This window comes from Heterodontus francisci, chromosome 1 (assembly GCF_036365525.1).
Source record: "Heterodontus francisci isolate sHetFra1 chromosome 1, sHetFra1.hap1, whole genome shotgun sequence".
In the NCBI taxonomy this organism is placed as follows: Eukaryota; Metazoa; Chordata; class Chondrichthyes; order Heterodontiformes; family Heterodontidae; genus Heterodontus; species Heterodontus francisci.
Genome location: NC_090371.1, coordinates 107230455 through 107352350, shown reverse-complemented (window position 1 = coordinate 107352350; position 121896 = coordinate 107230455). Strand labels below are relative to the sequence as shown.

General features: G+C 45.0%; 1 protein-coding gene across 1 annotated transcript; it reads left to right on the top strand.

The window, feature by feature from the left end:
- Positions 1-391: 391 nt before the first annotated feature.
- LOC137362666 (trifunctional nucleotide phosphoesterase protein YfkN-like) lies at positions 392-101351 on the top strand. Its single transcript, XM_068027161.1, has 7 exons — positions 392-441; positions 2608-2759; positions 9317-9900; positions 17087-17234; positions 38743-38908; positions 101000-101147; positions 101340-101351. The coding sequence occupies exons 1-7, from the start codon at positions 392-394 to the stop codon at positions 101349-101351; spliced, it is 1260 nt and encodes a 419-aa protein (XP_067883262.1).
- Positions 101352-121896: the final 20545 nt, after the last annotated feature.

Genomic DNA, 121896 nt, shown 5'->3' with positions numbered 1-121896 from the left:
ACACCAGGGATCTGTATCCAAATCTTTGAAGTTGAGAAGGCTTTCAAAGTGTATGGGATCTTTTGGCTTTATATTAATAAAGGAGTAGAGTATAAAAGCAAGGAAGTCATACTAGATCTTTATAAAACACTGGTTCAATTCTGGGCACCACACTTTAGGAAGGATCTGAAGGTCTTATGTGTCCAGAAGAGATTTACTAAAAGGCTGCCAGGGATGAGGGACTTCAGTTATGTGGAGAGACTGGAGAAACAGGGATTGTCCTTCTTAGAATTGAGAAAGTTAAGAGATTTGATAGAAATGTTCAAAATTATGAACTGTTTTGATAAGAGTAAATAAAGAAAAACTGTATCCAATGGCAGAGTAGTCAGTAAGCAGAGGACACAGATTTAGGATGATTTCCAAAAGAACCAGAGGTGACATGAGGAAACATATTATTACACAGTAAGTTGATGTGTTTTTGAATGCACTAGCTGAAAGCGTGGTGGAAGCAGATTCATAAGTGCTATCAAAAAGGGAATTGCATAAATCCTTTCCAGGGTTCTGGGGAAAGAGCAGGGAGTGGGACTACCAAAGAACCAGCAATGGCATGATGGGTCAAATGACCTCCTTTTCTGTATCCTGCTATGATTCTATGAACTAGTAGGGCTACCTTCTACTGACACTTTGTTCTGTTGGTGGCACAGTGCCCAATCTCAGGGACGGAGCCCTTTATATAAGTGGGTGGGCTATTGCACCGAGGGGTATCATAGTCATAGAGTTATACAGCACAGAAACAGGCCCTTTGGCACATGTCTGTGCCGGCCATCAAGCACCTAACTATTCTGATCCCATTTTCCAGCACTTGGCCCGTAGCCTTGTATGCTATGACATTTCAAGTGCTCATCTAAATACTTCTTAAATGTTGTGAGGGTTCCTGCCGCTATCACCTCTTCAGGCAGTGCGTTCCAGATTCCAACCACCCTCTGGGTGAAAATTTTTTTCCTCAAATCCCCTCTAAACCTCCTGCCCCTTACCTTAAATCTATGCCCCCTAATTATTGACCCCTCCACTAAGGGAAAAAGTTTCTTCCTATCTATCCTATCAATGCCCTCATAATTTTGTATACCTCAATCATGTCCCCCCCCTCAGCCTTCTCTGCTCCAAGGAAAACAACCCTAGCCTTTTCAGTCCCTCTTCATAGCTGAAATGCTCCAGCCCAGGCAACATCCTGGTGAATCTCCTCTGCACTCTCTCCAGTGCAATCACATCCTTCCTATAGTGTGGTGGAGAATACTTGGCATCAGGTGGCAGGACCGTATCTCCAACACAGAAGTCCTCGAGGTGGCCAACATCCCTAGCTTGTACACGCTACTGAGTCAGCGGCGCTTGAGATGGCTTGGCCATGTGAGCCGCATGGAAGATGGCAGGATCCCCAAAGACACATTGTACAGCGAGCTCGCCACTGGTATCAGACCCACCGGCCGTCCATGTCTCCGCTTTAAAGACGTCTGCAAACGCGACATGAAATCCTGTGACATTGATCACAAGTCGTGGGAGTCAGTTGCCAGCGTTCGCCAGAGCTGGCGGGCAGCCATAAAGACAGGGCTAAAATGTGGCGAGTCGAAGAGACTTAGTAGTTGGCAGGAAAAAGACAGAGGCGCAAGGGGAGAGCCAACTGTGCAACAGCCCCGACAAACAAATTTCTCCGCAGCACCTGTGGAAGAGCCTGTCACTCTAGAATTGGCCTTTATAGCCACTCCAGGTGCTGCTTCACAAACCACTGACCACCTCCAGGCGCGTATCCATTGTCTCGAGATAAGGAGGCCCAAAAGAAAGAAGAACTGTACACAGTACTCCAGCTGTGGCCTAACTAGCGTATTATACAGCTCCATCATAACCGCCCTGCTCTTATATTCTATGCCTCGGCTAATAAAGGCAGGTGTCCCATATGCCTTCCTAAGTAGTGGGCCCCCTACTGCTCTGAGAGTTGGGAAAGGGATCATAGCCCCAGACAGGGCTGAAGAAAAAGGCCCCAAATTTTTGTAATCTCTCGTCCAGTGCTTTATGTTCTTTGCAGCAACTACAATTGATCCTTCTGGGATTGAATGTTGTTTGCCTTTTGAATCCATTATCGAAATGCTGAGTATGTTTAATGGTTAACCCCTTCAGTAAAGTAACAGAAAGAGAATTTTGGACCATGTTAATGATTCATGTGATATTGCGTAACTTTTCAAGCTGATGATAGCACAACAAAATGCATGTAATTTGAGATTACAAAAATGTTTATGAAGAATTGCATTGCTACTCTGAATTCAACATACAGAAAAAGTACATTTACTTCAAACATCTTTTTAAATTTTATTGTATACATTTTTATTATCTGTATATGTACAAGTGCAGGTGGCTGTGATGTAGCTAATTGTTTAACTGTTCCAAACTTTGAATGTATTGGAAACATGACATATTGAGCTTTCTCAATATATTCAATGTATTGAAAGCAAACATTTAACATATTTCTTTTTGCTTCTCAAAGATGCTTATTTTGAGTATAATTACAAATCATATTTGCTTGTTTCTACTTGAATTTTGTTTATTTCACAAACTCAGCCATCATTTTTCTTTAAACAGATTTGCTACAGCATTAAAACAGTATAAAACCCTCAATCCCCTGATCCTTTTTAGTGGTGACTGTTTAAATCCTTCACTCTTAAGCACAACTACGAAAGGACGACACATGATACCGATTCTTAATGCTTTTGGAGTACAGTGTGCAGTATTTGGTGAGTAAATTTTCAAAGTGTCGTACTTTGACGTTAATTACCTCACATGATTTTCATACTATTCAATCATTCAGAACTTTGATCCTGTCATTTTTAATTTAAAGATAATAGTTTCATTTATTCATTTGCTTCTTCCATAAGTTGGTATAATTTTGTCAAGGTGGATTGCAAGCATCTTGAATAAAATTTGATGGAGTAGTAAGTTCAGGAGTGAAGAAGGATTGCATGTGAACAGCAGTTGAACATGGGTCAGTCGGTTCTAAGAGATGAGAGGATGATATTTGTGATATGATTTGGTTAATGGCCTTAACAAAAGAAAAGGGGTGACCAATAAGATGAAATTATTTAACACGAAAATGATGAAGTATCTTAAGAAACGGAGGCCTTTTGTCACATACTTCCAATCAAGAGCATGTTCCCTTTATCCCTACTCTTTGTCTCCTATCTCCCAACCAATTACCAATCTATGTCAAAAGGTTATCTCCAATTCTGTATGCTTTTAATATTGCTGATTATCTCTTGTATGGAACCTTATAAAATTCCTCCTAAAAGTCCAAATTGACAACACCAACATATACACACCTAACCGTGCAAGTGACCTCCTCAAAATATTTAGCAAGATTAGTCAGAGATTACCTGTCTTTCACAAATCCAAGCTGACTCTTTTGATTGGCTCATACTTGTCCACATGCTTAGCCACTCTGTCCTTGATAAATGATGTTAAAATGCAGATTCCTAATTTCTCCCTCCCCTCATTAAATAAAAGTGAATTTTTCAATCCAGAGTTTTGGAAAATTATGACTAATGCATCTGACATTTCTTCACCTATTTCTTTTAATACCCTGTGGTAAAAGCTATCAGGTCCTGGAAATTTGCAACACTTCATTCTTTTCCCAATTACCATTTTTATTTAAGTTATATTAAATCCAAAAACTGCCTCCCCTTCACATATTTTTTTACATTCTCTTATACCCTCTTTCTCCACTGAGAAAATATTGTACTGCAGCACTGGTACTCTTATGAGGTGGCGTCATGTGCCACAGGTACAGCAGGTATTTCTGATCACCCAGCAACCATCCTGCCCTGCTTGTCCCACTGTTGAAGTGGAGCTGTGGCATTGGAATAGCAAAGTATAGAAGTATCATGATAGCTCCCAGCACATTTCGAACTCATATTCATGGAGTCAAGATAAAGATCAGCCATGGCCTGATTGAATGGTAGAATTTTCTTGAGGAGCTGACTGGCCTACTTCTGTTCCAATGCTCCTCAATATACAGGAGGACAAAAAATTGAGCTTACTGTTGGGACGCTTAGACCTATACTATGCCTGGATACATCTCGGGGTTACCTGCAGAATGAGCCGAGTACTTAATTTACATCAGGTCCTGCTCACCCATTACACCTGTGCTCGATGATCTAAGTTAACTTCTGGTACGGCAATGCCTTGACCCTAAAATTCCTATCTCTGTAACCTCTTCCAGCTCTACAACCATCTGACATCTCTGAACTCTGACCAATTCTAGCCCCTTGCACGTCCCAGATTTATTTTGCTCCATTTTTGGCAGCTGTGCCTTCAGCTGCCTTGGTCCTAAGTTCTGGAATTCCCTCCCTAAACCAATCCACCTGTTAACCTCTCTCCAAGACGCTCCTTAAAACCTGTGTCTTTGATCAAGCTTTTGGTTACCTGTCCTAATATCTCCTTATGTGGCTTTGTTTGATGATCACTCCTGTGAAGCACCTTGGATGATTTTACTACATTAAAGGCACTAAACAAATGTAAGTTGTTATTTTACAAATTGCGGGAGCATGATGTGTGCATTGTAACTTTTTTTATCCAACAAGGAATGATGGCAGATGGCCTGGAGAATTCCAGAGACATTAACAATAACAGTCTGATGCCAAAGCAAAGGCACATGAAGAACATGATGCATGCCCAGTGACTAGTGCTACTGGATAACTGGGATACCTTTACAGATGTCTAGGTCAAAGATTTTCTGAACTCTTTGCCCATTATAGGTTAATCTCCTATCAGTAACTTGTGTAATGGTCAAAATAATCTCCTTGCTGATTATAGTTATCCAGCATATTATAACTGAGCCTCAACATCAGGAACATAGCCATTAGCCATACAAGATAACCAAACACCAAGCAGTCCATGCAACAATAATTTTAATGATTTATTACAACTATTCAGAAAAACACCACGCAACATTTTGTCTGTCCCGTTCTAATACTTCTAAGTGCCACCTGAGGACTGGGTATTTAAGATATAGATAGATGCCCTAAGCTACTATGAGACCTTTGGGCTGGAAGTAACCCTGTCTTCACCCAAGAGAGTGAGGATGTAGATATGGAATTCAGAGAGAGAGACTGTGAGGTTCTTGAGCAAATTGTCATAGGGAGTGACAAGGTATTGGAGGTTTTGGAAGGCTTAAAAGTGGACAAATCTCCAGGTCCGGACGATTTGTGTCCCAGGATGCTGTGGGAGGCAAGGGTGGAGATTGCAGGGGCTCTGACCCTAATTTTTAATTCCTCTCTGGCCACGGGGGAGGTGCCAGAGGACTGGAGAACAGTTAATGTGGTCCCACTATTTAAGAAAGGTTGTAGAGATAAGCCAGGGAACTACAGACCAGTGAGTCTCACGTCAGTGGTAGAGAAACTATTGGAGAAAATTCTGAAGGAGAGAATCTATCTCCACTTGGAGAGGCAAAATTTGATTAGGAATAGTCAGCATGGCTTTGTCAGAGGGAGGTCATGCCTAACAAATTTGATTGAATTTTTTGAGCATGTGACCAGGTGTGTCGATGAGGGTAGTGCAGTTGATGTAGTTTACATGGATTTCAGCAAAGCCTTTGACAAGGTCCCACATGGGAGACTTATCAAGAAAGCAAATGCACATGGATACAAGGTAACTTGATAAGGTGTATTCAAAATTGGCTTAGCTGTAGGAGACAGAGAGTGATAACAGATGGCTGTTTTAGTGACTGGAAGCCAGTGTCCAGTGGCGTACCACAGGGATCTGTGCTGGGTCCCCTATTGTTTGTCATTTATATAAACGACATAGATGACTATGTGGGGGGTAGGATCAGTAAGTTCGCGGATGACACAAAGATTGGCCGAGTGGTTAACAGTGAAGTGGAGTGTCTTAGGTTTCAAAAAGATATAGACGGGATGGTCAAATGGGCGGAAAAGTGGCAGATGGAATTTAACGCTGAAAAGTGTGAGGTGATACACTTTGGAAGGAGTAATGTGACACGGAAGTATTCAATGAATAGCCTGACACTGGGAAATTCCGAGGAACAAAGGGACCTTGGCGTGTTTGTCCATAGATCTCTGAAGGCAGAAGGGCAGGTTAATAGGGTGGTTAATATGGGATACTTGCCTTTACCAATCGAGGCATAGATTACAAAAGCAGGGAGGTCATGTTGGAGTTGTACAGAACTTTGGTAAGGCCACAGCTGGAGTACTGTGTGCAATTCTGGTCGCCACATTATAGGAAGGATGTGATTGCATTGGAGGGGGTGCAGAGGCGATTCACCAGGATGTTGCCTGGGATGGAACATTTAAGCTATGAAGAGAGGTTGGATAGGCTTGGGTTGTTTTCGCTGGAGCAGAGAAGACTGAGGGGTGACCTGATCGAGGTGTACAAGATTTTGAAGGGCTTGGACAGGGTGGATAGGGAGCAGCTGTTCCCCTTAGTTGAAGGGTCAGTTACGAGGGGTCACAAGTTTAAGGTGAGGGGCGGGAGGTTTAAGGGGGATTTGAGGAAGAACTTTTTTACCCAGAGGGTGGTGATGGTCTGGAATGCCCTGCCTGGGAGGGTGGTAGAGACGGGTTGCCTCACACCCTTTAAAAAGTACCTGGATGAGCACTTGGCACGTCATAACATTCAAAGCTATGGCCAAGTGCTGGCAAATGGGATTAGGTAGACAGGTCAGGTGTTTTAATGTATTGGTGCAGACTCGATGGGCCGAAGGGCTTCTTCTGCACTGTATTATTCTGTGATTCTGTCGGGGCCCGAGTCCGGAATGGGATAGACTGAAACTTTGTTAGGGTTCAAATGCAAAACAGCAACACCTTGCATTTATATAACACCTTGGAATGTTGTACTCTATTAAAGGTGCTTTACAGGGACGCCAGTGGTCTTGCAGAGCGGAACATTTCTGCACAAAGCTGCTGGAGTGAGGGAAAGCAGCCTCATCAGCATGCACACAAACCACTGCACTATTATTGACAATTGAATGTTTCCAGAAATCAGAAGAAGAACTTGCAGAAAGATCCTTAAATCCCTGAGTGAGAGTAAACCAAATAACCTCTTGACTAGTTGACATAGGTCTCCAAGTCGTCTGTCGAGAGCTGCAGTCCTTCATTCAGTGCCTTTGCATTAAATCGACTGGTTGTCTGGAGCTCTCAGGGAGTTTTCATGTATTCCTGGAGCTTCCATTTTTTTTTTGCAGGATGCACTACAGTAGTGAGATATCTTCACAGATGTTGATGCACAGCAGGGTAGTGGACTCTACTGTTGTCCCAGCCATCTGTTGCACATCTTGGGAGTGGCTACACAGAACCTGCATTTATGTTTGATGCTCTGCTATCATCCATCATTTTATGACTGAGGTCATTATTCACCTGTTCTGCAGCCAGGACTAACGTTTCTTAAACTTGTGTGGTTGCTTTTGGCCACAAATTTGTTTTGGCACATTTTACACCAGTTACCCCTGTTTATGCTCTCACTATCATCTCCCCTCCTGCTTTTTCTGCTATCACCCTCCTTCCCACCCTAAGCACCCGTGTCTCCTCTCCCAAGCATTCCTACCTGTCAACCTCATGCTGAGCAGCTATGCCTTTTCCCACAGATGCCACTGCGGAACCTCTCACAACACCATTCCCACTGTTCCTGCCCCTAAGCACCAACCTTCCAATACTTCCAAACCCAGTGAACCTCATTCCCCAGTGCTCCCACCTTTGCCATCCCAGTGCTCCCACACTCCTATCACTAACATGACTCTGTTTCCATCCCTACCTATCTGCAGACCCTTCACTCCCTAGTTTGGCTACATGCAGTACCATTAGCCAACTGCCTACCTACCTGCATCTTGGAATGCCTTAGCTAACTTCTCTTCTGTATCCTATGCTTAATTAAAAGAAGAAAGGAAGACTTGTATTTGTATAGCACCTTTAATGACTTCAGAACATTCCAAACCACAGCAAATGAAGTATTTTTGAAGTGTAGCCACTGTTGTAATATAAGAACAGTTGTGATAAAATTAACTATATTCTTAAACCTATATTATAACAGCCAATTATTTATACATTCCATACAAATGAGGATAAACTCAAGCATTTTAATCAGTAAATGTCGCCAACACTATTCTGTAGCAAAAACAAATGCAATTCACCTTTTCAGTCACTTTAAAATATCATACACATTGACTCACACTGAGCAGTAAGGCTTGAATCTGTCATAATATGGACATTACATTCCAATTGGTCAATCAAAGACAGAATGGAAAAAAGAGAAACAAAATTGGTAATTAAATGCTTTTTTTCCCCCTATCCTTGGTAGCTCTGCCCAGGAGCTGGGGATTTAAAAATAGCTGCCAATCTATGGAAGTGTTCCACAGTAATTGGCCTCTGATTGATCTTCGGATTGGCTTATTTATACACTTCCCACAGGAAGCACTTCAGTATTTAAGAGGACGGGCCAAGTTATATACAGCTGTGTTTTAGTACGATAACTACTCCAGACTACTCATAAAGAATGCCATGGAGACTAATGCCCCAAATAATGTAATGGATAGAGTAAATTTCTACTTTTCAATTACTTTATTGTGTGAGTTTCATTGGTGCAAATGTCCATTTGAAATATCAATAGTCCCATTGACAAGGCAATTGGGTGGGATCAAACTTTAAATAAAGCGATAGTGTTACAATTACTTCATATAAGTCAGTAACTTTTAATTTGTAGTGATAGCCATTTTATCACTTCAGATAGAACTAAGAACCACTCACGTTTCTTATGTCAGTGCAGTGCCACTAACATAAAAGCAAAATACTGCGGATGCTGGAAATCTGAAACAAAAACAAGAAATGCTGGATTCACTCAGCAGGTCTGGCAGCATCTGTGGAAAGAGAAGCAGAGTTAACGTTTCGGGTCAGTGACCCTTCTTCGGAACTGCCACTAACAGTTTGATTGGCTGTAGACTTTATAGAACATTTTAAGACCAGGAAAAGAACATTACACCAGAACAAACCTGTCCAAATTTGTTGATTGCCAGTTGAAAGCATGTAAAGTGAATTAAATCTAATTTTAAACTATTAAGCTTCATATTCTCTTCAAACATTTAATTGAAATTAGCTTCAGCAACATTCTTCAGTCTAATGACTATCCTTGACTACATTTTTTTATTTTCTTTGCATATAGTTCCCCTCATATTATTCATAAAATGTCAGATTTTATACCAAGGTATTTTCTCTCTGTTATTGATTCTAATGCTCTTTTGCTGTATCTGAGGAACTGACAATACCAGAAAAGCATCAGTACATTTTGTTTTCAGGAAATCATGAATTTGACTTTGGAGTTGACCTGTTGGAAGAGATTATATCAGAGATGAATTTCCCTTGGTTGCTCAGCAACGTGTATGATTTATTTACTTCTGAGCCACTAGGACATGGCATAGGAAGCAGGATAATGGAATGGAACGGTGTAAAAATTGGCTTGATGGGCTTAGTGGAGGAAGAATGGATTGATACTTTACCAACTATTGATAAGTCGAGTGTGAACTTTATCGATTATGTTGTTGTTGCTGACCAACTTTCTCAAGATCTTCGAGCCAAAGGTGCAGAACTTCTAATTGCTTTGACACACATGAAATGGAGTAATGATATTAGACTCGCAAGGAATGCTGATGGGTTGGACCTGATTCTAGGAGGTCACGATCATGACTATGGCACCAAAGAGGTTAATGGGACTCCTATCATCAAAAGTGGATCAGATTTTAGAAGCCTAACTAAAATTGACATTGCACGAACTAGTGAGAATAATTACAAGTACACCACGCAGAAGATAGACATTACAAAAGATTTAGAGGAAGACACCTTTGTGAACAACATTGTCCAGGAGTTTACTTTCAATCTGGAGGTATGTTGGCAACAGTTTAATTATTTTAATGATGCACTTTCATCCCATCTGTTCAACAAATCATTGAAGGGGTTTGGTGGAACATAGTTCCATCTTATGATGATATACTTACTTTACAACTATCTTTCTTGTCATTCAGTTAGTGAGTCAATGTCAGCTAGTATTACAAAACACTTTGGCACAAATGATCTACATTCTAAGCTACAAAGTGAAAGAAGTGAAACCAGACAAAATTGAAAACAGTATCTCCAAAAGAAAAATCCCTATTGTGTGATGATAGCAGTACAAATTATGATGCCAACAAAAATCTATACAATTAAAAGGAAGCTTGTTTTTTTCAAAAAAAAAGGGTGTATGTTACAAGAGAAAATGTAGCATGGATGGAAAGTTGGTTGAGTGATGGGAAGCAAAGAGATTATAACGATTTGCTTGGATTGGAAAAAGCTTAGAAATGGAGTGGGGTGTACGATAGGGGTCAGTCTTGGATGCTTTTGTTCTTAAAAGATGCGTGTAGATTTATATCTGCACATTATTAAAAATCTTGTGTAGGGTGCACCCTTCCTACCTAAAAACATTGCTTCCTGTTGTCACAATTTTTGGTGAATTACTGACTTGTCCCACGAGTTGGTGCAAATTTAGCTTTGCATGTAAGCTTTGAAACCTTAATCCTGTTCACAAGATTATGTTTTAGCTTTTGAACCTCTGATTTTTGTAGCTCGAGGATTGTATGGACAGCATATCTGTTAGTCGTGTTTGTCTCGGCTTGGAAAATTAGTGAGATTCAGGTATACAGAAGGAGTGGTTCTTAGTCCAGACAATGACTGATTTTCCACATATACTATCCCATTTTTATCAAAGCCAGGAGCTTGCTATTCCTCCCTATTTCATTGACTTTGTAGTAGGAGTTGCACTGATGCTAGTTTTTTTCCCCCTGTGCACTGGGATAACTATTCTCTTGTCACCTGTTCCTCACCTAAGCCTCAACATTCTTCGTAAAACTGTCTCCAAGCTGATAATTGTTACATGACCTTGATTTTGTTACCATCTTACTGGTAGAAAGTTCTCCAGTACATTTAAGGGTCATTGGATTTGGTCTATGGGTGCCTTATGGACTTTTCTGCAACAATGTATGTAGAGTCATAGAGTTATACAGCACAGAAACAGGCCCTTCAGCTCATCGTGTCCGTGTCGGCCATCAAGCACCTATCTATTCTAATCTCATTTTCCAGCACTTGGCCCGCAGCCTTGTATGCTATGGTTTCAAGTACTCATCTAAATACTACTTAAATGTTGTGAGGTTCCTGCCTGTACCACCCCTTCAGGCAGTGTGTTCCAGATTCCAACCACCCTCTGGGTGAAAGAATTTTTCCTCAAATCCCCTCTAAACCTCCTGCCCCTTACCTGAAATCTATGCCCCCTGGTATCTACCCTATCTATGCCCCTCATAATTTTGTATACCTCAATCGTGTCCCCCCTCAGCCATCTCTGTTCTAAGGAAAACAACCCTAGCCTATCCAGTCTCTCTTCATAGCTGAAATGCTCCAGCCCAGGCAACATACTGGTGAATCTCCTTTGTACCCTCTCCAGTGCAATAGCATCCTTCCTATAGTGTGGCGACTAGAACTGTACACAGTACTCCAGCTGTGGTCTAACTAGCGTTCTATACAGCTCCATCATAACCTCCCTGCTCTTATATTTTATGCCTCGGCTAATAAAGGCAAGTATCCCATATGCCTTCCTAACCACCTTATCTACCTGCGTTGCTGCCTTCATTGATCTATGGACAAATACGGCAAGGTCCCTCTGACCTTCTGTACTTCTTCTGGTCCTACCATCCATTGTATATTCCCTTGCCTTCTTAGACCTCCCAAAATGCATCACCTCACATTTCTCAGAATTAAATTCCATTTGCCACTCCTCTGCCCATCTTAGCAGCCCATCTATATCGTCCTGCAATCTAAGGCTTTCCTGCTCACTATTTACGACATCACCAATTTTCGTGTCATCTGCGAACTTACTGATGATACCTCCTAAATTCACGTCTAAATCATTAATGTACACTACAAACAGCAAGGGTCCCAGCACCGATCCCTGCGGTATACCACTGATCACGGGCTTCCAATCGCAAAAACAACACTCGACCATCACCCTCTGCCTCCTGCCACGAAGCCAATTTAGGATCCAAGTTGCCAAATTGCCCTGGATCCCATGGGCTGTTACCTTCTTGACCAATCTCCCATGCAGGACCTATCAAAAGCCTTACTGAAGACCATGTAGACCACATCAGCTGCTTTACCCTCATCTACACACCAAGTCTCCTCCTCGAAAAATTCAGTCAAATTTGTTATACATGATCTCCCCCTGACAAAGCCATGCTGACTATCCTTGATTAATCCCTGCCTCTCCAAGTGGAAATTAATCCTGTCCCTCAGAATCTTTTCCAATAGTTTCCCTACCACTAATGTTAGACACGCTGGCCTGTAATTACGTTGTTTATCCCTGCTCCCCTTCTTGAATAATGGTACCACATTCGCTGTCCTCCAGTCCTCTGGTACCTGAAATCACCATTCTTGATTTACGTCCCTTGCATAACTCCGTGTTGAAATTCACTGTTTGAATAATACGCTTTAAAAAATGTTTTCCACTTCCTTTTTCTCTCCTTAGCACACTGACCTATGCTAGAATATAGTTTGCCTAAGTGGCCAGTCTTCAGAACTTAGACAGTGAGTCTTGCCTGGTTGATTTCTGCTCTCTGGCTCAGAGGTGCTGAAGGTAATTATTGAGCCCCTGTTGCAACCCCCGCTGAGATCAAATAATTCAAAGCAGACCATGAATAATCTTGGACTTTCTGTTCTGTATGGGTCAATTGATCTATGATCACAGAAGAATAGCTTTTCATAAAACTTTTTGCATCAAATAGAGCACGTGTATCTGCTACTACCATTTTAAAAATAGCTAATTAGATGATTATGCAGTATACGTGTAATCAGTAGGAATGATTTTGGGTAACCAGTAAGGTATTCCACTGGATTAGATCAACTTAATGGGCCAATATTAAAATATTCTTGCAACAACTTTAGTGAAGTACTATTTCTTCAGTATCTTAGCTAAGGCTGACCTCGGCTGTAGTAGGTCAGCCCGACTACAGAGGTTTTGCCTGCACCCATGGAGCCTCTGTACAGTATGTGGAGGATGCTATGGTGAAGAAGAATAGTTTATGACCTAATTGATAAGGTTGTTTTTGAGTGGAAGATTTCTTGAAAGAGACTGTGAATTTTAAAATGCCACCTTGGGTAGGCGGTGGCGTAGTGGTATTATCACTGGACCAGTAACCCAGAGACCCAGGGTATTTCTCTGGGGACATGGGTTCGAATCCCACCACAGCAAAAGGTGGAATTTGAATTTAATTAATAAATCTGGAATTAAAAGCTAGTCTAATGATGGCCATGAAACCATTGTTGATTGTTGTAAAAACCCATCTGGTTCACTAATGTCCTTTAGGGAAGGAAATCTGCTGTCCTTACCTGGTCTGGCCTACATGTGACTCCAGACCCACAGCAATGTGGTTAACTCTTACATGCCCTCTGAAATGGCCTAGCAAGCCACTCAGTTGTACCTAACCGCTACGACGTAAATAAAAAGGAATGAAACCGGATGGACCACCCGGCATCGACCTAGGCATCGGAAACGACAACGGCAAACCTAGCCCTGTCGACCCTGCAAAGTCCTCCTTACTAACATCTGGGGGCTTGTGCCAAAGTTGGGAGAGCTGTCCCACAGATCAGTCAAGCAACAGCCTGACATAGTCATACTCACGGAATCATACCTTACAGACAATGTCCCAGACACTGCCATCACTATCCCTGGGTATGTCCTGTCCCACCGGCAGGACAGACCCACCAGAGGTGGTGGCACAATGGTATACAGTAGGGAGGGAGTTGCCCTGGGAGTCCTTAACATTGATTCTGGACCCCATGAAGTCTCATGGCATCAGGTCAAACATGGGCAAGGTAACCTCCTACTGATTACCACCTACCGCCCTCCCTCAGCTGATGACTCAGTACTCCTCCATGTTGAACACCACTTGGAGGAAGCATGGAGGGTGGCAAGGGCACCAAATGTACTCTGGGTGGGGGACTTCAATGTCCATCACCAAGAATGGCTCGGTAGCACCACTACTGACCGAGCTGGCCGAGTCCTGAAGGACATAGCTGCTAGACTGGGTCTGCGGCAGGTGGTGGGGGAACCAACACGAGGGAAAAACATACTTGACCTCGTCCTCACCAATCTGCCTGCCGCAGATGCTTCTGTCCATGACTGAATTGGTAGGAGTGACCACCGCACAGTCCTTGTGGAGACGAAATCCCACCTTCACATTGAGGATACCGTCCATCGTGTTGTGTGGCATTATCACCGTGCTAAATGGGATAGATTTCGAACAGACCTAGCAATGCAAAACTGGGCATCCATGAGGCGCTGTGGGCCATCAGCAGCAGTAGAATTGTACTCAACCACAATCTGTAATCTTATGGCCTGGCATATACCCCACTCTACCATTACCATCAAGCCAGGAGACCAACACTGGTTCAATGAAGAGCGCAGGAGGACATGCCAGGAGCAGCACCAGGCATACCTCAAAATGAGGTGTCAACCTGGTGAAGCTACAACAGAGGACTATCTGCGTGCCAAACTGTGTAAGCAGCATGCAATAGACAGAGCTGAGCGATTCCATAACCAACAGGTCAGATCTAAGCTCTGCAGTCCTGCCACATCCAGCCGTGAATGGTGGTGAACAATTAGACAACTAACTGGAGGAGGTGGCTCCACAAATATCTCCATCCTCCATGATGGGGGTGCCCAGCACATTAGTGCGAAAGATAAGGCTGAAGCATTTGCAACAATCTTCAGCCAGAAGTGCCGAGTTGATGATCCATCTCGGCCTCCTCCTGAGGTCCCCAGCATCACAGATGCTGGGCTTCGGCCAATTCGATTCACTCCGGTGATATCAAGAAACGACTGAAGGCACTGGATACTGCAAAAGCTATGGGCCCTGACAATATTCCGGCAATAGTACTAAAGACCTGTGCTCCAGAACTTGCTGCGCCCCTAGCCAAGCTGTTCCAGTACAGCTACAACACTGGCATCTACCCTGCAATGTGGAAAATTGCCCAGGTATGTCCTGTACACAAAAAGCAGGACAAATCCAACCCGGCCAATTACCGCCCCATCAGCCTACTCTCAATCATCAGTAAAATGATGGAAGATGTCATCAACAGTGCCATTAAGCGGCACTTGTTTAGCAATAACCTGCTCAGTGATGCTCAGTTTGGGTTCCGCCAGGGCCACTCATCTTCTGACCTCATTACAGCCTTGGTTCAAACATGGACAAAAGAGCTGAACTCAAGAGGTGAGGTGAGAGTGACTGCCCTTGACATCAAGGCAGCATTTGACCGAGTATGGCATCAAGGAGCCCTAGCAAAACTGAGGTCAATGGGAATCGTGGAAAACCGTCCGCTGTCTGGAGTCATACCTAGCGCTAAGGAAGATGGTTGTGGTTGTTGGAGGTCAATTATCTGCGCTCCAGGACATCACTGCAGGAGTTCCTCAGAGTAGTGTCCGAGGCCCAACCATCTTCAGCTGCTTCATCAATGACCTTCCTTCAATCATAAGGTCAGAAGTGGGGATGTTGGCTGATGATTGCACAATGTTCAGCACCATTCGTGACTCCTCAGATAGTGAAGCAGTCCGTGTAGAAATACAGCAAGACCTGGACAATATTCAGGCTTGGGCTGATAAGTGGCAAGTAACATTCGCGCCACACAAGTGCCACAGGCAATGACCATCTCCAACAAGAGAAAATCTAACCATCTCCCCATGACATTCAACAGCATTACCATCGCTGAATCCCCCACTATCAACATCCTAGGGGCTACCATTGACCAGAAACTGAACTGGAGTAGCCATATAAATACCGTGGCTACAAGAGCAGGTCAGAGGCTAGGAATCCTGAGGCGAGTAACTCACCTCCTGACTCCCCAAAGCCTGTCCACCATCTACCAGGCACAAGTCAGGAGTGTGATGGAATACTCTCCACTTGCCTGGATGGGTGCAGCTCCAACAACACTCAAGAAGCTCGACACCATCCAGGACAAAGCAGCCCGCTTGATTGGCACCCCGTTAACAAACATTCACTCCCTCCACCACCGATGCACAGTGGTAGCAGTGTGTACCATCTATAAGATGCACTGCAGCAATGCACCAAGGCTCCTTAGACAGCACCTTCCAAACCCGTGACCTCTACCAACTAGAAGGACAAGGGCAGCAAATACATGGGAACACCACCACCTGCAAGTTCCCCTCCAAGTCACACACCATCCTTTTGGTGTGTGGAACAATATTGCTTGGAACTATATCGCCGTTCCTTCACTGTCGCTGGGTCAGATTCCTGGAACTCCCTTCCTAACAGCACTGTGGGTATACCTACCCCAAATGGACTGCAGCGGTTCAAGAAGGCAGCTCACCACCACCTTCTCAAGGGCAATTAGGGATGGACAATAAATGCTGGCCTGGCCAGCGTTGCCCACATCCCATGAATGAATTAAATAAAAACCTACAATAAATTAAATGAATGGTATATTGTTTGATGTCATCAGTTATTATTCATCCCTTTGACTTCAAACTGCAAATTGTTAGATGACTTGTAGAGCTTTTTGCCACTGCTACCATTTTACTGGTAGAAAGCTCTTTGATTCAATTAAGGCTCATTTGACTTTGTTTGTGGGTTCCTTATGAGCATCTCTGAAGCAACGTACAAATTTGGAGCAGGAGTAGGCAATTTGGCCCCTCACGCCTGCTCTGCAGTTTGATAAGATCATCGCTGATCTGATTGTGGCCTCAACTCTACTTTCTGTCGACTTCCTATACCTTTTGACCCCCTTGTTGACAAGAATCTATCTATCTATACCTAAGTCAGCCTTAAAAATATTCAATGATCTTGCCTCCACTCCTCTCTGGGGCAGGTTTTGGTTAATTTACAGTTATTAGAATTAATGGACATATTAATATGAGCTGAGATTTGCTTTGATATCAGTCCCAGTTGTCAATTTACTAGAGTATTAACAATAAACAAATCAAAAATCTAATCTTAATTTGTCACACATACTCTTTTTTTTTTTGATTTATGCAGCACCTATTGGGAGAAGTGCTATGTCAGATAGAAGTAGAACTGGATGGACGTTTTACCACAGTAAGAAAATCGGAGAGCAGTCTAGGGAATCTTGTTACCAATGCCATGCTTGAAGCTACTCATGCTGACGTAGCATTGCTTAATTCAGGTATATTGTTCCGAAACTATCCTAGTTTAGAATAATGTCGTAGAAACTATCTTAAGATCTTTCCAATAAGAACAAATCTCGCTTAAAGTTAGATTTAAAAGCTGAGGTCGGTATGGCTAGCAGTCTTATCCCTGCTACTTTGCATAGGTAAAGCCATCTTAGGAGACTTTAGAGATGTTTTATCTGTGCTGAGGTGGATGGGTAGGGATCACAATCATTTCAAATTTTAAATAAAATCAAAGGCACTAAATCCTTTTATGGTTTTCCAGGGACTGGGAGAAGTCAAGATGATTGTAAAGAGCCTCTGCCCTCATCTGAATTAGCAATGTACATTCTAAAAAATACACCTGATGTTAAAGTATTCCCATTCATTATTGTGTATTTGATTAATTACATCATGCATTGCAGAGTTCAACCACTAATCCTGCCAGCTATCATGGATCATAATGATTCTGGGAAATTGCACAGTCACGCTTTATTTAGGGCTTTTATGGCTCGTAAAAAGGGACAGTATAATCAGTTTCATATGTATTTCAGCACAAGTCCTCAAGATGAAAGGACAATTGTGATTCATTCTGAAATGAAATGACAATTGTAATAAACAATCCGTGTTCCCCAATGACTCAGTGGCTAAAAGCACTGCATGATGTAGTATTGACCTGTAAAGAATAGCAAATTTACAGATTTGTTTCCTGCTCTGAGACAGGCAAGAAATGTGGGTGCTGTGTTTTGCCTCAGTGATCAGAATTTTACCTTAACAGTGCCGCATGCAGCGGGGAGGATGGTAGCGTATTGGGAACCCATTTGTTCTGTCAACGGGCTTTGCTGTGGCTATTTAGCCATCTGCTTTCAGGTTTCCTGATTGATTGCAGAAGTGGGCGTGATGATGAGAATGAAAGCTGTCTATTTAAAGAGATCTGTGTCTGTCAGCCAAAAAAGAGGTATCTAGCCAAATCCCACCTTCCAGCTCTTGGTGTGTAGCCATGTAGGTTATAGCACATCAAGTACATATCCAAGGGTTTTATTAAATGCGATGAGGGTTTCTGTCTCTAACATCCTTTCAGGCAGTAAGTTCCAGACCCCAGCATCCCCTGTGTGAAAATAAATACTCCTCAGCTCCCTCTAATCCTTCAATCAATTGCTTCAATTCTATATCCCCTGGTTAGTGACCACGCTGGTAATGGACCTTCCTAGTCACTCTCTCTAGGCCCCTCATAATTTTATACACCTGAATTAAATCACCCATCAGTCTCCTTTGTTTCAAAGAAAGCAATCCCATCCTATCCAATCTTTCCTTATAGCTGAAATTCTCCATCCCCAGCAACATGCTCGTAAATCTCCTCTGTGCTCTCTCTAATGCAATCACATTTTCCCTGTAATATGGTGACCAGAACTGGATGTAGTATTCTAGCTGGGGTCTAACTAGTGTTCTGCACAATTCTAGCATAACCTCCCTCCTCTTATGCTCTAGGTTTCAGCCAATAAAGGAAAGTAATCCATATGCCTTCTTAATCACCTTACCTACGGACAAGGTGGAAAATTGCACAGGTGTGTTCTGTCCACAAAAAGCAGAGCAAATCCAATCCAGCCAATTACTGCCCCATCAGTCTACTCTCGATCATCAGCAAAGTGATGAAAGGTGCCGTTGACAGTGCGATCAAGTGCTACTTAAACAACAATAACCTGCCACCAATGCTCAGTTTGGGTTCTGCCAGGGCCTCTCGGCTCCTGACCTCATTACAACCTTGGTCCAAGCGTGGATAAAAGAGCTGAACTTGAGCGGTGAGGTGAGAGTGATTTGCCTGGATATCTAGGGAGCATTTGCCCGGGTGTGGCATCAAGGGGCCCTAGCCAAATTCAAGTCAGTGAGAATCAAGGAGAAAGCTCTCCACTGGTTGGAATCAGACCTAGCACAAAGGAATCTGGTTGCGGGTCTCAGAGGCCAATCATCTCAGCCCCAGGACATTGCTGCAGGAGTTCCTCAAGGTAGTGTCCTAGGCCCAACCATCTTCAGCTGCTTCGTCGATGAGCTTCCCTCCATCATAAGGTGAGAAGTGGGGATGTTCGCTAATTGTACAATGTTCAGTACCATTTGCAGCTCCTTGGATACTGAAGCAGTTCGTGTCCATATGCAGCAAGACCTGGACAACATTCAGGCTTGGGCTGATTAGTGGCAAATAACATTTGCAGCACACAGGCAATGACGATCTCCAATAAGAGAGAATCTAACCATCTCCCCTTTATGGCATTACCATCACTGAATTCCCCAGTATCAACATCCTGGGGGTTGACCACAAACTGAACTGGACCAGCCATATAAATAGTGCGGCTACAAGAGCAGTTCAGAGATTGGGAATTCTGTGGTGAGTAACCCACCTCCCGACTCCCCAAAGCCTGTCCACAAGGCACAAATCAGGAGTGTGATGGAATACTCTCCACTTGCCTGGATGAGTGCAGCTCCAACAACACTCCAAGAAGCTCAACACCATCCAGGACAAAGCAGCCACTTGATCTGCACCGCATCCACCACCTTAAACATTCACTCCATCCACCACCGATGCACAGTGGCAGAACTGTGTACCATATGCGAGATGCTCTGCAGCAATCTACACCACTGCCCCCCGCCCCCACCCTTCAACAGCACCTTCCAAACAAGCGACCTCTTCCACCTGGAGGGACAAGGACAGCGGACGCATGGGAACATCACTACCTGCAAATACCTCTTCAAGTCACACACCATCCTGACTTGGAAATATATCGCCGTTCCTTCACTGTCACTGGATCAAAATCTGGGAATTCCCTCCCTAACAACACTGTGGTGTACCTGCACCAGATGGACTGCAGTGGTTCAAGAAGGCAGCTCACCAGCACCTTCTCCAGGGCAACTAGGGAAGGGCAAAAAGTGACACCCACATCCCATGAAAGAATAAAAAATAAATCTACCTGTCCTGCTATCTTCAGGGATCTGTGGTCATGCATTCCAAAATCCCTCTATTCCTCTAAACTTCTTAGTTACCTACCATTTATTGTGTATTCCCTTGCCTTGTTTGTCCTCTCCAAATGCCCCAACCCTACCTCATTCTGTATCTGTCCCTGGAAAAAACTCTTCCCCCTATTCACTGTACTTTCAATATCTCAGCTATCTAGCCTATGGTCCTCTATGTACCACAACATTTCTGCAGCTACTGACTTGCTCAGCCGCACCCTCTGGATTGAATTCCATTAGCCATTTTTCTGCCCACTTAACCTGTCCATGGATATCTTCCTGCAGTCTACAGCTTTTTTCCTCGCCATAAATGACAGAGCCAATTTTTGTATCGTCTGCAAACTTCTTAATCCTCCTACACTTGCGTCTAAATCATTTGATGTATACCACAAACAGCAAAGGACGCAGTACTGAGCCCTGTGGAACCCCACTGGAAACAGCTTTCCAGTCACAAAAACAACTATCGACCAAAATTCTTTACTTCCTGCTGCTGAGCCAATTTTGGGTCCAACTTAACACTTTCGCTTCTATCCCGTGAGCTTTTAATTTTCTGAGCAGTCTGCCATGTGGGGCCATGTCAAAAGCCTTGCTAAAATCCAGGTAGACTGCATCAAAAGCATTCACCGACCCTCCTTGTTACCTATTCAAAAAATTCTATTGAGTTAGTCAGACATGACCTTCTTTTAACAAATCCATGCTGACTGTCCTTGATTAATCTGTGCCTTTCTAAATAACGATTTATACAATGTCTCAGAATTTTTTCCAATAATTTGTAGACCACCAAGGTTCTCTATCAATTTCTACCCTCTACCACCCTCCTAAGTACAATAAAAATCTTTTACTGAGATATCTTCACTGCTTTCCTCCCTCAGCCTCTGCACCGAGCCATTTCTTATCCTCGGTGATTTCAATCTCCATCTCAACTCATCATGTTCTCTGTCCTCTGAGTTCACTACCCTTTTATCCTCCCTAAATCTCTCCCTTCATGTAAACTCCCCAACATTTATTCACAGCCTCCCCCTTGACCTTGGCATCTCATGGTCTTGCTAGTCTCATTGAATCACTTGCAATGGCTTCTCTTCCTGTTCCTGCATTTTACCTCTGGTGTCCCCCAAGGATCTGGCCTTGGCCCCCTCCTATTTCTCATCTACGTGCACCCCTCGGTGACATCATCTGAAAGCATAGCCTTAGTTTTCACACATATGTTGACGATACTCAGCTCTACCTCACCACCACTTACTCCACTGTTGCTCAATTATCAGACTGTCAATTATCCACCATCCAGTACTGGATAAGCAGAAATTTCTTCCAATTAAATATTGGGAAGAGTGAAGCCATTGTTTTCAGTCCCCGCTCCCAACTCCGTTCCCTAGCTGCTGACTCCATTTCTCTCCCTGGCAACAGTGTGAGATTAAGCCAATCTGTTTGTAACCTTGGTGTCACATTTGACCCTGAGGTAAGCATCCGACCTCATATTCGTGCCATCACTAAGACTGCCTATTTTTACCTCCAGCTTCGCCCCTGTCTTAACTCATATGCTGCTGAAACCCTCATTCGTGTCTCCATTACCTCTAGACTCGACTATTCCAATGTACTCCTGGCTTGTCTCCCACATTCTACTGTCCGTAAACTTGAGGTCATCTAAAACTCTGCTGCTGATGTCTTAACTTGCACCACGTCCCGTTCCCCTATCACCCCGGTGCTCATTGATCTACATTGGCTCCCAGTCAATCAAAGTCTTGAATTTAAAATTCTCATTCTTGTTTTCAAATCCCTCAATGGCCCTCTATATCCCCATCTCTATAATCTCCTCCAGCCCTACAACCCTCCAAGATATCTGCGCTCCTCGAATTCTGGCCGCTTGTGAATCTCAGACTTTAATTGCTCCCCCTTTGGTGGCTGCGCCTTCAGTTGCTTAGGCTCCAAACTTTGGAATACCCTCCCTAAATCTCTCCACCTCTCTTTCTTCTGTATCCTCCTTTAAAACCCATCTCGTAACCAAGCTTTTGGTCATCTAACCTAATACCTCCTTATGTGGCTTGGTGTCATGCTTTGTTTTAGAATAGAGTCATAGAGTTATACAGCACAGAAACAGGCCCTTTGGCCCATCGTGTCCATGCCAGCCATCACGCACCTATCTAGTCTAATCTCATTTTCCAGCACTTGGCCCATAGCCTTGTATGCTGTGGTTTCAAGTACTCATCTAAATACTTCTTAAATGTTGTGAGGTTCCTGCCTCTACCACCCCTGCAGGCAATGTGATTCCAATCACCCTCTGTGTGAAAGAAGTTTTCCTCAAATCCTCTCTGAACCTCCTGCCCCTTACCTTAAATCTATGCCCCCTGGTTATTGACACCTCCGCCAAGGGAAAAAGTTTCTTCCTATCTATGCCCCTCATAATTTTGTATACCTCAATCGTGTCCCCCCTCAGCCATCTCTGTTCTAAGGAAAACAACCCTAGCCTGTCCAGTCTCTCTTCATAGCTGAAATGCTCCAGCCCAGGCAACATCCTGGTGAATCTCCTTTGTACCTTCTCCAGTGCAATAGCATCCTTCCTATAGTGTGGCGACCAGAACAGTACACAGTACTCCAGCTGTGGTCTAACTAGCGTTTTATACAGCTCCATCATAACCTCCCTGCTCTTAGTCTATGCCTCGGCTAATAAAGGCAAGTATCCCATATGCCTTCCGAACCACCTTATTTACCTGTGTTGCTGCCTTCATTGATCTATGGACAAGCACAGCAAGGTCTCTCTGACCTTCTGTACTTCCTAGGGTCCTACATCCATTGTATATTCCCTTGCCTTGTTAGTCCTCCCAAAATGCATCACCTCACATTTCTCAGAATTAAATTCCATTTGCCACTGCTCTGCCCATCTTAGCAGGTAATCTATATCGTCCTGCAATCTAAGACTTTCCTCCTCACTATTTACGACATCACCAATTTTCGTGTCATCTGCGAACTTACTGATCATACCTCCTATATTCACGTCTAAATCATTAATGTACACTACAAACAGCAAGGGTCCCAGCACCGATCCCTGCGGTATACCACTGGTCACAGGCTTCCACTCGCAAAAACAACTCTCAACCATCACCCTCTGCCTCCTGCCACTAAGCCAATTTTGGAACCAATTTGCCAAATTGCCCTGGATCCCATGGGGTCTTCTTGACCAATCTCACATGCGGGACCTATCAAAAGCCTTACTGATGTCCCTGTAGACTACATCAACTGCTTTACCCTCATCTACACACCAAGTCACCTCCTCGAAAAATTCAATCAAGTTAGTTAGACATGATCTCCCCCGACAAAGCTATGCTGACTATTCTTAATTAATCCCTGCCTCTCCAGGTGGAGATTAATCCTGTCCCTCAGAATTTTTTCTAATAGTTTCCCTACCACTGATGTTAGACTCACTGGCCTGTAATTACGTTGTTTATCCCTACTACCCTTCTTGAATAATGGTACCACATTCGCTGTCCTCCAGTCCTCTGGTACCTCTCCTTTGGCCAGAGAGGTTTTGAAAATTTGTGTCAGAGCCCTTGCTATCTCCTCCCTTGCCTCACATAACAGCTTTGGATACATCTCATCTGGGCCTGGGGATTTATCCACTTTTAAGCCCGCTGAAACAGCTAATACTTCCTCACTTTCAATACTAATTTGTTCAAGTATATCACAATCCCCCTCCCTGATCTCTACACTGACATCGTCCTTCTCCATAGTGAACACAGATGCAAAGTAATCATTTAAAATCTAACCTATGTCCTCTGGCTCCACACACAGATTGCCACTTTGGTCCCTAATGTGCCCTACTCTTTCCCTGGTTATCCTCTTGCCCTTAATATACTTCTAAAACACCTTGGGATTTACCTGTATCTTGCCTGTCAGTGTTTTTTCATGTCCCCTCTTGGCTCTCCTAATTACTTTTTTAAATACCCCACTACACTTTCTATACTCCGCTAGGGCCTCCACTGTTTTCAGCCCTCTGAATCTGCCATAAGCCTTATTTTCTTTTTCCTTATCCAGTCCTCTATATCCCTTGACATCCAGGGTTCCCTGGACTTGTTGGTCCTACCCTTCACCTTAATTGGAACATGATGGCCTTGAACACACTCTCTTTCCTTTTTTGAATGACTCCCACTGGTCTGATGTAGATTTTCCTACAAGTAGCTGCTCCCAGTCCACTTTGGCCAGATTCTGTTTTATCATATTGAAATCGGTCTTCCCCCAATTCAGCATTTTTATTTCTGGTCCCTCTTTGTCCTTTTCTATAACTATCTTAAATCTTAGAGTTATGGTCACTGTCCCCAAAATGCTTCCCCACTGACACTTCTACCACTAGTCCGGCTTCATTCCCTAGGATTAGGTCCAGTACCGCCCCTTTTCTTGCCGGATTTTCTAAGTGCTGGCTCAGACAGCTCTCCTGTATGCACTTTAAGAATTCCGCCCCCTTTATGCCTTTTGCACTAAGACTATCCCAATTAGTATTGGGGAAGTTGAAATCCCCTCCTATTATTACCCTATTATTTTTACAACTCTCAGAGTTGCTTACATATCTGCACCTCTATCTCTCCTTGACTGTTTGGAGGCTTGTAGTACACTCCCAGCCAAGTGATTGCCCCCTTTTTGTTTTTAAGTTCTACCCATATGGCCTCATTTGAGGAACCTTCTAAGATATCACCCCTCCTTACTGCATTAATTGTCTCCTTGATCAACAGTGCAGTGCCATCTCCTCTTGCGCCCTCCCCTGTCATGCCTGAAGATTCTGTACCCTGGAATATTGAGCTGCTAGTCCTGTCCTTCCCTCATGTCTCTGTGATAGCAATAATATCATATTCCCATGCGTTAATCAACACCCTCAATTCATCTGCCTTACTTGTCAGACTCCTTGCGTTAAAATAGATGCAATCCAGCCTTGCATTTTTCACTCGTGCCTTAAAAGGTGTATATTTGCTCGGCCTTCCAGGCTGACTTAGTTTCTCTTCTCTATAGGGGGTGCATCACCCCCTACTGTACCTCCACTCTGTATCCCATCCCCCTGCCAAATTAGTTTAAACGCCACCCCAACAGCACTAGCAAACCTCCCAGCAAGGATGTTGGTCCCGTTCAGGTGCAACCCCTTCAACTTGTACAGGTCCCAACTTTGCCAGAAACAGACCCAGTGATCCAGGAATGCTCCTGGAAAGCGGGTTGGGACATTTCATTACGTTAAAGGCGCTATATAAATATAAGTTATTATTACTAGCCTGTAATTTGGCTATCTCTTTCTCCCTTTTCAAACAATGGTACAAAATTAGCAGTCCTCCAGCACCACATGTGTTTATTTATTTATTTATAGATACAGCATTGAAATATGCCCTTCGGCCCACCGAGTCTGTGCCGACCATCAACCACCCATTTATACTAATCCCATATTCCTACCACATTCCCACCTGTCCCTATATTCCCCTAACACTTAACTATACTAGGGGCATTTTATAATGGCCAATTTACCTATCAACCTGCAAGTCTTTGGCTGTGGGAGGAAACCGGAGCACCCGGTGAAAACCCATGCGGTCACAGGGAGAACTTGCAAACTCCGCACAGGCAGTACCCAGAATTGAACCCGGGTCGCTGGAGCTGTGAGGCTGCAGTGCTAACCACTGCGCCACTGTTGCCTTAGAGGGTTGGAAAATGATGGTCAGAGCTTCCGCTATTCCTTTGCTTACCTTGGCAACCTGGCATACATTTTGTTCCGGGCTTGGCGATTTATCCACTTCCAAGGATGCTACACACTTAATATTTCCTCTCTCTCATTAGGTTGATCCCATCCCATATTTCACAATCTTCCTCAATTACTCATGCTTGTCTGGACATTGCATCCGCATGGCAAATAATCGGCTGCCGAAACTGATCCTCTTTTCGCAACTTAAATATGGCGCCCGATCTTGAGAAGGACAGAGAAAACGTTCTAAGGACACTTTGAAGGCCTCATTTTAAAGGGGACCAGTGGCGCAGTGGTTAGCACCGCAGCCTCACAGCTCCAGCGACCCGGGTTCAATTCTGGGTACTGCCTGTGTGGAGTTTGCAAGTTCTCCCTGTGTCTGCGTGGGTTTCCTCCGGGTGCTCCGGTTTCCTCCCACATGGCAAAGACTTGCAGTTTGATAGGTAAATTGGCCATTATAAATTGCCCCTAGTATAGGTAGGTGGTAGGGAAATATAGGGACAGGTGGGGATGTGGTGGGAATATGGGATTAGTGTAGGATTAGTATAAATGGGTGGTTGATGGTCGGCACAGACTTGGTGGGCCGAAGGGCCTGTTTCAGTGCTGTATCTCTAAAAAAAAAACAATGTCTGCTTTGTTTTCCTCGTTTGCAGAAACAGACACAACATATTCATTAAGAACCATGCCCGCATCTTTTGCCTGCATACTCATTACCTTTTTAGTCTCTAATAGGCCCTACTCTTCTAGTTCTCCCCTTGCTCTTTATGTATTTATAAAACATTTTTATGTTTTCCTTGATTTTACGTACCAGTATTTGTTCATGCTTGTCTGGACATTGCATCCGCATGGCAAATAATCGGCTGCCGAAACTGATCCTCTTTTCGCAACTTAAGTATGGCGCCCGATCTTGAGAAGGACAGAGAAAACGTTCTAAGGACACTTTGAAGGCCTCATTTTAAAGGGGACCAGTTGACATTGGTGCTTGGGAGGAACATGCCGCTAACCATGCCATGTGGCGACGCTTCATCCAACAAGCCACAAAACTCTGCTGCGGAGAAGCATCGAAAGCGGAAGGAGAAAGAGCAGGGTCCTCGCTCTTGAACCCACCCACCCCCCAACCCCTCCCACAAGTCTTAGGGCAACACTTGTCCTCTCTGCGCAAAGATATGTGATTCCAGGATTGGTCTGCTGTGTCTGCCGAGGACACTCCTATCATGAACGCTGGCAGACGTCATCCTTGTTTTGAGAGACTGATGATGATGATTTGTTCATGCCCTCTCTGCTTTTCCTAATTTCCTTTTTTAATTTCACCGCTGCTCTTTCTATACTCCTCTAGGCGTTCTGCTTTATTGAGATTTTGGCATCTGACATGAGCTTTTTTTTGTCGAATCCTACTCTGTGTATGCTCTTTAACATCCAAGGGGCTCTAGATTTGGGCATCCCACCCTTTTTCTTTGTGGGAACATATTTGTTCTGTACCCTCTATCTCCTCCTTAAATGCCTCCCACTGCTTTGACACTGATTTACCTTCAAGTAGCCGTTTCCAGTCTACTTTTGCCAAATCATGTCTTCGCTCAGTAACATTGGCCTTTCCCCAATTTAAAATCTTTACTCTTTGTCTGTATCTTTTTCCATTACTACTCTAAATAACTGAATTATGATCACTACCAATTAAAATGCTCAGAAATGCCCCTGCTCTTGATGGCCTTGCAACGTAGTAGCTAAAAACTTTCTCCTGAATGCATTTTAAGATTTCTGTGCCCTCTATACCTATTGCATTGAATTTATCCCAGTTAATATTAGGGTAGTTGAAATCCTCTACTGTTACTGCTCTTTCGTCTCTGCGCTTCTCAGCAATTTGTGTACATATTTGCTCTGTCTGTCTCTCTCACTGTTTGCTGGGAGTGTACTTTAAACCTGCAATGTGATTACCCTTTTTTTGTTCCTCAGTTCAACCCATATGGCCTCATTTGATGCTCCTTTGAGTATTTCATCCATCCTTACAGCTTTGATTGTTTCTTTAACCAATATTGTGCCCCACCTCCTTTTTTTGATTCCCCTCTCTATCCCATCTGAGAACCCTGTAACCAGGAATGTTGAGTTGCCGTTCCTGCCCTTCTTAAAGCTATGTTTCAGTAGTAGCTCTCATATCACCCTTCCAATTGTTTATCTGTGCCCTCAGCTCATCTGCCTTATTCAATAGACTCCTTGCATTGAAGTATAAACCATTAATCATTGAACAGCTTTTTTGTTGTCTGTTTTTGGCCTTTGTTTCCTCGCTCTTCTGTACTCACTCATTTCCTGGATTCTGTTTCCAGTTTTGCTTCTCTCCCTTCTGAATCTATGCTCCGTTTCCCCTGCCATCCCTCTGCCAAGCAAGTTTAAACTCTCCCCAACAGCGCTAGGAAACCTCCCCGCCAAGATATTGGTTAGGCCCTGTTGAGGTGCAATCCATCAGGCTTGTATAGATTCCGCCTCTCCCAAAACTGGTCCCAATGTCCAGGAATCTAAAGCCCTCTCTCCTTCACCATCTCTCCTGCCACACATTCAGCTGCACTATCCTTCTATTTTTAAAGATTACTAACGTTGATTTTTTTAAAATTCTTCCATGGGAAATGGGCATCGCTGGCAAGGCCCACATATGATCCCCATCGTTAACTGTCCTTGAGAAGGTGGTGGTGAGCCACCTTCTTGAATTGCTGCAGTCCATCTAATGTATGTACACCCAGAGTGCTGTTAGGTCATAAACCTGGAACACCCTCCCTAACGACACGGAAGAAACGGTGATATAGTTCCAAGTCAGGATGGCGTGTGGCTTGGAGGGGAACTTGCAGGGTGATGTTGTTCCCATGCGTCTGCTGCCCTTGTCCTAGGTGGTAAAGATCAAAGATTTGGAAGGTGCTGTTGAAGGATACTTGGCAAGTTGCTGCAGTGTATCTTGTATATCGTACACACAGCTGCCACAGTGCGCTGGTGGTGAATGGGGCCAATCAAGTGGGCTGCTTTGTCTTGGATGGTGTCAAGCTTCTTGAATGTTCTTGAGGTTCTTTTCTGGCTTCCTGAAATCTGCTTGAAGGACCCCATACGCCTTTCTACCTATGTTATTGACTGTTCACCCTAATGCCCCTCCCTCCCCCTACTCAGAATGGTCTGCAGCCGCTCAAGGATATCCTTGACTCTGGCAACATACCATCCTGGAGGCAAGTCTGCGGCCTCAGAAATCCCTATCCATTCCTCTGACTATTGAGTCTCCTATCACTGTTGCTTTCCTGACCTTCCTCCTCCCCCCGCACAGCTGAGCTACTGATTGTGCTGTGGCCTTGGCTCTGTCTGTACTTCCCAGAGCAACCATTGCCCTCTGAACTGAATACTCATTGGGGAGAGAGATAAACTCAGGGGACCCCTGCATTGACTGTATGGTAGTCACCCATTTCCTCTTTGCCTGCACACCCTTAAGCTGCAGGGTGACCATCTCTAGAAACATACTTTGCACTAGCTCTTAGCCTCGCAGATGCACTGTAGTGACACAAGCTGCTGCTCAAGCTCTGAAACCCAGCACTTTAGCTCCTCCACCTGTGACATTTCCTGCACACGTTGTCTAGGACACGAGAAGTTTTCTGGCGTTCCCATGTGGAACAGGATGTGCAATGCATGGGGCTGAGGTGCCTTGCCGTGCTTCTGTGTATTAGACTAACTAAACTTAACAGGAATAAACTAAAGAATTATGAAGAAAAAGAAACTCGCCAGCTACTCACCAATCAGCACCTTCACTTGTGCTGACGTGAGTTTAGGTTTATTTTATACCTTGCTCCCTCTGCTCTGATGCTCCGCCCCCAAGCTGCTTTAGGTTTGCGCTCCTCAGCTCTGGGCTCTCCAGTTGAGACCTACTCCCGGGTCCTTGCTTTTTAGCCTTTCCTGCTGCTCTGCCCCCGAACTCCTTCAGGTCCATCTTCCTTACATCTGGGCTTGCTGATTCTGGAACATGGAAAAATGATGTGGAAAGACAGGAAGGCTCTTGTTCCACTCCTCTCCCCCAACCCTGACCTCATTCTTTGACTCTTCCTTGGAGTTAATCTCTGGAGGCAGTGGGGGCCAGAAGGGAGGTGCTGTTCTTCTGGATTGGAAAAAGAAGCCAGCCACCCAAACTAAACAGGCATATCTGGATGTTTCGAAAACTGTCAGCAATCAGAGTCTGGTGCTTAGGACCTTAATACACTGTCTGAAAGGGTTAGTGACATCATTAGGTCAGGAAAGGTGAGTAGCATACCACTTTCAGGTGACATCCCTAGCATACTGCTGCACAGCACTACTCTGACTGATGCACCTTCCTTTCTCTCCAGACATCCCTTTCACATCTCCATCTGAACAGCTGGCAGTCACACTCACTATCATCCTATTGTCATTTGCACCCATCCCTCACAGACATCCTCCACAAATGTTCTCATTCCTTCCTCAACATGCATTCTACTTCTCAAATTCATAATTCTCTGATTTGTGTCATTGCTGGAGGGAAGAGCACATAATTCTGGGGAGACTCAAAGAACCGGGAATGGACCTGCAGCCATAGCCACCCTGGCCGTATTGGAGGAGGACACCTTGGAGATGGGCAGGGTGGCACACATCTTGGGCATCGACAGTGGAGAAATGAGGGTGACCCACAGACCTGGTAACAATTGGGTTTTAAAGTGCCACTTGGCACTTAACAGTCACTCATATTGAATTGGTGTCACCACTAACTCAGCTGTTGTGATCTGCACTATGTTGAGTTTGCACCCTTTTCTCATGTCAGCAATAAGCCATGTCTTTGATCTCCCACAGGTCCTTCAAGGGGGACAGAGGAGCTGATGAGGGAGCATGCCAGGGAGTCCTCAGAGAAGACTAAGCACTCTCAGGATGTACTGTTACATGACTTGTATACCTCCACCAGCGCAGATACACACACCTCGGTGGGTACTGTCACAGAGATAGCTAAGTTGCTGAGGCACAAATCACAAATGAGCAGGCACTGGAGACATGGTCAGCTTTGGAGAGCCCTATCAGAGGGTGCAGGACAGTCCAAACTACTCTCAACGAAGAGGAAAATGTTTGTGCTTCTGTCAGCATTTCAAGAGGCAGCAGGAATCCTTGGAGAGACAGGAGGAGTCCATCTCTAGCATGGGTGCGCTGATGTCCACCTTCCATTGAAAGAGTGGCCACCTGCATGGAGAATCGGACACAGCAGGCCACCAAGTGTGTACTAGCCCAGACCAATGGCCTGCATATTCTGACTGCCATTTTACATTGGATAGAGAAAAGCCTTGCTTTGGTGGCTCAACACCTCACTGATGTGCAGCAACGTGCTCTCCAGCTCTTGGCTAGCAGGGATGTTCATGTAGGCCATGTGAGGGAAGATTGAAAAAGGGCACATGGCTGTTGAGAATCTTCCCGAGATGCTCCTACATATCCCTTATACCACCCCCATGCCACCTCAGACAGAGCCGCAGATGTTGCCCCCTGTCTCGATGACTGAGTCTGCTCTGGTAAATGTGCAGGTGGGGCAGTCTTTGGCGGGGCCTTCACAGGCTCTAAAGCCCCGAGGAAATCTATCACAGGTATCTCATCTATGAGAGTAGGGGAACAGCAGTCTGCATTCAACTCTGTTGAAGCCACAGGGGTTGAACCATGTAGGAGTAACAGGAAATGGATGAGAAAGACTTATTAGTTACACAAAGGTATTCACTTGGTTGTGCATACCAATGTTTTTGAGGTTATGTTAATGTTGATTTCAATGAATGAAACACTTTATTTGAACTCCTCATTCTCCTAGCCTCTTCTTTTTTGCATCCCCCATTCACCCTGGATAGTAGCCTTTATGAGGAGGAAAGGGTGTAAATATGACAGTTGGATTATTAACTGTTGGAATGAATTGTGTTTGAGGGAGGGCACAGGGCTTTTGATGGCACTGTCTGATGTCCTCATGCGCATAGATTAAGTAAAGTGGCCTGGATACAGCCATTGGGGGCTTCTTTGACAGCTAGGTGAATAGCTGCAGGCTTTATGGCCATATCTGTCTTTTCTTCTTCCTCTTCGTCTTCCTCCTCAGATGCCGATCATTCTGCACCTTCCTGTTCGTGCATCTCCACTTCTTTCTGCAGTGAAACGTTGTGATGGGCAGAGCAGACTGCAGGGTGCTTCCAGATCTATCGAGGCACCTGAAACATATCTGGAGTAACCCAGTGACTTGTTCTATCTTGCCCATGTGGGTCCTGTTAATCTTTTCCCTGGTTCACTGGTAGGGTTCCTTGCAGGACTTCAGAGGGTAGCCCTTGACTCCCAGAAGCCAGCTGCTGATGCTGTGTGGAGGAACGAAAACTTGCAGGAGATGTGACTGCTGCAGAATGAATCATGGTACCTTCCAGGGTATCTAGCACAGGCATACCTGACCAGCTTCCAGTGGTCATAAATGATCTGACCTTGAGGAATTGGAATCCCTTGTGATTAATGAAGACTCCAGGCTGATCTGAGGACGCCTTGATTGCCATATGCGTGCAATCAGTGATTCCCTGCACCTGTAGGAACCCAGCCAATGTAGCAAAACCAATAGCGTGTGTGTCTGACTGGTCTCATCTGTGGAAAAATGCTCATAAGTGGAGGCGTTGGAAAAGCAAGGCATCGGTGACCTGGGAGGTCTACTTGTGGGCAGCAAGTTGAGCGAATCTTGAGATGTCACCAGCAGATCACGGGAAGGTGCTGGAGGCGAAGAAGTTCAGGGCTGTGCTAACCTTGACGCCATTGGCAATGCAGATCCACCTGGCTCTCTTAGCAGGAGATCTTCCAGGAGGCTGCAGATGTCAGCAACCACGTCCCGTAAAAGCCTGAGCCTCCTGAGGCACTGTTGCTCTGGCATGTACTCACCTTCTGTCTATGGTTGATGGTCGGCACAGACTCGGTGGGCCGAAGGGCCTGTTTCAGTGCTGTATCTCTAAACTAAAAAAAACCCTTTGCTGAGGGCATCACTTCCTTCAAGCTGGAGCTCTGTGTTGTATCTTTTCGTGGAGTGGTATGTGGCTGCGGCGAAGGTGGCAGCTGTTAGTGTAGCTGCTTGTGGTGCTGCTGGTGCTCTTGCTGCTCCTACGGCTGTTGGTGTAGCTCCTGTTGCTGTTGTTGATGCAGCTCCTGTTGCTGCTGGTGTGGCAGCAACTGTTGCTCCTCATCAGAGGTCCATGCTACTGCTGCATAAGTTGCTCCCATGCTGCAGTGAAGGTTGACAGCAGGGAAGTTGAGATGAAGGTGAGTAAATTCCAAGATAGTTGAAAGTACTCCTTAAAAGAAAAGTTGGAAATGACCCTCAAAGCAGTGAATTCAGGCTCTCAGGAAAAATTCCTGCAAGCACAAGCCTTTCACTGAGGCTGTTCACAAGTTTTGCGATTTCACTCTTTAAAGGCTTCCCATCATGTCAGTTTCATTGTTCAATGAGTGTCCTCTGCTCTCTCCTATTGACCCTGTCGCGTTCTATGCAGCTCAGGAAACCTGTGTGCTCGCTGTTAAAACTAGAATACTGGGTTAACTATGTAGTTAATTGCCTCTTTGAATATCTTAATTACTTACCCAGCAGCTCCACAGGCGTTCTTGCTCACATGCAAATCCACCTGGCTTAAACCTGGAAGTGGGCAGTCATGTCAGGTTCCTGACCCGATGCCACCTTTCCGAGCTTTAACTCTGCCTGCACCCAAACCTGCCTCCTCTCGGCAGTTAAAATTTTTCTGCCCAATGTTTTATTCCAGGGCTGTCGCTCCTAACTCCATTTTCTGACTTGTGCTCGAAACTATATTCCACTTGTTAAATGAGAACAGGATTAGTTTCAAACTATTCTGCTGCATGTTGATTAACCTTCTGGCACTCATTGTCTATGCTCAAGAATGAAAAATTGGCATTTTAGTGAGTTACTGGAGATTTACAAATTATAAGTGTCTGTGGAACCATACTCCCTCATATGTCATTGTCTTCAGAACAAGGCAAGAGAATATACAATGGATGGTAGGATCCTAGGAAGTACAGCGGGTCAGAGAGACCTTGGTGTAATTGTCCATAGATCAATGAAGGCAGTAGCACAAGTAGTTAAGGTGGTTAGGAAGGCATATGGGATACTTGCCTTTATTAGCCGAGGCATAGAATATAAGAGCAGGGAGGTTATGATGGAGCTGTATAGAACACTGGTTAGGACACAGCTGGAGTACTGTGTACAGTTCTGGGCATCACACTATAGGAAGGATGTGATTGCATTGGAGAGGGTGCATGGGAAATTCACCAGGATGTTGCCTGGGCTGGAGCATTTCAGCTATGAAGAGAGACTGGATAGGCTAGGGTTGTTTTCCTTATAGTAGAGAGGAGGGACCTGTTTGAGGTATACAAAATTATGAGAGGCGTTGATAGGATAGATAGGAATAAACTTTTTCCTTAGCGGAGGTGTCAATAACCAGGGGGCATAGATTTCAGGTAAGGGGCAGGAGGTATAGAGGGGATTTGAGGAAACATTTTTTCACCCAGAGGGTGGTTGGAATCTGGAACACACTGCCTGAAGGGGTGGTAGAGGCAGGAACCCTCACAACACTTAAGAAGTATTTAGATGAGCACTTGAAATGCCGTAGCATACAAGGCTACAGGCAAAGTGCTGGAAAATGGGATTAGAATAAATAGGTGTTTGATGGCTGGCACAGATCAAATCTATTGATGGGCGGAAGGGCCTGTTTCTGTGCTGTATAACTCTTATGACTCTAAGAGAAAGGGGAAAGAACTGGAAAGGAAATTTTAGCCTGCAGGATGCCTGTTATTGATAGCTGGGTATAGACAGAGTATACAGGCATGTTGTTAGTTTTGAATGACTTAGCCCAGTAATCTACTGAGCAGGAGGCTTTCCAATTCCAGGTAGTTTAGTGGGGTGGGAGTGGTGGCCTTGTGAGTAGTGCAGATCCATTGAGAAATTAGAATATTAGGAATTTCTTGTTCTTGCAGATTAGCATAGATGAACCCCCACTTCCATTACCCTCTGAAGTATTTTTGGCTATGCTACGTTGCGTGTAAAAACTGCTGCCATTTTGACATGCTAATTGCAAATTTGAAGTTTGGCTTTGCTGAACTAGATTTTAGATTCTCACAAGCCAAATCTGAGCTCAAACTCTGAATTGATCTGAGTGATCACACAGTTACAAAGGTATTTTGATCTCCAATCCTGCCTCCTATACTTTAATGTTTAAATGAATTGTTATGAAAAGGGTTGTTGTGCTGCTTTGCCACCATTTTCTGCAAGGACTATTTTAAAGGGGCTGGACCATATTTATCAGTGACGGATTCCAAAGAGATCAGTGAAAATAAATAAGTTTAAGAATAAAATAAGCGCTGAAATTGACCAGGTGTTAGTGCACTATTTAGAGGGCCAGCCATCCAAAGTGCAGGTGAGGTACTTGCTTCTGCTGTGACATATTTGAAAGTACTACAGCCTATTTTTGGAGGTCGTTAGGTGAGCTGGTGCATCTACTCAGGGAGCGCAGAGGATTCGGTCACCTGTATGCACCAAGTCTGCAACAGGTATGGTGGCTGTCGTTGCAGTGCCTTTGGGTCTGTAGCACGACTGAGAAATGAAGCAGAGGCTGCAGAGAGGAGAAGCTCTGTGAAGAGGGAGGAGGAGGGTGCTCTTCAGAAGGCACCACCCACCAGGGCAAGGACAGTGCAGCCAATGGCCGTAAAGGTCACAGTCACATTAAACTTCTGTGCAGCTGGATCTTTCCAGGCAGGAGTGGGCAACACATTGAGCATCCATCACTGCATTCGGAAGATGATGGAGACCCTAGATGTGAGAAGTGATTATAGAAATCATAGAAAGTTTATGGCACAGAAAGAGGCCAGTTGGCCCATCGTGTCTGTGCCGGCCTAAAAACAATCCTCCCATTCTAATCCCACCTTCCAGCATTTGGTCCATAGCCCTGCAGATTATGGCAATTGAGTTGCATATCCAGACTCCTTTTGAATGAGTTAAGGGTTTCTGCCTCAACTAGCCTTTCAGGTAGTGAGTTCCAGACCCCATCATGTTTTTTCTAAGCAGGGAGAAGCAGGATGAGAGGGAACGTGGCTTTGCCAGAATTACATGGCTCACCTTACCATCCATACGGGACTTGCCATCACTGCATCCCCTTGACCAAGATCCTGCCATAAAAGTCACTACCAGTAACTTTCCATACATCTTTATCCAAAAACAAATCACTTTTACAAACAAGAATAAACTATTCACCCTTGTGCATTCCCTTAGTGCCTGTCTTGTAGATGCTTTTACCTGTCTAAGTGCTCCTCTGCATTGCTACTCCAATGGCTACAGCATGGCTGATGGAAGGTTGCTGGCTCTCAGTGGGGGGAATGCAGAAAACCTTGCAGGATGCCATGTAAGGCCTGGCTTTATATTGTATCATCTCTCCATGGGCGGCAGCTGGCTGAGAGGCAACAGCAAGGGCTCTGGTAGAGTGACAATGGTGGGAGCTTGAATACTATTATTCTGAGAGAGGAAAGCAGGTTCGACTCAACGGTGCCACTGTCACTCCCACTGGGCGGCACCTCACCAATCCTGGTAATCTGTTGGAGCACAGATTGCTGGATTGCTGTGAGATCCTTCATGCCCCTTTTCAGCACTGAAATCTGCAGCTATGATGGCAGTAGTCTGAGCCTACTTGTAAGTAGGCATGAACCTCATGGCGTCAGTCTGAGCATCCACTGCAGCACTGAGACGTTGCATAGCTTTCGTTTGTGCTGTGGAGGAAGCTGAGACAGAAGATGATGTATAATGGCTGGGTACACAAGTGCTGTCATGGAATTGACCACCAATTCCACCGTGGAAAGGACGGGCTCCAAGCTCTGCATGATTCCCTCGGCCATGTTGAAACTGGACTCCTCCATGTTCCTTGACAGTGACAGAAGTCTGTCTGGCAAGCCTGCCAATGCACCAAGCATCTCTGTGTGCACCCTCATCAACATTCTCCCGTAGGCTGCCCCATCGGAGTCCACCTGCAGCAGAAGTTGTCTGCAGTCTCGCCCTCCGGCAAGCTGGCACAAGAGCTATCCTTTCGCTCTTGCCTGGCTGCAGTCCACTGTTGCCTGGTGACCCACCACATGATGATCCTGACTCTATAGCTTCCAAAGCTTGTGCAATGCCAGCAACTGAGCTGGTGGCTGTGAATGTCAGATCAAGTGACGGTGGTTTTTCATCAGTGTGTGATGTTGCTCTCTTCTTCCTACGGCTGCTTTGTCTGAGTAGGCTTCAGTTCTTGGGTATCCAAAAGTGGAAAATCAGAAGGGGAGGGTTGGGTTGAGGGAAACAAGGTTGGGGGGAAAGCAATAGCCCCATGGTCACATCATCTGCTGCTTGCACTTCATAGCAAGCTGAGAGTGAGTTGGGAGTTCCGAAGGGGCATAAGACAGTAACATATTATCATCCTCAATGTTCTCAACGACACCGGATGCTACTGGCTATGTCTGAGCCGGACCCATGATGCAGAGCACTAACTTGTGTGTAGGTCTCAGGAAATGCAGGTATTCCTGTACCCCAGCGCTTCTGCTGTACTCCCTTCTATTTCATGTCACTTTGTCCTGAAAAAGCAAGGGCAGAATGTCAGTGATTGTGTTGCTCTGTGTTTGAGTGATATGCCTGTCATAGCTGAATAACTGGAGGTATGTGGAGGCAGCAAGAAGTGGGTGGGAGGCTGCTATCATTCACTCCCTGAAAGGGTAGTACAGGCAGGAACCCTCAACGCATTTAAAAGGTATCTGGATATGCTCCTCAAGTGCCATAACCTGCAGGACTCTGGACCAAATGCTGGAAGGTAGGAGTAGGCTGGGTGGCTCGTTTTTCGGCTGACGCAGACACGATGGGCTAAGTGGCCTCTTTCTGTGCTGTGAACATTCTATGATTCTATGATTGGAAGGTGTGTGAGGATCAGGTGTAGTATCTGAATGTAAGGCCCGGGTCCTGACTGCTAGGTGTGCTGATGGGTACGTGATGGGTGGCGGGGTGCATTCAGCAACATGAGAAGATGGTGGTGTGGTCGGTAGGAGATGTCATGTGAAAATGCATTTACTGATCTTGACCACCTGTGTGAGGTCACTGAACTTTCTCCAGCAGTGCTGCCAGGTCCTCAGCACCAGACTCTTTGCACCTGATCACCATTCCCTTTGGAGGGCATTGCTTGAAGGCCTCTGCCACCCCTGCCACCCCCCCCACCCCAAACCCTGGAAATATGGCCTCTGTCCTCCTGTCGACCTCCATGACTAAGGCCTCCAGGGCTGCCTCTATGAACCTGGAAGCCCTCTCTCTGCCATGGTGCTCTATTTGCTTTGTTGCCAATTGCAGCCAGTTGCATACTGGCAGTCATCAACAGCTTCCTTTCATTCAGAGGACAGAGTGCCTTTAAGAGCCAGAGGCTCACCTCACGTGCCATTGAGCCTCCTGTCGAGTGCGCAGCCAGCCAGTAACACTGCTCGTGCTTGTCTGCATGTTACAACCAGGCTAATGAGGGGGCAGCACGTGTGGAGACCAATTTTTAGTTTGAAGTAACTAGAACTGTGTAACAGCCCCGACAAACAAATTTTTCTGTAGCACCTGTGGAAGAGCCTGTCACTCTAGAATTGGCCTTTATAGCCACTCCAGGCGCTACTTCACAAACCACTGACCACCTCCAGGCGCTTATCCATTGTCTCTCGAGATAAGGAGGCCAAAGAAGAACTATAGAAACACCCTGGACTCAAAAGTTTGATCTGGAATTAATCTACAAAACTAATCATTATTTTCAAATTTCTAGGTACATTGCGCTCAGATCGCTTACACCCACCAGGTGATTTCACCATGCATGATCTTTTGTTGGTTCTACCAATCGTAGACCCACTCTTGGTTGTTCAGGTGACAGCCGAGCAGCTATTGGAGGCTTTAGAAAATGGAGTCAGCATGTATCCAGAACTTGATGGAAGGTAACTATTTTTTTTTTTTTTTTAGATTAGAGATACAGCACTGAAACAGGCCCTTCGGCCCACCGAGTCAACCACCCATTTATACTAATCCTACAATAATCCCATATTGCTACCAAACATCCCACCTGTCCCTATATTTCCCTACCACCTACCTACATAAGTGACAATTTATAATGGCCAATTTACCTATCAACCTGCAAGTCTTTTGGCTTGTGGGAGGAAACCGGAGCACCCGGAGAAAACCCACGCAGACACAGGGAGAACTTGCAAACTCCACACAGGCAGTACCTGGAATCGAACCCGGGTCCCTGGAGCTGTGAGGCTGCGGTGCTAACCACTGCGCCACTGTGCCGCCCTTTCTGGAACTTTATTTTAACTTGAGGTGGCTCGATGGATTTAATGCAAAGATTTTACTAAATGAAGCAGAGCATTTATTTACAAAGATATAAAATTGGAATGAAAAGTGATTTATATTGCATTACTGCAATTTTACTCATATGTTTCTGTCTGAGTGCCTTGCCTACTGGAAGTAAGGCCAAAATTTTATGTGCCCCCACAGGAATGGTGGGGGTGGTGGTTGTAAAATTGAATGGGAGGCGGGGCTTCCCGTTCCTGATGCCTTCCTGCCCCCTGCTGCAAATTTCCGAGGGGCAACGGTGGCGAGAAACGGCCTGACCGCCCCAGGCCAATCAAGACCCATAAGTGGCCAATTAACTGCACCTTAAAGGCCTCTTCCCACTGCTGCTGGTATTTTACCAGCGGCCGGTGGATAGCTGAGTTCCCTCCGGAGGCCGCCAAGTAAAACCTGGTGGCCTCCTTGCAGGCTGGGGTGGGGGGTGTCCTCCTGATCAGGCACCCTGTGCCCCACGGACGCCCCCACAACAGCCAAGCCGCCCCCACTACACCGCCTTCTCAACCTCCTCCCCCTTGCCTCGTCAGGGCTTGGCCGATTGTCCCCGACGAGGCCCACAAGGCTGTCCTCATCCCGGGGCTGGCATCCCTCTTGCTGCTGTGGCTGGGTGCAGTCCCAACGGTGGTCACCACTCACAGTGGCGCTGCTGGGACTGAGAGCTGCCGGCCTGCTGATTGGCCAGCATCTCTTCGAGGCAGGACTTCCTACATCAGAGGGGTGGAAGTCCTGCCCAAGGTCAGTTAAGAGGCTGGGAGGTGTAAAATCCTGGTGTGACTCCCAGGCCTGGCAGAGGGAGGCTCACCCCCGACTTTTTGGCCTGTGGGCGGGGCCTCCCACCCAATGTAAAATTTCAACCTAGGTATCTGGAAATCATAGGCATACTGCCCATAATTTCCATCCTTTGGAAAATTGTGGGGTGTATACCCATGATTTTCTGATCTATCCTTCTGGTAGTCTCCCTGTTGGTAGTGTGAATTGTAAAATTGACCCCAGAACATATATTTCAGAAAGAAAGCTTGTAAAACCAATTAGGTATTAATGCATTTTTCAGTAGGTGCTTAGCACATTTAAATAATTCCTGTAAAGGAAAATTCTGAAGCCTAAAATTGAGTCTGTGTCAAAATATGGCCTAAGATACTGAATCTGAAAATACCCAAGGCTTCTACCCCTTTATAATTGAGGTTGACTTTCATCATACCCAGCCAAGAAAAGCCAGACAGATGGACTGTATGACTTACCACCAATGCTGTGTCTGCATCATGTTCACTTCAATTTTAACCTGCTGTTCTGAGCAGGCATCAAAACCACACACCAGAAGCTGGTGAAGTCCTTTTGTAAAGTGCAGATTGGGATCCAGTGACATCAGGCCCTGACCACGCATTTAACTCTGCCCTAAGTTGGGATATCGTTGTGGCTTTCCCTCCAGGTAGAGTCAAGTGAGAAGAGGATTGGAAGTAGAGGAGGCTGTTCAAGGTAAGTTTTTTTTTATACTATGTGGGGTCAGGAGGCATGGAGTGATGCTTTGTGCCCCACATGGAATATTTAGGCTTCCTTTTCCCATTTTCTCCACCACTTACCCTGGACATTAGTCCACAAATTCATGGGAACGGACAGCTGCTGACATAATTCAAGGATAATTCAAGGTAAACCAATATTGTGGGCGGGTTTGTTAGTGCTGTTGGTGAGGGTTTAAACTAGTTTGTCAGGGCATGGGGACCTGAGCATAGATTCAGAAGGGAGACAAGTAAAGTTGGAAATGGAAGGCAGAAAATTAAGCAAGTGTGAAAGGCAGAGGAAACAAAGACTAGAAAATAGACAACAATGGAGTTTGGCAGTGCTTATTAGAATATTCTTCAATGCACGGAGTCTGATGATAAAGGCAGATGAGCTGAGTACATAGATAAACACGTGAAAGTATTATACCATAGCTAAATTACTGAAACATGGATTAAAGAAAGACAGGAATGATAACAAAACATTCCTGGTTACATGGTTTTCAGATGGATAAGGTGATAAAAATGGAGAGGGTCACAATATTGATTTGAAGAAACAATGACAGCTATGAGGAGGGATGGTATACTACAGCGATCATCAAATGAGGCCATATGGATTGAACTGAAGGATAAAAAGGGATTTAACCCCTTACTCACTATAGGATTCCCAACTCTGGTTCCACAAGTTTGTATTGAAATGAATGCATTCAACAATCATTTCCACACTTTCATACTTCCATGCAGAAATAGAAATATTGACTGAAAACAAACATAACTTCTAAGACATTCTTTAATGACTGAGTGGTGAGACCACAAACTGACGGGGTGCTCGGAGGATCGCGGTCAAGGTCATTATAGAATGTAGCCTCCTAGGTTGTCCCAATTTATATCATTGTCATCCTCTTAACTAACTACTCCTAGGGATGCTCCAGTAGTAATTCATAGACCTTTAGTTTACATTTCTTCAATTGTACTATTTCATTTTCTAAATTGCCCACTGCCTCATTACTTATCTGATCACAAAAGTGGGTGGCATAAACTAACAACTTTTTACTTTTATCCAGTACCTCATCATCTCATTTAGCATAGTAATGTGCGGCATAGACCAAAAGGTTTTGGCCCCTTCCGCCTTTAACTTCTTTTCACTGAGTTTTCCCTGAGTGAACTCAATGACCTCTCTGTAAGGCTTTCTGTTGCCCACCGTGAGACAGCCCTTCCCTAACTCTTGTACGTTGTTGCTAGGTAACCTCTCTTCAAGGAATTCCTTCACACCCCTCGACATTATCGCTGACTGCAAATTTTTCTTTTTTGTTGTGTCTTCAGATCCCTGGTGGGTCTAGATAGTTCTCACAGTCCCCTAAGTTTTTCCTTAGGTTTTTTTCCATCCTGAGACACATGTTGGCGACACTCGCACAATCTTGGACTTTCTTCCTTCTCTCAACAAGACTGCAACAACCTAAACGCATCCTGCGTGGTTCACACTTGTAAAGATTTAATCCCTTATTAATTACAGATTGGACGTGACAACAAAAGTTCAGTTGTGGAGCAACTTTATCGAGAGAAATTCAGAACAAACTCATTTGCTAAAGGTCAATTTAGGACAAGTTCAGGCAACAAATTAACAGAACAATGTGGGCTGTGTACTTGCCATGTCTAATTTGGAGGGCAGAATGCGCTGCCTCTTTTTGCAGTCTTCTGCTTCTGTCTTGTATTCTTGTTCTTTCTCTTGGCGAGACCGCTGGGAGGGCCTCCTCTTATTCTGGCATTCTTCCAGTTGCCTCACCTAGACTACCAATGAAAATAGTCCCCATACACATAAGAATATAAGAAGAAATAGGAGTGAGAGTAGGCCCCTTGAGCCTGCTCCACCATTCAATAAGATCATGGCCAATCTGATTGTGGCCTTAACTCCACTTTCCTGCCTGGCCCACATAATCCTTGACTCCCGTACAGACAACCATACAGTGATTTTCCAATCATATAGGTGTTCACGTGAAGAACATTTGTGTAAAAATGCACGTACACTTTCTGGTGACAATCTCACAACTTCTGCATTTTCTCCATAGTTTTGTACCATTCAGCATTCTATTATAAATGTGTCATAATTGCAGTCACTTGTTTTTCAAGTTTTTAGCTGAGCTCGTACAATAATGAAGTTGACATAATTTCCCATCATTCTCTCAATTTGACATTAGTTTGCAGCACATTACATTATGCTTTTTATTCTTTTATGGGATGTGGGCATTGCTGGCAAGGCCAGCATTAGTTACCCATCCCTAATTGACCTTGACTGAGTGGCTTGTTAGGCTGTAGCCCACATTACTGTGTGTCTGGAGTCACATGTAGGCCAGACCAGGTAAGGACGGCAGATTTTCTTCCCTAAAGGACATTAGTGAATCAGATGGGTTTTTACAACAATTGATAGTTTCATGGCGTCATTACTGAGACTAGCTTTCAATTCCAGATTTTTATTACATAATTGAATTAATTAATTAATTGAATTTAAATTCCAGCAGCTGCTGTGGTGGGATTTGAACCTGTGTCCCCAGGGTATTAGCCTGGGCCTCTAGATTACTAGTTCAGTGACATTACCAGTGCCCAACTATCTCTCTACCAACCCCCCACCCCACTTCATAGACTAGGTAAGCTATACACACCTTTTGCTTGTGTTTCAAAGCCACCCATAGGTAATGTCAGTATCTTACATCACACTGCTGTGAGTGTACTATAACTGCCATAGGGAGATGAAAAAAGAAAATATATGGGTAAATTTCTGAGAAGTACAAAAACAATAAAACATAAGATAAGAAATAGGAGCAGAAGTGGACCTTTTGGTCCTTCGAGTCTGCTGCACATGATCCCCATATTCTTTAATTCTCTTAGTAGTCCAAAATCTGTTGATCTCTCTCTCTCTCTCTCTCTCTCTCTCTCTCTCTCCCTCTCCCTGCCTCTCTCTCTCTCGAATGTACTCGATGACTGAGGATCCAAAGATTCATAACCCTTTGAGTGAAGAAATTTCTCCTATGTCAATTCTAAATGGCCAGCCCCTTATTCTGAGACTGTGACCTAGTTCTATGCTCCCCAACCAGGGAAAACATGCTCCCAGCATCTCCCTTGTCAAGTCTTTAAGAATTTTGTATGTTTCAATTAAATCCCCTTTCATTTTTCTGAAGTCTAGAGAATATAGGCTTAGTCTACTCGATCTTTCCTCATAGGACAGTCCTCTCATCCCAGGAGGCATGTCTGGTGAACTTTTGTTGCACTCCATCTAAAGCAAGTCAGAGTCATTATGCCACAGAAGGAGGTCATTTGGCCCATGGTCCATGCCGGCTCTCTGTAGAGCAATTCAGTCAGTCCCATTAATTACCCTGCTCTATCCCCATAGCCCTGCAATTTTATTTCCCTCATTCAATTTCCTTTTGAAATCCTTAATCATCTCCTGCTTCCATTACCTTTTGTTGGGAGTGAGTTCCAGGTCATTCCTACTCGCTACAATTAAAAAAAGTTCTTCCTCACGTCTCTTGCCCAAAACCTGAAATCTGTGTCCCCTAGTTGTTGTACCATCAGCTAATGGGATCAGCTTTTCTTTTCCAACCTTATCTAAACCTGTCATAATCTTGTACACCTCTGTCAAATCACTCCTCAATCTCCTTTGCTTCAAGGCGAACAACCCCAGCTTCTTCAACCAAATCCTGTGGCTAAATTCCCTCACCCCGCAGCCATTCTGGTAAATCCTCTCTGCACCTTCTCAAGGACCCTCACATTCTTCCTAAAGTGTGGTGACCAGAACTGGAATAAATACTCTAGTTCAGAGCTTTTATAAAGGTTCAGCATAACTTCCCTGCATTTGTACTCGATACTTCTATGAAGCCTAAGATCCCATATGCTTTGATAATTACTGTCTCGAAGCTCTCTGCACATGAACCCCCAGGTCTCTCTGCCCCTGCACACTTCAGAACTGTGCCATTAAGTCTATATTTCCTCTCCCTATCCCTTCTGCCAAAATGCATCACTTCACATTTCTTTGTATTAAATTCCGTCTGCCACTTTTCTGCCCATTCTGCTAGCCTGTCTATGTCCTGTTGAGTCGATTTGGTATCATCCTCACTGTTTCCCGCACTTCAGAGTTTGGTATCATCGGCAAATTTTAAAATTTTACTCTGTATTCCGATATCCGTCATTTTTATATATACCAAAAAAGTAGTGGTCCTAGCACTGAACCTTGGGGAACTCCACTGTCTACCATCTTCCAGTCTGAAAAACAGCCATTTACCATGACTTGCGGTTTTCTGTCCTTCAACTAATCTTCTTTTATCCAAGCTGACACTGACCCTCCTATTCCATAAGCCTCAATTTTGTTAACCAGCCTTTTGAAAGCCCTTTCTTAAAATCCTTATAGACAACATCCATTGCATGCCCTTCATTAACATTCTCTATTACTACATCAAAAAATTCAGTTAGATTAGTCAAGCATGATCTGCCTTTTACAAATCCATGCTGGCTCTCTTTGATTAAGTCAAACCTCTCCAAGTGCCTGTTGATTTTTTTTCCCCCCAATTATTGATTCTAAAACCTTATCCACCATTGCTATTAAACGTACCGGCCTGTACTTACTAGGACTGTCCTTGCATCCTTTCTTGAATAAGGGTGTCACATTTGTCACTCTTCAATCCTCTGCCTCCTCCCTGAACCAAGGGAAGATTGGAAGATTATGGCAAACCCTTCTGTTATCTTCACTCCCACTTCCTTTAGCTAGCTGGGATGCAAGCCATCCGGGCCAGGTGACTTATCCACTCTAAGCACAGGCAGCCTTTCCAGTATATCCTGCCCATCAATTTTCACCCCATCCATTACCTCCATCATCTCTGCTTCTACCGATTTCTTTTGTCAGCATCCTCTTCCTTAGTAATGAGTACTTTGTATCAGTGTTTAAGTATTAGCCTTGCCCTGTGCCTCTAAGCATATATCACCTTCTTTGTCCCTAGGCCCCAACCAACCTCTTACTTCCTGCTTACTATTTACATGCTGGTAGAAGATTTTTCGGTTCCCTTTTATGTTAACTGCCATCCTGTTTTCAAACTTTCTCTTTACCAGTCTTGGTTCCCTCTTGACTTCCCCTTTCAAGTTCTTCTGTTTGGCCTGGTTCTCGCTTAAGAAATTCACCTGACATGCATCATACACCCACTTTTTTATTTCTTCACAATCTCTATCTCCCTTGTCATCCAAGGAGTTTGGTTCCTCTACCTTTCTCCCTTGTTGGAATGTACTTGGCCTGTACATGAAGCATCTCCTCCTTAAAGATCACCCATTGTTCTATTACCGTTTTTCCTCTCAAGTTTTTGGTTTCATTTTACCCAGTTAGATCCCCTCTCATCCCACTGAAGTTAGGCCTCTTCCAATTTAGAACTTCTACTTGAGTTTGTGCCTTGCTGTGCTCTATTACTAATTTGAACCTTATGATACGATGATCACTCTTGCCCAAGTGTGCCCCCACAGACACTTGGCCCATCTCATTCCCAGCACCAGACCCAGCAATGTCTCCTTCCACGTTGAACAGAGAACGTACTGGTCAAGGAAGTTCTCCAGAACACATTTTCAGAAATTCTTCCCCCTCCTTACCTTTTATTCTAACATCATCCCAATCAATATTTGGGTAATTAAAGTCCCCCAATATCACACTGTATAGTTCTTGCACATCTCTGTGATTTCCCTGCAGAGTTGCTCCTCTCTCTCTCTCTCACACTTTCTCTCTCACACACACACTCTCTCAACCTCTCACACACACTCACACTCGCACACAATTTGGAGCTCTGTAGAGTACCCCCAGTATTCTCACCAAATGGCTTCTATCCATGCCCCCTCAGGGACATCCTCTCTTTCCAATACTACAATGTCTTTCCTAATCAGTGCAACCATCCCAGCTCCATTTTCCTTCCCTATCTTTGCTGATCACTCTCCCACCGCTGTTGGGAGTAGGTTAGAGGCCCCCTAGCGTAGTTATACCGTTGGACAGAGCATTAAGCAAGACATTGTTGGAGCTTATAATAAAGGCAATGTAATATTTGTGGGGGACTTGAATCTTCATAGAGACAGGACCAATCAAATTGGCAAAAATGGTCTGGAAGGTGAGTTTGTAGAATGCTTTTGTGACAGTTTCCTGGAACAATATATTGTGGAACGAACTCAGGTTAAAGCTATTTTAAAGCTAGTATTGTGCAATGAGGCAGAGTTAATTAGTAATCTCATGTAAAAGATCTGCTGGGAAAAAGTGATCATATTCTATTCTTTGGCCTCCTTGTCTCGAGAGACAATGGCGCCTAGAGGTGGTCAGTGGTTTGTGAAGCAGTGCCTGGAGTGGCTATAAAGGCCAATTCTAGAGTGACAGACCCTTCCACAGGAGCTGCAGATAAAATTGGTTGTCGGGGCTGTTACACAGTTGGCGCTGTCCTTACACTTCTGTCTCTTTTCCTGCCAACTGCGAAATCTCTTCGAGTCTCCTCTGTTTAGCCCCATCTTTATAGCCGTCCACCAGCTCTGGCGATCGCTGGCAACTGACTCCCACGACTTGTGGTCAATGTCGCAGGACTTCATGTCGCGTTTGCAGACGTCTTTAAAGCGGAAACATGGACGGCCGGTGGGTCTGATACTAGTGACAAGCTCGCTGTACAATGCGTCCTCAGGGATCCTGCCGTCTTCCATGCGGCTCACATGGCCAAGCTATCTCAAGTGCCACTGGCTCAGTAGGGCGTATATGCTGGGGATGTTGGCTGCCTCGAGGACTTCTACGTTGGAGATACGGTCCTGCCACCTGATGCCAAGGATTCTCCGGAGACAGCGAAGATGGAATGCGTTGAGATGTTGCTCTTGGCTGACATATGTTGTCCAGGCCTTGTAGAGCAAGGTACTGAGAACACAGGCTTGAAACACTCGGGCTTTTGTGTTCCGTGTCAGTGCGCCATTTTCCCACACCCTCTTGGCCAGTCTGGACTTAGCAGCAGACGCCTTTCCCATGCGCTTGTTGATTTCTGCATCGAGAGACAGGTTACTGGTGATAGTTGAGCCTAGGTAGGTGAACTCTTGAACCACTTCTAGAGCGTGGTCACCGATATTGATGGATGGAGCATTTCTGACGTCCTGTCCCATGATGTTTGTTTTCTCAAGGCTGATGTTTAGGCCAAATTCGTTGCAAGCAGCCGCAATTCTGTCGATGAGTCTCTGCGGACACTCTTCCGTGTGGGATGTTAATGCAGCATTGTCAGCAAAGAGGAGTTCCCTGATGAGGACTTTCCGCACTTTGGTCTTTGCTCTAAGACGGGCAAGGTTGAACAACCTGCCATCTGATCTTGTGTGGAGGAAAATTCCTTCTTCTGAAGACTTGAACACATGTGAGAGCAGCAGTGAGAAGAAAATCCCAAACAGTGTAGGTGCGAGAACACAGCCCTGTTTCACGCCACTCAGGATAGGAAAGGGGTCTGATGAGGCACCGCTATGCTAAATTGTGCCTTTCATATTGTCATGGAATGAGGTGATGATACTTATTAGCTTTGGTGGACATCCGATCTTTGCTAGTAGTCTGAAGAGACCACGTCTGCTGAAGAGGTCAAACGCTTTGGTGAGATCTATGAAAGCAATGTAGAGGGACATCTATTGTTCGTGACATTTCTCCTGTAGCTGGCGATGGGAGAACAGCATGTCAATGGTGGATCTCTCTGCTCGAAAGCCGCACTGTGCCTCAGGGTAGACATGCTCAGCCAGCTTCTGGAGTCTGTTTAAAACGACTCGAGTGAAGGCTTTCCCCACTATGCTGAGCAGGGAGATTCCAGGGTAGTTGTTGCAGTTACCACGGCCACCCTTGTTCTTATAAAGGGTGATGATATTGACATCGCGCATGTCCTGTGGTACTGCTCCCTCATCCCAGCACAGGCAAAGAGCTTCATGAAGTACTGAGAGTATAGGAGGCTTGGCATTCTTGATTATTTCAGGGGTAATGCCATCCTTTCCTGGGGCTTTTCCACTGGCTAGAGAATCGATGGCATTTCTGAGTTCCGAATTTGTTGGCTGTTCTTCCAGCTTATCCATGACTGGCAGAGACTGTGCTGCATTGAGGGCGGTCTCAGTGACAACCATTTTCCCTGGAGTACAGTTCTAGGTAGTGCTCCACCCAGCGGTCCATTTGCTTGCGTTGGTCAGTGATCATTTCCCTGATTTAGACTTGAAGGGGGCGTTCTTAATGGTTGGCCCAAAAGCTCTCTTCATGCCATCATACATTCCTCTGATGTTTCCGGTGTCGGAGGCCAGCTGAATACGACTGCATCGGTGTTTCCAGTAGTCATTCGCACAGCGCCTGTCTGTTCTTTGCGTGGTGCTTCTGGCGGCTTTAAGTGCTAAGGATGTTAACTCGCTGGGGGCTTTCTTGTAGTTCAGTAGTGCAGTGCGCTTAACAGCTATGACTGGTTCCATCTCTTCAGAGTGAGATTGAAACCAGTCTGCATTCTGCTTCTCACGTTTGCCAAAGGTGGTCATTGCTGAGTCATAGATGGCATCTCTGATGTGGGCCCACTTGGTCTCTGCATCCCCTGCAGGAGTGTTTTGAAGGGCTTTTTCAAGTGAATTAAGAAACTTCTGTGACAGCTGTGAGTAAGAAATTCTGTTAGTGTTGATGCATGGGCGGCTGTTCTGCTTGGAGTGATGTAGCTTCTTTGGTTTGAGTCTAACTTTGGACACCAGGGAGTGGTCAGTGTCGCAGTCCGCACTGTGGAAGCTGCGTGTGATTTGAACACTGTTTATAGAGGCACGCCTTGTGACGATGAGGTCCAGCTTGTGCCAACGACGTGCTCTTGGGTGTCTCCATGAAACTTGGTGACAGAATTTAGTTTGAAAGAACGAGTTGGTGATGCAGAGGTTGTGATCGATACACAACTCCAACTGTCTCTGTCCATTCTTATTCATCCTTCCAGTGCCATAGCGCCTGAGGCAGGAGGGCCATGAGTTATAGTCGGCCCCAACCCTGGCATTAAAGTCCCCCAGCAGGAACAAATGTTCAGTATTAGGGATGCTACTAATGATATTGCGGCGTTCCTTGTAGAACTGGCCTTTAACTTCAGGTGGGGAGCAGAGTGTTGGAGCATAGATGCTGAGTAGGTGTGTTGGACCAGAGGCGGTGAGCAGTCGGATGGACAGTATGCTTTCCAAGCCATTTATAGGTGGCTCTATCATGCTGAGCAAAGAGTTTCTGATGGCGAAGCCCACTCCATGCTGTCTTGGTTCTTTTGGATCCCTACCCTGCCAGTAGAAGCTGTAGTCTTGCTCTCTTAGTGATCTGCTCGCAGGGAGGCTTGTCTCCTGAAGTGCTACAATGTCCACATTGAGTCTACTGAGCTCGTTAATGATGGCGGTCTTCCGAGAGTCGTTGATTTATGTAAGTTCTTCCAACAGGCCAGGGCACATAGTTCTGATGTTCCAGCTTGCAAAACAAAGGGCTGGTACCTTCTTTCCTTTTTTTGTCGTGCTGTTTGGTACGGTATTACAGTCCACTTGTCAGGCAATGACCCTGAGATCCAAGCACCCATTGAAGCAAGTGGACTGTGGCGGGACAGAACCTTTCTGACAGGGGGCTGCCCAGTTTGAGGTGGGCGGTAGCTGTCCACTGAGATGCGATGACCTCTCCCACCGACAAAGGCAACCATGGCAGCCAATCTCTATGCCAATTGAGCTGGACTTAAAACCCGTAACTGCTGCCTTCCGTGTTGTTAGCTTTCTGTGAGGTGACCCTAATACAATTGAATTCCATATTAAGTTTAAAAGTGACATACTCCAGTCCCAAACACGACTCTTACACTTGAACTAGGCCAATTACTTGGGTATGAGTGGAGAGCTGACTAAGGTTGATTAGATAAATAGACAGCTATGGCAGCAAACGAACAGTGGGAAACATTTAAAGTAACAAATCGAAATGTTCAAGAAAAGTACATTCCATTTTTTAAAAAAACTCAACAAGAAAGATCCATCCATGGCTTACGTACTTTAAAAGAAGAGGTTTATCATGTTGCAAAGAAAAGTAGTAAGCCTGAGGACTGGGAGTGTTTGTAGAAACCAGCAAAGGGTCACGAAAAAGTCGCTAAAAAGGGGAAAAAAAATAGAATGAGAGTAAACTGGCCAGGAATATAAAAACAGATTCTTGGAGCTTTTAGAAGTATATAAAAAGGAAGATAGTAGCTGAAGTAAATATTGGCTCCTTAAGGCAGAGACAGGAGAAATTATCATGGGGAATGAGGAGATAGCAGAGACATTGAACAGATATTTTGTGTCTGTCTTCACAGTAGAAGATATAATTTGTACACCAGAAATAGAGGATAACCTAGCGGCTAATAATAGTGAGGAAATTAAGGTAATTGATATCAGCTGAGATAAAGTACTGGAGAAACTTGAGGGACTAAAATCCGGCAAATCTCCAGGACCTGATGACCTGCGTCCTATGGTTCTAAAAAAGGTAGATGTAGAGATAGTGGATGTGCTGGTTATAATTTTCCAAAATTCCCTAGATTCTAGAACGGTCCCAGCGGATTGCAAGTTAGCAAATGTAACACCAATATTCAAGCAGGGAGGGAGAGAGAAAACCGGGAAATACAGGCCAGTAAGCTTGACATCAGTTGTCAGGAAAGTGCTGGAATCTATTAAGGAAGTCTTAACAATACACTTAAACAATCATAGTATGATCAGACAAAGTCAACATGTTTTTATGAAAAGGAAATTGTTTGATAAATTAATTAGAACAAAGAACAGTACAGCACAGGAACAGGCCATTCGGCCCTCCAAGCCTGCGCCGATCTTGATGCCTGTCTAAACTAAAACCTTCTGCACTTCCGGGGACTGTATCCCTCTATTCCCATCCTATTCATGTATTTGTCAAGATGCCTCTTAAACGTCATTATCGTACCTGCTTCCACCACCTCACCCGGCAGCAAGTTCCAGGCACTCACCACCCTCTGTGTAAAGAACTTGCCTCGCACATCTCCTCTAAACTTTGCCCCTCTCACCTTAAACCTATGTCCCCTAGTAACTGACTCTTCCACCCTGGGAAAAAGCTTCTGACTATCCACTCTGTCCATGCCACTCATAACTTTGTAAACCTCTAACATGTCACCCCTCCACTTCCGTCGTTCCAGTGAAAACAATCCGAGTTTATCCAACCTCTCCTCATAGCTAATGCCCTCCAGACCAGGCAACATCCTGGTAAACCTCTTCTGTACCCTCTCCAAAGCCACCACGTCCTTCTGGTAGTGTGGCGACCAGAATTGCACACAATATTCTGTGTGGCCTAACTAAAGTTCTGTACAGCTGCAGCATGACTTGCCAATTTTTATACTCCATGCCCCGACCGATGAAGGCAAGCATGCCGTATGCCTTCTTGACTACCTTATCCACCTGCGTTGTCACTTTCAGTGACCTGTGGACCTGTACGCCCAGATCTCTCTGCCTGTCAATACTCCTAAGGGTTCTGCCATTTACTGTATACTTCCCACCTGCATTAGATCTTCCAAAATGCATTACCTCACATTTGTCCGGATTAAACTCCATCTGCCATTTCTCCGCCCAAGTCTCCAACCGATCTATATCCTGCTGTATCCTCTGACAATCCTCTTCACTATGCGCAACTCCAACCTTTGTTTCGTCCGCAAACTTACTAATCAGACCAGCTACATTTTCCTCCAAATCATTTATATATACAACAAAGAGCAAAGGTCCCAGCACTGATCCCTGTGGAACACCACTAGTCACATCCCTCCATTCAGAAAAGCACCCTTCCACTGCTACCCTCTGTCTTCTATGACAGAGCCAGTTCTGTATCCATCTTGCCAGCTCACCTCTGTGTGACTTCACCTTTTGTACCAGCCTGCCATGAGGGACCTTGTCAAAGGCTTTACTGAAGTCCATATAGATAACATCCACTGCCCTTCCTTCATCAATCATCTTTGTCACTTCCTCAAAAAACTCAATCAAATTGGTGAGACACGACCACCCCTTCACAAAACCGTGCTGTCTCTCGCTAATAAGTTCATTTGTTTCCAAATGGGAGTAGATCCTGTCCCAAAGAATCCTCTCTAATAATTTCCCTACCTACTGATGTAAGGCTCACTGGCCTATAATTTCCTGGATTATCCTTGCTACCCTTCTTTAACAAAGGAACAACATTGGCTATTCTCCAGTCCTCTGGGACCTCACCTGTAGCCAATGAGGATGCAAAAATTTCTGTCAAGGCCCCAGCAATTTCTTCCCTTGCCTCCCTCAGTATTCTGGGGTAGATCCCATCAGGCCCTGGGGATTTATCTACCTTAATGCTTTGCAAGACACCCAACACCACCTCCTTTTTGATAATGAGATGACTGAGACTATCTACACTCCCTTCCCTATGCTCATCATCCACCAAGTCCTTCTCTTTGGTGAATACTGATGCAAAGTACTCATTTAGTGCCTCGCCCATTTCCTCTGGCTCCACACATAGATTCCCTTCTCTGTCCTTGAGTGGGCCAACCCTTTCCCTAGTTACCCTCTTGCTCTTTATATATGTATAAAAAGCCTTGGGATTCTCCTTAATCCTGTTTGCCAATGACTTTTCATGACTCCTTTTAGTCCTCCTGACTCCTTGCTTAAGTTCCTTTCTACTGTCTTTATATTCCTCAAGGGATTCGTCTGTTCCTAGCCTTCCAGCCCTTACGAATGCTTCCTTTTCCTTTTTGACTCGGCTCACAATATGCCACGTTATCCAAGGTTCCCAAAACTTGCCAAACTTATCCTTCTTCCTCACAGGAACATGCTGTTCCTGGATTCTAATCAATTGATGTTTGAAAGACTCCCATTGTCAGATGTTGATTTACCCTCAAACAGCCGCCCCTAATCTAAATTCTTCAGTTCCTGCCTAATATTATTATAATTAGCCTTCCCCCAGGTGGGAAGCACCTTCACCCGAGGACTACTCTTATCCTTATCCACAAGTACCTTAAAACTTATGGAATTATGGTCACTGTTTCCGAAATGCTCCCCTACTGAAACTTCGACCACCTGGCCGGGCTCATTCCCCAATACCAGGTCCAGTACGGCCCCATCCCTAGTTGGACTATCTACATATTGTTTCAAGAAGCCCTCCTGGATGCTCCTTACAAATTCTGCCCCATCTAAGTCCCTAGCACTAAGTGAGTCCCAGTCAATATAGGGGAAGTTAAAATCACCCACCACTACAACCCTGTTACCTTTACATCTTTCCAAAATCTGTCTGTATATCTGCTCCTCTACCTCCCACTGGCTGTTGGGAGGCCTGTAGAAAACCCCCAACATCGTGACTGCACCCTTCCTATTCCTGAGCTCTACCCATATTGCCTCGCTGCACGACCCCTCCGAGGTGTCCTCCTGCAGTACAGCTGTGATATTTTTGAGAATGTAACTTGTAGGGTCGTTAAAGGGGAGACATTGACGTAGTATATTGCATCTGATAAGGTGCCACACAAAAGGTTAATATGCAAGACAAGGGCTTATAAAGTTGGGGCTAATATATTAGCACAGATAGAGGATTGGTTGACAGACAAGAAGCGAAGAGTAGGGATAAAGAGGGCATTTTCAAGGTGGCAGACTGCAACTGGTAGAGTGTCGCAAGGACTGGTGCTGGGGCCTCAGCTATTTACAATCTATATTAATGACTTAAACCAAGAGACAAAGGGTAATGTATCTAAGTTTGCTGACGATACAAAGCTAGATGGGAATGCAAGGTGTGAGGAGGACGCTAAGAGGCTGCGAAGAGATAGAGACAGCTTATGTAAGAGGGCAACAAAATGTCAGATGAAGTATAATGTGGGGAAGTGTCAGGTTATTCACTTTGGTAGTAATAATAGAAAAGCAGAACATTTTTTAAATGGTGTGAATTATGTAAGTGTTGATGTTCAAAGGGACTTGTACAAGGAACACAAAAAATTAGCGAGTAGGTACAGCAAGCAATTCGGAAGGCAAATGGCACGTTGGCTTTTATTGCAAGGGGATTGGAGTACAAGAATAAAGAGGTCTTGCTGCAATTGTCAAGGATTTGGTGAGACCACACCTGGAATACTCTGTGCAGTTTTGGTCTCCATATTTAAGGAAGGATAGACTTGCATTTGAGGTGGTACAGCGAAGTTTCACTAGATTGGTCCCTCGGATGAGAGGTTGTCCTATGATGAGAGGCTTAATAAATTAGGTCTATGCTGTCTGGAGTTTAGACGAATGAGAGCTGATCTCATTGAAACATACAAGATTTTGAGGGGGCTAGGCACTGAGGTTGTTTCCCCTGGCTTGAAAATCTGGAACGAGGGGCACAGTCTCAGGCTCAGGGGCCTGATCATTTTGGACTGAGATGAGAAGGAATCCCTTCACTCAAAGGGTTGTGAATCTTTGGAATTCTCTACCCCAGAGGGTTGTGGATGCTCCATCATGGAACATATTAAAGGCTGAGATGAACAGATTTTTGGTCTTTCATGGAATCAAGGGATTTGGGGAGCAGGCGGAAAAGTGGAGTTGAAACCAAAGATTAACCATGATTATGTTGAATGGTAGAGCAGGCTCGACGCGCCGTGTGGTCTGCTCCTGTTCCTATTTCTTCTGTTCTTGTGTATCCTGAGTGTTAAGTTCCCAGTCCTCATCATTTTTAAGCCATGTTTTCGTCATTGCCACTGCATCATATTCCCACACGGTTATTTGTGCATGTAGCTCACCAACGTTATTTGCCACACTCTGCATTTACATATGGGAACATAGGAGCAGGGGTAGGCCATTCAGCCCATCGAGGCTGCTCCGCCAGTCAATACGATCATGACTGATCATCCACTTCAATGGCTTTTCCCACACTATCCTCATATCCCCTTATGTCATTTGTATTTAGAAATCTGTCAATCTCTGCTTTAAACATACTCAATGACTGAACTTCCACAGCCCTCTAGGGTAGAGAATTCCAAAGATTCACAACCCTCTGAGTAGAGAAATTTCTCCTCATCTCTGTTCTAGGTGGCTTCCCCCTTATTTTACAATTGTGTCCCCTGGTTCTAGACTCCTCAACCAGAGAAAATGTCTTAGCTGCATCTACCCTGTCTATGCCTTTAAGTATTTTGTAGGTTTCAATGAGATCACCTCTCATTCTTCAAAACTCTAGAGAATACAGGCCCAGTTTCCCCAATTCCTCTTTATAGGATAGTCCCACCATCCTGGAACCAAGTCTGGTGAACCTTCGTTGCACTCCCTCTATGGCAGTAATATCCTTCCTAAGGTAAGGGGACCAAAACTGCACACAGTATTCCAGGTGTGGTCTAACCAAGGTTCTATACAATTGAAGCAAGACTTCACTACTCCTGTACACAAATCCTGTTGCGCTAAAGGCTAACATACCATTTGCCTTCTTAATTGCTTGCTGCACCTGCATGTTAACTTTCAGTGACTTATTGACGAGGATACCCAGGTCCCTTTGTACATCTACACTTTCTAATCTCTTACCATTTGAGAACTACTCTGCACATTTGTTCCTCCTACCAAAGTAGATAACCTTACATTTTTCCACATTATATTCCATCTGTCACGTTCTTGCCCACTCACTAAGTCTGTCCAAATCCCCTTGAAGCCACGAACTTGCTAATACTACATTTGGTCCCCAGATCCAAATCATTGATATACATTGTGAACAACTGGGGCCCCAAGCACTGATCCCTGTGGTACCTCACTAGTCACAGCCTGCCAATGCGAGAATGACCCATTTATTCCTACTTTCTGCCTATTAACCAATCCTTAATCCATGCCCATATATTACCTCCTATCCCATGTGCTTTAATTTTGCTAACCAACTTCCTGTGGGGAACTTTATCAAAGGCCTTTTGAAAATCCAATTATATCACATCCACTGACTCCCCTTTATCAATTCTGTTAGTAACAATCCTCATAAAACAGGTTCGTCAAACATATTTTCCCATTCAGAAATACATGTTAACTATGCACAATCAGATCATTATTATCCAAGTACCCATTTATCACATCCTTTGGAATAGATTATAGCATTTACCCAACGACTGATGTCAAGCGAACAAGTCTGTAATTCCCTGTTTTCTCTCTTCCTCCCTTCAATAGTGTGGTGACATTTGCGACCTTCCAATCTGCAGGAACTGCTCCAGAATCTATAAAACTTTGGAAGAAGATCACCAATGCATCCACAATCTCCATAGCTACCTCTTACAACGCTCTGGGATGTAGAATATCAGGTTCTGGGGACTTATCAACCTTCAGCCCCATTAATTTATCCAATACAACCTTCTTACCAATACTAATTTCCTTCAATTCCTCATTCCCCTTAATCCCTTGGCTCTCTAATTCTGGGAGATTTCTTGTATCTTCCTCAGTGAAGACAGACACAAAGTAATCATTTAGCTTCTCTGCCATTTCTTTATTCCCCATTATAAGTTCTCCTCACTCTGCCTGTAATGGACCCACATTTGTCTTAGCCAAATGTTTCCTTTTTACATACCTATAGAAGCTTATACCATCTGTTTTTATATTTTTTGCTAGCTTACATTCATACACTGTTCTCCCTTTCTTTATCAGTTTCTTCGTCCTCCTTTGCTGTATTCTAAAAATCCTCCCAATCCTCAGGTTTACTACTATTTCTGGCAACTTTATAGGCCTTTTCTTTTAATCTTATACAATCCTTAACTTCCTTTGTTATCCACGGTTGACTGTCTTTACTTTTGGGGTTTTTGTGCCTTGAAGGAATGTATAATTGCTATAAACGATGTCATATTTCTTTAAAGACTATTCATTGCCTATACCTTTTAATGTATTTTCCCGATCCACCTCAGCCAATTTGCCCCTCATTCCTTCATAATTTCCTTTGTTCAAATTTAACACCCTCGCTTCAGATTGAACTACCTCACTTTCAAACATAATGTGAAATTCTATCATATTATGGTCACTCATCCCTAAAGGTTCTTTTACAACAAGATTATTAGTTAGCCCTTCCTTATTACACAATATTAGATCTAAAATAGCCTGTTTTCTGATCAGTTCCTCAAAATACTACTCTAGAAAACCATCCCTAACACACTCCAGAAACATGTCCTCCACAGCATTAGTGCTCATTAGGTTTACCCAGTCTATATGCAGATTGAATTTACCCATAATTACTGTATTACCCCTACTACATGCTTCTCTAATCTCCTGATTAGTGCCATGCCCCACACTACCACTACTGTTTGGTGGCCTATTATCAACTCCTACCAATGTTTGCTGCCCCTTGCTGTTTCTTAGCTCCATCCGAACAGATTCCACATTTTGTTCTTCCAATCTGAGATCCTCCCTTACGAATGTTCTGATCCCATCCCTTATTATCAACGCAACACCACCTCCTTTTCCTTTTTGTCTGTCTTTCCTAAATGTCGAATATCTTTGAATATTCAGTTCCCAGTCTTGGTCACCCTGTCACCACATTTCTGTTATGGCAATTAATCATACCAATTTACCTCTGTTTGGGCTTTTAAGTCATCTACCTTGTTGCGAATGCTGCCTGCATTCAGGTAGAATGCCCTTAACCTTGTCATCTTGACATTCTGCATTCTAAGCTAAGTTGATGCTCGCCTTTGTTTCGCCTGCCTTCTAATGTCACTTGCTACTTTTCTACCTCCTGTTACCAGCTTTACTTCCTTCCCATTTGAGCTACCCCTCCGGTTCCCATCCCCCTGACAAGCTAGTTTAAACCCACCCCAACAGCACTAGCAAATTTCCTTGCGAGGATGTTAGTTCCGGTCCTGTTAAAGTGTAGCCTATCCATCTTGTACAGATCCCACTTGCCCCAGAATTGGTCTCAATGCCTCAGAAATCTGATGCCCTCCCTCCTACACTAATTCTCCAGCCACGTGTTCAATCGATCAGTTCTCCTATTCCTGTGCTCACTAGCATGTGGCACTGGGAGTAATCTTGAGATTACTGCTTTGGAGGTCCTGCTTTTTAGTTTCCTTCCTAACTCCCTAAAATCTGCTTTCAGCAACTCATCCCTCTTCTTACCTATGTTATTGGTACCAATGTGGACCATGGGCCCTGGCTATTCACCCTCCCCCATAAGGATGTCCAGCAGTTGCTCCGTGACATCCTTGATCCTGGCACCAGGGAGGCAACACACCATCCTGGAGTCACGTTTACTGCCGCAGAAACGCCTGTCTGATCCCCTGACTATCAAATCCCCTAACACTATTGCTCTTCCACTCTTAGAACATAGAACAGTACAGCACAGTACAGGCCCTTCGGCCCACGATGTTGTGCTGAACCTTTAACCTACTCTAAGATCAAACTAACTACCTACCCTTCATTCTACAATCATCCATGTACCTATCCAAGAGTCGCTTAAATGCCCCTAACGTATCTGCTTCTACTACCACCGCTGGCAGCGCATTCCACGCACCCACCACTCTCTGTGTAAAGAACCTACCTCTGACATCTCCACGAAACCTTCCTCCAATCACCTTAAAATTATGCCCCCTGGTGATAGCCCTTTCCACCCTGGGAAAAAGTCTCTGACTATCCACTCTATCTATGCCTCTTATCATCTTGTACCCCTCTATCAAGTCACCTCTCATCCTTCTTCGCTCCAATGAGAAAAGCCCTAGCTCCCTCAATCTTTCTTCGTAGGACATGCCCTCCAGTCCAGGCAGCATCCTGGTAAATCTCCTCTGCACCCTCTCTAAAGCTTCCACATCCTTCCTATAATGAGGCGACCAGAACTGAACACAATATTCCAAGTGTGGTCGAACCAGGGCCTTATAGAGCTGCAGCATAACCTCGCGGCTCTTAAACTCAATCCCCCTGTTAATGAAAGCCAACACACCATACACCTTCTTAACAACCCTATCAACTTGGGTGGCATCTTTGAGCGATCTATGGACATGGACCCCAAGATCCCTCTGTTCCTCCACACTACCAAGAATCCTGTCTTTAAGCCTGTATTCCGCATTCAAATTCGACCTTCCAAAATGAATCACTTCACACTTTTCCAGGTTGAACTCCATCTGCCACTTCTCAGGCCAGCTCTGCATCCTGTCAATGTCCCATTGCAACCTACAACAGCCTTCCACACTATCCACAACTCCAGTAACCTTCGTGTCATCGGCAAACTTGCTAACCCAGCCTTCCACTTCCTCATCCAAGTCATTTATAAAAATTTCAAAGAGCAGAGGTCCCAGAACAGATCCTTGTGGAACACCACTGGTCACCGAGCTCCATGCTGAATACTTTCCATCGACTACCACCCTCTGTCTTCTATGGGCCAGCCAATTTTGTACCCAGACAGCCAACTTTCCCTGAATCCCATGCCTCCTTACTTTCTGAATGAGCCTACCATGGGGAACCTTATCGAACGCCTTGCTAAAATCCATATACACCACATCCACTGCTCTTCCTTCATCAATGTGTTTTGTCACATGTTCAAAGAATTCAATAAGGCTTGTGAGGCATGACCTGCCCCTCACAAAGCCATGCTGACTGTCTCTAATCAAACCATGCTTTTCCAAATAATCATAAATCCTGTCTCTCAGAATCCTCTCCAATAATTTGCCCACTACCGACGTAAGACTGACTGGTCTATAATTCCCAGGGTTATCCCTATTCCCTTTCTTGAACAAGGGAACAACATTTGCCACCCTCCAATCATCTGGTACTACTCCCGTGGACAGTGAAGACGCAAAGATCATCGCCAAAGGCGCAGCAATCTCTTTCCTCGCTTCCCGTAATATCCTTGGGTATATCCCGTCTGGCCCCGGGGATTTATCTGTCCTCATATCATTCAAAATTTCCAGCACATCCTCCCTCTTAACCTCAACCTGTTCGAGCATATCAGCCTGTTACACGCTGTCCTCACAAACGACCAGGTCCCTCTCACTAGTGAATACTGAAGCAAAGTATTCATTTAGGACCTCCCCTACCTCCTCCGACTCCAGGCACAAGTTCCCTCCACTATCCCTGATCGGCCCTACCCTCACTCTGGCCATCCTCTTGTTCCTCACATAAGTGTAGAACGCCTTGGGATTTTCCTTAATCCTATCCGCCAAGACTTTTTCATGTCCCCTTCTAGCTTTCCTAAGTCCATTCTTCAGTTCCTTCCTGGCTGCCTTGTAACCCTCTAGAGCCCTGTCTGATCCTTGCTTCCTCAACCTTAAGTGAGCTTCCTTCTTCCTCTTGACTAGCTGTTCCACATCTCTTGTCATCCAAGGTTCCTTCACCCTACCATCCCTTCCCTGCCTCATCGGGACAAACCTATCCAGCAGTCGCAGCAAGTGCTCCCTAAACAACCTCCACATTTCTGTCGTGCATTTCCCTGAGAACATCTGTTCCCAATTTATGCTCCCCAGTTCCTGCCTAATAGCATTGTAGTTCCCCCTCCCCCAATTAAATATTTTCCCATCCCGTCTGCTCCTGTCCCTCTCCATGACTATAGTAAAGGTCAGGGAGTTGTGATCACTATCACCGAAATGCTCTCCCACCGAGAGATCTGCCACCTGGCCTGGTTCGTTGCCAAGCACCAAGTCCAACATAGTCTCCCCTCTAGTCGGCCTATCTACATATTGAGTCAGGAAACCTTCCTGGACACACCTGACAAAAACTGCTCCATCCAAACTATTTGCACTAAGGAGGTTCCAATCAATATTAGGGAAGTTGAAGTCACCCGTTACAACAACCCTGTTACTTCTGCACCTTTCCAAAATCTGCCTCCCAATCTGTTCCTCCATGTCTCTGTTGCTATTGGGGGGTCTATAGAAAACTCCCAACAAAGTGACTGCTCCTTTCCTGTTTCTGACTTGCACCCATAATGACTCAGTAGACAAACCCTCCTCGACGACCTCCCTTTCTGCAGCTGTGATACTATCCCTGATTAACAATGCCACTCCCCCACCTCTTTTACCTCCCTCCCTATTCCTTTTGAAACATCGAAACCCCGGAACATCCAACATCCATTCCTGCCCCTGTGATATCCACGTCTGCGTAATGGCCACAACATTGTAGCTCCAAGTACTGATCCATGCTCTAAGTTCATCACCCATATTCCTGACACTTCTTGCGTTAAAATAGACACACTTCAACCCATCATACTGGCTGCAACTTTGCCCTGTCAACTGTCTAACCTTCCTCACAGACTCTCTGCACTCGGTATCTGCTTGTTCAACTGCTACCCCATCCACTGATCCGTGGCTCCGGTTCCCATTCCCCTGCCAAACTAGTTTAAACCCTCCCGAAGAGCTCTAGCAAACCTCCCGCCCAGGATATTGGTGCCCCTCCAGTTCAGATGGAACCTGTCCTTCTTGTACAGGTCCCACCTTCCCCAGAAGGTATCCCAATGATCCACATATCTGAATCCCTCCCTCCTACACCAGTTCTGTAGCCACGTGTTCAGCTGCACTCGCTCCCTGTTTCTAGCCTCACTAGCACGTGGCACCGGTAACAATCCTGAGATTACTACTCTGCTCGTCCTGCCTTTCAGCTTCCAACCTAACTCCCTATATTCGCTTTTCAGGTCCTCATCCCTTTTCCTAGCTATGTCATTGGTACCGATATGTACCACGACCTCTGGCTGCTCCCCCTCCCCCTTAAGAATCCTGTGGACTCGATCCAAGACATCCCTGACCCTGGCACCTGGGAGGCAACAGACCATCCGGGAGTCTTGTTCGCGACCACAGAATCTCCTGTCTGTTCCTCTGAACATTGAATCTCCTATCACTATCGCTCTCCTATTCTCCCCCCTTCCCTTCTGAGCCACTGAGCCAGGCTCAGTGCCAGAGACCTGGCTACTGTGGCTTTCCTCTGGTAGATCGTCGCCCCCCAACCGTATCCAAAACGGTATATGTATTATTGAGGGGAACGGCCACAGGGGATCCCTGCACTGTGCGCCTATTCCCTTTCCCTCCCCTGACGGTCACCCAGCTACCTTTATCCTGTAACTTAGGTGTCACTACTTCCCTATAACTGCTCGCTATCACCCCCTCAGCATTCTGAATGATCCGAAGTTCATCCAGCTCCAGTTCCCTAACACGGTCTGCGAGGAGCTGAAGTTGGGTGCACTTCTTACAGGTGAAGTCAGCAGGGACACCAGTGGTGACCCTCACCTCCCACATCCTGCAAGAGGAGCATGCAACTGCCCTAGCTTCCTTCCCCTCTGCACTAAATTGACAACAGAGATTTAAAAAAAAAGGAAAACCTTACCTTACCAAACCCTCCACACAAGAGGCCTTTTTTTTTGGTTAGAGGAGGAGGATGGGTGGGAGATACTACACGTGTAGTGTTTCGGGTTTAGCAACTGCCCGAATATATAGGTTTACTTACCCAGCAGTCCCCTTGTCCGCCGAAACAAAAGGTAAGTTATTTTAAACTGAAACTCACCTTCCCAGCTGACACCTCGCTCGCACTATCGCTGCTTCAGAAAAAGCTGCTGCAACAAAAATCTTCTTCCTCCCTCCTGCGCAGCTGAGCCACCTGTGATGCCACGGACTTTACTCTGGCTGCACTTCCCCGCTGTCACCAGTATCCACAATGGAAAATTGATTAGCAAGCAAGATAGACTGGGGGGTCTCCTGCACTGCCTTCCCAGTTCTCTTAGACTGCCTGGCGGTCACTCATTCCCTCTCTGCCTGAATGCTCCAAACCTGCGATGTGACCACCACCCTAAAGGTGCTATCCACGTAGTCCTCTGCTTCACAGATGCACAACAGTGACTCCAGCCGCTGCTCGAGTTCCAAAACCCAGAGTCTGCAGCTGGTGACACTTCCTGCAGATGTGTTCATCTGGGACACGTGGTGCGTCCTTGACTTCCCACATACCGCAGGATGTACATTCCACTTGGCCGAGCTGGCCTGTCATAATGTAATTTTAAAACTTTTTATTACAATGAGAAGTAAAATAACTTACCAGTTACTTACCAATCAACTTCTTCCCCCATAAGCGATGTAGTTACTGGAGGCTGAAAAAAGGTAGAAGAAAGAAATAAAGGAGCCCATCCCTCATGCACCAAACTTCCACTTTGTGCACTCAGATTTATTTTCTTCTTAATTTATAGTTTCCCTCCTTCCCAAACTCCCTCAATTCCCAAGCTCCCTTCTTCACACTCTGTGCCCTGCAGCAGCACTCAGTGCAGACAAGCAGCACTGAGAGTCCCCTGAATTTATACTCTGAAAACAATGCTGTGTCAGCTCTGCTAGAGATCAGAAACCAGTTTCAGCTAGCTACCTAATTAACTAGCTACAGCTACTCTGAGTGTTCGTATACTCCTGTTTAAAACTGCAAGGAACCTAACTTGCCTCTTGACTGTATCAGTGCCGTTTCCTGCTCCCGCCCCGAACTGGAAAACTTTATCAACTTTGCATCTAATTTCCACCCTTCTCTCACCTTTACATGGTCAATCTCCGACATTTCCCTTCCCTTCCTCGACTTCTTTGTCTCCATCTCTGGGGATAGGCTGTCTACTAATATCCATTATAAGCCCACCGACTCCTACAGCTACCTCAACTACACCCTGCCTCCTGTAAAGACTCCATTCCATTCTCCCAGTTTCTCCATCTCCTACGCATCTGCTCTGATGATGCTACCTTCCATGACAGCGCTTCTGATATGTCTTCCTTTTTCCTCAACTGAGGATTCCCCCTTACTGTGGTTGACAGGACCCTCAGCCGTGTCTGGCCCATTTCCCACACCTCTACCCTCACCCCTTCCCCTCCCTCCCAGAGCCACGACAGGGTTCCCCTTGTCCTCACTTTCCACCCCATCAGCCTCCATATCCAAAGGATCATCCTCCGCCATTTCCGCCACCTCCAGCATGATGTCACTACCAAACGCATCTTCCCCTCCCTTCCCCTGTCAGCATTCCGAAGGGAACGTTCCCTCCGCGACACCCTGGTCCACTCCTCCATTACCCCCACCACCTCGTCCCCTTCCCACGGCACCTTCCCCTGCAATCGCAGGAGGTGTGATACCTGCCCATTTACCTCCTCTCTCCTCACTATCCCAGGCCCCAAACACTCCTTTCAGGTGAAGCAGCGATTTACTTGTACTTCTTTCAATGTAGCATACTGTATTTGCTGCTCACAATGTGGTCTCCTCTACATTGGGGAGACCAAACGCAGACTGGGTGACTGCTTTGCGGAACACCTCCGCTCAGTCCGAAAGCATGACCCCGAGTTTCCGGTTGCTTGCCATTTCAACACTCCCCCCTGCTCTCATGCTTACATCTCTGTCCTGGGATTGCTGCAGTGTTCCTGTGAACATCAACGCAAGCTCAAGGAACAGCATCTCATTTACCGATTAGGCACGCTACAGCCTGTTGGACTGAACATTGAGCTCAATAATTTCAGAGCATGACGGGCCCCCCATTTTACTTTTACTTTTTTTTAGCTGTTTTTGTCTTTTTTATTTATTTTTTGTTTATTTTATTTCATCTCAGTTTGTTCAGTTTGCTTACCCACTTTTTTTTCATGTTTGTACTTGCGGCTGTTCAATTTTCAGTCTGTTAATACCCTACCTGTACAAATGCTTTGTCTTTCAACACACCATTAACATATTGTTTGCCTTTGCTGCATGATCTTCTGGTCAGCTATTCTGTGACCTTGTCCTATCGACACCTTCTTTGTTATCTTTTGTCCCACCCCCGCTTTACTTGCTTAAAACCTTTCACATTTCTAATATTTGCCAGTTCTGAAGAAGGGTCACTGACCTGAAACGTTAACTCTGCTTCTCTCTCCACAGATGCTGCCAGACCTGTTGAGTAATTTCACCATTTCTTGTTTTTATTTAATGCTAACTTAACTCTTAACTGAAATAGGAATTTCAATTAATTGCTAGATGTAAACAGACGAAACAAAAGCTAGTCTTGAGAGATTAACCCTTCCCAAACTCCCTTCTTCACACTCAGTGCAGACTATGTGCATTCTAAACCTGTTCTTGTATTCCTTGTCATCCTTCTTGGTCTTCTCTTATTTAATATGGTACTACTTCCTTCTCTTTACTATCTCACATACTCACTCTTCTATGCACCTTCTTCTTCATTACTACTCCTGTATGCTGGTACCCATCCCCCTGCCAATTTAGTTTAAACCCTCCCCAACCACGCTAGTGAACTTCTCCAAGAGGACATTGGTCCCAGTCCAGTTGAGGTGCAACCCCTCCCTTTTGTGTAGGTGCCTTCAACCCCAGAACTGGTTCCAGTGCCCCAAGAATCTGAAGCGCTCTCTCCTGCACCATGCCTCAAGACACGCATTGATCCTCCCAATTTTCCCATTTCTATTCTCGGTAGCGTGTAGTGCTGGGAGTAATAGTTTTAATTTAGTTTAGTTCAGAGATACAGCACTGAAACAGGCCCTTCGGCCCACCGGGTCTGTGCCGACCATCAACCACCCATTTTACACTAATCCTACACTAATTCCATATTCCTACCACATCCCCACCTGTCCCTATATTTCCCTACCACCTACCTACACTAGGGGCAATTTATAATGGCCAATTTACCTATCAACCTGCAAATCTTTGGCATGTGGGAAGAAACCGGAGCACCCGGGGGAAACCCACGCAGACACAGGGAGAACTTGCAAACTCCACACAGGCAGTACCCAGAATTGAACCCGGGTTGCTGGAGCTGTGAGGCTGCGGTGCTAACCACTGCGCCACTGTGCCGCCCTCTAGAGGTTTCATCTAGAGGTTATTCCCTTCGAGGTCCTAATTTTAAACTTCATCCCTGGCTTATGAAAATCTGACAGTGAGACCTCAATATCTGCACTCTCTAAGTCGTTGGTACTGATTTGTACCACAACTTCTGGCTCTCCCCCCTGCAGAATATTTTGCATCCTTTCCATGATGTTCTTTACTCTGGCACCAGGGAGGCAACACATCCTGTGGGACTCATGATGACAGTTACAGAAACACCTGCCTTAACTATGGAATTTCCTCTAATGACTGCATTTTTACTCATTGCTGTAACCTCCTGTGCAGTCTCTTACCCATTGGTGTCATGATCTAGACTGCACTCCTTCAACATGTCGTCTCTCCCAGCAATCTCCAGTGCTGAGTACCGTTTTGAGAGTGCACCCTGAAGACCCCTGTACTTCCTGCCTCTTCCTACTCTTCCGGATGACCACTCATCTACTATCCTGAACTCTCACTGCCTGTGGGCAGGTAAGATCCAGGAAACTTTCCTGTTGCCTGATGCTCCACTGCCCCTTAAGCTCAGAAATTCTGAGCTTGAGTTCAAGCAGCTGGAGACGTATTCTATGCACGTGTTCCCCCAAGACATGTGAAATGTTCTGCAGTTCCCACATGGTGCAAGAATTACAAGCAACGGGTCTCAGCTGTCCATGCATAGTCTTAAGAAAAACCTCTATTTCCGCTTTCAGAATCTAGTTAGCAACTTGTTTAAACTATTGATTTTAATTAATGCCTGTTGGCCTGCTCTGTGCTAATACTCGTATTAATTTATTTACTCATACTTTTCCTGATTAAAATGTTTAATTTCCCAGCTCCTAGTTTGAACGAATGCAGTAGTTTCGAGAGAGAAGAGAAATACTCACCAACTACTCACTTACCTGCTTTCCTGTGATGTCATACTTGGATTTTTTTTTTTCAAATGCCCGCTGTCTGTCTCCCGCTGATTCCCTGCCACTGCCTTTAACTGTGGGTCTCTAGTATCATCTGTACAGTATATCTTAGGTAAGGAGACAAAACCTGTACACAGTACTCCAGGTGTGGTCTCACCAAGCCCCTATATAATTGTTGTATGACTTCTTTATTATACTCCCAATTGCTTTATAATAAAGGCTAACATGCCTAATTGCTTGCTGTACCTGCAAATTAACTTTGTGATTTGTGTACAAGGGCACCCAAGTCCTTGCCCAGTCTCAGCATTTTAAAAAATATTTGGCTTTTCTCTTTTCCTACCAATGTGGATAACTTCACATCTCTCCACGTTATATTCCATCTGCCACATTCTTCCCCACTCATTTAACCTCTCTCAATTCTTTTGCAGCATCTTTGCATACCCCTTACAGCTTACTTTCCCACCTAACTGTGTATTATCAGCGAACTTAGATACATTACATGGGACAGTAATAGTGGGGGATTTCGACTACCCGTAATATAAATTGGGATAAAATTAGTGTAAAAGGTATAGATGGTGCATAATTCTTAAAATGCATTCAGGAGAAAGTTTTATCCAGTACATAGCAAGCCCAACGAGAGAATGGGCAGTTCTGGACTTGGGTTTAAGGATTGAAGCTTGGCAGGTGGAAGGGGTATTGGGAAGCATTTTGGAGGAAGTGATCATAATTCAGTTAGATTTGGCGTAGTTATGGAAAAGGACAAAGTTAGATCAGGAGTAAAAGTTCTCAATTGGGAAATAGCCAATTTTCCTGTGCTGAGATGTGATTTAGCAGAAGTGGACTGGAAACAGCTATTTGAAGGTAAATCAATGTCAGAGCAGTGGGAAGCATTCAAGGAGGAGATGATGAGGGTTCAGAGCAAATATGTCCCCAGAGGAAAAAGGGTGGCACTTCCAAATCTAGAGGCCTGTGATGTCGAGGAGCATAAAGGATAGGATAAGGCAAAAAAGTGAAGCTTATGCCAGTAATGAAAGCTCAATACTGCAGAAAGCCTAGAGTATTATAGAAAGTGCAGTGGTGAAAGTAAATGGAAATTCGGAAAACAGAGCATGAAAAATATTGGCATGAAAAAGACAAAGTTTTATAAATACTAAAGAGCACCAGGATAACTAAGGAAAGAGTAGGGCTGATTAGAGACCAAAAAGGTAACCAGTATGTAGAAGCAGAAGACATGGGCATGGTTCTTGATGAATGCTTTGCGACTGTCTTCACAAAAGATTGTTGGAAGGACACAAAGTGTGAAATATTAGATGGGGTAAACATAATGAGAGAGGAAATATTAAAGGGTTTAAATCTTTGAAAATAGATAAGTTGCCAAGCCTGAATCAAATGTATCCCAGGCTCTTAAGAGAAAAAAGAGAGGAAATAGCAGAGGCTCTGACCATCATTTTGCAATCCTGTCTGGCTTCAGGGTGGTACTGGAGGTTGGATAACATTGTCCAGATGTTTTAGAAGGGAAAAAGGGATAGACCAGTAATTACAGGGCAGTCAGCCTAAACTTGATGGTGGGCAAATTATTGGAAAAGATTCTGAGCGACAGTATTAATCGTTACTTGGAAAGGCAGGGATTACTCAAGGAAAGTTAGCATAGATTTATTAAGGGAAGGTTGTGTCTGACTAACTTGACTGAATTTTTAGAGGAGGTAATGAGAAGAGTTGATGAAGGTAGCACGTTTGATAGTCTGCGTGGATTTTAGCAAGGCTTTTGATAAGGTCCTACGTGGCAGACTTGTCACGAATGTAAAAGCCCATGTGATCCAAGAGAAAGTGGCAAGTTGGATCTAAAATTGGCTCAGTGGCACTAAACAAAGGGTAGTGGTCGATGGGTGTTTTTGTGACTGGAAGGCTGTTTCCATTGAGGTTCTGCAGGGCTCAGTATTAGGTCCCTTGCTTTTCAGTGATTTAGACTTAAATGTAGGGGACATGGTTAAGAAGTTTGGAGATGATCCAGAAATTGGTTGTGTGGTTGATAGTGGAAAGAAAGCTGTCGATTACAGGAAGATATCAATGGACTGCCCAGGTGGGTAGAAAAATGGCAAATGGATTTCAGTCCAGAGAAGCGTGAGATAACGTATTTGGGGAGGATGGATCAGGCAAGGGAATACACAGTAAATGGTAGGTTACTGAGAAGTGTAGAAGAACAGAGGGACCTTAGAATGTATGTCCAAAAATACCTGAAGACAGCAGGACAGGTGGATAAGGTGATTAAGAAGGCATAAGGGATACTTTGTTAGCAAAGGCATAGAATATAAGAGCAGGGAGGTCATGCAGGAACTGTATAGAGTACTAGTTAGGCTACAGTTAGACTGTTGCATACAGTTCTCATTACCACATTACAGGAAGGATGTGATTGCACTAGGGAGGGTCCAGAGGAGGCTTACAAGGATGTTGCCAGGAATAGAGAATTTTAGCTATGAGGGAAGATTGGATAGGATGGGGTTGTTTTCTTTGGAACAGAGGAGAGTGAGGGGACATTTAATTGAGGTGTATAAAATTATGAGGGGCCTAGACAGAGTGGATTGTTGGATCCTCAAATATGCTCCTTCAATCGGCCGAAGGCTGAGCTGGCACATTGTCTATCTTCACCGACTGGAGGCTCCCAAGATATGGAAAATAGTCCACATTGATCTTGATTGACAGAGAGAGGTGTTGTGCTGTGGGAGCTGGTTGGATCTTCATTTATGGACATTTAAGGGGCTATTTCAGAATACACAGCATAGATACATTCCAACAAGGAAGAAAAGTTCCAAGGGAGGACCCACCATCCGTGGTTATCTAAAAAGCTAAAGATAGTAGCAAACTTAAAGAAAAAGCATATAATTATGCAAAGATGGATGGCAGGTCAGAAGATTGGACAGAATATAAAAACAGCAAAGAATGACTAAACGGTTTATAAGGAGGGAAAAAATAGAGTACTAGAGAAAGCTAGCTAGAAATATAAAAACAGATAGTAAGAGTTTCTATAGATACTTAAGAAATAAAAGAGTTAACAAAGTGAGTATTGGTCCTATAGAAAGTGAGTCTGGGGAATAAATAAGGCGATCGCATATGCATCAGTCTTCACTATGGAGGATACAAGTAACATCCCAGAAATAGCTGTAAATCAGGAAATGGAACGGAGGGAGGAACTCAAAATTGCTATCACCAGGGGAGTGGTACTGAGCAAATTGTTGGAGCTGCGGGCTGACATGCCTCTGAGTCCTGATGGATTTCGTCCTAGGGCCTTAAAAGAAGTGGCTAGTGAGATAGTTGATGCGTTGGTTTTGATTTTCCAAAATTCCCTAGATTTGGGGAAAGTTTCATAAGATTGGAAAATAGTGAATGCAACTCCTTTATTCAAAAAGGGAGGGAGACAGAAAGCCAGAAACTACAAGCCAGTTAGCTTAACATCTGTCATGGGAAAATGTTAGAAGGTAATCAGGCAGAGTCAACATGGTTTTGTGAAAAGGAAATCATGTTGAACCAATTTATTGGAGTTCTTTGAGGAAGGAACATTTGCTGTAGATAAAGGGGAACTGGCGTATGTACTGTACCTAGATTTCCAGAAGGCATTTGATAAGGTGCCACATCAAAGGATATTGTGAAAAATAAAAGCTCATGGTGTAGGGGGTAACATATTGGCATGGATAGAAGATTGGCTAGATAACAGGAAATGGAGGGTAGGCATAAATGGGTCATTTTCTGGTTGTCAAGAAGTAACAAGTGGTGTGCCACAGGGATCAATGCTGGGGCCTCAACTTTTTACAATTTATATAAATAACTTGGATGAAGATACCAAAGGTATGGTTGCTAAATTTGCTGATGACACAAAGATAGGTGGGAAAGTAAGTTGTGAAGAGACCATGAGGCTACAAAGGGATAAAGATAGGTTAAGGGAGTGGGCAAAGATTGGCAAATGGAGTATAATGTGGGAAAATGTGAAATTGTCCATTTTGGCAGGAAGAATAAAAAAGCATATCTAGACGGTGAGAGATTGCAGAGCTCTGAGATGCAAAGGGATCTGGGTGTCCTACTGCATGAATTGCAAAAGGTTAGTTTGCAGGTACAGCAATTAGGAAAGCTAATAGAATGTTATTGTTTATTGCGAGGGGAATGGAATACAAAGTTGGGAGGTTCTGCTCATTGGTGAGACCACATCTGGAGTACTGTGTACCGTATTGGTCTCCTTATTTAGGGAAGGATGTAAATATGTTGGAAGCAGTTCAGAGGAGGTTTCCAAGACTAATACCTGGAATGGGCGGGTTGTCTTATGAGGAAAAGTTGGATAGGCTAGGCTTGTATCTGCTGGAGATTAGAAGAGTAAGAAGTGACTTGATTGAAACATATAAGATCCTGAGGGATCTTGACAGGGTGGGTTTGGAAAGGATGTTTCCTCTTGTGGGAGAATATCGAACTAGGGCTCACTGTTTAAAAATAGGGGGTCACCCATTTAAGACAGAGATGAGGAGAAATTTTTTCTGAGTCGTGAGTCTTTGGAACTCTCCCTCAAAAGGTGGTGGAAGCAGAATCTTTGAGTATTTTTAAGTCAGAGGTAGATAGATTCTTGATGAGCAAGGGGGTGAAAGGTTATTGGGGGTAGGCGGGGATGTGGTTATGAGGTTACAATCAGATCAGCCATGATCTTGTTGAATGGCGGAGCAGACTCGAGGAGGCAAGTGGCTGACTCCTGCTCCTAATTCGTATATTTTTGAGTGTTTCTGAAAGACCCATTTTCTCATATGCTTTGGAGAAGGAGTCAACAACGATTTGGAGCTCAGTTCCAGAGTGAGCACATATGCAAGCGATGTCTGCATACTGAAGCTTGATGACTGAGGTTGGAGTGATTTTGGTTTTGGATTGAAGGCGGCGTAGGTTGAACAGTTTCCTGTCTGTTCTGTAGATTTTCTCCATGCCTGCGGGTAGTTTACTGGAGGTAAGGTGTAGCATTGCAGTGAGGAAAATGGAGAAGATAGCTGGTGTGCTGACACAGCCTTATTGACCCCATTCTTGACTGAGATAGGGCCTGTGGTGGTTCTGTTGGTGGGAATCACAGCTTGCGTGTCATTATGGAATAGATGGAGGATGGTGAAAAATTTCTGAGGGCAAACAAATTTGAGCAGGATGCTCCATAAGCCTTCATAGTTGACAGAGTCAAAGACTTTTGTGAGGTCAAAAAAGGCCATGTACAGCAGCGTGTGCGCTGCAATTTTCTTGGAGAGTATTTGAGGATCAGGATCTCAAACCCGAGATTAAGATCTTGGTTTACCAGGCAACCGTGATCCCTGCATTCCGATATGCTTCGGAGACTCGGACAACCTACAGCAGGCACGTCAAAGTGCCACCAGACGTGCTTCCGCAAGATCCTCCAAATTCGGTGGGGCGCTGATTACTCAAAACCCGCTCTGCTGGGTGGGACCTGTCATTCGCATGCCTGACACCAGAGTCCCGAAGCAGCTATTCTACTCAGAACTTGGTCGCAGCAGGAGAAGTCCAGGAGGACAGCAGAAACACTTTAGAGATGTCCTCAAAGCATCCTGAAGAGATCAAACATCCCGTCGACTTGTGAGAATCCCAGGCTTGTGACCATCCTAGATGGAGAAAGCTCATTCAGGAAGGCATCGTACACCTCGAGGGACTTCATTGGGAACATGCGGAGGCAAAGTTGAGGCGTCGGAGGGTGTGCATAAATCTCCAAACTACTCCTCTACCTGACCCTTCAAGCCCCACCTGCCGCTCGTGGCAGAGTCTGCAGATCATGCATTGGACTATGCAACCATCTCAGAGCTCATCATATCAGCGGTGGAAACAAATCATCCTTGAACCCAAGGGACTGCCTAAGAAGAAGATGATAGGTGGACCTTTTCAATTAGCAGAGAACTCAATAAACAGGGGGCCTGGATTTAACTAATTAGTAAGATTGGAGGGGAGTTGAGAATTTTTTTTCATCCAGAGGGTGGTGAGGGTCTGGAACTAACAAATGGTGGTTGAGGCAGAATTCCTCAATGCATTAAAAACTACTTGGATATGGACTTGAGGTGCTGGAGCCTACAAGGCTACAAATGTAGAGCTGGAAAGTGAGATTAGGCTGAATAGCTCTTTTTTGGCCAACACAGACACAATGAGCTGAATGGCTTCTTTCTGTGCCATAAATTTCTATGATTCTATAAAATTTACCTGAGTCTAGGTGGGTAGCCAGTTTCTGCAGGCCAATAGCTGTTTCCCTCCCACCGCAATGCACTATTCAAAGAAAAGCAGGGGCCTTTTCCCCGTGGCCTGGCCTCAAACAACCCCTAAAACTGCTTACCTGGTCCTTGTCACCTTGGGATTTTGCTGTATGCAGTTTGACTGCTGTGTCTCCTGTTGTAGTATGTTTTTAAGTGGGTATGTCTATAATCTGTAAACATCACTAGACAGGATATGATGTCATCTGTCATGTGACAGTAGTTGGAATGTGTTAGCTGACCAAGCAGGATGTAATAGTAAGAGCTCTCCAGCAATGTGTATAAACAACAGTAATCTTCAAATCTTTGGCATCAGGTGGCAGGACCGTATCTCCAACGCAGAAGTCCTCGAGGCGGCCAACATCCCCAGCATATACACCCTACTGAGCCAGCGGCGCTTGAGATGGCTTGGCCATGTGAGCCGCATGGAAGATGGCAGGATCCCCAAGGATGCATTGTACAGTGAGCTCATCACTGGTATCAGACCCATCGGCCGTCCATGTCTCCGCTTTAAAGACATCTGCAAATGCGACATGAAGTCCTATGACATTGATCACAAGTCGTGGGAGTCAGTTGCCAGTGATCGCCAGAGCTGGCGGACAGCCATAAAGACGGGGCTAAAGAGTGGCAAGTCAAAGAGACTTAGCAGTTGGCAGGAAAAAAGACAAAAGCGCAAGGGGAGAGCCAACTGTGTAACAGCCCCGACAACCAATTTTATCTGCAGCACCTGTGGAAGAGTCTGTCACTCTATAATTGGCCTTTATAACCACACCAGGCGCTGCTTCACAAACCACTGACCACCTCCAGGCGCTTACCCAATGTCTTGAGACAAGGAGGCCAAAGAAGAAGAAGAATCTTCAAATAAAGAACTCACAGTATAATTTACCAGTCCTACCTGAGTGATTGAGTTTGTGTTTGAAGGATAGCAGGAAACACAAAATGGGGACAGCTAATGGGGTTTTGAAGATTTTGAGATTTTAAGGCACAACAGGAGAGCATCAGGTTCAACTTGGGACTACACCAGCAGTCTGTGGAAAGCAAAAGCTGCCAACAGCTCCGAGAGGTGAAGCACTATCAGCAGGCAGTATTCCATTGGGAACAGAGAGTAACTGTACAAAGGGGCCAGTTGATTTGGATCAGGCTAGTGCAGGTCAATTCAAAGGCAAGCTGAAAAAAATCATTGTAGCCATTACAGCTATCTGGGGCATCATCGTGCCATTCGCGCCAAAACACCACTTCATGGACGGGGCCTGAAAAAGCGCACGAAGCAGAGCAACAGCGCCACAGACCCACAGTGCCATAGAGTTCAGAAATAGGGTGTGGCAATTAAAAGTACTGCAGGCAGCCATATCTGCAACAGATTGAAACCTTTCTATGGAGGAAGCAGGGAAGCGTCTTCCTACCTAGGAAATCATGGAAAATCTCGGGACCTTCAGCAAGATGCCGGTAAAGTTCCCATGTATAAATTGGAAAGCAGCAGATATTCTTTCCGAGTTCAAATTTTTCAAACAAAGAATAGAGCTGAGATTCCTTGATTTGGCTGTATCAGAATCGGATAAGCAAGCGGTCAAAATTAAGATAGCTGTCGGAAATGAAGAGCTTCATAGCCTCAATACCTCAGACTTATCGGAAGACAATCAAAAAGACCACACTAGAAGACCAATTATGTGTGAAAGTCAACTTCAGGATATATAGGTTGGAATTTATGGCATATAGGCAGCAACCAAAAGAGTCAATTGACCAATTTGTCAGTCGCTGCAGGGACTGCGAGTTTTCTGCAGCTGAGTTATCTGAAAGAATTGCAGAGCTGGTAATAGCATCGACACCCATTGAAGCTTTTCAAAAGGACCTCCTGCAAAAGCCAAAAGGTTTTGACATTGAAGCTTTATTAAAAGACGGGCAAAAATACGAAGCTATCCTTGCAGTCCGACAGAGTTTTCAAGTGCTAGGTGCTGCTTCAACTATTGCTTTTGCCATCTTGGCTACTGTGCCAACAAGCCTTGTGGAAGATGTGGAACTCTTCATTCACCAAGAAGCTGTCCAGCATACCAGGATTCTTGTAAGGAATGTGTTGTTAAAGGGCATTAGGTATGCCAATGTAAAGAACCCAGTTCGAAACTGTGGCAAGAAGTCACTGCAAGCCGCAACCAAGTAGAAAACATATGCGGCACACTGGTACCAACACAGAATGCGCCAGGAATAGAAGCAAGTGCATACGCAAAGTTGGTAACACGGCAGACAGCATGAAAACAATAATGACCAAGTTCTTACAAAGGAGTGAGCAAATTTTCCACATGGCAAACGTCACCAGGTTCGTAGATGCAATCACACCACTGGAAGCATTTTCAGCCATTAGTATTGTGTATCCTAGGAAGATTGGAAAGCAGATATTGAGGGCCAAAATTGACACCAGGGCAAGTGCCAATATCCTTCCCCTAAGGCTACTGAAGGATATGTACTTTAAACATTGGAAGGCAATGGTACAACCAGTTGCAGCTAAGTTAACTCCATATAATGGATCGGCCATTCATTGTATTGGTACGATAGCACCAAAGTACAGCTACAATCAGTCATCGTCACAGGTCTTTTATCTCATTGATACACAAGGTCCAGCTATAGCAGCCTTACCAACATGCAGAGACTTTAAGCTCGTTACTATTCATGGGATCAACAAGGTGTCAGTGGGGGTACCAGATGTCAAGAACAACCCCATTGAGTCAGTCCTTGACTTGAAATCTAAATACCCAGACCAGTTGAATACAATCTGCAGTTTTAAAGGGGATGCAGACTTGCATCCACAAGGAAGTGCAATTTTGTTAGTAGACTCTTTGGAACAAATGCAGCATTCATAACCAAAGTGAAAGTCGAATTGGACAAAATGGAGCAAGGCAGTATCATCTGTATCATCCGTAAAGTACAATAGCACGCAGACTGGTGCAGTTCAGTTATATGCAAATGATAAAGAAGGACAGAACGATTAGGATATGTCTAGACTCTGGACTTAACTGAGCTTTGAAAAGATGGCAACACAAGATTCTAAAGTTGGAGGAGTTAAATCCAAAATAAAAGCAAAGTGCTGTAAATACTCAGCAGGTCTGGCAACATCTGTGGAGAGAGAATCAGAATTAACGTTTCAGGTCAGTGACCTTTCGTGAGAACTCCAGTTGGAGTTGAATCCGAAGTTCACCGGTATAAAATTCTTCAAGTTGGATGCTAAAAATGGTTACTGGTTTGTCCATCTGGCAGAAGGCTCACTGGAATTGACAACATTTTAGACACCATTCAGAAAGTACTATTTTCAAAGATTGCCTTTTGGATTATCAATCAGCTAGGACTTGCTCCAACAGCACATGGACTAAAGCACTGGAGAGGTTCCAGGATGCATTTGCATCGTCGTTAATATTGCCATGGTTGGAAAGATGAAGGAAGAGCACGATTTCAATTTACACCTTTTAATGGAGGCAGAACATTGTGAAGACCTGGTCTTCAATAGTGGAAAGTGTGGGCTGAATGTGCAGCATGATGACCTTTTCAGTTCTATATATTCGAGCGATGGTATTTGTCTGAATCCAAGAAAATTGGAGGTCATACACTCCATGCCTACTCCTCAGGATAGGGAGGATCTACAGTTGTGTCTGGGATTGTTTAACGCCCTTGCACCATTTTTCCCAACTTTGCTCAGAAGGCATCATCACTCAGGGAGCTATTGAGGAAAGAAGTACCATTCATATGGCAAGATTTACCATCAGCACGTGTTTGAAGTTTTAAAGTCAGAGGAAACATCCCCACTCCAGTTTTATGACCCCAGGAAAGAAACCACCTTGGAGTAGATGCATAGCAGAAGGGGCTAGGAGCTTGCATTCTGCAGGTTGGAAAACCCATGCCTTCGGGTCAAAGAGCTTATCTCCAGCGCAAGCAAACTATTCAAATATAGAGCGGGAGATGCTAGCTCTAGTATTTGGAATAATACAACTTCATACATGAAATTTTGGAAAGAGCTTTAATGTGGTAACAGACCACAAACCCCTTGAAATGATATGGCGAAAACCATTGGCAAGTGCACTGCCTGGATTTCAATGATTGTTGATCAAAATTCAAAGATACGATTGCGATGTTTGCTACAAGCCAAGCAACTTGATAGTTACTTCAGACACCTTGAGCAGGTTGCTGAATCCAATAATAAATGCGGATGTTTCATTGGATCTGCAAGTCGAGACAGAAGTCGAAGATGAATTTTGGGCAACGCAAATCTCAACGATTCCAAGAAGTGACACCCAGAGACCTTGTATTCCGGGCACTATGGAAAACCATAATCAAAGGTTGGCCTGATGCACTACAAGAAGTCCAGGAAACCTTAAGACTATTTTGGGCCGGTCAAGATGTATTAGCAATATCCAGAGGCGTAATATTCAAGGGTAGACATGTTCTAATACCTGAGTCATTCGAACCAGACATTCTGATGCAATTACACCATACTCACATGGGCATTGAGCGCACTAGACGTCTGACAAGAGAAACCGTATACTGGCCAGGGATCAGCAGTGAAATAGAAAAGTCTGTAAGAATGTGCAAGGCATGTCAGGCACACCAGCCAAGCCTGCACAAGGAGCCATTGATACCTCATGAAGTTCCATCAAACTTGTGGACCAGAATTGCTACAGACCTATTTAGTGCTCGTAATGACAATTTTCTACTGGTGACTATTTTTCCAAGTTTCTGATAATTTGACAACTACTGATACTTGGAGCACAGCCATTGCCAGTACACAGTGCCATTTTCAGTTTATTTGGGACGCCACAAGAAATTGTCTCAGACAATGGTCCTCAGTACATGAACAAGCCATTTCGAGACATGGCCGAAATGGGGCATTGATCACATGACATCATCACCACACTATCCTCAATCAACTGGCCCAGCAGAGCAAATACTTTGTACTGTTAAGTCCATGTTCTTTTTTTATTCATTTGTGGGATGTGGGCATCACTGACTCAGCCAGCATTTATTGCCCATCCCTAATTGCCCTTGAACTGAATGGTTTCCTCGGCCATTTCAGAGGGCAGTTAAGAGTCAACCACATTGCTGTGGGTCTGGAGTCACATGTAGGCCAAACCAAGTAAGGACGGCATATTTCCTTCCCTAAAGGATATTGGTGAACCAGATGGGTTTTTAAAACAATCGACATTGGTTTCATGGTCACCATTAGGCTAGCATTTCTAATTCCAGATTTATTAATTGAACTCAAATTTCACCATCTGCCGTGGTGGGATTCGAACCCATGCCTCCAGAGCATTAGCCTGGGTTCTGGATTACTAGTCGTGACCATGTCGAGAAACTAAGCAGGTTTTCCTGGTTGCAATGCTATATCTAAGGGCAACACTATTGAGTGCAAATTCATTCTCACCAGCTGAGTTCTTGTTTGGAAGGCAAGTCCAAACGACCCTTCCAAGCCACCATCTATCCAAGTTTACAGCTGTACGAGACGAGTTACTGGTAAAACCGGGGAGGATGAAGGATATGCATGACCGGCATGCAGGTAAGGAATTGCCAATTTTGACCATAGGACAAAAAGATCGGGTTCTACATCCGACAAGGGAACCTGGTTTCCAGCTGAAATAGCTGAAGTTTGTCAAGAGCCGAGATCGTATGAAGTGGTGACATCAAATGGAGCGACGTTGTGCAGAAATCAATGTCATCTAGGGGAGATGTCCAATTATGCAATACCTAGCAATCCTATTGCAAATAGAGCATGTTCAAAGGTGAGACCTGAACATAGCACTGTTCATGTTGAAGACATCCAATGTGATGTTATGTAAAGAAGCAACACACCTATGAATCAAGACTACTGTGTTAACAGTCAGAGATCTCAATGAGGTTTCACTCTGACCAGATCAGGTCGTATTATCAATACACCTTTATGCTTCAGAGACTTGTATAGTTGTGAACTCAGACAATGCATGAAAGCTTACTGTAGTGTTATGACATCCTCGTTATGTTTATTAAAAGTGTGTACTCTCAACTTTAGAAAAAAGGGAGGTATTGTAGTATATCTTTAAGTGGGTATGTCCATGATCTGCATACGTAATAGTAATGTGCATATACAACTGTAATCTTTGACTAAAGAACTCTCAGTATAGCTCACCAGTCCTACTTGAGCGAGTGATGAGTTTGTGTTTGAAGGTCTGTAGTTCTCGTTTTCTCTCTCCCTCCTTTCTTAAATAGTGGGGTTACATTTGCTACCTTCCACTCTTCAGGAACCAGTCCAGAATCTATAGAATTTTGGAAGATGATCACTAACGCATCTAGTATCTGTACAGCCACCTTTTTCAACACACTGGGATGTAGATCATCCGGTCCAGGAGATTTATCAACATTCAGTCTATTAATTTTTTTTATTCATTCATGGGATATGGGCATCGCTGGCTAGGCCAGCATTTATTGCCCACCCCTAATTTCCCTTGAGAAGGTGCTGGTGAGCTACCTTCTTGAACTGCTGCTGTCCATGTGAGGTAGGTAAACCCAGAGTGCTGTTAGGAAGAGAGTTCCAGGATTTTGACCCAGCAACAGTGAAGGAATGGCGATATAGTTCCACGTCAGGATTGTGTGTGACTTGGAGGGGAATTTGCAGGTGGTGGTGTTCCCATGCATTTGCTGCCCTTGTCCTTCTAGTTGGTAGAGGTCGCGGGTTTGGAAGGTGCTGTCTAAGGAGCCTTGGTGCGTTGCTGCAGTGCATCTTGTAGATGGTACACACTGCTGCCACTGTGCGTCGGTGCTGGAGGGAGTGAATGTTTGTGAATGGGGTGCCAATCAAGCGGGCTGCTTTGTCCTGGATGGTGTCAAGCTTCTAGAGTGGTGGGGCTGCACCCATCCAGGCAAGTGGATCCATCCCACTCCTGACGTGCGCCTTGTAGATGGTGGACAGGCTTTGGGAAGTCAGGAGGTGAGTTACTCGCCACAGGATTCCTAGCCTCTGACCTGCTCTTGTTGCCTTGGTATTTATATGGCTACTCCAGTTCAGTTTCTAGTCAATGGTAGCCCCTAGGATATTAATAGTGGGGGATTCAGCGATGGTAATGCCATTGAATGTCAAGGGGAGGTGGTTAGATTCTCTCTTATTGGAGATGGTCATTGCCTGGCATTTCTGTGGCGCAAATGTTACTTGCCACTTATCAGCCCAAGCCTGGATATTGTTCAGGTCTTGCTGCATTTCTACACTGACTGCTTCAGTATCTGAGGAGTCGCGAATGGTGCTGAACATTGTGCAATCATCAGCAAACATCCCCACTTCTGACCTTATGATTGAAGGAAGGTCATTGATGAAGCAGCTGAAGATGGTTGGGCCAAGGACACTACCCTGAGCAACTACTGCAGTGATGTCCTGGAGCTGAGATGTTTGACCTCCAACAACCACAACCATCTTCCTTTGCGCTAGGTATGACTCCAGCCAGCAGAGAGTATTCCCCTTGATTCCCATTGACTTCAGTTTTGTTAAGGCTCCTTGATGCCATACTCGGTCAAATGCTGCCTTGATGTCAAGGACGGTCACTCTCACCTCACCTCTAGAGTCCAGCTCTTTTGTCCATGTTTGAATTAGGGCTGTAATGAGGTCAGGAGCTGAGCGGCCCTGGCGGAACCCAAACTGAGCGTCGCTGAGCAGGTTATTGCTAAGCAAGTGCCGCTTGATCGCACTGTTGACACTTTTTCCATCACTTTACTGATGATCGAGTATACTGATGGGGCGGTAATTGACCGGGTTGGACTTGTCCTGCTTTTTGTGGACAGGACATACCTGGGCAATTTTCCACATTGCAGGGTAGATGCCAGTGTTGTAGCTGTACTGGAACAGCTTGGCTAGGGTCGTGGCAAGTTCTGGAGCTCAGGTCTTCAGTACTATTGCTGTAATATTGTCAGGGCCCATAGCCTTTGCAGTATCCAGTGCCTTCAGTCATTTCTTGATATCACGCGGAGTGAATCAAATTGGCTGAAGTCTGGCATCTGTGATACTGGGGACTTCTGGAGGAGGCCGAGATGGATCATCAGCTCGGCACTTCTGGCTGAAGATTGTTGTAAATGCTTCAGCGTTTTCTTTTGCACTGATGTGCTGGGCTCCCCCATCATTGATGATGGGGATATTTGTGGAACCACTTGCTCCAGTTAGTTGTTTAATTGTCCATCATTCACGGCTGGATGTGGCAGGACTGCAGAGCTTCGATCTGATCCTTTGATTAGATTAGGTTAGAGATACAGCACTGAAACAGGCCCTTCGGCCCACCGAGTCTGTGCCGACCATCAACTACCCATTTATACTAATCCTACACTAATCCCATATTCCTACCAAACATCCCCACCTGTCCCTATATTTCCCTACCACCTACCTATACTAGTGACAATTTATAATGGCCAATTTACCTATCAACCTGCAAGTCTTTTGGCTTGTGGGAGGAAACCGGAGCACCCGGAGAAAACCCATGCAGACACAGGGAGAACTTGCAAACTCCACACAGGCAGTACCCAGAATCGAACCCGGGTCCTTGGAGCTGTGAGGCTGCAGTGCTAACCACTGCGCCACTGTGCCGCCCATTTGGTTATGGGATTGATTAGCTCTGCCTATCGCATGCTGCTTACGCAGTTTGGCACACAAGTAGTCCTATGTTGTAGCTTCACCAGGTTGACACCTCATTTGTGAGGTATGCCTGGTGCTCCTGGCATGCCCTCCTGCACTCTTCATTGAACCAGGGTTGGTCTCCTGGCTCGATGGTAATGGTAGAGTGGGGGATGTGCCGGACCATTAGGTTACAGATTGTGGTTGAGTACAATTCTGCTGCATTCCCAGTTTTGCATTGCTAGATCTGTTCTAAATCTATCCCATTTAACACGATGGTAGTTCCACACAACACAATGGTGGGTATCCTCAATGTGAAGGCGGGACTTCGTTTCCACAAGGACTATGCTGTGGTCACTCCTACCAATATTGTCATGGGCAGATGCATCTGCGGCAGGCAGATTGGTGAGGACGACGTCACGTATGTTTTTCCCTTGTGTTGGTTCCCTCACCACCTGCCGCATTCCCTCTAGTAGCTATGTCCTTTAGGTCTCGACCAGCTCGGTCAGTAATCGTGCTACCGAGCCACTCTTGGTGATGGACATTGAAGTCCCCCACCCAGAGTACATCGTGCGCCCTCTCCATTCTCAGTGCTTCCTCCAAGTGGTGTTCAATTTCTCCAGTATTACATTTTTACTAATACTAATTTCTTTCAGTTCCTCATTCTCGCTAGTGCCTTGGTTCTTTAGTATTTCTGGGAGGTTTTTTGTATCTTCCTCTGTGAAGACCGACACAAAGTAATTGTTTTATTTCTCTGCCATTTCCTTATTCCGCATTATAAATTCCCCTGTCTCTGCCTGGAATGTGCCCACATTTGTCTTTGCTAATCTTTTCCTTTTTACAATACCTATCTAAGCTTTTACAGTCCGTTTTTATGTTTCTCACTGTTTACTTTCATGTTCTATTTTCTCTTTCTTCAGTTTCTTGGTCCTCCTTTGCTGAATTCTAAAATGCTCCCAATCCTGAGGCTTACTGCTTTTTTGGCAACTTTATAACCCTCTTCCTTTGATCTAATACAATCTTTAACCTCTTTTGTTAGCCATGGTTGGATCACATTTCCTGTAGGGTTTTTTTGCCTCAAAGGAATGTAGATTTGTTGCATTAATTCTTTACATGCGAGCCATTGCCTGTCTACCGTCATACCTTTTAATATAGTTGCCCAATCTACCACAGCCAACCTGTCCCTCATATCTTTATAGTTTCCTTTGTTTAGATTTAAGACCCTAGTTTTGGATTGAACTTCATCAATTTCAAACTTAATATAAAATTCTGTCATATTATGATCACTCTTCCCTAAAGTCTCCTTTACAGTGAGATTATCAATTAGCCCTTTCTCATTGCACGGTACCAGATCTAAAACAGTTCTTCAACATACTGTTCTAGAAAATCATCTTGTTTACATTCCAGGAATTCATCATCCAAAGCATTAGTGCTAATTAGGTTTACCCAGTCTACATGTCGATTGAAATCCCCCATGATTACTGTATTGCCCTTGTTACATACGCTTCTAATTTCTTGATTTATACCATTATCACCGCTGTTTGATGGCCTATAAACAACTCTTACTCATGTTTGCTGACCCTTGCTGTTTCTTAGCACTACCCAAACTGATTCCACATGTGATCCTTCAATCTAAGATCCTCTCTCACTAAAGTACTGATCACATGCTTTATTAACTGGGCTACCCCACCTCCTTTTCCTTTATGCCTACCCTTCCTAAATGTCGAATACCCTTGAGCATTCAGTTCCCAGCCTTGGTCACCCTGCAGCCACATCTCCATTATGGCAATTAGATTGTGCCTGTTTGATTTAAGGTAAGGGGCAGGAGGTTTGGAGGGGATTTGAGGAAAAACATTTTCACCCAGAGTGTGGTTGGAATCTGGAATACACTGCCTGATGGGGTGGTAGAGGCAGGAACTCTCCCAACATTTAAGAAGTATTTAGATGAGCACTTGAAATGCCATAGCATACAAGGCTACGGGCCAAGTGCTGGAAAATGGGATTAGAATAGATAGGTGCTTGATGGCTGGCACAGACATGATGGGCCGAATGGCCTGTTTCTGTGCTGTATCACTCTACGACTCTATGACTTCCATTTGTGCTGTCAATTCATCAACCTTGTTGCGAATGCTGTGTGCATTCAGATAGAGTGCATTTAATTCTGCCTTTATTATTTTCACAATCTCTAGCCTTATCTACTGGCCCTCTCTTAGGTTTGTACGCTCTGTTTCCTCCTGCCACACTCAGATTATCAATTCCCTTGTTGCTACATTGCTCTCTTGCCTTCTCCTCTCTCTTTAAATTATCACATCTTTGCTCACTTGATTCCTCAGCCCCACTATTTAGTTTAAAGCCCTCTCTACCACCCTACTTATACAACTTGCCAGAACACTGGTCCTAGCTCAGTTCATGTGAAGAGTCTCCCAACGGTACAGCTCCCATTTTCCCCAGTACTGGTGCCAGTGCCCCATTAATCGAAACCCCTTTCTCCCACATCTATCTTTGAGCCATGCATTTAACACTCTAATCTTATTTATCCTATGCCAATTTGCTTGTGGCTCAGGTAATAACACAGAGATTATGACCTTTGAGGTTCTTTTTAATTTAGCCCCTAGCTGCCCATACTCCCTATGTAGAATCTCTTTCCTAGCCCTATCTATTTTGGTACCCATGTGGACCAAGCCCACTCCCCACCAGATTTGCAAACCGCTTAAATTCTCTTCAATTCTGCATACAGGAGACTCAGTCTGTATTTGAATGTTGCCGAAACAAAACTCATATCAACCCACACCTGGTAAGCCAAATATTCCACGTCCCATATATATTGAAGGAAAAACTTTGGAATATGTTGAGCACTTCCCAGCCACGGCAGCCACTTCTCTCAAAAGGCCGCCAAGAGGAGATCCAACACTGATCAGCAGCGCCACCTCAGCCTTCTACAAACTACGGCAGTGAGTGTTTGACAACAAAGACCTCTGCAAGTCAACAAAAGTCCAAGTGCACAGAGCAGTACTGCAGTGAGACCTGGACTCTATCAGTGACACATAACGGCGCTAGAGAAATTCCATAAGCAATATCTCTGCTACATCCTCAGGATTCGATGGGAGGACCGTCAAACAAATGCTAGTGTCCTTCTTGAAGCCAGCTCCACAAGAATTCAGGCAAAATGCCTGCTAAATGAACTTCGATGGTTTGGATGGCCGAAAACCATCTCCTCCGCCAAGTCTGGTTTCCTCAACTCTCAAATGGTCAGTGTTCCAGGGGAAGACAAGGAAAACGCTTCAAAGACACTCTGAAACTCTCTCTCTTTGAAGCGTGGCAGCATTAGGATTGATGACGGAGAGGAACTTGTTGCCAGTTGTTCAAAATGACGACAACCTGTCCATCAAGCTGCATCATGCTTTGAGTCCAAACACCTTAATGATGAGGCAAAGCGGTGGCAGAGAAAATAAGGAAAAGGAAGCAAATCCTGCACTCCGGATCCCACTACCTCATGGACGTCCTGCCCCACGTGCCCAAAGATCTACAGGTCAAGAATTGGCCTGTTCAGTCACCTGAAGACCCATGGCAGAAGCTCGCGACCTTGATGTCATCCTCGAATCAAGGGACAGCTGATGACAACTAATGGATTTTTGGTTTTAATATTGTTACGACCAGGTGAGGAAGGTGTCTAGGGGTCTGTTACTATCTTCATCTGGTCTTATTGTAACAGGGTTTAATTTTTAAACACACTGTTTTGAGCTCCCCTTTTGTGAATCCTTGTTTACAGCTTTCCAATTATAAGGCAAAGAAATGAACACAGCAGGCTTCCTTTGGTTTAAAGAAGAAAGATGAAATTTATTAAACCTTAAACTTAAACTCTAATACGGTTAATGCCAATGGATATGCAACGCGCCCATGCTAGCATGCACACGCGATACACACATGCAAATAAGGATAGAAAAGAGCAGAAGAAAAGATAAGTAGAACAGTTTGAGGCAATATCTTGTTACTGTTTTTTGAGCTCGCTTTAGTCCTTGATTGAAGAAATGGTCTTGCATTTCATTGGGACCCAGTATTCTTCTTAAACCTTGTTCACGTAGGAGACTTTTCGCTCCTTGATGTGTTTTCACAAGATTCAGTTCTCAGAGATGAGCAGGCAGGACTGGAGAGGTTCTGTTCCACACGGGAGCACACGGTGTTCTGAGTTCAAATTCTGTTTTTCCAGTTTAAAACTCCCCTAGTTGGCCAGCAGGTGGTCACGTGGCCGACTGGTTTGACCAGGTCTCTTCTGTGTATTGAGGTGGGGACTAGTTCTTTGTTTCAATGTTGTCTGGTACTATGTAAATTCCTTCCAGTCAGGTACTTGCAATTTTAAGGTTTTGTTCATGTGGCGAAATCATGTGTGTCTCAGTCTTGGCAGGTGGGGGTTTGCCTGACACCAGGGGAATGAAATGCGATTTAAACAAAAACAGTGCATTTCATTACTGAGTTTGAGAGAAATATAAGACATAGAAAGAAAAACCATGCATTTCTCTCATTCATTTCTATTCATTCACCAATCTTAAAGCTTGTTAAAAATGGTCTGTTCTGGGGGCCAGGGCTGCTTTACAAAGACGTTTGACTTCAGGGGATGGGTGGTTCCCTTTTCCTCTGACTGTGGGAAAGGAGTCTTTGTTACTGTCCCCTTTGTTCTCTGGGACACTCCTACCTGCAGGTATTTGTGCAGACTTAACTGCATTCTCCTGTGACACTTCGACTAGGTGAGGCATCACCCTCACAGTTTCTCTGCCCCCTGAAGGTCTCTTTTTATCTCTGCAGGTTCCTGTAAATGCTGTTAGCAACTCTAGTGGGGTGCTTCTATAGTCTGCATTCACATAGGAGGATGAGGGGTCTAACATTTCACATTTTGCGGGTGTTGGTTGACCGCACAGAAGGGGTTTTCAACCCGGATTTTTCCCGGACTTCATTTAACCTGCCCTCTTGGTCACTTTTTTCCCCCTTCTATTTCTAAACTTTTGCCAACCGTGTGCCTGCCTGTCCCCTTTTGTTCTCGGTGGGGGTCCCTCACAGTTCACCAGCCCTCTGCTGGAGGGTCATCCTGACACCAGTACAGGACTTAGGGGTGCAGGTTTCAGTATAGGTTGCGGTTTCCCCTCAACCTGGCACATGGGGCAACTCCTGCAGTACTCCACCACATCTTTGTGGAGTTTTGGCCAGTCAAACTGCTGTATTATGTGGGCTTTGGTCTTTCGTATACCAGCAAGTATAGCTACCATAGTCTCATGGGCCCTTCTTAATATTTCTTCCCAGTACCTCTGCGGCGCCACTACTGGTGAACCATTGTCCACTCCTTGCCCTCAGGTCTGTGAGGAGAACTCCATTTCCTCATCAGTACCCCATTCTTTAAACAGTAGCAGTCAGAGACTCCCTGTGCTTCACTTTCAGGTTGGGCAGCCTGTGCTAACTCTTGCAATACTGGGTTGGTTTGCTGAGCCTCAGCTAGTGAAAATCCATTTAATTCGTTCCCTGGGTCTCCTAACTTTCCAAAGAAAGTCTCGGACAGGCAAACCTCATGGTCATTTGCCTGCTGTGCCAATGCAGTCTCCTTTGGGGGAGCTGGTTTGATCATGGCCTGACACTGCCACTGCCCTGTCTCTCTGACCTACTGCGGTCTTTCTTTCACTACTGGGGGCGCTACCACCTTCACCCCTGCCAGATCATTACCTCGGAGCAGGTCAACCCCGTGCACAGACAAACTAGGGACAATCCCTACGGTCACTGGTCCCGAAACTAGGTCGCACTCCAGGTGCACCCGGTGTACAGGTACAGGCATACACTGCCCTCCAATACCATTCACCACCATTTTGGTGTTCACTGCACTCACTGGGGGAAAAGTCAGGTCTTTTCCCAATAAAAGGGATCTGGTGCCACCTGTGTCCCTGAGAATTACTATGACCTTGCTTGCCTCACTCAAGGGATGTGCGGTTACTTTCCCTTCAAATACAAAACCCTGATAACCTTCAGAAATCCTATTAATCTTTCCTGCACTAGCCGTAGTAAGCTTCCTGGGTTGCACTGTTACTGCATTTAAAGCCACAGCTTGTCCTGTGTTTTCCATCAGGGTCCCCACTACACTGAGCGTGTGTGCCCTGATTAACCCTACCGGTTTCCCCTTTAGTTTCCATCAGTCAGCTTTTAAATGCCCTGCCTTATTACAATGGAAGCACACAGGTCTCCGGGTCTCACTCTTGCTCACAGCACCTTCCTTTTTGACTGGAGGAGTGCCCCCTGTGTCTCCTGCTTTCCTTTCTTTTCCAGGACTGCCTGGGCTTCTATCACCTTCCCACCCTCTGTCCTTTTCAGATTTGTGGGGGTGATCAGGAAAGTTTCTCCCCTGGGAAAGCAACTCATAAATTAAAGCAAACTCATTGGCCACAACAGCTGCTTGCCGGGCTCCCTAAACCCATTGCTCCTCTACATGGGTTTTTATTGAGAATGGGAGAGAGTTTTTAAATTCTTCTAACAGGATTGCTTCTCAGAGTCTCATAGCTGAGTTGTATTTTTAAATCCCTTAGCCACTGGTCAGTTGGATTGGCTTGCTTTTTGAGGGTTCTAAACTTTTGGCGATAGGCTTCGGGTACTAATTCACATGCTCCGAGGATAGCATTTTTGGTCAGTTCATAATTTGATGAACTCTCATCTGGCAACAAGGAATAAACCTCATGGGATTTTCCAGTTAGTTTGCTTTGCAGTAAAAGAGACCAGGCCTCAGCTGGCCTTTTTAGCTGCCTTGCCAGTTTCTCGAATGACACAAAGAACGCGTCCACATCTTCCTCATTTTCCTAATTGAATTTTGGAATTATAGAAGGCCCTCTCTTTCTCCCTCTCCTGCCTCTCTCTCTTCCTCTAATTCAAGTTTCCTTTGTTCTAGTTGTAACTTTTCTAGCAGTACCCTCTCTGGGTCTGCTTCTAACCCTGCTTCTGCTTCAGATTCGAAGGAAAAATGGTTGGCCACTAGCCTTAGGAGTTCAGAATACCTGGTCTTGCCACGTACAGTGATCCCACACTGCTCAACCATTTTTCTCAACTCCTCCATAGACAGTGCTTTTAACTTATCCCAAGTTACTTCACCCTGACTTGGAGAGCTTTTTAGATTAGATTAGAGATACAGCACTGAAACAGGCCCTTCGGCCCACCGAGTCTGTGCCGAACATCAACCACCCATTTATACTAATCCTACACTAATCCCATATTCCTACCAAACATCCCCACCTGTCCCTATATTTCCCTACCACCTACCTATACTAGTGACAATTTATAATGGCCAATTTACCTATCAACCTGCAAGTCTTTTGGCTTGTGGGAGGAAACCGGAGCACCCGGAGAAAACCCACGCAGACACAGGGAGAACTTGCAAACTCCACACAGGCAGTACCCGGAATCGAACCCGGGTCCCTGGAGCTGTGGAGCTGTGAAGCTACTTGCTTCCGTTGCAGACATGTTGGTATTCAATCTCACACAATCACAAGAAAACCTATAGTAATTTGCTCTTTTTGCTTGGGAACAATTTGGCTTCCCATTTCCAATTTCACTCATCTGTGAGTAAACTTCTGGACATTAGCACCCAATTTCTGTACGACCAGGTGTGAAAGGTGTCTCGGGGTCTGTTACTATCTTCACCTGGTCTTATTGTAACAGGGTTTAATTTTTAAACACACTGTGGTTTGAGCTGCCCTTTTGTTAATCCTTGTTTATAGCTTTCCAATTATAAGGCAAAGAAATTAGCACAAACAGGCTTTCTTTGGTTTTAAGAAGAAAGATGAAATTTATTAAACCTTAAACTTAAACTCTAATATGGTTAATGCCTACGGATGTACGACGCGCCCATGCTAGCATGCACACGCGATACACACATGCAAATAGGGACAGGAAAGAGCAGAAGAAAATATAAGTAGAACAGTTTGAGGCAATATCTTGTTACTGTTTTTCGAGCTCAGTGTAGTCCTTGATTGAAGAAATGGTCTTGCGTTTCGTTGGGGCCCAGTATTCTTCTTAAACCTTGTTCACGTAGGAGACTTTTTTCTCCTTGAGTTTCATGTGTTTTCACAAGATTCATTTCTCTGAGAGATGAGCAGGCTGGGCTGGAGAGGTTCTGTTCCAACCGGGAGCACACAGCGTTTTGAGTTCAAATTTTGTTTTTCCAGTTTAAAACTCCCCTAGTTGGCCAGCAGGTGGTCATGTGACTGATTGGTTTGACCAGGTCTCCTGTGTATTGGGGCGGGGGACTGGTTCTTTGTTTCAACGTTGTCTGGTACTATGCAAATGTCCTTCCAGTCAGGAGCTTGCAATTTTAAGGTTTTTTTCATGTGGAGAAATCATGTGTGTCTCAGTCTTGGCAGGTGGGGGTTTGCCTGACAATATTGAGACCATTCATACAGCTGCCTGCGCTGCTGGTTGGCATTATCCTCAGTGGATGTTTGCCGTGCTTGATTTTCAATCCATTTAAATTATTGGCAGGAAAATCAAACATTGGGCCTGTGATTTCCCGACCAGTGCTTATGAGCATCATTCTTTGCCAGAAACGCCCAATTGAGAAATCAGGCCTACAGAGGTAACTCAGTGGGAGTGGTACATTAACACATCATGCATGTATAGTGTCATGCAGGCCCCCACCTGCCAAGAATGAGGCACATTAATTTTTCCACATGGACGTTCACTTTCAAATTTTTGCTGGGAAGAAGGGAAGGCCTGTTACAAGGAATTACCAGGCCCCTGGCCGGAAAGTTAGTTTTGCATATCAGCAGACAGTGTTGGAACAAAGGAGCTATCCCCTGCTCCCATTCAATACACAGAACAGACCTGGTCAAACCAGTCGATCACTTGACCACCCTGCTGGCCAACCTGGGATGTTTTAAGTTGTATAGACAATGTTTGAACTGGCAGAAAGCTATTTGGTCCTGGACTGAGGCAGACCTCCTCTCCTGTCTGCTCCCATCTCTTTCTCACGGAACTCTAAAACCACCTGAAGACACATGAACCCCAATAGAGAAATGTCTCCTACAGTGAACAAGGTTTAAGAAGAATACTGGGCCCCAACGAAAAGCAAGGTCTACCTACAATCAATGACTATAGCGAACTCGAAGCACAGTAACAAAAAATGCTCTTTAGAGATTGCCTCAAACTTTTTCACATTATTTTTCTTCTGCTCTTTCTGTCCCTATCTGCATGTGTGTATCACGTGTGCATGCTTGTGTGGGCACGTTGTGTATCCTTGGGTGTTAACCGAATTAGAGTTTAAGTTTAATAAAATTTCACCTTTCTTCTTTAAACCTAAGAAAGCCTGTTTGTGCTTATTTCTTTACCTTATAATTGGAAAGCGGTGAACAAGGATTCACTTTGTGTTTAAAAAAATAAAACCCTGTTACAGTAAGACCAGGTGAAGGCTGAAAGGGAACCCTGGACCTCTTTCTCACATGGTCGTAACAATAGTATGAGACAGCATTTGTTCTTGGGAACAGCAGTAAAGGATATTAGGGAAGGAGCAGTTAGCGAAGTTGACTAACATACTTTGTAGCAAACATGACGAGCATTACTTTCCCTCACTGTACTCAACCCAATCTGCTTGTTACATCGGGATGATCCAGGTGCAAAAGGACAATGCATGACTGATCAATTTCTTAAACCCCTTTGCCCTGCCTCCTTCACCTTCACCTCCAATATCAAATACGAAATGCTAATGGATTTTTGTTTTTAAAATTGAGACCATCCATGCAACTGCCCATGCTGCTATCACTGCTGCTCCGGATCTGTCATCAGTCTGCCAGCTGGTCTTGCAGTTCTCCAAGTTTGTTTTAAGCTGGCTTTCTCAATCAAATGACACGATCAATTCAGATATGGTATGCTATCTTGAAGCTATATTTCTGGAATTATTTTTAATATATTCATTCATGGGATCTGGGCATTGCTGGCAAGGCAAGCATTTATTGCCGATCCCTAATTGCTGTTGAGAAGATTGTGGTGAACTGCCTTCTTGAACTGCTGCTGTTGCTGTGTGGTGTAGGTACTCCATAGTGGTGTTAGATAGGGTATTCCAGGATTTTGACCCAGGGGCAATGAATAAATGACAATATATTTCCAAGTCAGGATGGTGTGTGATTTGGAAGGGAACTTGGAGGTGGTGATGTTCCCATGTGCCCTATGTGGCAGAGGTCACAGGTTTGAGAGCTGCTGTTGAAAAAGACTTAAAGGAGTTGCTGCAGTGCATCTTGTGGATGGTACACACTGCAGCCACTGTGCGCCAGTGGTGGAGGCAGGGAATGTTTCAGATGGTAGGTGGGGTGGCTGTCAAGTGGGCTGCTTTGTCTTGGATGATGTCAAGCTTCTTGAGTGTAGTTTGATTGTTTCAATCATCAGCGAACATCACCACTTCACTCTCATTCTTCATTCATGCTGCTTCTTTGTCTCAAGGGTCAAAGGTTGCTGATAACTCATTAATTTATTTCTAAAGGCCATATTTTTAAAAATTAGTCTGTGGTAAGTGCAGCCCACTCCCAATAATATTTTGTGCTGCTTTTAATCAGTTCATTATTACATTGAATGCGCAGCCTAAAAGTTCATGGGAGGATTACAACAGCATTTTTTGCTTTTATTTAATTAATTAATTTGCCCAGCCAACTCCTCATGATATTCTCTGGTTCTTTTAATTAATTAACTTTCAAGAGGATCCTAACACCACTTTGTCCTTTTGATTAATTAATGTACTGCCCATTACCACTGCTTTAAATTACGAATTCCATTGCCATTAAATAATTGGTAAAAGAACAAGAAGTGAGATGTGAATTTTTTTTTACAGTGAGTTATGATCTGAAATGCACTGCCTGAAACAATGGTGGAAGCATTTCAACAGTAGCTTTCAAATTGGCATTTAATATGCGCTGGGAAAGGAAAGATTTTCAAGGCTGTGGGACGGAGAAGGGGAGCAAAACTTATTGGATAGTTATTTCAAAGAACTGGCACAGGCACAATGGGTCGAATGGCTTCCTGTGCTGTACGAGTCCATGATTCTGAATGGCTGGCTTTTTTATTTGATAAATTTTGCAGGAATTCTATTGAATTAAATAATCATTGACATTGATGCAGGATAGGATACATAGAATCGTGGAATCATAGAAGTTTAAGGCACAGAAAGAGGCCACTTGGACCATCGTGTCTGTGCCAGCCGAAAAACGATCCACCTATTCTAATCCCACTTTCCAGCATTTGATCCATAGCCCTGCAGAATACGACACTTGAGGTGCATATCCAGACTCCTTTTAAATGAGTTGAGAATTTCTTCCTCAACTACCCTTTCAGGCAGTGAGTTCCAGACCCCCACCACCCTCTGGGTGAAAAAGTTTTTCCTCATCTCCCCTCTAATCTTTCCACCACTCACTTTAAATCTATGCCCCCCTCGTCACTGACCTCTCTGCTAAGTTGAATAGACCCTTCACCTCCACAGTATCCAGGCCCCTCAAAATTTTGTACATTTCGATCAGATCTCCCCTCAGCCTTCTCTGTTCCAAGGAGAACAACCCAGCCTATTCCATCTTTCCTCATAGCTGCATTTTTCCAGTCCTGGCAACATCCTTGTAAATCTCCTCTGTACCCTCTCTAGTGCGATTACAGCCTTTCTGTAATCAGGTGACCAGAAGTGCACACAGTACTCAAGCTGTGGCCTAACCAATGAGTTATACAGTTCCAGCATAACCTCCATGCTCTTATATTCTATACCTCAGCTAATTCAGGTAAGGATTCCATATGCCTTCTTAACCACCTTATTGACCTGTCCTGCTACCTTCAGGGATCTGTGGACATTCACTCCAAGGTCCCTCACTTCCTCTACACTTCTCAGTATTTTCCCATTAATCGTGTATTCCTTTGCCTTGTTTGACCTCCCCAAAATGCATCACTTCACACTTCTCCAGGTTGAATTCCATTTGCCACTTTTCTGCCCATCTGACCAGACCATCAATATCTTCCTGCAGCCTACAACTATCCTCCTCGCTATCTAACACACGGCCAATCTTTATGTCGTCTGCAAACTTCTTGATCATGCCCCCAACGTTTACGTTCAAATCGTAAATATGTACCACAAAAAGCAGGGGACCCAGTACAGAGCCCTGCGGAACGACACTGGAAACAGCCCTCCAGTTGCTAAGACACTTGTCAACAATTACCCTTTGTTTCCTGCCACTGAGCCAATTTTGTGTTCACCTTGCTGCATTTTGCTGGATCCGATGGGATTTTATTTTTTTAACCAGTCTGCCATGTGGGACCTTGTCAGAAGCCTTGCTAAAATCCATGTAGACCACATCAACTGCACTACCCTCATCAATCATCCTCGTTACTTCTTCAAAAAATTCGATCAAGTTGGTCAAACAAGATCTTCCCTTAGCAAATCCATGCTGACTATCCTTGATTAACCTGTGCCTTTCTAACTGACAGTTTATCCTGTCTCTCAGAATCAATTCCAATAATTCACCCATTACTGAGGTTAGACTGACTGGCTTGTAATTATTTGATCTATCCTTCGCTCCCTTTATAAACAGAGGTACAATGTTAGCAATTCTCCAATCCCCCAGCACCATACCTGTGGCCAGCAAGGACTGGAAAATAAAAGCAAAATACTGCAGATGCTGGAAATCTGAAATAAGAACCAGAAATGCTGGAAATACTCAGCAGGTCTGGCAGCATCTGTGGAGAGAGATGCAGAGTTAACGTTTCAGGTCAGTGACCCTTCATCAGATTTGAACTGGAAAATGATGGTCAGACCTTCTGCTATTCCCTCTCTTGCTTCTTTTAACAGCCAAGGGTACACTTCATCTGGCCCTGGTGATTTTTCAACTATCAAGGATGCTAATCCCATTAATACTTCCTCTCTCCCTATGTTTATCACATTCAATACTTCACACTTCTCCTTAACTATAATAATTGCATCGTCTCCCTCTTTTGTGAAGACTGACGCAAAGTATTCATTAAGAACCATACCGACATCTTCTACCCCTACACATAGGTTACCTCTATGGTCTTTTATTGGCCCTACTCTCTCCTTAGTTATCCTCTTACTCTTAATGTATTGATAAAACATCCTTGAGTTCACCTTGATTTTGCTTGCCAGTATTCTTTTATGCCCTCTCTTTGCGTTCCTAATTTCATTTTTGATTTCACCCCTCCATTTTCTATACTCCTCTCAGCTTTCTGTAGTATTGAGTTCTCAGCGTCGGACATAAGCTTTCCTTTTCTTCCTTATCTTACCCTGTAGGCTCCTTGACATCCATGGGGCTCTAGATTTGGCCGTCTCACCCTTTTTGTTTGAGGGAACAAGTTTACTCTGAACCCCTTGAATCTCCTCTTTGAATGCCTCCCACTGTTCTGACACTGATTTACCTTCAGGTAGCTGTTTCCAGTCCACTTGCGCTAAATCACTGCTCAGTTTAGTAACACTTAATCTGTACTAATGCTTTGTCTTTCAACACACCATTAACATATTGTTTGCCTTTGCTCCGTGACCTTTTGGTCAGCTATGTGGCCTGGTCCAATCTAGACCTCCTTTGTTATCTCTTGCCCCACCCCCACCTCACTTGCTTATAATCTGTGACTTTTCTAATATTTGTCAGTTCCGAAGAAGGGTCACTGACCCGAAACGTTAACTCTGCTTCTCTTTTCACAGATGCTGCCAGACCTGCTGAGTGGTTCCAGCATTTCTTGTTTTTATTTCAGTTTAGTAAAATTTGCCATGTCCCAATTGAGAACTGGCACTCCTGTTCTAACTCTGTCCTTTTCCATAATTATGTTAAAATTGACTGAATTATGATCACTGCCACCAAAATGCTCTCCCACTGCCACTCCTTCCACCTGCCCATCTTCATTTCCTAAAACTGTCTGAAATTGCACCTTCTCTTGTTGGACTTGCTACATATTGGCCAAAAAAGTTCTCCTGAATGCACCTGAAGAATTCTGCTCCCTCAATTCCTTTCACACTAAAACTATTCCAGTTAATATTGGGGTAGTTAAAATCCCCTACTATTACTGCCCTATTGTTCTTGCACCTCTCAGGGATTTGCCTACATATCTGCTCTTCTATCTCCCTCTGACTGTTTGTGGGTCTATTGTACACTCCCAGCGGTGTGATTTCCCCATTTTTGTTCCTTAGCTCAATCCATATGGCCTCATTTGATGAACCTTCCAACATATCATCCCTCCTCACAGCTGTAATAGTTTCCTTGACCAAAATAGCCACCCCCCCTCCCCTTATCCCCCTCCCTATCACATCTGGAAACCCTGTAAACGGGAACGCTGAGCTGCCATTTCTGTCCCTCCTTAAGCCATGTTTCTGTAATAGTTATGATATCATACTGCCACGTGTCTATCTGTTCTCTCAGCTCATCTGCTTTATTTGCTATACTCCTTGCATTGAAATAGATACCCTTGAGCACTGCCAGTCTCTTTTTTATTTTCTAACCTTTGTTTCCTCTGTCTTCCAAACTCATCCATTAATTTCCTGCCTTCCATTTTCATTTCTGATTTGTCCCAACTGAGTCTACCTTCAGGTCCCCATCCCCCTGCCAAACTAGTTTAAACCCTCCCCAACAGCACTAGCAAAACATCTCGCAAGGAACTCCGTCCCGGCTCTGTTCAGGTGCAACCCGTCTGGCCTGTACAGGTCCCATCTTCCCCAGAGTCGGTCCCAATGTCCCAGGAATCTAAAGCCCTCCCTCCTGCATCATCTTTCCAGCCACGCATTCATCTGTTTTATCCTTCTATTTCTATATTCACTTGCGCGTGGCACTGGTAGTAATCCGGAGATTACTACTTTTGAGATCCTGCTTGCTAATTTTTTACCTAACTCTCTAAATTCTGACTGCAGAACCACATTCCTCTTTCTACCTATGTCGTTGGTTCCGATGCTGTGCAGCCCCACTCGGTGACATCCTTTACAGGCAGTAGAATTTAGATAAGTTGAAGTTTATAGAGGGTAGAGGATGGCAGGCCAGAAGAGCATTTGAATTGTCAACTCCAGATGTGAAAAAGCAATGTGGTGGAGATGGAGGTGGAAACTCTCTGTAGGAGAGGATATCAGTCTGATTCTTAGCTTGGGGTTGATTTGGATTTCAAACTTTTGAACAGTCCAGTTTAATCTGAGCTATTGACAGGGAAGGAGAATGGAGTCGATGGCAAGGGTACAGAATTTTTGGTTGGGACTGATGGTCGTCTTAATGTTTAGTTGGAGAAAATTGCATTTAATTCAAGACTGGATGTCAGACTAATGGTTAGTCAGTACAGAGGTAGTACAGGGACCGAGTGAGGTTGTGGAAAGATAGGAGCTGGGTGTCATAAGAATACTTAATAGAAGCTGGGCCCATCTCTGGAAGATTTTTTTTTATTCGTTTAGGGGATGTGGGCGTTGCTGGCTAGGCCAGCATTTATTGCCCATCCATAAATGCCCTTGAGAAGGTGGTGGTGAGCCGCTTTCTTGAACTGCTGCAGTCCTTGGGATGTAGGTACACCAACCAACAGTGCTGTTAGGAAGGGACTTCCAGGATTTTTACCCAGCAGCAGTGAAGGAACGGCGATATAGTTCCAAGTCATGATGGAGTGTGGCTTGGAGGGGAATTGCAGGTGCTGGTGGTCCCGTACATTTGCTGCCCTTGTCCTTCAGGGGGGTGGATATCGCAGGTTTGGAAGGTGCTGTCGAAGGAGCCTTGGTGTGTTGCTGCAGTGCATCTTGTAGATAGTACACACTGCTGCCACTGTGCGTCACTGGTAAAGGGAGTGAAAGTTGAAGGTGTTGGATGGGGTGCCAGTCAAGCGGGCTGCTTTGTCCTGGATGGTGTCGAGCTTCTTGAGTGTTGTTGGAGCTGCACCCATCCAGGCAAGTGGAGAATATTCCATCACATTCCTGATTTGTGCCTTGTGGGGAAACGGGAGGTGAGTTACTCGCCGCAGATTTCCCAACCTCTGACCTGCTCTTGTAGCCACAACATTTATGTGCCTAGTCCAGTTCAGTTTCTGGTCAATGGTGACCCCCAGGATGTTGATAGTGAGGGATTCAGCGATGGTAATGCCAGTGAACGTCAAGGGGAGATGGTTAGATTCTCTCTTGTTGGAGATGGTCATTGCCTGGCACTTGTGTGGCGCGAATGTTACTTGGCACTTATCAGCCCAAGCTGGATGTTGTCCAGGTCTTGCTGCATATGGACACGGGCTGCTTCAGTATTTGAGGAGTTGTGAATGGTGCTGAACATTATGCAATCATCAGCGAACATCTCCACTTATGTTGGAAGGAAGGTCCTTGAAGCAGCTGAAGATGGTTGGGCCTAGGAAACTTCCCTGAGGAACTCCTGCAGTTTCTTGATATCATGTGGAGTGAATCAGATTGGCTGTAGACTGGCATCTGTGATGGTGGGGACCTAAGATCTGATCCTTTGGTTGTGGGATCGCTTAGCCCTGTCTATTGCATGCTGCTTCTGCTGTTTGGCATGCCTGTAGCCCTGTGTTGTAGCTTCACCAGGCTGACACCTCATTTTTAGGTATGCCCTCCTACCCTCTTCAGTGAACCAGGGTTGCTCCCCTGGTTTGATGGTAATGGTAGAATGGGGGATATGCCGGGCCATGAGATTACAGATTATGGTTGAATATAATTCTGCTGCTGCTGATGGCCCACAGCACCTCACGGATGCCCAGTTTTGAGTTGCTAGCTCTGTTCGAAATCTATCCTATTTAGCACGGTGGTAGTGCCAAACAACACAATGGAGGGTACCCTCAGTGTGAAGACGGGATTTCGTCTCCAAGAGGACTGTGTGGTGGTCACTCCTACCAATACTGTCATGGACAGATGCATCTGTGACAGGTGGATTGGTTTGGATGAGGTCAAGTAGGTTTTTCTCTCTTGTTGGTTCCCTCACCACTTGCCGCAGACCTAGTCGAGCAGCTATGTCCTTTAGGACTCGGCCAGCTCAGTCAGTAGTTGTGCTACCAAGCTATTGTTGGTGATGGACATTGAAGTTCCACACCCAGAGTACATTTTGTGCCCTTGCTACCCTCAGTGCTTCTTCCAGTTGGTGTTCAACATGGAGAAGCACTGATGCATCTGCCAAGGGGAGGCAGTAGGTAGTAATCAGGAGGTTTCCTTGCCCATGTTTGACCTGATGCCATGAGACTTCATGAGGTCCGGAGTCAATGTTGACTCCCAGGGCAACTCCCTCCCGACTATATACCACTCTGCCACCACCTCCGGTGGGTCTGCCCTGCCGGTGGGACAGGAGAAACCCACGGATGGTGATGCTAGTGTCTGGGACATTGTCTGCAAGGTATGATTCCGTGAGAATGACTATGTCAGGCTGTTGCTTGACTAGTCTGTGGGACAGCTCTCCCAATTTTGGCTCAAGCCCCCTGATGGTCGTTAGGAGGACTTTGCAGGGTCGACAGGGTTGGGTTTGCCATTGTCGTTTCCAGTGCCTAGGTCGATGCCACGTGGTCCATCTGGTTTCATTCCTTTTCTTAGACTTTGTAGTGGTTTGATACAACTGAGTGGCTTGCTAGGCCATTTCAGAGGGCATTTTAAGAGTCAACCACATTGCTATGGGTCTGGAGACACATGTAGACCAGACCAAGTAAGGATGGCAGATTTCCTTCCCTAAAGGACATTAGTGAACCAGATATCACTAAGTGCAGCATATACATGAGGACAAAGAGCGAACCAAGAATGAATCTTTAGAAAACTGCCAAAGCGACAGTAGAGGGGTGAGAAGAGAGGCCATTGGTAGAGATTTATTGCATAGACTTGGATAGACAAGAGTGGAATCATTCAACTGCAGTCCCATCAAGCTGGACAGTGGAGGATAGACATTGTGGAAAATGATGTCGTTCAACCGTATCGAAAGCTGCAGAGAGCTAGAGATGGAATAATGTGTTGCAGTTACAAAGATTACAATTTGCGACTTTGGTTAGGGCTGTTTCAATACTGTGGAAGGGTGAAAACCAGATTGGAAAGATTCAGATGGAGTTGCGAGAGAGATGGGCATGTATCTGACCAATATAGATGGTGTGAACAGGGTTGTTCACAGTTCCCTGTCTGATTTTCTTTTGCTTGCAGAGGTACTCAGTGAAATATGGCACCATGTCAGTCTTGGGATGGGAAATAGTGGCACACCTGACCTGGGCCGGTTCTGTATGCATCAAGTGCCTTACTTCTGTCCAGGACAGGGAAAGGAAATGAGAATTTACTCCTATAATCGCCCATATAGTGCACACTTCATATAGGCATCTACTTATTTCCTGCCACATTTCATTTAACACATTTCTGTTGTCCAAGTTTGTCATATCTCCTGATTCACTGTGATCACTGATATGGAAAATGACATAAAATGTATAAATAGGTATACCAATTGTATCCTGGCTCACATTGCAATATTTGATTTTAAAATATTCACTTTTATAATAGAACTACAATGAGTCTGCATTGGATACACATTTTTATTTAAAATAAATTCCTTTAAACCCAATTCCAATTGATTATACATAGAGTCCGTTGATCTGGAATGGCTTGATCTAAATGTTGAAATAGAACATGTACATTGAATAATTTAATATTAAATTGACTGAATCAATTAAACGTCGCATGATGAAGTTAGCTAAATATCTTAATAAAATCTACTCAATATTTGAAACTTCATTTAGGTTTCGTATTTTAAAGGTTCCCTCAAGTGGCAGGATTAGAGTTTGGATTTGATCCAAGTGCAGAACCAGGGCACAGGATTGTTATAGACTCGGTGAAGGTACAGGGACTGTACTTGGACAGAAATAGGACATACTTACTTGCAATCAAGGAATATCTAGCAAAAGTAAGTTGTAATGTTGAACCCTTTATAGTATCTAAGAAAAATATCCAGATTATCTTGTTTATAACAGGAAAAACACATTAATCACATGTCTAAGATTTAATATGTGCCTCACTCTAAGTGATCATTTGTGATATTCGCATGCGAATGCTTAACCTGTTCAAATTTGACCTCATGTTTGCTTATTGTGTTTAGCTGAAGCATTGACCTATAGAGAAACTTATTTCTTGCCACTAATTTTCTTTTTCTTATCCTTTGCTATGTTAGTTTGCATTTATAGTAACATACACCTTGTAACAAACATTTGGGACAAAATTCCTCAGGGGTGTTGCTGGTCTCCCGCTATAATTCTGGCAGGTGACTGATGGAACTCCCTGAAAAATGTTGCTGTCTTTGCTGCGCCAGCGTATAAGACCCTTGGTCTACAAGGAACCAGATGTAAAATCAAAGGATAATATGTTGAAGTGGCAGTGGATACTGGCCTTCAATTCTGCTTTCATGGCTCTATCAATTGCCCGCATGAACTTTGACAGGATTAGTGACAATGGGTACATTAGGCACTTGTTTTGACGTTTTGAGAAGATTAATAAAGGTTGTAATTAGTACAGATTTATACCTTGATCTTCTAAGGCCTCACGACACTGATCGGGTTTCCCAGGTCCTTTGATCTTTCCAAATTTAGAACCAAAGTGCCTGAGGCACTCCAGATCCAATTTTCCAATGAGGGTTTTGGGCATTTTGCATGCCCACGTTACTGGAATGTGTGGGCCTCCTACTTTCAAACAAGTGAGATCATGATGATGTTGTGCAGGATTTTCTAGTGTTTGGCAAGCCTTGCCCATGAAAGTGCAAGGCAATGACTATCTCAAACAAGAGAGAATCTAACCATCTCCCCTTGACATTCAATGGCATTACGATTACTGAATCCCTCACTATCAACATCCTGGGGGTTACCATTGACCAGAAACTGAACTAGAGTAGCCACATAAATACCATGGCTACAATAGCAGGTCAGAGGCTAGGAATCTTGCGGCGAGTAACTCACCTCCTGCCTCCTCAAAGCCTGTCCGCTATCCACAAGGCACAAGTCAGGAGTGTGATGGAATACTCTCCACTTGCCTGGATGGGTGCAGCTCCAACAACACTCAAGAAGCTCGACACCATCCAGGACAAAGCAGCTCGCTTGATTGGCAACCCATTTACAAACATTAAGTCCCTCCACCATCGACTCACAGTGGCAACAGTGTGTACCATCTACAAGATGCACTGCAGCAGAGTCAGTATAAAAGTGGGCCATCTTACAGTGCTGACTTTGTTTGCACTGGAGTGCTGACTTTGTTTGCACTGGAGTGCTATAGGGGAAGTTTGGTAACTGAGGATAATTCAGGGTTAATTTTATCTTAAGTCTAATCTGTCTTTTATTTAGCAGATTAACTTAACAGTTGCTGTTTGGGTTGGAGGTGGTGAGTTTTAGACCAGCTTTAAACAGGGTTCACTCAGGCTCTGCCTGCAGCTGCACCTTGTTAATCAGAGAATTGGCTTAAACCAGCTTTCAGGGGCTAGAGTCAGTCAGTATAAAAGTGGGCTATCTTACAGTACTGACTTTGTTTGCATTGGAGTGCTATAGTGGAAGTTTGGTAACTGAGGAAGTTCAGTGAGGAGGGAGCGAGGAGCTCCTTTCATTTCCTACCTGTCCTCAGAGTGAGGGGAGCCGAGAGCTTCCAAAGAGCACAGCTGACTGGTGAGTAAGTCCTGGTGGGTATTTTTCAAAGTGGATTGACTTGTAAGTCATTGTTTTAGCAAGACTTAATTGTAATCATCTATAGTTTTGAATTTAAAGGGTTTAGTCATGGCAGGAGAGCTTGAAGCCGTGGTTTGCTCCTCTTGCTGCATGTGGGAATCCGGGAACATTTCCAGTCCCCGGAACCAGCATGTGTGCAGGAAGTGTGTCCAGCTGCAGCTCCTGGAAGCTCGAGTTTCAGAGCTGGAATGGTGGCTGGAAACACTATGGAGCATCCGTGAGTCTGAGAGCATTGTGGATAGCACGTATAGAGAGGTGGTCACACCACAGCTGAAGGGACTTCAGGAAGGAATGGAATGGGTGACCACCAGGCAGTCCAAGAGAAACAGGCAGGTAGTTCAGGAGTCCCCTGGGGTCCCGCTTGCAAATTGGTATTCCATTTTGGAGGCTGATGAGGCTGGTTCCTCCAGGGAGTGCGGACAGAGCCAAGCTTCTGGCACCGCAAGCAGCCTGTCTGCACAGGAAGGGGGAAAGAGAGGAAGAGTAATTGTAATAGGGGATTCTATAGTCAGGGGAACAGATGGGCGCTACTGTGGCCCTCAACGTGACTCCAGGATGGTGTGTTGCCTCACTGGTGCCAGGGTCCGGGATGTCACTGAACCCCTGCAGGGCATGCTGAAGGAGGAGGGTGATAAGGCAGAGGTCATGGTACATATTGGTACCAATAACATAGGTAGAAAGAGGGATGAGGTCTTGCATCAAGAATTCAGGGAGTTAGGCAGTAGACTAAAAAGCAGGACCTCTCGGGTTGTAATCTCTGGATTACTCCCAGTGCCACGTGCTAGCGAGTATAGAAATAGGAGAATAACACAGATGAATGCGTGGCTCAAGAGTTGGTGCAGGAGGGAGGGTTTTAGATTCCTGGACCACTGGGACCGTTTCTGGGGAAGGTGGGACCTATACAAGCGGGACGGTCTACATCTGGACCAGAGGGGAACCAACATCCTTGCTGGCGGGTTTGCTAGTGCTGTTGGGAGGAGTTTAAACTAATTTGGCAGGGGGAGGGGACGCAGACTTCTAGCAGAATAGGGAGCATCCGTGAGTCTGAGAGCATTGTGGATAGCACGTATAGAGAGGTGGTCACACCACAGCTGAAGGGACTTCAGGAAGGAATGGACAGTTAAGCACAGGAAAGCAAACAAGTCAGAGGGAATACAGCGGAAGTAAGTTTCAAGGGAGTAAGACCAGGATGGAAGGCCTTTACTTTAATGCCAGGAGTATTGCAGGTAAAACGGATGAGTTAAGGGCAATGATTGACACGTGGAATTGTGATATAGTAGCCATCACGGAGACATGGTTGATGGAGGGGCAGGATTGGCAGCTTAATATCCCGGGATATAGAATCTTCAGGTGAGACAGAGGAGGGGGTAACAGAGGAGGGGGCATTGCAATATTGGTTAAGGAGTCAGTTACTGCAGTAAGGAGAGATAATATCTTGGAGGGGGCATCAAATGAAGCTTTATGGGTAGAGTTTAGGAATAAAAAAGGGACAGCCACATTGCTAGGTGTTTATTATAGACCCCCAGATAGTCAGCGGGAAATTGAGGAGCAAATATGTGCGCAATTTGCAGAGGTGTGTGAAAATAGGGTAATTATATTAGGTGATTTCAACTTTCCCCACATTAATTGGGATCGTCATCGTGTTAAGGGCTTAGATGGAGTGGAGTTCTTAAAATGTATACAGGAGAACTTTTTAGCTCAATATGTGGAGGATCCAACAAGGGAGGATGCAGTGCTGGACCTAATTCTGGGAAATGAGCCAGACAGGTGGTTGATGTGTTGGTGGGGGCGCATTTTGATGATAGTGACCATAACATGGTACAATTTAAGCTAGTTGTGGAGAAGAAATAGACAAGTTGCAAAAAAAGGTTTTGGATTGGGGGAAGAGCGAATTTTAGTAAAATAAGGCAGGATCTGGCCAAGGTAGACTGGAAAGAGTTACTTGTTGGGAAATCTACAGAAGAGCAGTGGGGGGCATTCAAAAAGGAAATGAGGAGGGTACAGGCCCAACATGTTCCCTCTAAGGTAATAGGTAGGAGCAACAAGCCCAGAGAACCATGGATGACCAGAAACATTCAGGGTATGATAGGAAGGAAAAGAGAGGCTTTTAGCAGATACAAGGAGAGCAAATCAATGGAAGCATTAGTGGAGAACAGAAAGTGTAGGATGGAGCTTAAGAAAGCAATTAGGAGAGCAAAGAGGGGACATGAGAAAGCTCTGGCTGGTAAAAGTAGGGAAAATCCCAAGATATTCCATAAATATATCAATGTGAAGAGGATAACCAGGGAAAGAGTAGGACCCATTAGGGACCAAGTGGGAAATTTGTGGGTGGAACCAGAGGACATTGGTAAGGTGTTGAATGAATACTTCACATCTGTCTTCACCCAAGAGAATGAGGATGTAGATATGGAACTTAGAGAGAGAGACTGTGAGGTTCTTGAGCAAATTGTCATAGGGAGTGACAAGGTATTGGAGGTTTTGGCAGGCTTAAAAGTGGACACATCTCCAGGTCCGGTTGATTTGTGTCCCAGGATGCTGTGGGACGCGAGGGTGGAGTTTGCAGGGGCTCTGACCCTAATTTTTAATTCCTCTCTGGCCACCGGGGAGGTGCCAGAGGACTGGAGAACAGCTAATGTGGTCCCACTATTTAAGAAAGGTTGTAGAGCTAAGCCAGGGAACTACAGACCAGTGAGTCTCACGTCAGTGGTAGGGAAACTGTTGGAGAAAATTCTGAAGGAGAGAATCTATCTCCACTTGGAGAAGCAAAATTTGATTAGGAATAGTCAGCATAGCTTTGTCAGAGGGTGGTCATGCCTAACAAATTTGATTGAATTTTTTGAGCATGTGACCAGGTGTGCAGATGAGGGTAGTGCAGTTGATGTAGTTTACATGGATTTGAGCAAAGCCTTTGACAAGGTCGCACATGGGAGACTTATCAAGAAAGCACATGGGATACAGGGTAATTTGATAAGGTGGATTCAAAATTGGCTTAGCTGTCGGAGACAGAGTGATGACAGACGGCTGTTTTAGTGACTGGAAGCCAGTGTGCAGTGGCGTACCACAGGGATCTGTGCTGGGTCCCCTACTGTTTGTCATTTATATAAACGACATAGATGACTGTGCGGGGTAGGATCAGTAAGTTCGCGGATGACACAAAGATTGGCCGAGTGGTTAACAGTGAGGTGGAGTGTCTTAGGTTCCAGGAAGATATAGACGGGATGGTCAAATGGGCAGAAAAGTGGCAGATGGAATTTAACGCTGAAAAGTGTGAGGTGATACACTTTGGAAAGAGTAATGTGACACGGAAGTATTCAGTGAATGGCCTGACACTGGGAAGTTCCGAGGAACAAAGGGACTTTGGCGTGATTGTCCATAGATCTCTGAAGGCAGAAGGGCAGGTTAATAGGGTGGTGAAAAAAGCGTATGGGACACTTGCCTTTATCAATCGAGGCATAGATTACAAAAGCAGGGAGGTCATGTTGGAGTTGTACAGAACTTTGGTAAGGCCACAGCTGGAGTACTGTGTGCAATTCTCCTTCCCACATTATAGGAGGGATGTGATTGCATTGGAGGGGGTGCAGAGGCGATTCACCAGGATGTTGCCTGGGATGGAACATTTAAGCTATGAAGAGAGGTTGGATAGGTTTGGGTTGTTTTTGCTGGAGCAGAGAAGACTGAAGGGTGACCTGATTGAGGTGTACAGGATTATGAGGGGCATGGACAGGGTGGGTAGGGAGCAGCTGTTCCCCTTAGTTGAAGGGTCAGTTACGAGGGGTCACAAGTTTAAGGTGAGGGGCGGGAGGTTTAAGGGGGACTTGAGGAAGAACTTTTTTACCCAGAGGGTGGTGACGGTCTGGAATGCACTGCCTGGGAGGGTGGTAGATGCAGGGTGCCTCACATCCTTTAAAAAGTACCTGGATGAGCACTTGGCACGTTATAACATTCAGGGCCAAGTGCTGGCAAATGGGATTAGGTAGACAGGTCAGGTGCTTTAATGCATCGGTGCTGACCCGATGGGCCGAAGCGTCTCTTCTGCACTGTATTATTCTGTGATTCTGTGAATGCACCAAGGCTCCTTAGACAGCACCTTCAAAATCACGACCTCTACCAACTAGACGGACAAGGGCAGCAAATGCATGGGAACACCAGCACCTACAAGTTCCCCTGCAAGTAACAAACCATCCTGACTTGGAACTATATCGCTGTTCCTTCGCCGTCACTGGGTCAAAATCCTGGAACTCCCATCCTAACAGCACTGTGGGTGTACCTACCCCACATGGACTGCAGTGGTTCATGAAGGCGGCTCATCACCACCTTCTCAAGGGCAATTAGGGATGGGCAATAAATGCTGTCCTAGCCAACGATGCACTCATCCCATGAATGAATAAAAAAAATGGCTGCATTTGGGGTCTTTTGGAATTTCTGGCAAGCGTTCGCTGAGTGGTTCTCCTAACCTATGGAAGCCTCTCCACCATCTTTAAGGGTCATCTTAGGAATGTAAGAGAATCTTCTTTGGCCTCCTTGTCTCGAGAGACAATGGGTAAGCACCTAGAGGTGGTCGGTGGTTTGTGAAGCACCACATGGAGTGGCTATAAAGGCCAATTCTAGAGTGACAGACTCTTCCACATATGCTGCAGATAAAATTGGTTGTTGGGGCTGTTACACAGTTGGCGCACTCCTTGCGCTTCTGTCTTTTTTCCTGCCAACTGCTAAGTCTCTTCGACTCACCACTCTTTAGCCCCACCTTTATGGCTGTCCGCCAGCTCTCGCGATCACTGGCAACTGACTCCCAGGACTTGTGGTCAGTGTCACAGGACTTCATGTCATGTTTGCAGATGTCTTTAAAGCGGAGACATGTACGGCCGGTGGGTCTGATACCAGTGACGATGCGTCCTTGGGGATCCTGCCATCTTCCATGCGGCTCACATGGCCAAGCCATCTTAAGCGCCGCTGGCACAGTAGAGTGTATATGCTGGGGATGTTGGCCGCCTCGAGGACTTCTGCTTTGGAGATATGGTCCTGCTACCTGATGCCAGGGATTCTCTGGAGGCAGCGAAGATGGAATGAATTGAGACGTCGTTCTTGGCTGACATGTTGTCCAGGCCTCGCTGCCGTAGAGCAAGGTACTGAGGACACAGGCTTGATACGCTCAGACCTTTGTGTTCAGTGTCAGTAAGCCATTTTCCCACACTCTCTTGGCCATTCTGGACATAGCAACGGATGCCTTTCCCATGCGCTTGTTGATTTCTGCATCGAGAGACAGGTTACTGGTGATAGTTGAAACTAGGTAGGTGAACTCTTGAAGCATTTTCAGAGCATGTTCGCCAGTATTAGAGCATTTCTGACGTCCTGTCTTATGATCGTTTTCTTGAGGCTGATGGTTCGGCCAAATTCGTTGCAGGCAGCTGCAATCCTGGTGGTGAGTCTGTGCAGACACTCCTGTGTGGGATGTTAATGCAGCATCGTCCGCAAAGAGGAGTTCCCTGATGAGGACCTTCCGTACTTTGGTCTTCGCTCTAAGACAGGCAAAGTTGAACAACCTGCCATCTGATCTTGTGTGGATCCTTCTTCTGAAAACTTGAACGCAATTGAGAGCAGCAGTGAGAAGAAGATCCCAGTGTAGGTGCGAGGACACAGCCCTGTTTCATGCCACTCAGGATAGGAAAGGGGTCTGATGTGGCACCACTATGCTGAATTGTGCCTTTCATATTGTCATGGAATGAGGTGATGATACTTAGTAGCTTTGGTGGACATCCGATCTTTGCTAGTAGTCTGAAGAGACCATGTCTGCTGAAGAGGTCAAGGCTTTGGTGAGATCAATGAAAGCCATGTAGAGGGACATCTGTTTGCGGCATTTCTCCTGCAGCTGACAAAGGGAGAACAGCATGTCAATGGTGGATCTCTCTGCTCGAAAGCCACACTGTGCCTCAGGGGAGACACGCTCAGCCAGCTTCTGGAGCCTGTTTAAAATGGCTCGAGCGAAGACTTTTCCCACTATGCTGAGCAGGGAGATTCCATGGTAGTTATTGCAGTCACCGCGGTCACCCTTGTTCTTATAAAGGGTGATGATATTGGCATCGCGCATGTCCTGTGGTACTACTCCCTCGTCCCAGCACAGACAAAGCAGTTCATGGAGTGCTGAGAGTATAGCAGGCTTGGCACTCTTGATTATTATTTCGGAGTAATGCCATCCTTTCCAGGGGCTTTCCAGTGGCTAGAGAATCAGTGGCATCACTGAGTTCTGATTTTGTTGGATGTTCGTCCAGCTCATCCATGACTGGCAGAGACTGGGCTGCATTGAGGGCGGTCTCAGTGACAACCTTTTCCCTGGAGTCCAGTTCTAGGTAGTGCTCCCCCCAGCAGTCCATTTGCTTGCGTTGGTCAGTGATCGTGTCCCCTGATTTAGACTTGAGGGGGGGGCGATCTTCTTGATGGTTGGCCCAAAAGCTCTCTTCATGCCATCATACAGTCCTCTAATGTTTCCGGTGTCGGAGGCCAGCTGAATACGACTGCATAGGTGTTGCCAGTAGTCATTTGCACAGCGCCTGGCTGTTCTTTGTGCAGCACTTCTGCCTACTTTGAGTGCTACGGATGTTAACTGGCTGGGGGCTTTCTTGTTGTTCAACAGTGCAATGCGCTTAGCAGCTATGACAGGTTCCGGCTCTTCAAAGTGAGATTGAAACCAGTCTGCATTCTGCTTCTCACGTTTGCCAAAGGTGGTCGTTGCTGAGTCATAGATGGCGTCTCTGATGTGGACCCACTTGGTCTCTGCATCCCCTATAGGAGTGTTTTGAAGGGCTTTTTCAAGTGAATTTAGAAACTTATGTAACAGCTGTGGATACGAAATTCTGTTAGTGTTGATGAATATAAGAGAATACTCAACATTTATAGCTGCAAAAATACTCAAAGCACAATATTTTATAGGACAGAATATTTTGCTTCATGGGTGCCCCTGTCATTAGACTCTGTATCCATCCACCCCATCACCAGCTGCAGTAAGTATTATCTCCAGGATGCCATGGAGCAATGCACAAGTTTATTTCAACAGCACTTCTCAGCCTGTCATCTTTTCCACCAAGACGGATAAGACTAGCAGGATCATGGGAACACCAACGTTCAAGTATTACTTCAATGTTACGGGGTCAAAATCTGGTAATTCTTTACATGATGCCATTGTGGGAGCGCTATCATCACAACAATTTTAGTGGTGTAAAGAGAAGGACGAACACCATGTTCTTAGGGCATTAAATGGGAATTTTGATGGAGATCAATAATGTTGCATCTCCATTCATTTTTACAAGTGGTCCAATTTTGCAATTGTGTTTTTAGAACCATGGAAATTTACAGCACAGCAGGAGGTCATTCAACCTTCTGTGCCTGACCTGTATAGAATTAGAATTAGAACATTACAGCGCAGTACAGGCCCTTCGGCCCTCGATGTTGCGCCGACCTGTGAAACCATCTGACCTACACTATTCCATTTTCATCCATATGTCTATCCAATGACCACTTAAATGCCCTTAAAGTTGGCGAATCTACTACTGCTGCAGGCAGGGCGTTCCACGCCCTGACTACTCTCTGAGTAAAGAAACTACCTCTCACATCTGTCCTATATCTATCACCCCTCAACTTGAAGCTATGTCCCCTCGTGTTTGCCATCACCATCCGAGGAAAAAGACGCTCACTATCCACCCTATCTAACCCTCTGATTATCTTGTATGTCTCTATTAAGTCACCTCTCCTCCTCCTTCTCTCCAACGAAAACAACCTCAAGTCCCTCAGCCTTTCCTCGTAAGACCTTCCCTCCATACCAGGCAACATCCTAGTAAATCTCCTCTGCACCCTTTCCAAAGCTTCCACATCCTTCCTATAATGCGGTGACCAGAACTGCACGCAATACTCCAGGTGCGGTCTCACCAGAGTTTTGTACAGCTGCAGCATGACCTCGTGGCTCCGAAACTCGACCCCCCCTACTAATAAAAGCTAACACACCATATGCCTTCTTAACAGCCCTATTAACCTGGGTAGCAACCTTCAGGGATTTATGCACCTGGACACCAAGATCTCTCTGTTCATCTACACTACCAAGAATCTTCCCATTAGCCCAGTACTCTGCATTCCTGTTACTCCTTCCAAAGTGAATCACCTCGCACTTTTCCACATTAAACTCCATTTGCCATCTCTCAGCCCAGCTCTGCAGCCTATCTATGTCCCTCTGTACCCTACAACATCCTTCGGCACTATCCACAACTCCACCGACCTTAGTGTCATCTGCAAATTTACTAACCCACCCTTCTACACCCTCTTCCAGGTCATTTATAAAAATGACAAACAGCAGTGGCCCCAAAACAGATCCTTGCGGGACAGTGGCGCAGTGGTTAGCACCGCAGCCTCACAGCTCCAGGGACCTGGGTTCGATTCTGGGTACTGCCTGTGCGGAGTTTGCAAGTTCTCCCTGTGTCTGCGTGGGTTTCCTCCGGGTGCTCCGGTTTCCTCCCACACGCCAAAGACTTGCAGGTTGATAGGTTAATTGGCCATTACAAATTGCCCCTAGTATAGGTAGGTGGTAGGGAAATATATAGGAACAGGTGGGGATGTGGTAGGAATATGGGATTAGTGTAGGATTATTATAAATGGGTGGTTGATGGTCGGCACAGACTCGGTGGGCCGAAGGGCCTGTTTCAGTGCTGTATCTCTAAACTAAACTAAAACCACTAGTAACTAAACTCCAGGATGAACATTTGCCATCAACCACCACCCTCTGTCTTCTTTCAGCTAGCCAATTTCTGATCCAAAGCTCTAAATCACCTTCAACCCCATACTTCCGTATTTTCTGCAATAGCCTACCGTGGGGAACCTTATCAAATGCCTTACTGAAATCCATATACACCACATCCACTGCTTTACCCTCATCCACCTGTTTGGTCACCTTCTCGAAAAACTCAATAAGGTTTGTGAGGCACGACCTACCCTTCACAAAACCGTGCTGACTATCGCTAATGAACTTATTCTTTTCAAGATGATTATAAATCCTGTCTCTTATAACCTTTTCCAACATTTTACCCACAACCGAAGTAAGGCTCACAGGTCTATAATTACCAGGGCTGTCTTTACTCCCCTTCTTGAACAAGGGGACAACATTTGCTATCCTCCAGTCTTCCGGCACTATTCCTGTCGACAATGATGACATAAAGATCAAGGACAAAGGCTCTGCAATCTCCTCCCTAGCTTCCCAGAAAATCCTAGGGTAAATCCCATCTGGCCCAGGGGACTTATCTATTTTCACACTTTCCAAAATTGATAACACCTCCTCCTTGTGAACCTCAATCCCATCTAGCCTAGTAGCCTGAATCTCAGTATTCTCCTGAACAACATTTTCTTTCTCTACTGTAAATACTGACGAAAAATATTCATTTAACACTTCCCCTATCTCCTCTGATTCCACACACAACTTCCCACTACTATCCTTGATTGGCCCTAATCTAACTCTAGTCATTCTTTTATTCCTGATATACCTATAGAAAGCCTTAGGGTTTTCCCTGATCCTATCCGCCAATGACTTCTCGTGTCCTCTCCTTGCTCTTCTTAGCTCTCCCTTTAGATCCTTCCTGGCTAGCTTGTAGCTCTCAAGCGCCCTAACTGAGCCTTCACGTCTCATCCTAACATAAGCCGCCTTCTTCCTCTTGACAAGCGCTTCAACTTCTTTAGTAAACAACGGCTCCCTCGCTCGACAACTTCCTGCCTGCCTCACAGGTACATACTTATCAAGGACACGCAGTAGCTGCTCCTTGAATACGCTCCACATTTCGATTGTTCCCATTCCCTGCAGTTTCCTTCCCCATCCTACGCATCCTAAATCTTGCCTAATCGCATCATAATTTCCTTTCCCCCAGCTATAATTCTTGTCCTGCGGTATATACCTGTCCCTGCCCATCGCTAAGGTAAACCTAACCGAATTGTGATCACTATCACCAAAGTGCTCACCTACATCTAAATCTAACACCTGGCCGGGTTCATTTCCCAGTACCAAATCCAAGGTGGCATCGCCCGTGGTTGGCCTGTCTTCATACTGTGTCAGAAAACCCTCCTGCACACACTGGACAAAAACTGACCCATCTAAAGTACTCGAACTATAGTATTTCCAGTCAATATTTGGAAAGTTAAAGTCCCCCATAACAACTACCCTGTTACTCTCGCCCCTGTCGAGAATCATCTTCGCTATCCTTTCCTCTACATCTCTGGAACTATTTGGAGTTCTATAAAAGACTCCCAACAGGGTAACCTCACCTCTCCTGTTTCTAACCTCGGCCCATACTACCTCAGTAGACGAGTCCTCAAACGTCCTTTCTGTCGCTGTAATACTCTCCTTGATTAACAATGCCACACCCCCCCCCTCTTTTACCATCTTCTCTGTTCTTACTGAAACATCTAAATCCCGGAAGCTGCAACATCCATTCTTGCCCCTGCTCTACCCATGTCTCCGAAATGGCCACTACATCGAGATCCCAGGTACCAACCCATGCTGCAAGCTCACCCACCTTATTTCGGATGCTCCTGGCGTTGAAGTAGACACACTTTAAACCAGGTTCTTGCTTGCCAGTGCCCTCTTGCGTCCTTGTAACCATATCCCTGACCTCACTACTCTCAACATCCTGTACACTGGAACTACAATTTAGGTTCCCATTCCCCTGCTGAATTAGTTTAAACCCCCCCGAAGAGCACTAGCAAATCTCCCCCCCAGGATATTGGTACCCCTCTGGTTCAGGTGAAGACCATCCTGTTTGTAGAGGTCCCACCTACCCCAGAAAGAGCCCCAATTATCCAGGAAACCAAAACCCTCCCTCCTGCACCATCCCTGCAGCCACGTGTTCAACTCCTCTCTCTCCCTATTCCTCGCTTCGCTATCACGTGGCACGGGCAACAACCCAGAGATAACAACTCTGTTTGTTCTCGCTCTAAGCTTCCACCCTAGCTCCCTGAATTTCTGTCTTAAATCCCCATCTCTCTTCCTACCTATGTCGTTGGTGCCTATGTGGACCACGACGAGGCTGCTCCCCCTCCCCCTTCAGGATCCCAAAAACACGATCTGAGACATCACGAACCCTGGCACCTGGGGGAGGCAACATACCAACCGTGAGTCTCTCTCATTCCCAAAGAACCTCCTATCTGTTCCCCTAACTATGGAGTCCCCAATGACTAATGTTCTGCTCCTCTTCCCCCTTCCCTTCTGAGCAACAGGGACAGACTCTGTGCCAGATACCTGTACCCCATTGCTTACCCCTGGTAAGTCGTCCCCCGCAACAGTATCCAAAACGGTATACCTGTTGTTGAGGGAAACGGCCACAGGGGATCCCTGCACTGCCTGCTGGTTCCCTCTCCTTCCCCTGACGGTGTTCTTTGCTGGAACAATATAAAACTAATTCTACTCCTTTACTTTCCACATAACCTTGTATCTTCCTCTCCTCCAAATATTTATCCATTTTGCCCTTAAAAGGTCAAATGGTTTTTGCCTCAGTTGCTCTCTGCAGCATCCTCGTTCTTCCCACCAAAATGAATCACTTCATACCTTTCTGTATTAAATTTCATCTCATATGTCTGCCCATTCTACCAACCTGTCTGTCATCTTGAAGTTTATCGCTATCTTCCTCACAGTTCATCATACTTCCAAGTTTTGCGTCGGCTGCACATTTTGAAATTGTGTCCTGTGCACCCAAGTCCTTAGTATAATGAGATGGCCAGAACTACCATTGCTTTGCACATATTTGTCAGGACTTTTTTACTGTATAATCCCTGTTTATAAAGCCAAAATGCTGTTTGTGCAGTTAGATTAAGCCATAAAACTTTAAGGAATTATTTATTTCACCCTCTAGGTCTCTGTTCATCTTCACTGTTTTCCTATTGAGTGTATATACTCCCAATTCCTTATTTTACTTATGTCAAAATATATTGCATTACACTTCTGCACAATAAATTGCTTGTGCCATTGATCTATGTCCTCATTAAGTCTATTGTAGTTCCCTTTTTGCCAAAACTCTTAATTTTGTAACATCAGCAAATTTCATGATTGTCTTGCTATACCCTAGTACAAATCATCTATTTATACCCAGACTATAAGTCAGTGCAGATCTTAACCAGTGAGCTACACCACTTCCAACTGTTATCCAGTTCAAACAACACCACCTACTCTAATTCTTTGTTTCCTATTTATTAACCTGCCTGTATTTCCCTGCCTTATTGCTGCAGGAAGCTCCTTAACTGTCGCGCTCTCTCCAGGTTGTCTGCATGTCAGGGGAAACATCCTGCAATGTATTTCAGATGCACATAGTGGACTCTTCCCACTTGTTCATCAATCAGATGCATGGAAAACATTTCCACTGCATACACATGTGATTGGTGCTCCTTAATCATTGTTTTTTTGAAGACTTGATACCTGAGATTTGTCTCAGCTGAGGGCAGTTGTTTCTATAACCTATGGAACAATGGCACGTTTCCTGTCTTCCACTACCAAGTACTTATGCTCATTAGTGCTCAGTGCTTCACCTAATGAAAGCCTTTCTGACCCACTAGATACTTCCCCTCAAATGGATGTCTCTGGGTTGGTACTGGAACAGGTGATGTCATGTCAGAATTGGTGAGGGTGTGGTAGGAGTTGTGAATCTGGGAGGGTGCTGGTGATCATAGGAGTGGCTGGCCTCTTTCTCCAAGGCATTTCCCTTGATATGAAAAATGAAAGAGCTTGTTTAACTGTGCAGACACTGACATTTGCCTTAAGAAAAGTGAAAAAAAATAATACGGGCATTGCACTGCTTTGAGAAAACATATGACTTTGGCATTACATATGATGAGACTTGTCCGGCTTTTACCAACCTCCTCTTGCTATCTCCTTGCCTCCCATTGTCTCTCCTGTCTATTTGCCTGTTTACTGCAAGACCTCCTCTTTATGTGGCTCAACGTAATCCATATTTTTTTTCCTTTCCCTAGTTAACAGTTTTGTTTTATTGGTTGTACGCAACTATTTCTGTTCAAGGAGAGAACATGTTAAAGGGTTGTGAGTGACATGGACATTTCTGTTCCCGGCCCCCACTCCCCATATGTGCACAAGCGTCCCATGATGATGACGTGTTATCCCTTTAAATGAACTGTCCTTCGAGACGAGCAAAACTTCGCTAACCTGTTCCATTAGAATGGTTACAGCACAGAAGGAGACAATTCAACCTCTCATGTCTGCTGGCTCTCTGCAAGAGCAACCCTTTCCCCTAGCTCTGCAAATTGTTTTTCTTAGAACCATAGAAAAATTATGGCACAGAAGGAGGCTATTCAGCCCATCGTGTCCGTGCCATCCAAAAACAAACTAACCGCCCAATCTGATCTCACCTTCCAGCACTTGGTCCATAGCCTTGCAGGTTACAGCACTTCAGGTGCCTTTTAAAAGAATTGAGGGTTTATGCCTCCACCACCATTCCTTGCAATGAATTCCAGACACCCACCACCCTCTGGGTGCAAAAGCTTTTCCTCATGTCCCCTCTAATCCTTCTACCAATCACCTTAAATCTGTGCCCCCTGGTAATTGACCTCTCCGCTCAGTGAAACAGGTCCTTCCTGTCTACTCTATCTAGGCTCCTCATAATTTTGTATACTTCAATTAAGTCATCCCTCAGCCTCCTCTGTTCTAAGGAAAACAACCTGAGCCTATCCAATCTTTCCTCATAGCTGCAACGTTCAAACCCTGGCAACATTCTTGTAAATCTCCTCTGTACTCTCTCCAGAGCAATTATGTCCTTCCTGTAATGTGGTGACTAGAATTGTATGCAATACTCCAGCTGCGGCCTAACCAATGTTTTATACAGTTCCAGCATTACATCCCTGCTTTCATATTCTAGACCTCAGCATATAAAGGAAAGCATTCCATATGCCTTCTTCACCACTCTACTTACCTGTCCTGCCACCTTCAAGGACCTGTGGACATACATTCCAAGGTCTCTCACTGCTACCCCTCTCAATATCCTCCCATTTGTTGTGTATTCCATCGCTTTGTTTGCCTTCCCCAAATGCATTACCTCACACTTCTTTGGATTGAATTTATATAGTTTCATTTACTATACTCCTTGCATTTAAATAAATACCCTTTAACACTGCCAAATTCCTGTGCTGTACACTTTTTAACCCTTGCTTCTTCTGTCGTTCAGAGTCTCATGCTAATTTTCTGCCTCCTGTTCCCTGCCCTGAAATTGGCCCATCTAAGACTGCGCTCAAGTTCCCGTCCCCCTGCCTTACTAGTTTAAACCATCCCCAACAGCACAAGCAAACCTTCCTGCAAGGATATTTGTCCCAGTCCTGTTCAGGTGTAGACCGTCTGACTTATACAGGTCCCACCTTGCCCAGAACCGGTCCCAATGTCCCAGACATCTGAAGCCCTCTCTCCTGCACCATCTCTCCAGACACACATTCATCTGGTGTATTTTCTTATATTTATACTCACTAGCATGTGGTTTTGGGAGTAATCTGGAGATTACTACCTTTGAGGTCCTGCTTGCTAATCTCATTCCTGACTCCCTAAACTCAACCTGCAGGACCTCATCCCTCTTTCTTCCTATATCGTTGATAACAATGTGGACCACGACCTCTGGCTGTGCACCCTCACCCTCCAGAATGCTGTTTAGACGCTCGCTGATATCCATGACCCTTGCACCAGGGAGGCAACATACCATCCTGGAATCATGTCTATGATTATAGAAACGCTTGTCTGCTCCCCTAACTATAGAATCCCCTACCACTATTGTTCTCTTGTCTTTTCTCCTCCTCCCCTGCACAGCTGAGCCACCCATGGTGCTCTGGTCATGAAAAGATTTATGGCAATGGTTCCAGGGATGAAGGACATCAATACTGTCCAGAGGAACCCCCTCTCCCATCGGTACTCAGAACTGAATACCGATTGGAAAGTGGGATGCTCTCCGGGGTCTCCTGCACTACCTGCCTTGAGCTTCTTGTCTGTCTGGCAGCCACCCAGTCCCCCTCTGTCTGTGCTCTTTTAAGCTCCGGGGTGACTACATCCTGAAACATGCTAAACACGTAGTTCTCGACTTCGCGGATGCTCCACAGTGACTCCAGCTGCCATTCGAATTCCGAAACCTGGAGCTCAAGCTTCTGCAGCTGGTGACACTTCCTACACATGGTGCATTCATGACTTCCCACACGTCACAGGAGGCACATTCCACTTGGCCAAGCTGCCCTGCCATACCTTAGCTTTACAAAAAAATTGCTGTTAATATAATAAGTAGAATAACTTACCAGTTATTTGCCAATCAGCTTCTTCCCCTGTACCATGGAGGCTGAAAAGGAAATGGGATTGGGGGGTGATTTCCTGCAGCTCTCCTTTCTTTTGTACTGAGCGATCTAGATGCCGGCAAGCTACTCGTGTTCAGGTTCATGGATCTGCATAAGTGAGGCTCACAGGGATCTCCAGACTGGAGTCATGGCTGGAAAGATCTTTCAGATAACTGGATCACGTCATTTCCTTTAGAAAAGGGGGTCAATTAACAGCTATCAGTGGTCTTTCAAAAAGGCTGCTCACCTATAAAGTACCTTAGCCACGCTGTCCCTGCTCACGCCCAAGATACATCCATACTGGTGTAAGTGCATACCAGAACGATTAAAATATAATAACGCTTCGCTAAACTGGATAATCAGATGGCAGAAGTGTGGAATGCTAGTGGAGTTTATGTCCTTCTCCACAACAATTACAGTTGTGGCAGATCAGGATTGAGGAATTTCAGAAAAGTGTTGGAAAAACTCAGCAGGTCTGGCAGCATCTGTGGAGAGAGAAGCAGAGTTAACGTTTTAGGTCAGTGACCCTTTTTCAGAAATTCAGGAATTTCAGCCCTGCAATTTCATGGTTGTGAGCAAAGCTATGTAGATTAACGAGATGATTTTTTTAAAGTTATGATTTTAATAATTAGCAGATTTTTTAATGACATTCATGATATATTGGATGGTGCTCTTTTATGATAAGCATTATAGCATGCAATGCTCAGGATATAACTCTGCTGCTATGACACAGCTATGTTTATCAGTCTCTTTATGGTCAGAAAATCAAATTGTAAATGAGAAATCCTGAGGGCAGTTAGAGATTAACTACTGTACATGGGGAAGTTTATCATTTGGCAGTTGTTTATGGGGTTTTTTATATTCTGTCATGGGATGTGAGCGTCACTGGCAAAGCCAGCAATTTGTTGCCCGTCCCCTAATTGCCCTTGAGTAGGTGGTGGTAAACCTGTGCAGTCCATGTGGTGTAAGTTCACCCACAATACTGTTAGGAAGGGAGTTCCAGGATTTTGATCCAGTGACAGTGAAGGAACGGCAATATAGTTCCAAGTCAGGATGATATGTGACTTGGAGAACTTGCAGGTTGTGGTGTTCCCATATGTCTGCTGTCCTTCTCCTTCTAGGTGGTAGAGGTCGTGAGTTTTGAAGTTGCTGTTGAAGGCGCGTTGGTGAGTTGCTACAGAATATGTTAAAGCTGCTACAAACTGCTGTCATTGTGTGCTGGTGGTGGATGGGTTGCTGATCAAGTGGGCTGCTTTGTCTTGGATGGTGTCAAGCTTCTTGAGTGTTGTTAGAGATGCAGTCATCCAGGCAATTGGAGAGTATTCCATCACACTTCTGACTTGTGCCTTGTAGATGGTGGACAGGCTTTGGGGAGATGGGAGGTTGGGGTAGGTATTTCGTAGAGTGTGGGTTTCCAGGGGGTGAAATGAGAGTCCTCATCTCTAGTGGCTTCAATTTGAGCCCCCGGCTATTTTAACTCATGGATCTCATTTACATCTCACCAGCCAACTGCATGCCTGAATTGGGTGTAAAGAAGCAGCTGGCTAGCTACTCGCAGGTGAAGATCAGCTGACCCAGAGACCCCATGACTTTTAAACTTTGATAATGTACTTTTTAGGGCATCAGCTTCTTTTCCAGCCATCCTGCTCCATAACTCGGTGGTTAAATCCCATTGGGGTCCAATTTAAATGTGTTAAAAAGGCTGCAGCCTGAGTCAGTCAAGCGCTTTGGCTGCTTTAAAATTAAAGGGCACTGTGGCTGGGAATGGAGTGGAAATGTGGTGGCACGGTTTCAAAGATGCTTTTTCTTGGTGCAGCTGCTCCGTTCCCACTGGACACTCTGGGGTGAGTCAAATTCACCCAGAATTTCTACCTTCAGGTCAGAGGAAGCCAGTATGAAATGACTGCTCTTTGTTTTTATATGGTAATGGCACTTTGAAATGTGATATCTGAAGTATAATAGACCCGAAAAATTTAGATTATAACTAATTGATCACCTTTTGCACTGCACACAGGGAAGTAAGACCAACTATAATGTTTAGGTCAAGCAGGGTTAAAGGGCAGCAAATAATTAGACCTCGACTGGATAATGAAGAGGACAGGATGTAGGGAAGACAAAAGGGATTGGGGAGGGGGGGGGGTAGGATGCGGCAGTAGAGTTAAGGAAGAAGGGAGAGGAGTTGGGTGGAGGGGGAGAGAAAAGGACCTGGGGGGGATGAGCATGGGAATGGGGAGAAGTGGGAAGGATAGGGGACAGCAGGGATGAAGGGGAAAACTTGCAAACTGTTTCAGCGAGGTTGGATTTCAGAATATCATCCCAGCCTCAAATTTGTTTTTCATGGGTGCAAGGGTTGAGGGAGACACCCCTTACATTATACTTGGCCGCACATTTGTTCTCCGGGGCAGGTGAGGAGTAAACACCAGATCCTTCCCTTCACCAGGCCCCACGTGGGCTCTGAAGAAGATTGCAATATCTCCTGATACCAATATTACAGGAGGGTGTACTCATTTCCAAAGCATGATCAGGTTTCCAATTTAACTCAAAGACACAAGTCTGTCGTGAGTGCAGACATTTATTTGAAGTAATAGGGAGAGCAAATGACACAAGCAATCTGGTGTGTCACAGGTTGCCAGACATTAGTTGTCAGTTGTAGTAAGAGGATGCTGCTGCTCAGCCATCTTTAGCCTAAGTGGAACGGGTGGTGGTTCAGCTGGAAAGGGAGGAAGGATGCTAGCGAGGCTGGTTTATTCCTGAAATTCTATTTTGCTGGTAATTTCACAGACAGTCTGGTTCTTGCATGTCCAGGGCCTTGCAGTCTTCCATTCCTTCGCTTCCAGAGTTTTACATTTTCTCCTTTTCCATATTGCTTCAGTGTGATTTCTTCTTCCCCATGTGCAATCTTTGGCTTACGATTACCAATCTCGTGCATGCTCATCTTATAAAGATTCTTGCATCTTATTTAAACAAATTGTACTTACTTTAGGTACTTCCAAATTATTTTAAATTAATAAATACCAAAATCAGAAACCAATGCTGATTGCAATATTCTTTCTCAATTCAGTGGCTTCTGGGAAGCCATGTCTTTTTGAAAAGATGGTAAAGATAAAAGGTTCCAGCTGGGGCTGTCGTATAGGGCTGGATTTTACAGAGGCCCCCGATATCGGGTTTCAGGGCTGGGGAGGCTGGAAAATGCCTCCGGGAGAGGGCTGCCATGCACCCTGACACCGGGAGGGCCCAGTCCAATATTACCGGCGGTGGGGAGGCTTCGTGGCGGCCTCCCTGCCACTCGGCGACGGGACCCACAGAATCACAGAATAATACACTGCAGAAGAGGCCCTTCGGCCCATCGAGTCTGCACCGATGCGTTAAAACACCTGACCTATCCACCTAATCCCATTTGCCAGCACTTGGCCCACAGCTTTGAATGTTATGACGTGCCAAGTGCTCATCCAGGTATGTTTTAAAGGATGTGAGGCAACCTGCCTCTACCACCCTCCCAGGCAGGGCATTCCAGACCGTCACCACCCTCTGGGTAAAAAAGTTCTTCCTCAACTCCCCCTTAAACCTCCCACCCCTAACCTTAAACTTGTGACCCCTCGTAACTGACCCTTCAACTAAGGGGAACAG

Excerpts from the sequence above, each read along its gene's own strand:
- LOC137362666 (XM_068027161.1), top strand. The coding sequence starts at position 392 with ATGATTTCCAAAAGAACCAGAGGTGACATGAGGAAACATATTATTACA. Across the intron at positions 2,760-9,316 it reads AGTACAGTGTGCAGTATTTG|GAAATCATGAATTTGACTTT; the intron begins GTGAGTAAATTT and ends TTTTGTTTTCAG. Across the intron at positions 9,901-17,086 it reads AGTTTACTTTCAATCTGGAG|CACCTATTGGGAGAAGTGCT; the intron begins GTATGTTGGCAA and ends TGATTTATGCAG.